Here is a 144179-nt window from a genome sequence, read left to right on the forward strand (position 1 = left end):
ACACATTTCTTCATCGTAGACCGGCAGAGCGCTTTCGGCATAGCTGGGCTGCGTAAGTCATCAGGGCAGTACGCTAAGTGGGCGGGGCGTGTTACCAGGGCTCCTCCCCCCGGACCCTACTGCGCAGACTCTGGCTCCAAATGACGTCAAAATCGCAAGATGGAAGCGCCCCTAAGCGGCGTATTTTGGCTTCAAGAACGTTGAGTGGGAACAGATACAGTGCACGCCCACTGGTTGAGGACAGTAACTGCAGAGCAATACGTGCTTTCACGTCAGTTTCTTACACCAAAAAAGTCTCCAATAACACCAGAAAAAGTCGCTAGATTTGTCGCTAGTAGCTGTTGACAAAAAAAGTTGCCAAGGGGGTTTGGAAAGTCGCCAGATTTAGCGAGAAAGTCGCCAAGTTGGCAACACTGTTTCCTCTTTCCTGTGAGCGCCGCAGCAGACATGCGCAGCAGTAAGCAACATACTAGGCTCGCTCAAGATGGAATTTTACAAAATAAAAGCCAGTGAGCAACAGACTTTTACAATAAGAAAATAAATAATAAAAACTGCGTTAATGCGAGATAAAATAATTGTTGGCGATAACTAATTAATGTGTTAACGCAAAAATAACGCGTTAACATGCCCAACCCTAATCAAAATGCTTCTTTGATGAACCAATCTCAAGTGGACAGTGTGAATGCATCCAGGACGTACTGGGATCCAATCATTAAAAGCCAAATTCAGAGGTGTTCAGGGATGCATATGGCCGCATTTTTGTTAAAGTCAAAACAAAATAAAGATTGATTGAAACGTGTCCTAGGTCGCGTTGAAAGACCGTCTAATCAACTACACAAGTGGATATTAGGGATGGGGACGAGTACTCGCAGTTGACCCCATTATTCGAGTAACATTTATTTAATCTTGACCTGTGCAAGCGCTGCTTTTTGCTACAAAACTTGAACTCATACATCATTACATGTGTGACGTAACTTTCTGTTTTCTCCCAACTGAATATACTAGGTAGGAAAATAATTAACGGTACACAAACAAATGACTTCTTCGGCCACAGCTTCAGCTTTAGTACGCACGGCAGCTGTTTTACGGCAGCTACGGCAACTCTCTAGGAACATATTACTCCAAAAATCAAAAGCACAACAAACACAGAACAGTCTGCTACACCTGGGACATGTCAGACAAGAAAAGTTATGTCTGGAAGTACTTTGACAAAAAGGACAACGTTAATGTGCAGTGCAAGATATGTGGCGTTAAACCTTTCTTTTGTGGCAACATGGGCATGTCACTGCACAAAGCACAGAGCAAGAGCTGTTAAAAGAGGTATGTACGGACAGCGGACCTCATCGCTACCTCGTTCTCTCTCTGCTGATGTGATTTTGCACTTTTGGTTTTGCTCATAGGTTTAACGGGGAGTTTTTTTTTAAACCTGATTTTTGCTTCGCGGCACTCACGGACCATCGAGTCATTTCATACCGTTTGCTGACAGAGCGGCTTGAAGAGCAGACCTCTTCATTAGTCCTGCGGAGCCGTGAGGGCCTCTCGCGCACATCCGCACTTTCTCACGTGCACTCTCTCCCCTGCTCTGTCTCTCTGCCTCTCGCTGTCTTGTGCACGCATCAATTTTATGAATAAATGAAAACGCGGACAGCCCAGGTATCGTCTATGTGTGGGAAATACTGCGTTTATTGAACAAACCGGCGCACCAAAAATAATAATAATTTGCTGGTACTTGAGTACATGTTCATTAGGTAATTGGAGCACAGGGAGTGTACAGTACAGGGATTACTGTAAATTCCCATCCCTAGTGGATATACAGTACTATAGTGCTTATTCATGATACAGTATGGTAATGTAATCAGTTCCAGAAACAATATCCTTGTCCCCTCTATCTTTCCCAATTAATTGCAAATGATGCAGCTCTGCACTTTATCCCTGATGACATCAAAGTTTGAGTATTAGCTCTCTGGTTTCCGGCTATTGGGGAGAGTTTCTAATGTACCTAAATGTTGATTGTATTATCGGAGGCCATAAGAATAAAATATATGAATTCTTTAAGCTACAGTGACTATGTTTACATGCGCACAGTATTCCGAAAATTTTCCTTGCGAAGGCCTGTGCAGTGGGTGAATGAATGGCTGCATTTCGTGTTCGTGCCATGCTCATAGCATCAAGCACCTTACCGATTGAGCTACATACAAGCATATTGCTGATTCAGACTAGACAAAAACCATGGAGATGCTCTAATAATGATTGCCCACCAAAATTTCCCAAAAAAGGTTTACTTACATCTGACTCTTTATGGCTTGATTTAACTCGTCTTCATCAGAAGACATATCAGACAGTGCTGTTGTGATTGACAACTATGACGAATAGTCATCATGTCGCGTAATTGAGCTTGGTGGATTAGTTCGAGTCCTGGTGATGTGGCAAATGTTGCCAGATCTCGCGAGATAAACAAGCAACCATTACTATGGAAACAAGCCCAAAAGAAGCGCCTTGGGTCCTCAAATAAATAAAGTAAAGCCCAACAGGTGACCTAACATACCACACTGTGTAAAAGAGAGGCCACTTGATAACAGTAAACATTTATTTTTTGATGCATTAGCAACAGTAAATTGACAGTCAACTTGTCTTTTTAAATGAAACTTTTGAAATAAATAAAATAACTTAAACTTTCAAACTCTGATTAAAAGCAAAGACATGTGCATTATGCATTATCAAAAATGAATTAACAGTAAACGCAGTCAACATAAAAACTTGGAATAACTTAAACTCTTAGACTATTTTTAAGGCTGACTAAAAGAAAAGAAACATGAGCCATCTCAAATAGGCCTAGTGTAAAATCCAGATAAAATAAAAACTGTGTTCTGTCCTTGTCCTCCTTGCTTCAACATCAGGTCTGTTCCTCTGTAACACAGAAATCACACACCCAAACATTAGCATTAAGCCTGGCACCATTAAAAAAAGATATAAGAACAGCATTTAGCCTACCTTAACTACAATCCATCATCACTGTCATCATTTGCATCTGTCTCTCTGCTCCCTGAAGTTCCCCCCACAGAGTAGATGTGACTGTTAAAGCGCTGGAGCATCTCCTTGCTTGGGATGAAGTCTTTGCAGCATATTCCCTGTCTTCTCAGTCCATATTTTATGTGAAGTATGCTGTTGAGTGTGTCCTGTCCCATTTGATTCCTCAGTTTGGACTTGACCAAGCTCATTTATGAGAACACTCGTTCCACATCAGCATTGCTTAAAGGCATGGCAAGCAACGACAGAGCAAAGAGGGCAAGTTCTTTGAAAGCCTGGTCTCCACTGCTGTCTTTGTAATTCAGCACATCAACCCAAAATGCCTCTGCCTGGGTGTCCTCCTTGATTGTCCATGGGTGGTATGTCACAGCCTGATACTGTGTGTCAAGAGCTGCAAGATTGCTGGAGTAAAGTTTCAGAATTGACAGTTGGACTGAACACAGTCATAGATTTCCATATCTCGATGTTAGCTGGAAGTCTCTGTTGCACTTGTCTGCATGCTTCCACCAAGAAGTCACGGCACCTGCTCTTCATATTTCTCTCAGCTGTACTCTCAATTTTTGCCACCTCTAGTGCAATTGTGAAGGTGAGCCCATAACAAATTGCACCCACGGGTAACAAAACAGTTTGGTCTGTTAAACTGATTGCAAGCAGTTGTTCGTCTGATGTAGGGATTTTATCAGGCCTCACCACTCTGGAGATGAGGGAGTGAAAGAAAAGAAGCAGACGAAGCAGACATACCCAGCATTTTGAATGGATTGCCCCTGTCCTGCTGAAACAGCTTGTTGATCCTGTTGAATTCTTGCAGAAATGGCATTAGAAACAGCAGGTACAGTTTGTTCATGGGATCACTGTACATCTGGTGCAAGATTTCAGCATCATAACACCTTTGGTGATCTTTGCTTAGCTGAAAGTGAAGCTTTAGTTCATCCCACTGCTGGAGTATGCGCAAACAGCAGTCATGGATGGAATGCCATCGTGTACCTGACATCTGTACAAGCATCAAAGGGACTTCACCAGGATTGATAAGGCTGTAGATCTTTGCATACTCGCGGTGGCGCAGTGCACTGTGTGAAAACCAGTTGTGAGAATGCGAAACCAAGTATTTAAGGTTGCGTGGGAGTGTCTCGGCTGCCTTGCTTACACACAGCTGTATTGAATGGCACACACACTTGAGAAGCTGAAGATTTGGGTTTTTCTGGAGCAGGTGTGTGTACACAGAATTCTTCTTCCCCACCATAACACTGCAGCCATCTGTACCCAATCCTATGCATTTTTTGATATCCAGCCCAATACCTTGCCCAGAGTGGAGGCAATAGCCTCTGCTGTTTCACCCTCCACGTTAAACAGCCCCAAAAAGGTGGACACAATTTTGTTCAGTTTAACACTGAAGTAGCAGATTACCACACACAGCTGCTTGATAGATGTGATATCTGTGCTTTCATCTGTTACAAGGGAATACTGGGAATCTCCAATATCATTCATGAGGTCTTTGAACATGCCGGGGGCAATTGCATGATTAATTAATGCAGTGCATGTCCGCAAGCCTCATGGATGAGAAGGGTGCAGTTTTTTTTGTGCTTTTTGGTGCTAGCATGCTGGATTAAATCTGAATGGTGAGCCCTTATTTCACATTTGCAATATTGGCAGAATGCCTTAGAGTCATCTCCGACCTGACGTCGGATCCAGTCCTTCAATGCGCCATCTTTCTCCCACTCTTTATTATATGTGTGGCTACTGGTGAGAGTGTGACACCGGCACCGACCCTTCTTCAATTTCTCCACTGGCTGTAGTGTGGCTACTGGTGGCAGTTTTGGTGAAATGTTCCATCCTTGACATTGCTCTTGCAGTGCAATGATATATTGGACTGTCTTAATTTTCACCTATGTCCGTGTCATCATTCTGCCAAAGAGAAAAGGAATCTCCATCAAAACGATACATGCAAGTGCATCTGAAAAATTTTGAATACCTGGAAAAGGTTCAATTTACAGTTTACCAAAAGCATTGAAATATTATCCACACTGCACCTAAAGCATATAAAAGGCTATAAAACCCTATTTTATCCAAATCTTCATGTTAAAATTTTGAAGTCAAATTTTCACTGAATCCTTTGATTTGTGCTGGGAGTATTCTCTCTTAAAGAACCATGAAGTAACCGCAGCAGGCAGTTCCAGCACAAAGTAAAGGATTCTGCATTAATTTGACTTCAAACTGATGACATCATCACTCAAATGCACTCTGATAACCACTGTAACCCTTTGTTTTATTTTTTACACATTATTTTGCAGGAGCTGGGTGATGGTGTGAATCACATTATGGATTGAGCTGATGTATTGTTCAAAAACATAATTGGAAATATGTCTAGATGTCCCCAATTATGAACCTTCTATTTAATAGAGACAAACAATCTTTAGAAATAACTTACCATGAGGGGTCTGGATGGTCTAATGTATAAGGCCTTAGATTTGAAGACCTTGTGAATAAGAAAGGCAGTGAGCTCCTGACCCTCACAAAGTGTTGGGGATATCAGTTTTTTCCCACAACCCATAAGACACTGGAGGCTATAAAAAGAATGTGGGGGATTAACAATAGTCTTAACAATGAGATATTAGTGGGTTTTACATAAATATAGCCTACAGCTGTGGAAAAAGTTAGAGATGCACCAATATGATTTGTGCCAGAAGCTAATAATCCAATCAAAAAGCTGCCAATGCCAATAGTTTGTCATTAATGCCTATTTGTCTATTTCACAACATCAATTATCATAGGCCTCGGTTACACTTGTCAATTCATTCTTATCATTGAGATCTTAAATAATGCCTGTTTTACCTCTCCAGTGGCTGGATTGTGTCTGCATTACCTTTTCCTGCTCTTCCTCTCGGTTTCTTAACATTGCTCATGGACATTGTGGCTGGATTGCATCTAAACTATGTCGAATTCTGATCGCAATGCAAGCCTGGCCACCTCAGAATGTGGTCTTGCTCATCAGATCACTATGTGAGCAAAATGCGATCTAAGAACCGTCCACAACTGTCAGTTGATGTGTCATGCCATGATCCAATATTAAAAGTCGCACTGAACGACAAGTGTAATGGAGGCCTTAGACTACACAACTTCCGAGTAATTTACCACTATTGTTGCAGTTGTACATTGATTATACCTCCACAACAATACAACTTTTGATGTCAAGAGTTCATTTGAAATGAATTTCAACATTCAAACATTTTCAGCTAATTAAAATAAGAGTACAATTAGTGAATGGGCCAGACTAGATATTGGCACCATCTAGAGCTGCCACAATAAATAGATTAATCTGCATCTAATCAATTTATAAATTAATCTGCAACTATTTTCATTCCCCTCTGCTACAACTTGATGGATCTTCCTTGTTCCGGGGATATATTTCAAGGGTTGCATAAGGAGATTGTCATAAGACTGGAAGTTATCACTGGTGACAAGTTGAAGTTTGATGCCACGTAGGCTGTTGGAGACCTTGTCATAAAAGTCCTTGTCATCAACAATGTTCTGACCTCTAAGAACTATACTGTCAGCACATCTCTTCACTGTTGCCCCAATGTCATCAGGAGCACCCTTGCCATGTGATGTTGGAAAGAAATTCCAAGTTACAGCAAAGCTTCATCACCTGCAAACTGTGCTGATCGTAAAAATAAAGGGATGTAACATTAAACTCATCAACGTACGAATCATGATTCTGGATTGAAGATAGAATTTTATCAACATGTTCTAATTTTTAGTAAGAAATAAGATTGAAGTCCATTGTATTATACTTCAATTTAAACCTTTTAAGTAAAACTGAAAACTAGGCTACTCCGTTTCTTTATAAATATTATAAGAACTGTTGAATTTAGTTGTAGGCCTATAGGTCTTGATAAAACAATTCACGTTTTCTTCATGAAATAATCATTCCCATCATTCGGGAACAGATCAGTGGACTCACTCTCCAAATTCTATATCAAATAAGGCTTGTTGAAAGCGAAGCCTCACCATGACTTGCGTTCGGGGTTCAAGACGATCTAATGTGGGTGCCAAGCTGAGGAGGTAGTGTTCATTTTCTGTATATTTTGTCAATCCTTGGTCTAATTTCTTTAGAATTTTAAGTTGATATGAGGTAATTTCCCTTGGAGTTTCTTGAGGAGATGCCTTCCTTTTCCCCCGGACACTGGACGTGGTAGTTGTTGAAAGGCTCAGGGGAGGACTTGGTGTAGATGACAGTGAGGGAGGCGGGTGATCGGTGGTGAGTGTGGATACAAGGCTTTCCTCTATCGAGTCCTCACTTTGGTTCAGTATGAAATTGAAAATAAAACCCAACACAGCACTTATTAGAACATTTAGTATTGAGCTATAAAGTGGCTGGTGAATTCTTCACACCACCCTCAGCACCACCACTACCCTTCTTCTGCTCTTCTCCTTCTTGTATTTATCTCTCAGATATTTCCATTTGTTACTGCATGATTAGGATAAAAATGACCCTGGCATAAGACTACAGCTGTTATTATAACATTCGTGGCTAACTTATCTATAGCGTTTAGCCTATGGATGAATTTTAGACGTGTACGTTACTTACCAGAAAGACCCAAAGTTCTGCCGATCTGTTCCCAGATGGACTCCTTTATATGAATGTTGCTGTATCGCTTGTGACTCATATCATAGAACTCGGTGTAGTGTGAAACGGCAATAACAAGCTGTTCAACCGGTACTTTCCCATTCTCCATCTTGTTTGGTGTCTGCTTGGGCATCGGTAACTAGGGACGTAGGTTACTAGGGAAGGAACACTCGACTTGTCCTGATTGGTCAGCTGTCAGAAAGGCGCTTTTTGAAAAGGCGTCCGCTTTTTCCATTTTCCATAGGCTTGTATGTAAAAAAGGTGCTGGCAGTTGAAAAAAGTAGTTAAGTGTGAACACCCCCTCAGGCCGTGTTCACACTCTACTTCTTTTTTCAGAAAAAAACGCTGCTTTCAGCGCCTTTTGAGCGCTTATGCGTGAGTGTTCTGTAACCTTAACAACGGGATCTAGCCTACAGTGCAACCGTGCCGGAGCACATTGCATCGATTTAACACAGAAAAGAACAAACGGAACGGGAAGTCAGACACCGATACAACATTAAAACATCTTTTATTCAACTTATTTTCAGAATAACACCCTCCGTTTTGACGGTTCAGAAACATGACCGTTTGTGTGTTTGTTTATGTGTTTATAAGGTTTTTATTGAGTTTTATACCACGAACATCATATTATCTCGTGCTGTCGTGAGTGAATCTGTTAAATTACCACGGAATTTCCTTTGTCTCCGTACCCCAGCTGTCCAGCTGTGCTCTCCATGCTGTAGACTGAGAACGCTGCCGGTGGGTGTTGACGGATGAGGGTGCACGGACCTGTAACGGACCAGAGCAGACACGCAATACACACATATCTGGTGGAAGCTCGCCATTTTTGGGTGCATGGCATCTTTTTGGGACTCGGTAACTAGGAACGTAGGTTACTACTCATCCTGATTGGTCAGCTGTCAGAAAGGCGCTTGACGTCACCCAGCGCTTTTCTGAAAAGTTGAAATAATTTAACTGAAAAAGGCGTCCGCTTTTTAAAAAGGCGTCATACTTTTTCCATTTTCCATAGGCTTGTATGTGAAAAAGGCGCTGGCAGTTGAAAAAAGAAGTCAAGTGTGAACAGGGCCTAACTCTGTTTGTGTTACACTCTGTGTTTTGTGTATAGGCCTATATGTTCTTTGGTGGAAATTGTCTGTGTTGACAGTAACGGTGCTGTGAAAAACAATTTCCCCATGGGGACAATAAAGTCTTAATAATCAAATCAAAATAATAATGCAATATTTCATCAACATGCTGTATGTAAACACTTGTAGGGCAAGAAGGAGGCCAAGGGAGGGCTGGTGCTTCAAAGCAGAAACAGGGGGAGCGGAGGGGGAGCGGAAGAATTCTCATAGAAGTCGATACTCCGGCTTAAATTATATGTTTTGGTGTCTTGAGTTTTGCAGCTGTGTTACATGTAGCATCATGTTGTTTGTGCTAATTTTGTAATTCATCTTTTGCAGTTCATTCATCTGATAGACTACCTCTACCAACTGGCTCTTCCAACACCCTAATGAGAACATTCTTTTGTGATCACTGTGGGGGAATTGTTACAAGCAGGGGCAAAAGTAAAACTAGTAAAAAATAAGAGAAGAAATAGATTTAAAAAAAATAATTAAAATATGGTGGCTGTGCTATTAAATTGATCTGGAAAACTGATAGAAAAAATCATTTCTAACAATCCACAATCACTCAAACATTAAAGTTAATTTATTTGTCTTTTTGTGATTTTGGATTTAAAAATAAACATAAAAATGCAAATGAACCTGTTGTCTGTGCTTTTCAGTGTCTAATCTGGCCTAACTTCTAATATAAAAGCAGAGAAAATAGATGTGATCAGTACCTGTTGCTACTTGCTATTTATATGTGCTGCTTTACCAGTACACACCACAAGATGGTAATAGACAGCAACAAATAGAAAAAGGCAGCGGCACGGGTTGGAGTCTGGAGTATGACGTTTCATACAATGTTAGAAATAAGAAATGTTGATGAGTTTAATAACATAGATATTCATTTGTGCAAATATTTTATTTAAGACCTACACTATAGGAACAAAACATGTTAGTCTCTCAGGCAGCTGTGAGTCCAACAAAGCTTTTTGACATGTGATTTTTCCATAAACATGTCAGCAAACAGTCAAAGCCTCCCGAGTTAATCACTTGTTAAATCAGTCCTTTGCTGTATCAGTACGGACGTCTATCATATAAATTAACTCTTAAACATAACTCTGTGTCCCTGAATATTTTGTTCATCACAGATGTTTAATCCAACTGTAAGATCAATTCTAAAATCATGACTTCTCTCTTAGAGAGAGTCACTCATAACACATCTTCCTCGTTTTTAATAATGTGCAGATGATTACTTCAACTTTAAATCTGGTATTCACACATGGCTGGCCAACAGCCATAAAAATAGCATTGTTAAGCTTTTTATGGTGTCATAGATATTGTTTCAGAAATATATTAAAGTATATTGGTTATATGTATTTTTGTGGCAGTTTTAGTGGATTATGGGTATTTATTATTTATTTAGTCAGGGGCCATAATGTCAGTCTTCACCAACATGCACTACCTTATAAGGAAACATTAAACACACATACAGTATTTAAAATGTATTAAAGGTGTAATAGATAGTTAGATTTTCACACTTAAATATCTCAATTTTTAAAAAATGCACTAAACATGTTATTTTAGTTGAGTTCTTACATTAACTAAAATATTTCCAACAGTTATCAAGCCAGAGAAATCCTTCATTTTATAGTGGTAACGGCCAGTGTTTTTCGTGGTGGCCACCATTACAGACACGACATGTTAATCGTTTCGCCCGATCGCCTACCGTCAACTCGGTTTCATTGGGGGTCGGGTTGGAGTAGCAGAGAGACCCACTCCCATGATTCTCCGCTAGCCTCGACATCATCTTTTGTTATTGTTTTGATTGAGAGCCCCCTGGTGGCAGAATTTACGTACTGTGCATTTAAAGGGATACTTCACCCATTGAAACATGAATTTGTATTGACATTGGGTCATATATGTAGTAGAAATGTGAAATACATTTTGAAGTTGGTGCCTTCTTGGTTGAGAAAAGACAGAAAGTGTCTTTTTGGCTCATGTTGATGAAAGACACCAAATCCCAGAATGCACTGCACTGCAGGCCACTCCCACTAAGGTCAGGTTTACAGACATATTTACTACAACACATAAGGCCGTTTCCTCAACTGATTCAGAGATTTCTTCCAGAATTGATCTTTGAAATTCCTGGCCACGATATTTATATTTTTTTCTCCATTATCAGTTTTCTCCATAGAGCCTGTTAGCGTAGCTTCGAAGCAATATGGCGGACGTTAAGTTTCGATTCTGGGAGTGAGTTCCCACCCACTGATCTGTGATAGGGCTGTAGCTTCAGTGGTCGTAAATATGAGGAACTAGCTTTGTAGTTTCACCCCACTAACCGCAACAGCTTCCAGTGACACAAAAATCATGATTTTGCGTCACTGGAAGCTCCTTTTCAGACAAGAAATACAAAGATTTACCATCTCAGGAGAAAATGAGGGCGGGATGCATGACCATTCAAAAATACGACCAGGTTTCTAATGATACAAAGCTTAATGCAAATGGATGAAGTATCCTTTTAATACACTAAATTACTCTATAGCTAATTCTAGCTTCATATCCAAGCTGATCGTATCTGCTGGCAAAGTCCTGTTTGCTCTGCATACCTTGGTTTGACATCAAGGATAAAATAAACTAAAAACTAAAGTCATAAAGTTTGAAGCTTTACAGGATAGAAAAGCTCTAACCAGTTCAGGGCTTAAGTCTATAGTTCATATAACATTGCATGTCTCTTATGTTAATGCTTTTGACTTCCAATGCTGAGTATAAAGTTGAAGGTTTGAGAAAGAGGTGAAATAGAGCGACAGAACAAAGCACACATGAACAAATGCAATAATGGTAGATAATGTGTTCTGAGGTTTTTATATTTTAGTATAAAATGTATACTTGCATCCTTTTCACAGTGAAATATTTAATTAAATATGAGATTGAGACTAATATGCTCTCGTGTTAGTGAAGAGAAAATAAGAAACATTTGCATAGCTTGCTCGCCTTCTTTAATTTCCTGGTCCTGTGCACCCTGAAAATTGTCTAGCACTAATTGGTTCTTCAGTGAGTATCAAAAGTGCGGTCGCTGTATGTATGCTCTAATAAAACCGCTTCATTATACACTGGTTCTTAGCAGTGCACTATTGTTGCTTTACAAAGCACTGTTTGCCAACAAGGGTGGCCTTGAGGCAGCAGGAATGCTATGAATAACTAAGAGCCATGTTTACACTCAGGTTGTACAGCTGTCGGTGCACTGCCAACTCTGTGCAGCTTTTGAATGAGACGAGAGTACAAAGATCAGCATACCACACAGAAGCTCTAACTCATTTATGTCCCTCTTTGCCAATTAGAATTAATTTGATCTAATAAACTGTTTCTATTTAAAAAGGTTGTTTTATGTGGTCCATGCAAAAAAAAAACCTCCTTTGAATAAGGCCATGGTCCAAACTTTGTACCAAACATACAAAATGGGAATGTGCTGCTTGTTAGTTTTGAGTACATCATCATGATCATGCATTGACAAAATGTCTGTTTTGGATTTATTTTATATTTGTTTGTTTTTTTGGCTTTTGGCTGTAGATTTTACACTCATGTCTACTAGGTGTTAAGTACCTACTGTGTAATTATAGTATCCCAATAAATAAATAAAAAAACCTCACATGCAGTCGGACATGTGGTGTTACTGAAAAATCCACCTGTTTCTTCTTCAGCCAAAATAATAGCCCACACAGAAAAAATATATGGATGCAACTATATTGTTAGTTATAACCATCATACCATCAACATTTCATGACTATATTTTTATATTAAAGTTAAGGTAACTTAATCAGATACAACAAAACATTCAGTTTTTATGATAGAAATAAGGCTTTGATCTGTACTCTACAGCAGAATCAGGACGGGTGGTATTTTACTAAGCAACATTGGAGGTTAAGCCCGGCCTGTTTCTCCGGGCTAACATGGCTAAATCATCATTGCGCAATATCGCCGCACCGACCGCAAGAAGCATGAATCAGGTTTAACTCTGCTTGTCAACACTATAACGTTAGTGTCTAAGGTCAAAATATATGTCAAGTGTAATAGAGTTATCAGCTACAAACTGTTGTGTTGTAGCGTCATGCTAAATACTTTAATGACGTTAGTTTGTCTATGTAAGGACAGGGATTCAGCCATGACAGATTGCAGAGCGAAAAGGAAAAACTTTACACACTAAGTAATAAATATATAATCATCAAAGAATCATTGGAATCTAAATTTAACAATTTTATCAAAAAGAAAAAGAAACAAGACATGTTATGCCCTGTCTAGGGGAAACTGAGACATAACATAAAATAGACCCAAGTTCCTTATTTCCCAAGAGAAACTTGTAAAGCTTTAAATCAAGATTATTTTTATTTTGAGTAGTTAAAGAATTAACAATGGTATAACAGGAACATAATAGTGACAACGTGAAATGACTAAAGATAAGGGGGAATCGCTATCAAACATAACAAACAAAATGAAGGCTAACTGGATAAATGAAGTGACCTGATAACTCAAGCAGAAAACAAACGACAGTCAACTTACCTCCCTAAACAAAAACATGAAAAAACAAGGGTACATTAACAGTGATTCACCCCCGTTCTAACACAAATTGACCTAATGATTGAACAAAGAAACGTGGGAAAACATGGGTTGGGAAATCGGGAGATGGGGTTCCCCCTGAACTGCTGCTTTGTAATCTTCCGCTTTATATATGGGGAGTCCTCAACACGATTGGCTGATCACTTTCCAGTTCCAGCCAATCGGCTCCTGTGTCCTGCACACCTATTCAGGAGAAACAACAACTGCACAACACAACGTAAGCTACAAATTATGACACACAGTCTTGACAAGACATGAAGAGAAGTGGCGTGATTTGAAAATGCAGGCAATACACAACTTTCTTTTTTGGCATATCATGTGGAGCAGCAGAAGCAGCCCTTTCCCCAACAGCAGTAGGCCTACCACCAAACTCCCTCACACAACGCATCCCCTCACCTGCAGAAGAAAGTGTGAAAGAACCACCATCCCAACAAACCTTTCAAGTGGGATGTTCCCACTTTAGTCCCTGGCCTTATCAGGTTAGGTTACTTGGCTGTGTATACTGCATGCAACGCTGGAGCTGACACTTTAAAGGCTGAGATCTACGGACAGGGACAAGCTCCCCAGTGGAGTGAAGCTTTTATTTTAGAGCTCCCCCTGCTGACTGGCTGCAGTATAGGTCCTAAACCCCGCCTCCTCAATGATAACAGCCCACCTGTAGTGGACTCACTGTAGACAGTGGTCAGCTTCTGTCCCCTCAGGATCAGCCGTGCTTGAGGCAGCAGAAAGCCCTCTTCCCCAAGCACCCAAGAAGATTTAAACTCACTAAGATGTCAACACTTCAGAGCTGCAATCGAGAAGCTACAACATGAAACACAAAAGATCCAAGCCGAAAAATAAAAAACTGAACTTGACAAAATGTAATTAAACCTTGAAATATTTAAATTACAAGAAGATCTGAATGCAGAGGGATAATCCATAACACCTTTTAATGCTAATGATATTTGATTTGATTGATTATTTGATTTATGATGATGAAGACATTGAATAGAACAAAAAACATTAAAGGAATTTATTAATGTATAACAATATGTATAATTTAAAATAGATGTTTAAATTGTTAATTATTTATATTTGTTTCATATTTACAATATTTAAGTTGAGGGTAAATAAATATTTTAATTCTTTAATATTTGTTGATTGTCATACCTACAGTTTTGGATTGGAGAAATACTTAAAAAATAAGATATAGTTATAGTGTAGTTGATAAAAATGATTGAGCTTTAGATTTTGAGCTCATCCAGAGTAGGATGCAGTGAGGTCCTGACAGCTGCAGCTTCAGTTGGTAGGTGATCCCTGTACTGAAGGGAATCCCTAGGTCACCCTCATCTGCATGTCCTTCCTCTAATAGTGGTACTTTCCACATCATTGCCAGGTTGTGAAGGACAACACAGTCACCAGCTACAGCTGCTGCTCTGTCAGGCTCCGTTTACAAGCCTATGTGACCAAGGGAAGGCATGTAGGTATAGGTGGAATCGCTTTAAGAAAACCATGTCACTGTACACACCACCTTAGTCTATAAATATGTAAAATATCCCTACGAGGGAACAAAGACTGACTTTTCCTCATCTTGACATCAAAGATTGTGTGAACTTGATCTGAATATTCCTGCCTTTAACTTACATTACTTCCCCAGAACAGTGAAAGTGACAACTAATTACTAGCTAACATTACCTAGCTAATGTTAGCTCATTAGCACTCACCAACGCTTGAATGATGGGTTTGTCTTGCCCTTCACTTCCCAAACAGCAGCATTATCGACCCGGACACATCAAAAATACATAAAGCTGCCTGTTTGTTTGTAGACTTTCATGTAAGGAGAGGGATTCTCCTCTAAATAAACGCTAACATCACTTAAGTGACGTTCTGGTGGTTAAAAGAGTGATCGTGTTAACGGATGACTTTCAGACAAAGGCGACTGAAAGTGTTCTCTTTGTTCAGTTTTTGTATTATAATAATGTCAAATATACTTATTAGCATGTGCGCTGAATTATACCGCTGCTCTCTCCACAGGCTAAACTGCCTGAGGATGAGGCTGTCATGTTATGCTCCTGGCCATTTAATTACAGCATTCTTGATTATTAGGTCGGCACATGATCTGAGCTTTGATGGAGTGATAGCCTTTTCTGTACACAAAATCATTCTCATTTCTTGATGGGCTCTTGTATGTGTGTGCCATCAATATCCAAGGAGGTCAGGGAGCCGGTCGTCTGGTACCAGATGATGCTGTGTCGCTCAGGTTGAGATGGCATATTCATTGAAGTGCTGACACAACTGCTGGAACAGCTCTGCACACAGTACTGAGTTGCCTACTGAAACGACCCAGTAAGTATCAGAGCCTGACGCACTTGAAGCAGAGGTCTGTTTCTGTCGGTGTCATTTTGTAAGTTTGTTGTTAACAGGTCAGTAATCCTCTGTATCTTCGCTCGTGGAACGGGAAAGAGGGAGAAGAAGTCATAGTCATCATACATTCTAAAAGGATTTAATCTATTGCAAATAGCGCGTCAAAACCTTTCGATCCTCCAAGTTGACCCACCTCCCAAAATCAGGTTTTCATTAACTAACTGTGCAGAATGCAACATAACGTTACAGATATTTCTTCATATACAATAGATGGGACCATAATCATAGGTGCAAAAATTACTTTTTAATGTGAATGTTTGAAGAATACCTGATCTAACCAACCTCTTTGCTGTGTATCACTAAGTTAAACTCAATTTATCTGACTTTTGAAAAGTAAACAGTGTTACATGCAATGTTTGCCAAAGTGTGCTAAAAATGTGTAGCACACATCGACATGTGTGGTTTACCCAGAGTAAATGTTAGAGACTGGACGAATGCCTGCATGTGTGTGTGTGTGTGTGTGTGTGTTACAGATGATGAAAATTGCATGGTTTGATGCTTGGTGCTGGTGTGTGGGAGGATGTAAGCGGACACGCTTGCCAGAGAGCCCTCAATCCATGTAACCTCTCACTGCTGGCCTCACTTTCAGCAGGACCTTTCCATAGAGTATCTGCTCCACATTTTGAGGCAAAGGACTTTGCAGAGGCTCATTATCGTGTCTGTTCTTTTTACTGAAGGAACCGAGTCAAAGACCTGGGGCAGAGGATACGAGTCTGGGCGTTAACACTCCCTCTGAACAGATTGATTGTTAAAAACCACACTGTAAAACAGAGCATAAACAGTCATTACCCCGAGCCATGATGGAGTCATAATGTTCGCAAGGATTTGAAGAGATATTAGGAGGAAGTCTGACATATTTAAAGTCAATCCCTGCTTACAGTGAAAACAAATCTGTAAAAATGTGAGCACACACACACACACACACACACACAGTTTTACTTACCAAGACTCAGCATGCCTTGATGTATACAGTTATTTAGTAAGGCTACCTTTAGGCAGCAGCTTAGTTAAAAGACAAAGTGCTGATTTTGGTGTAATGTATCAGTGAGTCACACATGTTAAATGAGTGAGGTGAGCTACATGTTAGAAGCTTGAGTATATAAATTACACGGACAAAGGATGCTTTACACAAGTCACAGCAACAACACACACACACACATACGTAAATCTATGGGGGTAGAGTCCATGTCAGTGATAATATTTAGAACTTCCCGTAGACCTTTTCTCAACAGACATATATAAAAGCAGATGTGAATTTGCAAGTAAAACATTGTCAATATTAGCAGTTATACCTGTGTCCTCTGGTTTATTTTTGGCAGAAAAGCTTTGGTTTATATACAGTTTTCCCCTTGTGAAACGCAGCACACAATCTATAACCTCATTAAATAACCCTTTTTAAGGCTGGTGTGCATGTTCTGCATGTACAGTAAACAAGCATCACGCCTGGGATGATGTCACGTCTATAGCCGTGCTAGTGTGTCATTTTTCTTCTACGCCGAGAACTCATAAAAGAAGAGAGGGGGAGCGATTCAGCTGAGCAACAGAATGGCTGCTCTTTCACTTCAATCAGGGCGGAAAATTGAGATACAAGAGACCCCTTCCCTGCTGGACTTTTACCCAACGTGCACTACACACACACACACACACACACACACACACACACACACACACACACACACACACACACACACACACACACACACACACACACACACACACACACATACACACACACACACACACACAGACACACACACACACACACACACACACACACACACAAACACAAACACACTTGGCTTCCTGTGCTCCTGGCAGCTGTTGAAAGCAGTCGGTGTGATCAGATGAAACGAGTTAGGCCTCTATTGTAACAGATGACTAGAAGCGCCGTGTCACTACTTTGAAGCTCCCCGCCACTCTGCCGCAGGGTGGGCGGGGTTTGTCAAAGGATGAGCTCGTGTGTGGCGGTCCCTCTTGTTGTCATTATTCACTGTTGCTGGTGTGCGGCTGCGCTGACATTGCAGTGTGATTGTGGAAAAAAAAAGAAAAAATGCGACAGTAAGTTGGAGAATATTACTGTAACATGTATTTTATCACCTGGCAGTCTGAGCTGTTCACAGATGGAAGATACATATTGTTGTATCGTAGCCCTGACAAAGTTTATGCTTATGAGTAAGGTAGAACCGTGTGATCCCACGCTATGTCACTAACTTCCTGTTCACCTGTGACCTTTAAACACCTGACCATACTACCTGACCAATTGACCCCAATGACTAGATTATCACCATCTAATGCCCAAATGAAGTAAATAAGTACACAGGTAAACCAAAATCTTAAAATACAACATAATACATAATTATACACACACTAAATCTCCTTACACTGGCTCCCAGTTACTGCTCGCATCAAATTTAAAACTCTGCTGCTCACTTACAAAACAGCGACAAAAACGGCTCCTCCTTACTTTAACTCTCTCATCCAGGTCTACACTCCCTCCCCCCCACTACGCTCTGCCAATGAAAGGTGTCTGATCCAACCTTCACAACAGGGTCCTAAGTCTCTGACTAGACTCTTCTCCTCTGTCGCCCCCCGGTGGTGGAATGAACTTCCAAACTCCATTCGATTTGCAGAGTCCCTCTGCACCTTTAAGAAAATCTAAAGCCCCAGCTCTTTCATGAATACCTACTAACTTAATGATGATGGTCTTGATATCATTGATGATGATGATGGTAATGACGATGGTTTTTGTTTGATAACGATGACTTATAAGATGGTTTCTATACTGATTATCAAGAACTGCCCTCAATGTTGTGCTTTGCCTCTGGTCACTTCCTGTCAGCACCTGTGTGTCCAATCGGACTCAAAGCTGATCGTTTGCTCTTACTGACATTGTTCCCTTTTTTCTAGATCCTTGGTTGTGTTGTACTTACTCTCTGATGTACGTCGCTTTGGATAAAAGCATCTGCTAAGTGAATTGTAGAATTGTAGAAATTGGCTCCCTCACGTACATGTACTGTATCCACCATTTCTCTTCTTACAGCAGCTGTATCTGTCGTCGTCCTTTACCTCTTAGCCGTAGCCATTGTATCAAACCATACAGAGGCGGGCTAACTGGTTTCTTTTTAGCTGAAGGCTGGAGTGTGAAATAGTTTTGTAAAGCTGTATGCACTTCTCTCAAGATAACCTCAGACCACTGCTATAGTTACATGTTGTTGTGTCCTTGCAGTGGATATTCTCCCTGTTATTAGTTATTGGGCTATCGAATCGACCCTTGCAACAAGTATTGGGAAGTTGTGATGATGATAATTCTCTTATCACAACCAAGTTTTATGATCTCATATAATTATCAAGGACTGATTTCTCATCAACATTGGATTGTGCAGTACTAGGGTGTAAACTGACTGACGCTAACTTGAATTGAACGTGGCCTTAAACACATGGCGCAAACAAACAGTAATAAATCAGCAGCATTCCCTTTAGAATGAACTGACTTTGAAGCATCTTGAATCTGATTTCACTGACTAACACGACCTGTTTTTTATTTTGAACCTTTAAATTCTTTCATCATTAATATTCTTCGGGAAGTTTTGCCCTCTCCTAATACACCCCCATCCTTTGAACCTGATCATTTATACAAAGACTTGATCTTTGGCACTTGGGCAAAAGCTAGTTTTGACAGTAGTTTATTGCAGCGTTTTTGAGCCCTGTTTTCTCTGGCTGCAGTCCATCCAGTCATATTGGCATGCCTCATGTTGTATAACAGCAAGCGTGGAAAAATGCCGACATCAAAGAGTGGCAGGTAATGTGGCTGAATGTGTGGGAATACTGCCTTTTGAGGATAACGTGAACAAAGATGTGCTTCAAACGCCTATCTTGAAGTAGGTCAACCCTATGTTATATTCTTAATCACTTTGAAATACTACGTGGAGCCCACATGGAGTGGCAGAAGTGAACATTTTTACAACTTCCAAATGGCAAACTCGGCACCGTAATCTTTCCATGTGGACTCAACCGAGCGGTGCTATATTGATAATACAGCACTGTGCATTGTTTGTTTAGTGTGCCACTGGTAGGCTAACAGTTGGCGCTTTGTTTCCTTGCAGCACAAGCTTCAATTCAGGTTGGCAATGTGTTCACTTCTTGCACAAGTCAGCACTGTACTGCTCATGTTTTTGAAGTCATTTTCCCTGTCAGCACCAAGCTTCGTTAGCATACTATCCTAACAAAGTGTGTGATTGCCTATCAACTGCCAACACATGACAATACGCATTAGAAATGATGCACCTTTAACAATCACATTCTACTTTGTCTTACAAAAAGCATGTGTTTTATATATGAACATGAAACTGAGTAATAAGTTCGCTTGCTGTACAACAAAATGCTATCAGTCCCATGATTGATGTTTTGATATTTTGTTCAACATTTATACAACTTGACACAAAGAGTTACATCATCTCATTGATACAAAACAAACTCCTCAGTTAAATGTCCTGCAGAACTTACTGCCAAAGAAACTAGAGGTTTGATGATCTGTCCGTGCATGGCCCACGGCCCAAAGCCGGTTGGGGTCGGGAAGAACACGTTGGGATAGCATCTGTCTGCAAACACAAATCGCAACAATGTCTTCTTCACCTGTTGACAGTTTCATTTTTTACCGCAATTTATCTCAAGAATGCACAGAAAGTTTTCTCCTTCTGATTGACTTTATCCCTGACTTAAGAGGAACTTCTTTTGCTTGTTGAGCCTTAAAGAACTTGAGCTTTAGCTTTTGTTAAGTCAGCAGGCTTGAGACCACATGGTGAAAAGAGTGCATGGAGCAGCAATATCCTGCTCCATATTGTGTAGGTTTAGTAGGGTCAGGGACAATGAAGCTGGTGTGTGTGTGTGCATTTGTGTGTGTGTAATCCCATTTGAAATGATCTCACCTCTCTTCAGGTCACTTCATCATTGAGGCCCTATGTCTTTTGTCCTCTCTTCTCTCTCCCTGTATTTCCTTATGTGTTTTTCTTTTGGAAAAGCAAATTGGCCTGTACGAACTAATACACCACCACCACCACCACACACTAATGAAAAGAGAGGAGATATACACACACATACACAACCACCACCACACACTAATGAAAAGAGAGAAGATGTGGATAAATCAACATCGCAGACAATAATCCAGAGCTCTCCCCTTGGAGGGCAGGATGTCGGGAGGGTTGTCTTTGCCCATTGTCCAGCCATGGAGGGTAGAGACAGGGGAGGATTTCCAGCTTGTGACTTAAGAGAATCAGGCTTGTGGAGCGGACAGGGGCGGACAAAGTGAGGCCCAAGTTCAAATAGAAGGGGTCAGTGGCTTCACACTTCAACATGTTCGGATTTTGATTTCTGCTCTCAAGAGTAATCCTTTTTCATGGAATTAAGTCAAAAGATGTCCTGGTGAAGCATCAAGGTTTGACTGATTTCAAAAAAATGTCATGTTAGCAAGAAGCAATGGAGGCCTAAGCTCGTCAGTGTGCCTTAAGCTATCTTCTTGATTCAACTGAAGCTTGTGAAAGATGTATTGTTTGCCTAATACAGCACTTTAGGCCTCAATTCTCAACATATAGTTGTCAGCAAGACAACCTTTAGAGAGGACATAGTAAACCCCTTTTCTACCTTTTAAAATAGTCCCCTGCGGTCTACATGAAACATCTGTGCTGTTCTTTAGCCAAAATATAGCATGAATAAAGCACCAGAGGAGGTTTGTGACCCTGTATAAACCAGCTCTCTCAGAACGCCTCATTTTGGTGTGTGTGTCTCTTTAAATGCAATGACCCCCCCTGAGTTTTCCCAGTAGACATCACTCCTCTGTAGAGAGAATAAAAATGGCGGACCTGAGCAAAAGTTTTGCCCTAGGCTGGTGGTGGAGATACAAAGGGAAGTGAGGGGATTTTTTTTTTTTTTTTTTACCAGAATCCCACTGTGACATCACAAGGAGAGCAAATTTGAAACGGAGTATTTTTTTCTGTGTTGTAAGACTTATGCAGACCACAAACAAAGGACTGAATGGATTTATTTCACATTTTGTGGGTCGGTAGACACTCAGGTTACCCAAATATAAGTTCAAAGCACTGTAAAAGTGGATTTTTTTTTATAATATGTCCCCTTTAACATAAAATAAATGACCGACCTATGGTTAAAAGTTCTATTACACTCTCTGCTTCCCCACTACTTTGTGGTGCATTTCACAAACAAGCAATACATATTTATAAATACATCAAAGGGTGTCTCTCCCACTCTTGGTTCGTCAGACAAGCCACAAATTGAGATCCATGTGCGGCCGTCATAGAGAGATGGATGAGATTATCCCTCGGAAGAAGGGTTCTAAATACAGCAGTCCATCGTGCCTTCCCCCCGTCGCGCCCGGGTGAACCTGCTGGTTTTTCTGCTCCTGGATACTTGGTGTATTTTTACAAGAGATATTTATCCTCAAAAAGCCAGTTGAGCTGTAATTTTGGTTCATCCATCTGTCTCTGAGTCTGTCTGTTGCTCTCTTGGGGAGAAGGGAAGTTGTGGCTTCTGACCACTTGGGCAGATGTGGACTGAGCTACTACTACTACAGCTTCTCCTCTGACCGATACTGGAACATTCATGCAACCTGCATCACCTCTGACACTGCTCCCGAACACTGCTCCTGATTGTTGGTTACTAGAAAAAGAAACAACAAAAAAAACGGTTTTCTTTCACTTTGTTGAAGCATTTGAAGGCTACAATTCTGACAACATGACTATCAGTTAGATAGCATACAGCTGTCACTTCACTGTGGAGCACAATTTCTCTGCCGTTTCTGGAAACACATTTTGACATCTAGCAGAAAAAAAGGCAACCACAGAGGTAAGAGCTGCTGAGGGCAAGATAATTGACAAAAACACGTTTAACAACATTTTATTTCAGGATATATCGATCCTTTCAGTATCAGTATTTTGACTTTTTATACATACAACACATTTACTGTTTTAGAAGCAGACACTATCTGTTGGCCTCACTTTTTAAGCCCTGAGCTCTGCGATTGGCATAATGGCATTTGCTATATTGATTATTTGGTCAGATGTGAGCATATTGGACAAAACAGTTTAAATGGATGGCTATCTTCCTATCCTGATTAACAGGTTGCCATGGAAGCAACTTGTCAATCATGCCATAAAGCAGGTCCCCCATTTATTCTGTATTTTACTCTATAAAAGACTATAATTTATTAAATTAAAAAGAAACCACGATAGATAGATAGATTTTACAAAATGTAACAATGAATCAAAATAAAAAATAGTCACATTTTCATTTGATGTTCACACTGTCACAATTAAACTAGGACAGTGTATTATTGGCAAACTGGGACAGCCATTTAAGTCATTGTGGGGAGGAATGGAGTTCCCCACTTTTACATATCCTCAAAATTTGTTAGCTAGCTAAATGTTTGAACAATGATTTATTTAAATTTATATGTACTGTAGTTTGGTTAACACTATTGCTAACTGCTTACATTGAAAAAGAAATACAAAGCTAGCATAGTTAATTTGCCAACTTCAGGGTAACAGACTAATACTAAATATGAAAATATTATAGAAACCAATGGCAGAAATGAGAATGGCATGACAAGAAAGGAGATAAAGAAAGGAGAGAAGAACCAGGGGAGTTAACAAAGGATGAAGGGGGCAGGGGGGGCACAGGACCGACTCCTCAACTTTGCATGATTGTGTGTGCAGGAAACGTGATAAAAAAATATATCTCCAGGTACAAGGCTACAAGCATACTTCAGTTTCACAAACTAGCCCTATCTAGAAATAGTGAGGTAGAATTTTCTCTCCACTCAGAAGGAAGGATATACAGTTGCTTGCCTACCAAAAAGCAGAGGCAAACGTCTTTCCTGGATTTTCTGCAAAAAAGGGGGGCTGATCAGACCTGATTTGAAAATTTGAAGTTCCGCAGTCTTGACCTCAGCTAGGAAACCAGAGTCCCTTTCTAATGCAACAGCATCAGGGATTAACCCAACAACAATTAAGAAACAGTTCCAGGAGTACCACAATCTTCTTATTGAACTGGGAGTCAAGGATGTGCCTTCTCACATTTGGAACTGTGATGAGACAGACACACAAGACCATTTGTTGGACTGCTTTGATGATGCAGGAAAATAAAGTTCCCTCTTGGACAATTTCTGAGACCCTGTAGTGGCTAAGGATGATGAGGCTGGGGAAGAAGAGAGTGTCTTTCGCAACTCTGAAGAGAGAGAGAAAGACCAGACAAAGCAAGAAAGAGGGCCAACCACACTCTTACCACCTAACCAGCAATGGAGATCATACATTGCCTCAAAAAACAAACAAAGCCTGCCAAAAATATAAGAAAAATGTTGAGTACAAGCGTGAATAGTCAGTACATTTGTAAGATTTGCAAAGCCAGCAAAGAGATGAAAATGATCCCAGGAAGAATGAGGATTGGATCATGTGCATTGTTAGCAAGGACTGGTTCCATTAACATGTGCTGAGGAAAATGGCCTCACTTTTCTACAACACTAAAATGAAATTTGACAAGAAAAATGACATATGGAATATCGGCTACTTTGGCTCCACCAAACTTTTTGTGGTTCTTCTAGATTTCACCAGTTGTTTACCATTATATATTCCTTTGTGTGTGTTTGGGTGGGTTCCATGTTGACACTATGTGGAGCCTGGGTAGATGCTGTGCTTAAAGCCAAGGCTCCAGGTGATAGCAGACAGGTGATTGTTTTGATTGTGGACGCCGTGGGACGTTGTTTTTACACTCTGTTTCGATATAACCGAAAACTGTATGAATAAATGGATTGAGATATCCAAATTGGAAGAACAATAGACTTGGTTTATTGCTTCTAGCTGTGCACACATCCGAAATAGCTTCCACATTCAGCCCCTCATCTGACTTTTTTTTTTTTACACAATATTGGTTTTGTAAAAATTGCTCACTACAAGTATCATATGAGGGGCTATGGCATTTGAAACTGACACAGAAGGTACTTTGACCATATTCAACCTACTTACCATGCTTTGAAAGAAAGCAGGTTTACTTACACATAAGCTTTAGTCCTATTACTTATTTCATACTGTAGACAACTGGAAGCTGCCATTTGGTTTGGTGTTTCCCCATGTCTGCATGCATTTTTGGTGCCCCTGTTTCTGCCACAAGTGTTTTTTTTATAAATCTTAGCAATTAAATATTGATATCTTTACAGGGATTCCAAATGCACTGTTGAAGCCATTAAACTATTAATTTGAAGCACTGATTAAAATGCACACTTGAATGAAGGACTTGTGAATTGGCTTTCAATACTTTATTTTAAGTCAAAGTGTGTGCAAGTTGCTAGGATCAGGGTTTATAGTTTATAGCTTATACAGAATGGATCCTAACACTTTTAATCTTATGTAATGCCAGAGTTCAATCAGTCCTTTTGAAAGCCAAGGTCAGGGCAGCAATCATATCAATCAGCATCTATGGTGTAACAGAAAGGCCATCGCGAGATGCAATTAGCCTATTTTACCGTGCCATGACAGCACAGCTACAGACCTTCACTCTGTCACGTTGGACAGAGCAAGGGGGCCTAACTTGGCCTGCAGTGAGAGGATGGTGTATTGGGGGTGATAGGGTCAAGAGGGACACCAGGGCTGACTACGGAAAATCCCAGTATGCAGGGCCAAGCCGGTGTTCCTGCACTGATGGCAGGACAACAGACAGCGCCAAAAGTGTTGCCTGAGATGAGTTTGGGATGGAGAAGAGTGTCGGGCTTGGGGGGCAGACAGGAGGGACATTGGCAGGCGGAGTACCCCAGATGAAGTGAGATGAGTGCTGCTTGTTGTCACGTTGTGCTTTGTAGCACGGTGGAAAACACAGAACCGCATGTCTCCTGGTCTAACCTGATTATCTCATCAGCTCTGAAGTGACCCACTGGGGCAGACTTTCTCGTTTCTGCTGTCACTGGCCTCCAACTCTGTCAGAAGGTGGGGATTTACAGGATGTTTAAAAGATGATGCAGAACTGGCGAATGAAACATGTCCAACACTTTGTGACAGTTTGTGATTTTATATTAAAGCTACCTTGTTTCTTTGGACATATTCAGAGTGAATGAGTAGTTAAGAATAAACTTCCTGATCACATTGACATCACCCCTGTCCCTTATGGTGATTTTTCAATCAATCAATTTCAATACATTTTTATTTGTATAGCGTCAACTCCTAAGTGTTATCTCGAGACACTTTACAAAAAGCAGGTAAAAAGACCTTATTCATTGTTATGTTACAAAAAGCAGGTAAAAGACCTTACTCATTGTTATGTTAAAAAAAGCAGGTAAAAGACCTTACTCATTGTTATGTTAAAAAAAGCAGGTAAAAGACCTTACTCATTGTTATGTTACAAAAAGCAGGTAAAAGACCTTACTTATTGCTATATTAGAAAGATTCCCCCCCCCCCCCCAACTTCACATTTTAAGAGGTGGCTGTCAAGAAAACATCCAGGTGGAGTTAGGGTTAAAAAAAAACAAATTATACTGCTCACCCCTAAATTTCAGTTCTGGAGTTTTTTGTTCATGTGAAAATACCTCAGCCTCTTCCTGTATGTGCCATCACAACTCCTGATATATTTATATATATACCTAAACAGTGGCAGATTTTACCTACTGTGTGTTTAGTGTTTACTTCATAGAGGCTGTTGTTCGGTGACCTGAAGGCTTACACTAGTCAGCTGTCCACAGCGCTTCACCCATAAACATGAGGCAGATTTTATTTTTTTTAAAGAGCTCAACAATTCCTGAAAAGAGCTAGATTTGAATGGAAAAGTGCTGACTGTGAGATTTTGCCGAACATAAGCTCTTGTATTACCTGTCATCTGATGCCTTCCTGTTTCTTTGTAAAGCCATTTGACAGGCAGAGGCCAACGTGACACAAAACAAGCACACTCTGTTATCCATTACCTGCAGCTCCTGCGGGGAAAGGAATGAGGTAATGCTGCTCTGCTTACATGATATGTGCACCCTCAGATAAATGCGTTCCACGCACACACCAAAAAGTTCTGTTTTACTTGTGCACTTTAAGGAAACAAACCTTTGTTGTCAAATGAATATACAGAGTCCAGTGTCCAATGTCAACTTTTTTCTACTTAAGACAAACTCTGCTTTCTTCTGTAATAGGTACTTCACTGCAGCTACGATAAGTTATTTCTTTAAATCTGCCTCCTCCTCCTATCTCCAGCCCAGACTTGCCTGCTTCTTAAAGAGGATAATGATATCAAAGGATTAAGCAGCATAGTCCTACTTGTAAATATTTTTGGTCCAATGAGGGATTATTTAAAGCTCCTTATTATTATTTGAGGGCAGATAACGGAAGGGGTTCACAGCAGCTCTGATTTTCTTTCGTTAGCTTGTCTGTCATCATCTTCTTCACTGACATATACTTGGCCGTACACATTCAGCTTTTGAATAACCAACATTAAATGTTAGCACATACACACAGACTTCTCCAGGACAAAGTAGACTAATCAACCAATTTGTATTTACCATGTAAATACAAGCTAATGTTTTCTTCCCGTCCTGCCCGATCTATTCTAAATGTATGCGTCATGCTCCAGCATCCGGCGAAAATAGAAGCTTGCGTATCTGCTGCAAAGGGCTCCGGGCTGCAAGACGTAAGACAGCGGAGCCAGTGGAAATGCACACATTGATTAAAAGTAAAAACCTATCATCTCTGCTGCCGCAACGGAGACAGACCGACCACGCATCTGGTGGAATTAAGCCATTACCCTTGATACGATCAAAACAGATGTGTCATCAAATAAAAATCACCCCATCTTTATTTCTGCAGTAAAAATAGGCATTTTAACATCCGCTCTAATAAGACTTCTGTGGCTTTTGCAGCCATTCTCCAGTGGACACTTGAGAAACTGCTGTATTTTCGATTCTGCTTTGGCTTAATTATTTTAATCTGACCCTTGAGAAAGAAACATTGGGCCTCAATCACCAACTGGTCTTCATTGGGAATTTGTCCTTGAAACCCACTAACGCAGTTTTCAATCTTTCAAACTTAACTTTAATTATATAAACTGCCTTAAAGGCAGTTTATGCGATTTTTTGATCCAGCAGATGTCACCCTTGAGCACCAGCATGAAACCAAAACAACTCGCGCTGCATTGTTGTGTTAGCATGCTAATGCTAGCGACCTTTATTATGCTCGTATCTTCACACTGCATGTAAATTTACCTGAAATGAGCGTGATCTAGAAACACAGTTAAGCAGTGAGTACAGTATGTTATTCTTCTTTTCTCTAGTCCCTCAATTAAACAACTTTAATACGCAAGGAGAGGAGTCAGCCGGCCGTCCTAGCGATGTAAGCAAACTGAAGATTGACCCGGAAAACATCACAGACAGTGGGACTCGGGTGTTACACCCATTGTAGACAGTCATGACTCACAGAGTTATTTTCAGAGGATATACTTGATTTCTATTACATTTAAGTGTGAAAAATTGCATATTAAGCCTTTAATCAAAATAGGCAACTTAAATGAAGAGCCTTTTAGCTAGTTATCGACCTGTTAGCTAAGCTAGCGCACTGTACAGTGTTCGAAATCCACAGCAAAGTTAAAAAATGTTTTAAGTACTTGCAAATTCCTGACCAAAATATAACGGAGGGGAGGACTTTTTTCAGGCACATCGGATATCATAGAGATTCCAAATGCATGGACCTACTTTAAATATCCCTTTGGGGGGAACCCAACAAATTGCCTTAAGAGTAACTTGAATAACAAACAACCTCAGAATAAAAGCACTGGACAAACAAGGGGCTTTCTTCACAGAAATGCCGGACTAAGCTTTTAATTTGAAGAGCACATGTGTTGCTCATCATGAATTTGAAATATTCTACCAATGACTACATAAATATTTGCTGATATTGGGGCGCCAATGACTATAGGTCACGCTCAATTGGCTCCCGTCATATCACTTTTTTGGGATGAGAACTGCGACCGGCTGGGAGTGGAAATGGGCGAACCTCCTGTTCTCTAGTTCTAGAGATGGTGAGATGTGCTGCTCACGCCTTCAGTCTGAATGCTCTGACTTGTTATTAACATGCCTGATGAAAAGCCATAATGCAGCCACCACACATCCAGTTTGAACGAACGTTAAACAGGTTCAGTTAAATGATCTAACTGAGGTAAAATGTTTTATATTCTGGGACTTCATGAGAGGAAACATTTAAAACTTAAAAAGTTCAGTGTTGACCTATTTATTATTGATAAAGTTTCTGTCGATTTCTGTGTGTTTGTGTCACATTAATGTACTGGCAGAGCTAAAAATGAGCTGTTATAGAAGCTTTAAGAGTAGTAAAATACAGTTAATTTGCTAATGGTGTTTCAGGTACTGTTCTGTGAATCTAAACCAGCCAAACTTTAAATATCAGTATGATTCCCATGGAGTTATTTTATAAAAATAATATGTCTCTCCCCAAAGGGAAACAGTGAGTCAGTCCGTGGCTTTGTGGCTGAACACAATCTCTCAAATTAAAAAAATTGGATATATACTTTTCGATCTGTGTACAGTATTAATGACCGCAGGCTGTAACTGGAGAGCGGATTAAAAACATGGTGTCTACATATTTCTAAAACAACAGATGTGTTTTAATGCCTGCCTCACATGAGGGACTCAACGTGTTTCACAGGAAACCTCAAGCTGCCATTCAAGATAAAGATTTAGAAGAATCCCACACGACTGCGGCACTGTGGCCTTCATGTATTTCTCTGCATTTCTTTCTACCACGTTGCATGGTGTTCTGTGTGTATGGTCAGATCACATCATCAAATGTATTTGACACTTCTCAGGGAAAATTTGCAAAGCCAACCTGAATATATTCTGTATTCAGCATTGATGAAATCTATTTTGACATGACTTCTTCTTTGGGTGTTTGTTTACACATTTCTACAACTGTTGCAGTTGGTGTGATCTTGCATTGATAATGAGCTGAGCATTTTACAATTCAAAAGACTTATAATACTTTTAATGTGTTTAAAGTATTTAGTACTTTTTTGTCCAGGGATCTGCTTATGTTTTAACACAAAGTTGTAAATGACCGGTTTATGTTTTGTGTCGAGGTTAGAAGCCTCCCGTTAGAGGGGTAACACAAGTAATGACCTACAATGCGCCCTAACTTTGATGCACTTCTGTTAGCTTTACTGTCGTCTGAACGACCCTTAAGGCAGGATAAACTTTTTCGCAAAGTGTGTCTTACATTTTTCATTTAATAAAAAGTCAGACTACATGTCATGAACACCACATATCAACCAGCATAGTGTAAAATGAAAGGCTGAATGTGAATCATGTCTTGTGTGTATGTAGATCATGGATAGCATGCACAGTACAAACAATATAAGGTATACTTTGATTAGTACCTTAGAAGAGGAATGTGCACTGTTTCACACATAAATATAGCAGGAATCAAGAAATTGAGAAATGAGCGAGAAGCACAGCTCTGCCGGCTGTATTGTTGTAAAAAGCTGTTTTAGTCAAGGACTATAAGAAAAAAAGAATAACATATTCACTGCTTATTTGGATGGCACGTAAGCGTTTTTACATCATGGTCATTCATTAAACAAGCTCAAGTCTGTTCTCCATTTAACAATGCCTGACAGGCAATTGCAACTCGAGCCAAGGACAATTTTTCCACTGCTTGAGCTAAACTCTTAAGTTGGAGGTGTGTCGCTTGAGGACAGCGGAGGCTTCATGGCCGAGGTTTAAGTTTCAATGCTGGTGCTCAAGGGCAACATCTACTGGATCAAAAAGTCGCACATTCTTCCTTTAAGAGCAAAACGCTGTGTCAGATTCAAACTGTATAAGATAAGATAATCCTTTATTTATCCCACAATGGGGAAATTTACAATGATGGATTCATCATCATTGCAAAAAACTCTTTGGTTCCTTATGCAAGGATAAATTCGCTATGAACAGGAAATCACAGCAGACATCTTGCGACTATAAAGTAATGATGATTTAATGTTTTATTTTTGTGGAAATGGTTTTTAATCGTCTTCAGCTGAGAATAACTTCTCAGTTTTTGCTGAGCACTGCATTATGTGACAATGATACCAATAAGCACCCATTAACACGCTCAGAGTTGGGGTACTGTGATGACTCTAAAGCTTCACTCCATTATAAATGAAACAACTCTGTCATCTTTGGTGGCGTTGTTTGCTGCAAGTTGATTTACAGAGATACTGCCTCATCACAGCGGCTCTACAAGAAGGATTCACTTTGATACAGATCAGAGAGATTTCTCACAATAACATAGCAGCAGCCCTGTAATAGGAGGCAATAGACAGTTGACATGTGTACATGTGTGAGTGCATGCGTCGTGCTTGTGTGCGTGTGTCTGTGGGAAGCCTGCCACATACGGTGAAAGCCTGGAGCAGCACCAATCCGTATCTAATGGGAATTAAACAGCGTATTAAAAGATCGTCCAGTCATCTTTCTACTCGGTCTCGTCACAACAGTTGGAAACTTCCTTGGCTTGTCTCCTGGACAAACTCAAACTATTTCATTAGTGATGGAGCAGTGAGCACTTCAAGTTGATGTATTAAGTGGAATATCAGAATGTGGTGAATAAAAAAGAGTAGACAATAAAAAAAATCATGTTTCTAAAGTTTTAGTCAAGACCACCTCAACTGAGACCAAAGCACGATTCAGACATGCACTAAACTCATGACAATAGCCTAAAATGATCGGTTTGAGCTACATGCATCAACCAAACGACTACATTTTCAACCCTGACTTCAGGGATTTTTTTTTCTCCTGCCAGCCCCCTTATTAATTTTCTGCAAAAGTTGGGGTGAGAAGCTGTGTGAAAGCAGCTGGTAATAGTCAAGAACATTCACAAGCGAGTGGCAGGGGATGATTTTGTTTAATCTTCCTTTAATTTTTTTAATTTTTTTTAAATATAGGGCCTTGAAGAGTAAAAGTATACAAAATGTTCTTTAAAGCCTGGTGTCTCATTTAACGAATCATGCAAGACAGATCCAGCCCACAAGTTTAACCTCATAGCCTCTTACCTGTCCATTGCTGAGCAGGGCAAACAAAGAACTTCCCACTGATCAAGGACCGCAATAATTAAACTCTATAAAACCTCTATATTAAAATTCAGCCCAAACATGACTATATGAGTAAAAGGTATTTACCAAAAAAAGATTATTTATAGCTTCTGAGTTGACATGTAAATATTTTTGTTAGCTCCCAATCTTCCAATTCTTCAAATCTGAAACTGTGCAGTATAGTACGGAGAAATTGTTCCTATTGGTGCAGTCCAATGCTTACACGCCCCTCTGTCATTAGCAAGGCCAATCATCCCTATTGTCTGCAGCCTCAAGGCCTTCAAGATGAAGCCAGCTATGATAAATGGTAAATGGACTTCAGCTTGTAGGTCGCTTCTTTAGTCTTCTGATTACTCAAAGCGCTTTTAACACCGCAGGTCACACCTACACATTCACACCCATTCACACAATAATAAGGTTGCTGCTGTATGTAAAGTGACCATCAGTATTAACTTGTCCATTCTCACACCACTGACACAACAGCAGGATCAATTTGGGGTTCACTGTCTTGCCGCAGGGAAAGTTCATCATTTGTCCTTAACGATATACACCCGATCTTTGGGTAAGAGATTAAATACTCAACCAGTGATAGCCGCCCTGGAGCCTTTGCCATCACAGGAAAATGGGAGCAAGTCTCACTAATGTGTACCATTAAGAAGTAGTAGTTTGCAGTAGTAGTACTGCTACATGTAGTCTCAGGTTTCATATAATGTGACAATTCCAAAAAAGGAGCATATTTTAAAACACCCTTACTTGAAAGATTCACATCTGAAGAATAATTAAGTAAGACATCAGTAATCATCCTGCCTGTGTGTGTGTGTGTGTGTGTGTGTGTGTGTGTGTGTGTGTGAGAGAGGTGGGATTCCCCTACTTTCACTTTGAAGTCAAGGGGATAATTGCATGAAAAGGGAGATGTCATCAGTTGTCAGCTATGTGCCAGGAGCCGAGGGAGAGCCAGAGAAACCGTTTCCTCTCCCATCAGCACCTGGGTTTCTGTCTTTGATGACATCACATGGGACCATGCCAGTGGAGGTGCTAACTGCCCGGTGTGTGTGTGTGTTTAAAGTGTTTTAGTGTTTTAGTGTTCGTTGCCAGGCAGAATAAAGCCTGCTGCTCCTTTGGCTTCAAACCAGATTATTTTGTTTTCACTTTTGTTTTTTGAATTAAAAGTGTGTATGCAGTATCAGTCATACACAGTCTAACTTAACACATTATCACAGCAGCTAGTTTGCTCTGACACAATGCCCGAGGTGGGAAGCTCAGAAACTCTTATAATGTTCAACTGCTGTGTTCCAGGTATACAAATGCAAAAAAACAACTGAAAAGTCAATAAAAAGTAATAAATCAAGAGAAAGATCAGCTGAAATTTCAAGGTAAATCCACATATGTGATAAAATAAGCAAATGAACAAATACAGAGTTAACAATTGTTAAAGGTGCACAATGGAGATTTAGTAGGGAAATTTGAAAGTTGGAGAATTGAAACAATTCTATGCTTTATTTTCTGAACTAAATAGACAAATTTTATTCAGAGGAAAAAATGGGTCCCTGAACTAGTACTGAACACTGTTTGGATCTAAAAAGCTACCAGGAGAGTTACTCTTTCACTGTTGAGGGCACACCACCATAACTTCTTGCATAGCATTTTATCTTCAAACAGTGTTACAGGGACCAAATGTTCCTCTGAGGACAGTTTGTGTATAGAGTTATGAAAATATACCACAGAATATGTACATTTCTCCAACTTCCACATTTCTCTACCAAAACTTCATAGTGCACCTTTAAGCTAAATGACACATTCCCAGTCCTATAGCCTTTAGCTCAATGAAAGGGTAAAGTGACCTAAGAAGTGGTTGAGTGCTAACATTACAACTCTACCGTAGTTTGACCTTGCATACTGTTATAAGATGTGTATATAGTGTTAGTTAGCTGCATGTATTTATTCACATTAAGAACTGTTATCACTGTATTGCACAATTAAAGGTCATATAACCGGCACATGACTGATATTACAGACGCTGTTTCAGAAACTTAAATTGACCATCTGTGAACTAAGCTACAGCATTACACATCTTTGATGCTGGTGGGGGGCAAAAAGAAAAACGCCAGAAGGCAAGGGCGGCAGAAGAGCTACTGAGAAAAAGATGAGCCTGTCATTGACACTGACTAATACTGGAAACTCACTTTCAAAGACTAATGCAGTACCAGACGGTTTTCAAAAGCGAAGTAATTTGACCTTTTTGATGGATCTTCAGATTGTGGTTCCAAGCTGTCACATTCTTACACATCCTGAATGTGGTTGGTCTACACTCGATGTGTTTCCATCCGAATGCAGCAACAGATCACGTAGAGGGTTGCAGAGGACAAGACGTGACTGACAGGCAAACAGATGCCTGCCACCGTGGCAACCACTGACACAGCCAAAAATAATCCTGGAAGACCGGACAGAAATTCACCAACACACAAAAAAAAATCCCACAGTTACAAGCAACAGGGAAATTATAAGGTCTGAAATGAGGACCAGATACAGGACAGAAGAGAAGATGAACTTTTGGGGCTGGAGCAGCTTATTCTGGAGACCACACTGGAAAAAAAAAAAAAAAAACCTGTGCCACATGACAGGCAAAACAAACAAACACAAGCAAATGCAGCGGTGAGAAATCAGGGGAAAGGCAGACATATTCCTGAGGTAAACAGCTTGCTCCTCTTAAAGTTTTAGTTGAGTGTTTGACTAGTAAATAGGGTCTGATTGGAAACAAGGTGCTTCCAGTTTCTCAACTACATCAAAGAGTGAGGGAAAGGTGTCTTCTATGTGAAGCTCTGTCAGAGTACTGGAGCTATAGAAATGCATGTGGTGTAGTGATGGCTGAAGAAGTGGGTATACTTTTAATTTTCCCCCCAAATGTTTTTTTAGGTGACCAGTCCAGCAGAGGAAAAAGGGCCTTTGTAATAAACAGTGACATGTGAGACTACTCATGCACACATTCAGTTAGTACTTACTAGTCAATTAGAGACAGAGTAATGAGGGTCATCTCTTCGCCATCCTGGAAACAAAATTGCAGCAGACTACTGAATATAGTCAGACAATCAATGGTTTGAATCATGGTATACCTGTGTATATCCTGCACTACACCACTGCCTGTGCCCTTAATGAGTCACATATTTGAAGTGGTTTAAAATCAACCCAGAGCACTCTGTCCCAGCAAAATACATGAAATGTTAGAGGTGCAGCATTTGGTATCTAGCAATTGAAAACGCTTTTAAAGCTCAAATATGTTGTAGTTTCCCTCTCTTATGTATCTGTAGTTTTCACCATGTTAATTCTATAGTGGTTCTTTGAACTGATGGATACCCCACACAATCACATTCACTATAACTGTTCCATCTAGGAGTGTAATAATCCAAACATATGAGCCATATGATCCCTGAAAGGTGATAGTTTTGTGGATATAACTTGTTTACATACGTTTTGAAAGTCCAGTTTTAATCAGACTGACGCAACAAATCAACTTTCTCTGCACGTGCTGAGTCAGAGTCGACCAGCAATGCATCTACATTTACATTAACACATCCTCTTTAAGAGACTATCTTTCAGTCCTTCATATGACGTGTAACCCTCTGAGTTCAAACCTCTTTATGTAAGTAAATCTTGGCATTTGTCAACTGCTTCAGTATTCTGAACTTGTCAAAGACTTTCTTTTCTCTGTTCACAGGACAGACGTTTTAGAGGACAGATCTCATCCAAGTGTGGTCTCTAAATCTTACAATCTATTTCCATCCCTGGTCAAAGAAACCAAAGTGCTTATATTTCTAGCTGCAACCGGATATGTTGTGTTGCTTTTGGGATACAAACAACAGACTGACCTGACAAACCTTGGTAACCCAACAACCCGACTGAGGGAGAAACAATATGAGAGCGAGGAGAGACTGCAGACAGATGGTTAAGCATGCCGTAAATAAGCACATCTTCTGTCAACACTGTTGCACGCTGCAACGAGCTGTGGTGTGCCGGGGTGTAACACTGCTCTGATTTAAAAACATCTGCAGCTACCACCAACAACACAAACTGTATATTTTAAGAGGGACAGAAACACATCAATAGGGAAGAAAAGGGCACTGAGTATACAGAACCCTCATGCCACTAAGGGCCCACAAAGAGAATGAAAAGCTGTGGATGTAACAAGAGGCCCTTAGAGAATGCCTTTGAGCAGGGACCAGAATGTTATGGACAGGATATCACTCCACAATACCTCCATACTGACAAGTCTAAAAGCTTCTGGACACAAATCAGCAATAGACTTGGAACAATGTAGGTTCTTATGTCGCTGATAATAAACATCTAGGATAGGATTTTTTGTATCACACTTTCAAATACCAAAGAAAGTGGATTAATGATGTAAACAAAGTGAAGCTACGGCTAGGAAAGCTCGAAAAACATCACAGACAGTGGGACTCGGGTGTTACACCCATTGTAGACAGTCATGACTCACAGAGTTATTTTCAGAGGATATACTTGATTTCTATTACGTTTAAGTGTGAAAAATTGCATATTAAGCCTTTAAATAAACTATACGTTTCTCATTGTTTTGCCCCGGTGTGCCATTGACTTCCAATTTAGCACAACAGCTAGTGCTAAACAGCATCCTTTAAATCAAGTTTAGCTCCCTGGGCTCACCCAGTGGTCAGCCCAACAAACAAAATACCAATAAAATGACTCAACATGCACTATGCACTTCTTTGCATTTTTTTTTATATTTTAGGCCATTGAACTACTGGAAGAGGTTTTATCATTGTGTGATTCTTCATCGTAAGCCCTCATGCAGACTACTAAGCAGGCTGCAGCAGTTTAAAACAAATGTTGATCGTGGTGGCCCCATGTGGACAAAGTGGTTCCTTTTATCTCTTTGCTGATCCTGTCCTGTACATGCTTAAGTCGTGTTTTCTCCCACACAGAGATTTGTTGTGTCCCTGTTTTCATGTCTTCCTGCTGACTTTTATCAATCAAACCTGTCCCTCACTGTAAATCTTGGGAAATGTAAACAGAGGCTAATCTGAGACGGTAGTGTCAAACATGAACCAATCATACAACAAAATCTCTGAGAACTTGTGGAAGCAGTTTTGTTTTGTTTCTTCACTAACTCATCATCACACTGTGCAATTACCCTCAAAAAGAACTCATATTTCCCAGCAAAACCTCAAATCACCAGCAACACTTACACTAACACTTAGGCTGAGTACAGGGTCACCAAATTACATCCTACATCTTAATGGCAAGCAGACTCTGTAATGAGCTGATGAGGGATGGTATCATCACAGGGGTCTATACCCATTAAGATATTTGATCCATAATGTGACAGTTTAACGAGAAGTTGAAACTATTTTAAAGTTGAACTCGCTGCACAATATGAAGACAGCCATTATTATGGAAGCTAGTAGGCTCTTTCCATTACTGTTGCACAAGACTCCACCTGTAGATGTACACTCTACTGAATGCTGCGTTTCCATTTTCTTAGCTTAACTCTGAACTAGAGACAGAGTGACATTAATATAGCTTTCACCTGTAGTCCCATGTAGTCCCATATGCTGTAGAAGTAGCCCTTCAAACCCATACAAGACTTAAACATCTATACTGCCTCCAAAAAACATGCATCTTTTTTTCTTCTGTTTCATTAGTTTATTTAATGCTTTTAATACATTTTATTTGTAGAGCACCAACGTTCCAGTGCACTTAATACAAACAGAATTCAATAAATCCATCCATCCATTCTCTTCCACCCCGAAAACCTCTAAAGGTTTTTCTGTCCAGGAGGCATCCTTAACAGATGCCCAAACCACCTCAACTGACTGCTCCGAAGGAGCAGCGCCTCTACTCCGAGCTCCCCCCTCACCCTATCTATAAGGCTGAGCCTAGCCACCCTCCGGAGGAAACTCATTTTGGCCACTTGTCCAGCCTTCCCAAGGCGTCATGGGACTAATAGGGCGAAACACACCAGTGAAGGGAGGTTCCCACTTGACAACCCTGGGGATGTCCTGGCTCTTGCTACCCATCTGTCTACATGGTTGAGTTGTGGCCATAGGTCAGGTTATGTAACTTATCAGTAGGATATGGGCATGAATGGAGCAAGGGATGTCTTCACTGAACACTATTACTTTCATTATAGCACAAGTATCTTGTGTTTATTGCAAACTAAAATGGAGTATACAGAAAGATATCAAAATAATAAATCATTCAAATGAATTAATCTTTAATAAAATCAATCATTAATGTGAGATAAAAAGGCACAGAACTACAGTGTTTTAAGAAGACAAGGATGAGATGTCTGACCCCCTCCTCGGGGGAAAGAGTATGGTTTTGTACTTTCATTAAGACAGTACTTTTTGAAAATACATTTTGATGTTTGATAAGGTGGCTGCTGCATTTGGTAACAAGTGGTGAATAAAGTATTTGTGTTCAGTAAGCAACTTGGTACCATTGTGTGAGGTCTTCCTTTAACATTGTCTATTAAATGCCTTTGAATACTGTTGGGGTTGTATCAAGTCAACTTTGGTTATATTCTTTAATAATTATACTTAATTATTAATAATATAAATAAAATATCATTAAACTATGTTTAATCTCGTTTTGGGGCACCAACCTGTAATCAGGTAAATATAACCAAAATATCACTCAAATCAGTCTCAAATTAGTTATTTAATTACTAATATTATTAATAATGAATAACTATATTTAATAAGTTGAAGGCGTGAAATCCGTACACAAAGCCTTCGCACCCAGCTTATATCACAATGTAAATACACCAGTAACCACAAACAACTGCTCTCTTAAATTATAACAGAATTTATTTAAACAAAGCAACATCAATCCAAAATCAATGAACTTAATTAAACAAATAACTATTATAAACTAATCTAAGCAACAAACATTATCAAGCAAAGGCTTGTGGATGAGGTGTGAATGTAGGTGTGTGTGTGTGTGTGTGTGTGTGTGAGAGAGAGAGAGAGAGAGAGAGAGAGAAAGAGGGAAGAAGAAAGGGGGGGAGATGGCTTCGTACCCTCGTGGTCGTTCACGATGGCGCAAACCTAACAAAGACCTGGGTGCGTGCACGTGTGGATGAAAGGGAGAGAGAAGGGGGGGGAAGATTACTTCGTCCCACGTGGTCGCCCTTCCGATGGCACACACCTAACAAAGGCCTAAATGTGGCCTTAAGGTCTAAAAGAGACTGAGTTCGGCCCTACACAATCTGTGTCTCTGAGGCGTCTGGATAGCCGCGAGTGTATAGATCTCTGTGCGTAATGGCGCGGTGGTGGAGTTGGTCTCCAGATGTACGTTTACACAGGAATATGTGTGTACGTGTATGTTCGTAGAGGGGAATAAAAGAGAAATGCGTGCCTGAAGAGGCCGGATCACAGTCCGACTCCCGCGCCACAACTCGGAGTAATTCCCTTCATTCACAGAAACAAACCAATAGCCGAATTCAAGTTAATACGGCTTACACTGGCCTTTCTGATCAGAAGAGTAATACCCGGTTATAACGCTGTTACGCTAAACACATATAGGACGCAGCGGTCCGAAACAACAAGAGTTTTAAACAGTTAAAACTCAGGACGCAGGTCCAACAAAGATAAAAATTACAGTTTCTACTTTGATCAACAATTGTTAAAAACACTCTCTAAAGCTAATTCTGCCCAGACCTAATTAAGCCTCACTTGTGAATCGCTTTGTCCGCGATTGGTGAAAGGAAAAGAGTCCGGCGATGGAGCAGATCTTCTGTCCGTCCTGGTGCAGAGGCGTCTGATGGCGGCGAGGGTCCCTTACGGCGAGAGCGGCTTCGTTGGTTCTCCGTCGAGTGGAAAAATGTCCTTTGATGTCCTTTCGTTGCAGGACGGAATAAGACCGTTATCTTTCTGATAATCTGTTATAGTCTGACGCTCTCCGAGAAACTGAGATGCGTTCACTGGACAATCCGAGCTCGGAATTTAGAACACTGCCGGCCGCGGATTACCTGCGCGCCAAAACTTAAAACAAAGGAAGATTGTTGCAGGAAACAGGAGATCTTCTTGGGTCTCCGAGCACCGAAGGTCAGCGCGTGAAAGAGAGCGAGCAATGGAAGTCTTGGAGTTTTGTAGCCTGGCCTGCTCCATGGGGGTCTACCTCAGGTCCCCTCCAATGAGGAGAGAGAGGTTCCGGTCCCCCCTTTACTTCACACGTAGGTGTGAAGTACCGCAGGGGATTCTGGGATTAAGAGTCCTTTTAGGCCTCTTTGTGATCTCAGTGAATAACTCAAATGAGGCTTTTCCAGAGGTGCAGGCCCAAGTCCATTGCTTGACTGTTCTAAGCCTGCGTGGCCCAACATCCCCCCTTTGTCCTGAAGAATGGGATTGCGGGTCGCGGTCTTTAGGGCAAATAGGGCCAACAGTCCATGTGTGAGGAGACAAATTTTCAAATAGTTAGTGAGCAAAAAGTCCATACATTTTGAGAGGCATTCGGTCTGGGCAGACACTGAGGCAAAGTCTGGGCAGACTGTCTAACTATGTCTAAAGCTAGGCATAAAACATAACCAGGCATTAGCAAAGCTTTGCTACTCAAGGTGCATTCCTTAACAAAACAAATGAAACAAACAGACAAGAGGAGGGGAGAAAGAGAAGAGTATAAGGTGTAGATTTGTGGGCTAACTCCTAGCCTGGGCAGGAGTAAGCCTGTGGGAAGGTGTTTGTGGCATGTAGGTGTGTAAATGTACATGTACATTATGTGTCTCCCTACCAATGTCAAAACACAAAACAGGGACTAGGAAACATTCATGTCGGTAGAGTGACATTGTTGTGTTTCTAGAATGGAGGCTACACCCCCACTCCTATGTGGAGTCAGAATCGGGTTCTCTGTAAGCGAGGGAGTCCTTAGGGAGCTCGTAGGAACTCCGATTATACCTACCCTTCTGTCTCAGACTACGGCCATCCCGAGAGTTCCGTTCGGATCTGGTAGCGATCAGTTCTCCAGGCTGGAACCTACTCTGTGGTTGAGTCCCACCCCCCTGGCTCTGTTCTCTATTCTGCCGGTGATATGGTCTCTTATTCTTAGCACAAGGCAGCTTGTTGCCCTCACGTGACACGTGGCGTAAGCGTGTCTGCCAAACCGCCTGTGCGAATCTCTTGATCTCTTTCATACTAAGCTGATGTGTACGACTATGCAGGGTGACATCTGAACGCACGCAGCCATGCAGATTGTGCATGAAGATGGACTTGAAAGTTGGGTTCTCTTCCAAACCTGGAGCCTTACGTCCCTGGAAATATGCAGATCTAAGTCGCCAGTAATAATCTTTGGGGGCCTCATGCTTCTGATGCAAGACACTGAAAGCACTAAGAAGGGCAGATGCAGGGTCAATGTAGGTGGAGTATTCCTGGCGCAAAGCATTGCAGAGCGCAGAGTACTGGTATCTGATCTCAGGCTGAAGGGTAGTCGTGAAGTTACGGACACTCTTGGAAGTTGTCTTCCAGATCAGCCTGAGTTTTTCTCTTGTGGATGCATCAGGTACCTCACTGAGACACAGGTTAATCTCTCTGAGGTAATCATCGATGCAGAGGTCTGAGTTATCTGGATCAAACCGCTCTACATCCTGTGCCATAGATTCAATGATCCTTATGCGCATTCTTTGATCTCTGGGTAGAAGGGAGCCATCCCAGTCATCTGAGGTTTGGATATTCCTCAGCTGTGAATCCTGCAATGGGAACCTACAGGTAGCAGGAGGGGGCCTGGTGTTATCTCTGCCTCTGGGGGCTGAGAAGTCACCCCCCTTCCTATGTGGTGATTCAAACCTGTGAAGGTGTGAAAGGGTGTCACAGTTGTCAGAGAACTGGGGCGTTTCCCCAAGGAACGGGGCTCCACAGTCAAAATCAGGGAAAACTAGACTTATTTCCTCAGTCCTTGGGTTATCCTGGCTGCTCGGTTCTTTACTGAGCTTTTTCAGCAGGGTTGTTTGATCTCTTAAGGGGCTTGGTCCAGGATCAGAGTCATATCCTGACGATGTGTCTTGCTCCATGCTTACCTGTGCTCCCTGAATTAATTCAAGCATGTCCAACACTTTCTGCTTGGCAGTTTGTAAGTGCTGATTAACAGATTTGTTTCCTTTCTGCAAGGATCGGACCTTTGGTGGGAGTGTCCCCATGAAATCACGGACACTCCTAGCCGTAGTCTTCCAGATCCGTTTCAGTTTTTCATGTGAGGACGCATGAGGCAGGTCAAGGAGACAATGGTCAACTTCTCTAAGGTAATCGTTAACACTTGAATCTGGGCTATCTGGGTCAAAACGCTTCAGATCTTTGGCCTGAGGTTCTATCTGCCTGGTTCGCAGGCCCTGACCCGAAGGCTGGCAAGGGTCGTCCGATTCGTCTGACGAATCGTAAGCCCTGTGGTTGTCACGGTAGTAGGGTTGTAACCGTGGCGGGGTTTGTGTTCGGCTCAGACGTGGCCGTCTATCGTGGGACAGGTAGCGTTCGGTGCCCAATTGGGCCCGTGTCTCCTCCCTGTCTCTAGGGGGAGTAAAGCCTCTCCTCCTGCGGGGTGAGGGTTCTCTTCGCTCAAAGCGTATTGCAGAACGCGGGGGCCCTTCATCTTTAATCATCCAGCTCTTTACCGGGTGGTCTGAGGACGTGGGCGCTTTTGTGCCTGGGTCGACCCGGCGGTGCCTTCCCCTCTCCTCCAGATCCTGCAACATGTCTGTCTCCCTCCTCCAGGGGCTTGTTTCAGTCTCCCATCCTTCGTCTGAGGTTTCCTCAGCTGATCTGGGGGCTGCAGTACTTATCTGCCTATCCTGAAATCTGGGTACCGTGTCACTTCGTTTCTTCTGTTCGGCCAGTTTGCTGCTTTCATGCAGTGTTTTATTCTCCTCCTGCAGGGCCTTGCAATTTTCCTGCAAGGTCTTTAGTTTATCCTGCATTCTTTCGAAGTCGTCCCGCAGGATCTGTCCTTCTTCTAGTACCCGGGCTAGCTGTTCCCGGTGTATCTCATTCTGCACATTTGATTTGCGCTGATAAAGGAGGAGAATTTCGCCTAGAACATCTGAAATTGTGCGTGTTGGCTTCCCAGTTGGTTGATTTGCATATTCAACCAAGCCCTTTAGTTTCTCTTCACATGTGCTGAGGGTGTAGGAGTTCAGGCAGTCGAGCTGCTCTATAGGGAGGTGGATAAGATTAGCAACTACGTCTTGAAGGGGTGGATCATCTGATCCATAGTGAGCCTTGGCCCATGGTTGATGTATGTCTTCTGCATACATTCTGTCTTTATTAGGGGTGATCCTGGCTCGGTGGTTGACAAGATCAACTAGCTCTTCTAACTTCTTATCACTAATGCTAATTGACTAGCTATATAGGTTGACACTCTCCTCTAAGGAGAGGTTCGTCAGACCGGCAGCAGTTTCTTGCAGTGCTGCGTCGTCTGATCCAAAAGGAGTCTCAGCCCCCGACTCACCTAGGGTCTTGGTACACAAGAGCAAATCTTATCTAAGTTTCCCAACTGATCACTGCAGGCTATCCTGGAAGATAGGAGAGGGGATTCACACCTCAAGTCCTCAAAGGAAGGGAGGAACTCACACCTCTCAGACAGCTGGCTATGCAACAATGATGAGGTTACACTCTCATCTGGCCAAATGGCTCTCAAACAACAAGGAGCACCACAATCCTTTAGTAGAATACTTCAGGATCAAAATCTAGATTAATGCAACAAATCAAGTTCCTTGATAAAGTCACACTAGCTGCATCATTATGTCCAATTGTTGTATGGACCCAAAGGGGACAACAGTTATGGCTTTAACCATTAACTAATAACGTACAACACAACTAAGCCACAGCTTGATGTCTGCTTTGCTTAAACCACAAAAATTTAAAGAAAATATAATTTTCTTCCGAAGGATCCTTTTTAGGATTTTAAGTTTGGATTACTGTGCATTTACAGTGCAATAAAGCTGGTTTATTGAAGGCCTCACACGGGGCACCATTTGTTGGGGTTGTATCAAGTCAACTTTGGTTATATTCTTTAATAATTATACTTAATTATTAATAATATAAATAAAATATCATTAAACTATGTTTAATCTCGTTTTGGGGCACCAACCTGTAATCAGGTAAATATAACCAAAATATCACTCAAATCAGTCTCAAATTAGTTATTTAATTACTAATATTATTAATAATGAATAACTATATTTAATAAGTTGAAGGCGTGAAATCCGTACACAAAGCCTTCGCACCCAGCTTATATCACAATGTAAATACACCAGTAACCACAAACAACTGCTCTCTTAAATTATAACAGAATTTATTTAAACAAAGCAACATCAATCCAAAATCAATGAACTTAATTAAACAAATAACTATTATAAACTAATCTAAGCAACAAACATTATCAAGCAAAGGCTTGTGGATGAGGTGTGAATGTAGGTGTGTGTGTGTGTGTGTGTGTGTGTGAGAGAGAGAGAGAGAGAGAGAGAGAGAAAGAGGGAAGAAGAAAGGGGGGGAGATGGCTTCGTACCCTCGTGGTCGTTCACGATGGCGCAAACCTAACAAAGACCTGGGTGCGTGCACGTGTGGATGAAAGGGAGAGAGAAGGGGGGGGAAGATTACTTCGTCCCACGTGGTCGCCCTTCCGATGGCACACACCTAACAAAGGCCTAAATGTGGCCTTAAGGTCTAAAAGAGACTGAGTTCGGCCCTACACAATCTGTGTCTCTGAGGCGTCTGGATAGCCGCGAGTGTATAGATCTCTGTGCGTAATGGCGCGGTGGTGGAGTTGGTCTCCAGATGTACGTTTACACAGGAATATGTGTGTACGTGTATGTTCGTAGAGGGGAATAAAAGAGAAATGCGTGCCTGAAGAGGCCGGATCACAGTCCGACTCCCGCGCCACAACTCGGAGTAATTCCCTTCATTCACAGAAACAAACCAATAGCCGAATTCAAGTTAATACGGCTTACACTGGCCTTTCTGATCAGAAGAGTAATACCCGGTTATAACGCTGTTACGCTAAACACATATAGGACGCAGCGGTCCGAAACAACAAGAGTTTTAAACAGTTAAAACTCAGGACGCAGGTCCAACAAAGATAAAAATTACAGTTTCTACTTTGATCAACAATTGTTAAAAACACTCTCTAAAGCTAATTCTGCCCAGACCTAATTAAGCCTCACTTGTGAATCGCTTTGTCCGCGATTGGTGAAAGGAAAAGAGTCCGGCGATGGAGCAGATCTTCTGTCCGTCCTGGTGCAGAGGCGTCTGATGGCGGCGAGGGTCCCTTACGGCGAGAGCGGCTTCGTTGGTTCTCCGTCGAGTGGAAAAATGTCCTTTGATGTCCTTTCGTTGCAGGACGGAATAAGACCGTTATCTTTCTGATAATCTGTTATAGTCTGACGCTCTCCGAGAAACTGAGATGCGTTCACTGGACAATCCGAGCTCGGAATTTAGAACACTGCCGGCCGCGGATTACCTGCGCGCCAAAACTTAAAACAAAGGAAGATTGTTGCAGGAAACAGGAGATCTTCTTGGGTCTCCGAGCACCGAAGGTCAGCGCGTGAAAGAGAGCGAGCAATGGAAGTCTTGGAGTTTTGTAGCCTGGCCTGCTCCATGGGGGTCTACCTCAGGTCCCCTCCAATGAGGAGAGAGAGGTTCCGGTCCCCCCTTTACTTCACACGTAGGTGTGAAGTACCGCAGGGGATTCTGGGATTAAGAGTCCTTTTAGGCCTCTTTGTGATCTCAGTGAATAACTCAAATGAGGCTTTTACAGAGGTGCAGGCCCAAGTCCATTGCTTGACTGTTCTAAGCCTGCGTGGCCCAACAATACTATAAGGAATTCAAAACCTGTTTGTCTCTTACTACAGCGGGATAGTGAGTCCATTTAAGGGCACAATCGATGTTACTATCATACAGATTTAAATAATGAAACCAAACCTTTTTGCATCCATCTCAAGGTACAAGGTTTCCTTATTAGTCCCTCAAAAGGTACATTTGTAGTGCAGAAAGGGGATTACATTGTGATAATAAAACCAACACATTTCAGCAATACAAATCCAATTCCTCACTCTTAAATTCAAAGAAAATCCAGAAAAAATACATTAAAACAAACATTATGTGGCGACAGTGGGCAAGAGTGCAAGCCGGCAGCCTGGGTTCAAATCCAACCAGTGGCTTCTTTGCCGCATGTCATTCCCCACTCTTTGACTCTTCCCACTGTCCTGTCTCTCTACTAAAGGCATAAAAAGCCCAAAAATAAATCTAAAAACAAAACAAACTTCATGGATTAAATCAGGTCATGGCAAAGTGTTGTCAATGTGCATCATCTTGTGCTAGCTTTGTTTTGTAGTGCTGCAGGTTACAAAAGTCTTTCTGCAGTGTTTTGTTTTCCCCTTGGGAGCACCAAAGTGACAGCTGAGCAAAAAAGCTGAGATTTCAAATTTAGGATGGGAACTGTCAAGGGGAACAGAGCTTGCCTTTACACTGAAGCTGTAAAATATAAAGATCTGACAGGTTAGGTTGAGACTCATCTATAAGCTTGCCACCCACTTGACAATGTAGATATAACTGTCAGAATTTGGGCAAGAAATCAAGTATCTCTTGACAGGTCGGGTCAGGATAAGATAGAACAAAAGGGCTTCTGTGAGGGCTGCTCATTTACTATCCTACAAACACCCACAGGATGTGAATATCTGTGTGGTAAGCATTGCTCTCCAGCTGAGGGTCTGTCGGTGCATTCCTTTGAACTATCCAGGTGTTTTTCAAGCACCCCGAGTGGACAAGGCTCCTGCAGGACCACCTGTTCATAACATTTAGGATTACAAAAAGCCAGTGAAGTGTGTGCAATCTGTCACTTGAACTGGGCAGTTTAATCACATAACCCCTAAAGTGCCTTACTTTAGCCAGTATATTTAATATACACCCCTAAAAGTGGGACAATTGAGTAATGCATGATGCTGCCTTCAAATGCAGTCAGAAATGAAGATTGAACAAGTAAACACAATGCATACCACAATTTATGTAAGGCCTATCCTGCATTCATGTGGTGTCAGAATAAAATATAGTGTCTGGATTGAACAATTTCCATGGACCAAAACTCAGAAAGTCTGAAAAGACTTGGTGGCGACTTGCCAAGTTGACATTTTACACATGAACTATGGTGGGCAAAGTTAAAATGTTTTCTGAATTAACTGATTCATACGAATTTTCACGCAGAAGTGTTTGTATATATTAGCCTGTGACCGTTTGATGATGTACATGTGGAGTGTTGAACATCTAAATAAAATACAACACATCTTCTTTGCAGCATCCTTGTTGTGTCCATATTCAAATTCAAAGCTCAAGAACACACTTACATGAAGTTGAAAGAACCACTCCAAAACTCAGGAAATGGGACCCTCTGAAGAGTACATAAATGCATCTTCAACTTTTTGAACCGAGACACGGGACTCACTTCAATGAAAAGATGGGTTTTTATTCAACCCGAAATCAAGGAAACCAAATTTACAGACCACATTATAAGAACAAGGCCAATAATAGAGGTCCACTTAAAGAGGGCATATTATACCCCTTTCCACATTTTCAAACAGTCCCCTGTGGTCTAAATGAAACATCTGTGCTGTGCTTTGGTCAAAATATAACATGAATCAAGCACCAGAGGAGGTTTGTGACCCTGTATAAACCAGCTCTCTCAGAACGCTCCGTTTTGGTGTGTGTGTCTCTTTAAATGCAATGAGACCCCCTGAGTTTTCCCGGTAGACATCACTCCTCTGTAGAGAGAATAAAAATGGCGGACATGTGCAAAAGTTTTGTTCTAGGCTGGAGGTGGAGTCCATTTTTTTTTACCAGAATCCCACTGTGACATCACAAGTTGAGCAAATTTGAAACTGAGCATTTTTCTCTGTGTTGTAAGACTTATGCAGACCACAAACAAAGAACTGGATGGGTTTATTTCACATTTTGTGGGTCAGTAGACACTCAGGTTACCCAAATATATGTTCACTAACACTGTCAAAGTGGATTTTTCATAATACGTCCCCTTTAATATAACTCTCATTAACAAGACTCTAATTAGCCCTGTGTGGGCTGACTTGGGTGGCTGGCCTTTCTTTTTTGTTTTGTTTTGTAACCAGGCTTTCAGCTTATAATTTTGTTGTTTCTTTGTCCATTATTAACTCAGAACTAAATGTGTCATTGTGGTGATAATTTGGAGAATGAAAGTATGAAACCCTGCAAACTGAAGCGACACCAGACTACTAAACACCCTGAGACAGTGGGTAAACCCAGGGAGTTTTTCCTCAGAAAAAAAGCAACTTGTTGTGAAGCATAGGCCCCAGAACATGAGAGAAAGTTTTGCCAGGGCAGGAAGCGACCAAAAGCAGGTCTCATCGTTTGAGTGCTCTCTCCTGATTGCGCAATCCAAAAAGCCATACATCGGCGAAGCGCTTATTAAATAGGCTTGCATTGAAATGGCTGAAATAAGTGTGGATCTCAGTTTGCTAACAAATTTAAGACTGTACCACTGTCCAACAACACAGTTAAAGACGGAATCGATAGAATGTCAGGAAACGTTGAGAACGTGTTCATAGAAAAGCTCAAGATAAGCCCGTTTTCTATTTAGTTGGATGAAACTACCACAGTGGCAGAGGAGCCAATACTTTATGTACAGTACATTGAGGAAACCAAGCTGAAACAAGACATTCTCATGTCTGTCAATCTAACAACCACCACAAGAGGGGAAGATATTTTCATTTTAGTTGACACCTACAATCGTCCCTATTGCATACTTCACAGATGGAGCTACCGCGATGATGAGGAAAAATAAAGGCTTCAACAGCAGTTTGAAGGTGAAGGTGCCCCACTGCATGATCCAATGACAAGCAAACACCTCTCTGAGGAACTTCACGAAACCTTAAAGACTGTGGTAACTTAACTTTATTAAAGCTCGCCCGGTCAACGTACGGATCTTTGCGCAGCTGTGCGAGGACGAGGCACACCAGACACTCCTCCTTAATACCGAGGTGCTCTGGCTTTCCTGGCGCAAAGTGTCAGGTCCTGAATAAAGAGTGTGTCTCATTGTTGAGTCACACATTTAGAGCACTTGTAAACACAAAGTGTGCTGATGTTAACAGAGAAACTTGTAAATGTCGGCTAACAATCAACCTTTTTCTGGTCAAACATCAACAAGTCCAGTGGGTGAACAGACAGATCTGGCACCAAAAAACCCCTCAACAATCAAGTTCAATAACAAATTAATAAAGCCTAAAAGACTTCATGCTTGATATCCCCGACAACAAACTATTCTGTTTTCTCATCATCTTTTTGTTGATCATTGAAAAATTTGATTACAGCACACGTGGACAATGAAATATATATGAATGTTGTGTAGTGAGTCATCTTTTTAATAGTTTTTGTGAGCTCTTTTAAAATTTAATAAAAAATGTTGTGCCTCCCTGAGAACTTACTTTGTCATGTAAATTACAAAAAGAGTTATCATAAAGAGCTAGTTATTAAACGTTAAAGTGACGGGGCTTAGGATCTTTACTTTGAAAGGGAACAGTAAGCCAATCAAAAATCAATCATTTTCATCATTCGGTTATAAATACATTTTTGTAAATAATGTGTTCCATAATCATTATTGTCATTTTGTGCTGGAAACATTTTGAAAAGTAAAGTAAGGGAAAACAAAGAATAAATATATTTCTGTTTCAAACTTTAATGATTCAGTACATTTTGTCTACTTTCTAAATGCATAACAAACTCAGATGAAATGTAAAGTTCAGTTATTTTTATTTTATTGTTTGATTCGATTTGATATGATTTTTTATTTTTTTTAATTGGTTTTAAATAATGGGAAGAAACCGGAGCTCCCGGAGTAAACCCACAACACCCTTCATATCTTGACCTTTACATGTTCAAATATGGGGAAGGTGTTTCCTCACTGAATCCTGAGAACATTATGTCAGAGTGGTGTTTGGATAGTACTGTCTGAAGTTGATATGACGGGTCTGATTATGTGACAGCCTAACTTTATCAGATATCAGTGAGCTCTTGGCTTCTTCTGGGTTGATGATCTGTTTGATCTGTTGATGATCCCTGTTTAAGCACTTTTTCTTTTGTTATCTGTGGCAGCCTGACGCCCCCAGGAGTTGTTTGTGAACCCTGCTTGGATGAATAAGGGGCTTCCTGCATTTCCATTGAGCTGTTGGAGTTAGAGTGGATTTTGGGTTGTGCAGTTTGTGGTGGACTTGGCTTCAGCAGGGTCTGACTATGTTGCACACTACCTTTGTTAAGTATCAGTGGCAGCCTGACTCTCCTAGGAGTTTCTACAGACACAAGCTTGATTGCATAAGGAGATTCCTGAGTGTTTCTTGAACTGTTGAAAGAGTCAGAGTGTCCTTTGAATCTCTGCGTCTCTGGCGGACTTGGCTTCAGCGGGGTCTGACTTTGTTGTAGACTACCATTCTTAGATATCGGTGAACGCCATATTCTCCTCGTTTTTCCAGACTCCTGCTTGAATGCACACAGAGATTCCTGGATGATTCTAGGGCTGTTGGAAGAATCCCAGTGGCCTTTGGATCTTGGTGTCTGTGGTGGGCATGCTTTGGTGGCGTCTGAGTATGTGGTAGACTACCTTTGTTAGGTATCAGTCGCAGCCCAGCTCTCCTGGAAGTTGTTTGAGAGCCCTGCTTGGATGAACAAGGGGGTTCTGGCTTTTTCACTGAGGTTTTATCAAGTGGATTTTGGATTTTGCCATTTGTGGCAGACGTGGCTTCAGCTCAGTCAGATCATCCCTATTCTTGGTATACCCCTCAGCATTTAGGGGCTTTAGTGGACATGCCCAAGAGATGTTGTGACGGGGATGAGTCTGGAGTTTATCTTCATCTTTGTGACAGGGACCTTTAGCATCAAGAAAAGCTTCAATGACAATCAGCTCATTGGTCTTCTCTTCCACCAAACCCATACAGGACATGACGTTGTTGTCAATATAAGCACCAGTACAGGTGCTCATACGATCCTCAATTTCTGTTATTGAGACCACTCAGAGTCTCAATGTCTCTGTTTTGCACATTCACAACTTTATACAGAGCAGAGTTCAGGTAATCATCCTTGATTAATCCGGTGATCATCAGGTCTAAGTTGTCCTCCCCTGTCACAGTCTGCATCACCTCAAACTTAAACTTAAGATCATCCAGAGAGTCTTCTCCTAAGTACATCCTCTTTAGCTCGTTTATCTCCTTCAGAGACAACTGACTGCGTCCCGTCTCATGGCCATCTTTTTGCGTAGACTTATTAATCATGAGCTCTATCCGGCTGTGCTCATTTAGTATAGCAGTGGACAGTTCCTCTATCTCAGGGTTGCACAGGAGAAGTTTATTTTTTGCTTTCCCTTCTTCTTTTTCAACATGGCTTTATTTTTTCTCCTCTCTTCATAAACTGCATAAGCCTTGTCCATACGTTTATATTTCAACTTTGAGTGAACCCTCTGGTCCTTTTCAAACTGTTTAATTTGTTTCTGATAAAGGTCCTTCTCATTTTCAAGAGTCTGCCTCTGTTTTATCAGGGGGCTTAAAGGGGTCATATTCTTCTTTTTCTGGTTTTATATGCTCTTTAGTGTTTTCCAAGTGTGCTGAGCATGTTTAAGCACATCTATTTGCAAAAATTCAAGTCTCCTACGTCCTCCTGTTAGCTGCAGCATTAGCTGCATGTAACGCTCGGTTCTAGCCCCCCTCCAAAAATATTTGCCAGTGTGACGTCTTGTCAGTGTGAGATCACTGATCTAAGCCCATTGGCTCGTTGTGGCAACGCCCACGATATGCCGTAGCCTGCGGTAGCACAGTAGTGCTAAGGTGCTAATGTTTTTTTAACTGATTTAACTGATGTACATATGTTTGATTTTTAACTTCTTGTTATTTTTAATAATTATATTCCTGTTTCCTGTTTTCTTGAGCTGTTGTAATGAAAAAATTTCCCCCATGTGGGGTCAATTAAGTTTATCTTTATCTTTTTGCTCTCCTCGGAGCCAGTGGCTGCATTCCCAATATGGTAAAAGGGGTGTGACATTTCCGAGAACTGTGCTGAGCGACTGACCAATTACGGCAGAGCTGACAGGCCGACCAATCAGATCAGACTTGGCACACGTGGGGACTCTGAACGTGGGCACTTCAGAGCCTTAGAGAGAGAGTCAGAAGCGAGCCGGTGCATGGAGCGGCAGTTCATGAAAACAGACACTTTTTTAAAACTTTAGCTATTGTGAACATACTTTAGTAGGTACATGGATTAAATATATGAACCCCAAAAAAGGCAGAATATGACCTCTTTAAGTCTCTTTTAGCTTTACCAAGTCGAGTCAATGCTCTTTGCCGCTTGTTTTCAAATATCCCTATTAACTTTGTTATTTTTTTACCCTTGGCCATATGCTCAAGGGCGAGGACCTCCTCCCTTCGTTGCTTCGCTGTCTTCAACGATTGTTTTCTCATTTCCTGAGAAAATCGCTCACCTCCAACTGTCGTACAAGCGCGTAGTACTGCTGACCTTCAGCACAAAGTCTCTGGATGTACTTTGTGTTCCGCTCATGGAGTAACTTGCTGTTACACGCACCCGCATTTGTCACAAGATCCCTGTGCTCTTTCAGCTGCTTCTGTAACTCAAGGTTAACCATGGACCAAAATCAAAAAGCAGACCTAACACAATGAGACAAAAGGAAACTTAAACCCTTTCACACATACGGAAATCTTCTGAAAAACTCTGGAGATTTGGCTACCCGGAGGTGCTTTAGGCTATGTGTAAACACAAACAGCCAAATTTTTCGCACGGACTTTACCCCAAGTATTTTATCCACAGAATATCCGAGTGAGCTGATGTCTGAACGCGGCAGCATATACTCCGGAGATTTCAACTCGACCAATACAAAGAGAATGACGTTTATATAGTGACTGCCTAAAGTGTCTGCACGTGACCACTACGATCTCCGTGCACTTAATTAAACGGCTGCATTATGTTTTTTATTCATCAGTATGTTGTTTTCTGCTCTTTTGTGGATGTTGTCATTCCATTGGATTACACATAGCATTGATATAAAGGCAAATATTCTCATTATAACATCGTGTAGAGGACTCTGTTGGAACATGGGATAGAATAAGGTGCCTGACTTGCCAACTTGACTTCATATTCGTCATCAACTACAGGGGAGGGGGGGATGCAGCATTAGTCTTACCTTCTCTTATTGGCCACGCCTTTTGCTCAAACAAGGATTCCCCCCCCCCCCCCGAACATGCAGGTAACTAAAAAAAAAAAGAAATAATGATTAATACAACATAAATGAGTGTTTAATCTCACATTGTTTAAATTGTGAGCACTAAATGCAAGACTACCAAATCAAACTAAGTGGGTACATTGTTTTTGTTGTTGGCTGCAAAATCACTAGCAGGGCTGTTGGTGGGAAACTAATGAGGTGAGAGTGAAGGTGAGGATGATATCCCTGTGTGGCTGGGGCCATCACAGCACGACAGAAGTTCAAATGTTTAGTCGACTTTATGTTTCAGAAAACACATGCAGCCACATTTCATATAAACCCGACATAAAACAGCCTAATCCTTGTTTTTATTACGCTAACGGCCTGTATTTGTTTTTCATTCAGTGCAGCTGTCATTTGTTCTTTGTCTTTAGCTTTCACTCACATGCATTGTTGTTTTGTTTGTGTTGGTATATTGAGACAGCGTGATGAAAGTTTGAAGTTACTTGTAACACTCAGATAAAACATGTCTGTATTTTGCAGATGAAAAGATTGCCTAATTTGTTCTGACAAACATGAATGAGTCCTGCAAGCCTTCATGTTCTCCTGGATGGGTTCAAGTATTGAGCCTGAGGCAGCATCAAGGAAATCTGCATCCTCTCATGTTTGTGCATCATAGCTGCCAATTGAGTAACTGCAGCCTAACCACAACAAGTAAAAATCCTGCAATTCAAAGAAGATGTATAAATGAAATCTCATGTGTGAAAAATCGTGTGGCGACAGAGGCAGAAATGCAGGGCAATAAAAACCAAAAGTTGCCTTTACACTTCGACAGAGCAGACATTTGGGTGTTATAAATCCTGATGAAGAATTGTTTTTTGTAGTCTTAACATATTGGTTTCAAGCCAGTAGTCAGTGAAAGCAGATGCTTTTTAATATCTACAGTACATCTAGTTATTTAGTGATACATATAATTATGTAGCCTATGTGTTTCTGCAGAATTTGCAAAAAACAGATCCACTGAGATCAGGTCATACTGAAGTCATTGTGTGCAATGTGAATGTGATGAGCAGAGAATTTGAATGCTAGTTTAGACTGAAGTGCTCATGCATCTGCACCCTTGTCACAGCACCACCATCTGGCCAATCTGCATACTTTTTCTGTTGCTTGCCATGTCAGGAATGATGTTAAAACTATTTGACTTATCAAACTTAAATTCTTTATGACATTTTAGTAGCATTTTTATCACTTTTATAATAGTACAAATTAAGCAAGTCTCTTTAATCAATAATCTCTATAGGCATATAATTATTTGGTTCTTGATTTTCCCTTTGAACGAAAAGTTGTAAAAGAGACAAGAAAAAAAATCCCGTCTTAAGTTCAAACCATTCCCAAACGACTGAAAAATAAGTTAGTTATTATTGGGGGAAAAACTACAAATTTCTTTTAAGTCACCACGAAACTTTCGACAGTGGAAAATTCCGAGCGGCACCTGAAGGCAGCGACAGTCCTGCTGCTGCTGAGATGAGAATCCCCTTTTTCTTCCCTTTTATCTCCGCGTGCTAAATGATGCTGCGCGCTGATTGGCTGCTGGCCGCTGACTTGTGCTCCATCCTTGCAGGGCTCGACTCTCAGAGAGCCGGGCAGGGTGCTCAGTCAGCGCTCCTCCCGGTGATCCCCGAAACCAGCTACCTGCCGCTCCGCCTCACACACACACACACACACAAACACACACAAACACACACACACATATACACTGATGAGTGCGCTCTGCGTCCATGCGCACCACCGGTTGCTGCAACCTGCCGACTATACCTGAACCAGCGAAGCGGGGATCACAACCTCCAAACAATGCGTGCACGGTGCATTATGCGTTATCGCAGGTTATTAGGACTTTTGCGCTCTTTGCGGAGGTAACGGGGGAGGTGTAGCTTGCATGCCGTCACTATGGATTGCCTTTTTCTTCTGATATGGACTTTACCCATCCCACTGGTCGGCTGCACCTCTCTCAAGCTCCTGTCCACACTCTTATCCTGGAATATCATCAAGGCATGTGGCACTTCATTCAAACCTAGTCATAAACCCTTCACAGTCACCCTATCTGCTTTGGACGCAGGACAAACAAACGTGTCTCTTTTCAGCATGATTTATGTCACCAACAAACTGCTGTGCTCATTGATTGTGGTGAAGAGTAACACAAGTGATTGTTATCCTAAATTCAACTCTGGCACAACACATAATAGCTGATTCAAAACAGGAACTCCATGCATCACCTCCTGGCTTTACTTCTACCACTGCTTGCAACCTGTTGCTACCTGTCCGTGTATAATATCTTTTTTTTTTTTTTTTTTGCAGACGCTGCACATTTACTGCTCACACACCTCCCACACCGTCTCAGCCGGCTTTTCTTCCAGCGACAGCCACGGATTAAATCACGGTGAGTGCTCCTCTTCTGACATCCAGGGGATGTTTCTTCTTCGCTGGCACGTTGCCATGTTTGTAGAGGATATGAGAATAAAACTGATGTGAAAATAATGAGCTCAGGCTTTTGCTCTTGGATGAACCCATTATGAATTATGACAAATTTATTGCCACATATTTATTTCGTGAACAAAAAATGTTAGGAAACCCTGAACCAAGGAAACAAGTTGGGATGTTTTAAAACTTTGATATATGGAGGGAGGGTGAGGGTGAACTTCTTTGGCTTTAGAGGGAAGCTTCCTGAAGGATTTACATGCCTAAAAAAATAAACTGAAAATCAAACCGTAACAAATCAATGAAAAAATATGAACATAATAGTTTTAGTTTATACTTTGAAGATGAACACATTGCATTGAATGCCATGATACTGTGAAATCAGAAAATTGTAAATTTACAACCTCTGGCAGCAAAGTGCTGACCCACATCTGACATGCATGGAAGTATGATGTTGGGCGTTTTGGCTTCTGCTTAAAGTCATCTGCAATACATATGAAGATATGCACAACAGCTGTGCATTGAACCTTTCACAGAACAGCGACTCGTCATTTTAGGGACAGAGGTTGTGTTTCTTTTGGTGAAAGTTCTCAGAGGAACATGTGAAGATCCTGCTCTCATGCTGAAGGTTGCTTTGCCCTGTAACTTTTTAAAGTTTGATTGATAACATGACTGTAGTTAGATGTATCGTTTAACCATGCTGAGCTATCTTTAATGTTGGAATTAAAGATGTGCTGCATATGTTTGGGCAGATGGAGAGATTTTTTGTTAATAGGCTGAAATGTCTCTGCTGACATTATGTTGGAAATGAAACACAATGCAAAGCAAGGCTGGTGCTGCAATGTCTTCGATGAGGCGTGAAGACACGACTTGATGAAATGTTTGAACTAATTCTTGCCAGTTTTTTCTGAAAAATTGTTAGAAGAAAAAACATAACAAAAGGAGATGAAGCAGCATATAATAACATAATCAGTCACTAATAGACAAAAGAGAGAGAGTTTTTAATGCTTGCTTCATCCCTCTCCTCCCCAGACTACGTGTTTGTGACCCCAGTGGAGGTGGACGCGGGCGGGCGATACCTGACCCACGATGTTAGCCGGCAAAGCCACCGCAGCAGGAGGTCTGTGTCTTCTTCTTCTTCCCTGCATTACCGGCTCTCTGTCTTCGGACAGGACATGCTCCTGGACCTGCGTCCTTCATCTGTGGTCGGCCCCGGATTCACAGTGCAGACGCTCGGCTCGGATGGCATCGCCACGGTGATGGATGACAGTGACACAGGGTTTCATAACTGCCTATATCAGGGATTTATCCGGAATCTGTCGGCCTCGTCTGCAGCCATATCAACTTGTTCTGGACTGGTAAGTGTCTGTCCATTAATTGTTGATTCTCGAACAGCATTCTTTGTTTTTGGTTATTGAAACGATTCCAAACCCAATTTAAACATACATCTCAAACCGGCTGATAAGAATGTTTTTCAATCACTTGCCAAAAGTCTGCTTACTCAGCAGATTTAATGTTCCGCCCTCCGTCTGAAGCCCCAGCCTTCTGTCCTCTCATGCCCCAAATGTTTTGATGCTTCTTGTTTCCACAATTCACACGTTGGTGATGTTAGGGGTTAAATGTGACATGACATCATTACCCACAAGTGTAAAGCGTTGGTTTCCAGGGCTTTGTCTGGCACTGCTTTAAGCACAGGGAGGAGCACTACAGGGAATAAAAGGATAAAAAGGGAAGAGGAGAGAAATGTTACACTGCTGGTGCTACAGCTCACGGAAAGAGGCCATCATTTATTCTCCCTGTTTATTGTAGGGCCAGCAAGCATGACAACATCCAACACATTCATCAGAGGGGATCTTAGGAAGACTAGATCCACAATGCCATGAAGTCATTCCTGCAGGAAAACATTTTTAGCCTTTAGCTGACTGTGCATCACGGAAATAAAATTAATTAAACATTGATCCATATCAGCATACTGGAAGTGACTTCAAGAACAGTTTAGAAGTAATTGTATAATTATTTCAAATTAGGGACTGGATCTGTGTCGCCTTATGGGGGAAAAAATCATTTCATGCATCATGTTCCTTATTTCTGTTCATGTATTCAGATTTGGTCTCAGCAGTTTTCCTCAGTCGGCACACTCAGTGCACTTTGTAAATGAATTATAGAAATAATTACTAAATTTCTTGGGATTAATGCCAAGAGGCACATCTTCAGCTGTACATCTTCATTATAGAGCTAAAGAAAGAAGAGATATGGCCTAAAGGCCCTGACACACAGAGGAGATCGTCAGGCCGTCGGTAAGCGGTCGTCGCGATAGTTTGTGCGGTGTGACCGGCTCCGTTGCTACCTGTCAAAGGAACCCTAAAATGCTGGACTGGGGCAAAAATAAATGAAACCTGCAGAACAGGTTAGAAAAGGTTTAGACTTTACCCCTGAGGTTTGCACATGATTCCATTGTGATTTAAGGCCAAGGGAAACCACTAAACTATCAGAGTGTCATAAAGAGATTCCAGAGGGTTAGGTCAAGTAACTAGCTAACAATGCTAACTAACAAAACAGAATGCAAATTAAAGTATGTCAAGATTAGCACAAACATGTATGTAATACTAAATTCAAAAATTATCATTTAAGGTTTCTGTTCTTTTTTTATTTTAGAGGTGTTTAATATTTTAACATTGGCCTGTTTTGATAATGTTAGCGGCTTTAGTTTGCCTTCATGCTAACAAGCTTTCACAGGTTCTGACTCCAGCCTCGTGTTAAACACACAAACATGGGACTTCTGGTGCGTTCCATTTGATCTCGGAACTTGGAAATTCAGAGTTGCCGGTCTGATACTTCATCGGGAACGCCCCCCTGAAGTTGGATTTTCAACATAGAAACTCTAAGTGTTCAAATCCAACATGGCTACTACATGCATCAACAGTAAATTTTAAGCTGTAACTATTGTGTTTATTCACAACGTAGTCCTCTTCATGTGTCATTAAATCAATCACACCGATACTATGCAAGTTCTATCTGTTGATGTGTTTTCATGTTATATTCACACACAAACTAGCACATAGTGTGTTGTTATCACCTGGTATTAGCTGACAAAACAAAGGTACTCCTGGAGGCGTCCATGTTGCTTGTCCGATTTGTTACCAACTCGCAACAGGAACACTGTAAACTCGGTCGGACGTCATTCTCAGCTCGAAGTTCAGAGGTGAATGGAACACATAAAGAATATGACCAAACTTCTTATGATGCACTGACTTGATGTAATTTCTGAACAGAGTCAAAGCACATAATGGATTTTAGTGGTGCTCTCATTTGGCTATTTGATGAGTGGCTTCAGATGTAACCAGAAGTCATTCCAATTATGGATAAGGGATTTCTGATCAAGGTGGTCCACCATTTTTTTAAGTCCAAATATCAACTTTAGACATAAAAAATTGAGTTTGAGTTGGAAAAAAACCCAGCCACCATATGATGATTAGCTGTTAGGTATGCATTAAAGTTTTCATAATAGAGTTCAATTGACAGGTAAATATCAGGCAAACGATAGTTGATAGTTTTGCAGGATAACAGGCCATGGGTTCTGCTTGGACTGCTCTCCACAATGACTGTTCTTCCTTCTAACAACCAAATGATGCGAAAACCAGATTGCTTCAACACCTACATTTTGTCTCTCTCTAACAAATTCTGCATACATTTTCCGATATCTGTTTATTGAGATTACTTTTGAGGTAGTTCCCCTTGAAACCACAGGGACTCTGTAAATACAAGATCCCCTGCTTTCATTTGTGGTTTATGAGGGTCCTGGACCTTTCTGGCCCACCAGCACACACACATTCCTTGACACATCCCACACCAGTCTGGGCCAGATGGACACTCTACACCTCCATAAAAAGCCATACCTCCATTCATCATGCAGCCTTCATACCTCCTCTTGCGTTCTCCTCCTGCTCGCCCTGCTCTTTTGTCCCCTGTTTGCCCTGCCTCTACATCTCCTCTTGTTTGCAGCAATTAAAGCCAGGGTGAAGTTTGAGCCGCCTCGCTGGCACTGCTAATCTTCGCATTGTCCCTTTCATTAGGCTAGCTCCCACTCACAATAAAGCACCGCTGACCCGTTCTCTTAAGAGCGCTGCGAGAACACAATGTGATTTGGTTGTGATTGCATTTGAATGGGCCCGGACAAACTCTTTGATCTATTTTTTACTCCTCTCAAGCTTCTGCCTATTTTTTTCTTGTCTTCTTCCTCTCTGATGTGCGACCTCAGGGGCCATCGTTGGTTGGAGGCTCACTAGGCCTGTTAAATGGACTCATGTTTTCAGTAAATCTCTGTCGGAAAAAAAAAGGGATGAACAAAATTGGACTGCTTCTTTTTTCTCAGTTCATTAGTCTGTGTGTGTTATTGGACTAATGTTAGAAGTTAACCTTTGCTTTCTATCAAGGCCTGCACCCAGAATATTTGGATTAAGTGCAAATGAGGAAACAGCCATTCAAGCCAATTTAATGCAGCGATGGGCTCGAGAAAGAGATTAAGGTGGAATTAAAGAAAAGAGTGGCCAAAGGAGGAGAGGAGGAAGTCAGGGGAAAAAGAAGACAGAGACAGGGAAATCCAGGAAAACACAAGACAGGGATAAGCAAAGGGGGTGAAATAATGAATGAGAAGTGAAGCGCAGCACTACACATTAGTGTTGTGTGAGAGTAATGTGGATTCATTGTCTGGGGTGGAAGCTCCCAGGGAGGCTGGATGGTCTCTTTATAGAGAGCTGGAGAGATGGACTCTGTTTGTGTCAAAGGGCTTTGGAGGAGAAATGGGGTGAGAACGAAAGAAAGTGCAAAAGAGAGTTTCCTCGTACTTCATGTCTTTGTCTCCTTTCAACAGACTGCTGGAAAGAGAATAAACTAGGGAAAAGAGAGTGTCCGAAATAGCATTTTTTTAATACCAGAGATGTCAGCAGCAGAAAGTAGGCGAGGTCTTTTTTAAACATTCACCCAGGCCAAGCAGATGGGAGTGGGATTCAGCTGTTTAAATGAAGACCAGGGCGAGATGGTATTAAGAACAAGGCAGGATAGATGGATGGATGACTGGAAACGAGGGATTTTTTACTGTAAATCCCCATTAATTGAACAGGGTGTTATTGGTTGGGTTCTTAATCACTCTCCAGCGTGTCCTTGTGAAGCGCCTCGCTCTTGATTCTGAGTGAAATGAAGCCGTCTGTCTCTTTTTTTTGCATGAGATGAAAGGATCTCACTTCAGATGTAATGCTCTCTGATTTGTAAGAGGAGTGGAGGGGGAGGGGCTTCTCTCTTTCTTCTTTTGAGAGGTTTCTCATCTGAGGTCGCTGTGCTGGTTGACCCCAATCCTCTCTGCTCGTGTTGAAGGAGACGGGTGCTGTTATGAAGCGGGGGTGGGGGGGGGGGGGGGGGGGGGGTTATAGTAACCTGGACTCTCACAGGTTCTTATGATGCAGTGCAAATTCAGAGCTGTTCACAACTCATGTGAATGCAGAGAAATAGAGTGATTTACAGCTCCCCTCTGTCCTTCCAGCCCCTTCCCAGGGTAGGATTCCTCACTCTGGGGTGTCGAGGGCAGACCTGAGACCTGCTCTGACAGGCCTGAGCTGCTGACACACTGTATATCTTCTATGAGAATAACAAACTTCAACCTTTATTGGCAGCTTGTAAAAGAATGAATGACCAGGTAAAGAAACGGAAAAACAAGTGAATAATTAAAATAGTGAAAAGAAGATTTGCACTATTCTCACTGAATGTTTTACAAAGCAATAAATAAACAATGTTCTTTGATGAATTGGATGGATGGATGGGCAGATGCAAGGAAAGTTTGGATGCATGGATGTTGAATGAATGGATTGATGGAAGGGAATGAAAAATTGGATGGCCAGCTGGCTGGCTGTCTGGATGTGGCTCCACAAGCACCAGTGAAATAGATACAGTCTCCACCTGTATCTATATAAGTGAGTTTTGTCAAATTCATTATTCATCATTATTGTTGGTATTGGCGTAATATTTTATGGTCATGTTGACATTTTCATTTCATAAAAGTGTAGAGTAGGACTTTTAAAATTGCCCTTACAGTGGTCATTTAAAAAAAAAAATCCTCAGTATGACTTCTATAATTAACACCATAGTTCATGACGACTGACCTGGCATTATTCATTTCTTCAAACATTTGAGTGATGGATGCTCGTGGCTGTGTCAGGCTGTGTCAGGTTGTCTCTGAGCTGACTATGGCCTTAACTCTGACCTTTCCCAAGCTCCTCCAGGCCAGGTCAAAGACGGGTTACACTTGATGGAAACCGAGCTCTAAGGGTTAGAGTGACCAATGTTTGCAATTCCACAGATCAGTTTTCAACTTCCTGAAGAACTTTTTAGTCCTACGGTCGATACACTAAGTGACTCTTCACTATCAAGCTTTGGAGCCTGAGCAAGATCCTAAATACTTTTGCCTTACATTTAATGTAACACATTTAGTGAACAGCGTAAAGTGGAAGAGAGTTGACGGCAAGATCTGTTAATGTACCAGCATATTTTCTACAGTACATGTCCTTATCATATAGATCAATCCTGACAATGTGACTAAATATTTCACCTTGTTGAGAGCACATATAGTATCATGACTTTCATAAAGACTGAAAGGCATTTTTTCTTATGATCAGATGCTTCCATTGCAGCAACACGTGTTTCAGCGACAGCTTATGTGACACGTCACTCCTTAACTTGAGCAGATGCTGAAGGTCAGTACTATGGAGACAAGATCATCCATTAACAGATTGAACAGAACAGGTGAAAGACTATTCTGTACTCCATCGGGCGCTAAAAATAACTCGTAATGCTTTGCTGTAATATTTCAATTTTCAGGGAAAAGGAGCAGGGGTGCTGATCACTAACCTGCGATAACACTTTATAATGATGAAGCTAATGGTTAGCTTCATCCTCTATTAGCAAGATAAGTTGTGTGCAGTCTGCCTGACACAGACAGATCATGTATATGAAACTTTACACTACATTGGACTGTCTTCCACAGGCTAAACATCCGACAGAAATCAGAGAAAAGGTCTTTATGTTCAGCAGACTTCACAGACTTGTTGGTTGAATTGTGGATATCTATACACACCAGTCATCGCCTTCGGTTGTACTTTGTGTCACTGTAGTCACTTTCAAACAAGCACTGCACTTCTGAAAATGTCTGGGAATCTTCTGGTGGGCTGCGTGTGTCAATGCTGAACGTATTCCTGCCAGCCCCCTATGTGAAATTTCCACAAATCAGTGTGAGCCAAAATGTAACCACACGGCAGGTAATGGCCAAAACTGTCATTGTGTGAAAGGGAAAATCAGTTCAGAGTTCAGGGACAAGCAAGGCATGTGTCTAACTCCACTTGTTCCATTAGGTTTACATTTCAATAGCAGCATATATTTAGATAACAAGGTGTTTTTTAGTAAAAGCTCCAAAGACTTATTGTATTGTTTTTTCTTCTCAGCCTTATGACCCAACAACCACACAGGTATTACCGTTTATAGCCTAAATGTGTGTTTGCACACCCATGTGTGAGAGAGAAAACACTGGAGAAAGTGTCAACACACACCTCTTCCTCTCTTCTCCCCTTCATCTTTTCAAGCTGCACACATCAAACCTGTCTAACGGCCGTCGTTGACATGGTGCCGCGTGTTGTGGCAACCATCAGTGACTGTGGTAAGAGGGGAGCTCGACCTACGACCTCTGTCTGTCTCCAGCAGGCATGAAGCTCCCTGTGGTGTGAAGAAAAGGAGTTTGCTCTTTTCCCGGGACTTGTTTTTGATGGCGGATGCACTGAAGCCTCTCTTTTTGAACACATTAAAGTATGAATACACGGTACTTTTTCTTGTTGGATAAATCAGAAATCCTGCAAGGATCAAACATCTTTGTTTGTATGTTAAGATTGAAGTTTTATTTGAAAGAAAAATCCAGTTGAACTCTGGCTGTTGTAAAGGGTTATGAGATACAAATTAGGGCTGCAACTAACCATTAGATCCATAACAGATTAATCCACCAAATAATCATTTTGATCATCTTAATCTCAAGTCTATTAAATGTTTAAAATTGTGAAAAAAAGCTCTATAATTTCTAGGCAGAAGCCATATACCAAATTGCCTTTTTTCCATGAACCAGTATTTTAAACCCCATGACTCTGACTGACTGTTAAAACATGACTAATAAGCAGTTAATTCTTATATTTAGAAAGTAAGAACGGGCAAATGTTTGACATTCCTGCGTGAAATTGGCTAAAATGGTGAATTGTCAATGTAATTCATTTTTTTGTAATTCATTCAATTGTATTCATTTTTCCTCGGATTGACTGAACAATAAATGAATTAATCTTTGCAGTTCTAATTAAAATATCTCACAAGAAGAGTCTGTAAAATACATCTGAAAATGCATGCATTGAATCACTTGGTTTGTCTGTTTGAATGTTTACCATTCGTGGATGTTGGGATCCCGTTAGCTGATCTACTTTATGGTTACTCATATAAAGGGCTTGGAATTGAGACAGCATATGATGTGTGTTTTTGTAAGTGTTCCGCAAATACTCCTCTGCTTTGAAGGGTTGTAATGACGCTTTGAAAGACCGATTTCCAGCCGGCACTCAGGCCATTTGTACCTGTCTGTTTTTCCTGTAAAGGGCAACAAATTGGAACGTCTCCACACTAACAATGTGCCTCTCTGGCTCTGCCATAACTCAGCTGATGGGCTGGGCCACAGAGGAGCTCTGAGCCTGGCGCTACAAGCAGAGAGTAGCCCAGAGCCGTTCCCTGGTGGTCTGCATGCTGACAGTGATGTAGTGCCCACTGTTAGATGCCAGCAGGAGGGGGGAGTGGGGAGGGGGGGGGGCTCTCAGCATGGGTGTGGGATGGGCTGTGTGTGAATTGGGGAGAAGAAACAGAAAGTTGTTGTGTACATGTGTGTGTGCTCATACATCCTCTCTGGGCTGTGCAAGGACTTTCTCACAAAAGACGAATAGCTGCTGTTGAAGTCTTCAAGTGGCTGCTGCAACTTCTACAAACAGAGCTCGTACATCAAATCTGACTTACTATTGTCAGCACATTCACTGCTCTTTTGCTCGAACAGCTACAGCTACAGTCTGGTTTCTAGGTTGTAAGTTTTTACTAATTTATTTGGTTCTGTTTTCTTGGATATAACTTTAATTCAAAGTGTTTTCAATAAACAACAGGAGCTTTGGACTTTGACCCAGTCATCATGTGGTAGCCTATGGAGAACATTTTGTCCCATTCTATAAACCATCCTGAAAGGCATCACAAGACCTTTTAGGGACTTTAAGTGGGTCTGAACCCTGATGCTATTTTTTTAGCTTCATTGAAGGACACAGTCCAAATGCCTCTGGACATGGTGGCAAATTAAACAACGTGGTCAATGTAGCATAATCGAGCACAATACAAGGAGGTTTGGCATGGCATTTGAGAGCCAACACTTCAAATGTGTCTGCAACGTGAACTATCGTCCATTTCATTTGATGCAGACACTACAGGTAATTCGTAACTTTCCCAATCATTGTATTTGTAAATGTCTCTAGAATGCGCCTCTGTCAGTGATCATATCAAACCTATCCTTTAGGCTGTGATTGGTTGGGTTTTGCCAAGATTTGGAGTGTTACACTTGTGGTTATCTCAAAGTCCAGATAACATGCGTTGACAAATTCACACCAGCATACATGGGTTACTTCTCTGTTATTAATCAAGTATCATTATTTCATTCCTTTAATAGAGTAGTATTACAACCTCCCTTTTCGGAAGTATTTTCAATCAAGTCATTGGAATCTTTTTGAAAGTTGGACTAAATTTCATCTTCCCTTTGGATTTACTGTATCACCACCAATGGATAGAGTGATCTACTTTAGAAACACTGTGCTGTGTTCTTTTTTTCCACCAAGCTTACCCTCTTCCTTCCATTACAACCCTCAGTTCATTGAGCTCCTCTGGGTGTGAGGGTGTGACAGGAAGATATGTAGAGATAACACACTTCCCATCTCTGTGACCTTCAACCTTCCAGGCCCTGCGGTGCTCCTGCTGGAAAAAAATTGAAAAGTCCATATAACACAAATTACACCATGTTTTGAATGCATTTCACTTAACACTTTTACCTCTTTTGCATCACAACTGCTGCTAAGTCAGTAAAAGTGTTATTGCAGTACTTTGTAACCTAATTAGAAAGCAATTAACGAGACCTTGAAGGAGGAAATTTCCATTTGTATGGAGCCGGTGTGGGAGTTGTCCTCATCTTCCCTGCTGTGAATAACGAGTGAGGCCGTGCCCAGAGACTCCCAATGACAAAAGACTCATCAGTTTCTCTTTTAGTGCGTTCCTCTGCTGTGATGATCCCCAGACGTGCTCAAAATCTGGCTGTTCAAAGACAGCTATGGAGTCCAATCAAGGGCTAGCAAGACCCCTGGCCTTTTGATACATTGTGATCCTAATCAGTCGTACATGAAGCGGGATATCTCGACCTAATATCACTAATGGGGGGCTTTGCAAACGACCCGGCTTCAGTTAAACCAATCCTCCAGCACTTCTATGAATGCAACTGTGTGAGGAGAAATACATTCATTTGGAGCTTTAAGAAGGAAAGGCCAACCAATGCTATGCCCTGTCATTGCTGCTCGGCTCTTTCCTACCGTGCCATCGTCTTGTGTTCCAAGATCCAAAATTACCATCTCTTCTCTTTCCCAGTTTAAGAACACATAATTCACTTGAGGAAACTGTAATTACTCAGATTGTGATTCTATTGAATAAGTTGATGCCTCAGGGAGCCTCTCTCCTCTGCTCCTGTATGATTTTCCCTCTCTCACCACACACTGCGTTCACGTGACTCTCTGCTGAACCGGAGTGCAGATGTGCTTTAGAGTTCCGTAATCACCGGCTTGGGGCTTCTCGCCGCTCGGCACTGGTCTTTAACAGCATGTAAGCACTTACTCATTTGCCTTATAATATCATGGTAGGGAAACCTTAAAAGAGGCTAGAGTTTACACAGAGACAAGCTAAAGATGCCGTCTCTCCTGGCATAAAGCGGTCTGCAGCCAAAAGGGGAAGAGAGAAAAAAAGGGGAGAAAAAGGAAAAGTCCAGAGAGAGTTTTTTTAACCTTTTGTTTGTAGAAAATGACGCCATAGCTGACCTGGTTGAGCCTGTAATCTGTGAGGATTCTGTGTGTGATATTCAAGGGGAAATGTGTGAGTCCGCATGTAAACGTGGGAGCAAAGTAAAAGCGGTGTTTAGCTGAGCATTCATCCCTTTAATCTGGCTGAGTCTTAACAAGTGTTAATGTGTGAAGATAACTAAAGGCCTGCTGTATCAGCGCCGCAGCTGGCCCGTCTCTGGTGTCTGCAGACTCTGTGAAACCCTATACCGCTCATCCTTCTTTTTGATCGTTCATAATTATAATGCTATAGGCCTTTTATTTGTGCATTGTGCTCACACCAAATGAGACGGGTAGAAAAGTGGTTACAAACTGAGTTCAGTGCATGAAATAAAGTGGTCTGTAATGTGTGACACTCTTACCAGAAACATTTCATAATATGCATGAATGATAAAAGGTTTTAATATCATAGTTCATGGGGTCAAAATTAGTCATTTGTGAAGCAGTGCAAAGTTGTTACTGTTTCTTCTGTATAATAACTTAAAAAATACAGAGAGAGAAAGCTGTTATTAATCTTAGTTTTAAATGAATAAGGTAAGTAAATACAACTTCTATAGTGTTATCATATTCTGCATGAGAAGTTCAGAAAAAGTCAATGTGCCAGAAATCTGTATTATTTTTAATATCCACCAGGGTGCGACTCCACTTGAGGCTTAATAAGTCCAGTTGTAACGGAGAAAATAGGGAAATACTCTACTTCTCAGTAGATTTATTACCGCAGTAAACATTTGCATAACGGGGGCACTTATTAGCTAAGTTGAGAAAGTAGGCGCCTCATGTATAAAGGATACACTCCTCTTTGCAGTGGTTGCAGGCTTGACCTCCAATCCTGACGCTATTTGGTGCACGTTATTCCACACTCTCTCTCTCTGTCAGAGGGAGCTGTTTAAAAAATATTGTTTAACCTTCTGGAAGAATAATATTAAATGAGTGGGATGTTTTTACATGTCAAATCTGAAGTGAATTCCAGACACAAAGACAAATGAAAAAATGGGTACATGACAGGTCTGTCTGCAGACCAAAGACACCTCCTTTGACCTCATCAGACTTTGTTTTGAATTCCAACCTATTTTCGGGGAAGCTGCAGTCATATTGGCAAAGACTTCTTCTCTCTCTTAATTTAATCCTTTGATACGATACATATATTTTATCCTCACCCCTTGGGGAGTTTTTCACTCCACGCTGCGCTTGAGTTTGAAGCTTTCCGTGCAATGGTGCGGGAGCAGATAGCTGTGAAGTGTCTGAAGGTTGTTTTGGCAGGTATTGATGTGCTTGGGTTCAAACCATTGACACCGCAGAGCAGAATCCCAACCACAGGACCATGTGGACCTTACAAGTAGTCCCAATAATGAAGTCTGACAGTTAGCTTCCTTTTGCCATCTCGCTGTGGAAGATTGATGGAAGGGGGAAGATGATTTATGGACGAAGGGAAGCTTTGCTGGCAGCTGGATGGTTAGAGAGAGAAAAAGAGAGACGGATGGATGGATGGACAAGAGGGATGGTTAGGGCTGATGATGGCATCCTGCCATGTATCTAGGCAGTGTTTTGACAACAAGAGCCCCGCCATGGCTTCCCTTTTGTCCTGCCTCTGTTTATTTTGCCACCTGCTAGTCTAGGGGGAATGGGGTCAGCCCAACACACACACATACACAGACGCACAAACAAGCATGCACACACACACATACTGGAGAAGAAGATAATATGCATATCCACTCAGAGATCAGAGGTCATTGGGTCAATGAGTGTATGTGTGTTTTTGATCAATTCAGTGAGTGTATGCACTTATGCATGTGTCTGTGTGTGTGTAGGGGGGGGGGGGATGTGTGTGTTTTTGCGTGTGTTTGGTGGGTTGTGGGGTTGAATTAGGATGAACACTGTAGTCAGACGGAATGTTTGAGGTTCAGCAGCTCAGTCTGTCGGTTCAGGGGGCATCTGAGGACACTTGACTGAATCAGAGATCCAAAACACTGAGCTGGTCTCTTGCTAGGATAGCAGCACACTGGACCCCGTTACTTTGCTGTATGCTTCTCCTGTGGACAAAAACATGCAAACAAAGGCAGAAGCCAGTCAATTCGAGCATTCTTCTGCAGCAAGTGATTTCAAAGCGCATAGTAAAATAAGTAGAAAAATGCAGCCAAACCCAAACTTGTACCTTAATAAAGACTTTATTACAAACTTGAAAGAGGAAGCTTATCTCTCTGTTACATTGTTTTATCTACTACTACTCTGTCTCACAACTAAATACAAAATCTTCTCTCCAAAACAGCTGTATGATTTGGCGCTGGGCACATCTGCCTATTGTTAGGATAGAGTCCCGAGGTGAAAGTAGGAAGGGCTGATCTGGGTGCATTTAGTGAAACGTCACTAAGCCCTCTGGTTTGAAGGATTTTTGGTTCCACTCAGCAGCTGCTTCAACTACAATTTAGCCAGGCATTGGAGGTCATATAGCCGCTTGCACGAGTGAGTTCTTATAGTATGCAAGGTGCATGACTTCATCGTGATGTATGTAGACTGTTATGTCATTATGGCAGCTGTGTATAGACATGTTTCCTTGTCTGTAACCCGAGAAAAACACTTACGCCTGACTGATTAATCCGTCAGACAATAGTTTTGAGTTCACATGGGCCTGACATAGATATATTGGTATTGTTGTATTTGTTGAAAATATGTCCTTACACTTAACAATGTTGGAAACCAATCTTGAGATAATTTGTAAGTTGTGTCATCCAGTTGGTTGTCTGACTTCATTTACTGTCAAATTGGTTGAAAATCAGTTCACAATTCTAAAGAAAGCTCTTTTTTTATAACTGTATGGGCCTCCGTACTTATAATCAGTAAATTTTTCCCCTCTTAAACTGGCTTTGGTAACAGTTTCAAATAGCATTCAATGGTCAGGCTCTAACTGCTACACAAGATAAGCTAAGATGAACCTTATTGTCCAAGTGGGACATTTGCGTTGGACTTCACAGAGCTCAGATTCACTTATATATCTTATTTCATTCATCAGTAAAACAAGTCAAGTTAAATCATAATAGAATTCAATGCAAAAGTCAAAGCGTGCATTATGTTCCATCCTTACACACGGCCTGTTTGCATGTGACACATGGTTTAAGCTATTGTCAGAAGTCTTTTGAATCTAATACTTACAAATAAGTCAATCACTGTTGGGTTTTCAGGGTAATTTGTGTGTGTTTTTTTTTTAAACTTATTTTCCATGTCTTCATGTGTTTCTGTTTCAGTCAGGCTTGATCCGCGTGTCTCAGGAGGAGTATCTGATTGCACCATTACCCCAACATCTGGCGGACCAACACAACTACAGCGCTCCTGAAGGTCACCATCCTCATGTTGTCTACAAGCGCTCGGCTGAACACATTGTGCGCAGAAGATCCAGTAGTCCATCTAGCACCAGTTCTTCAAACCCAGACAACGCCTACTTCCAACAGCATCATCATCATCACCAGCAGCATTATCACCATGACTACCAGCACGGAAAGCTGCAGAGGCAACACTTTTGCGGACGCCGCAAGCAATGTATGTAAGGGAACCTTATATTCCTTATACCTATAGTCACCTGATAGATTTGTATTTGTCTGTATAAGTAACTTTTTCTTAAAGTTGATGATGTCCACTCTTCATACAGGATGTGCATTAAGTGTATCCTTTAAAAATGTCTTCTTTTTATTAATATAAGGATCAATTCTATACTGGAATGGTTGAAAAGGCACGTGCTTCACTGTAAATAATAATTAATACAATTCAATAAAATATGCATCACTCTTCACTTTACAGGCTGTTTGTCATACCCAGAGGTGGTTTTAACTGTTTTACAGGTTTTAGGGTTTGGACTTTTTCGAAAATGGTCTCATTTACATTAAAAAGGGAGGCTTGATTAACATACAGGTGCAAAAACTAAGGTATGCAAAGGGAGGCAGAGAGGTAGGGAGAGAGGGAGAGTAGAACAAAAGGGAGAAATAATGCCCTAACTGGATGTTTTTAAATGATTAACTTAGTGTACATACAGCCTAGAAGATTTATCGCTACATTTAAAAAAAAAAAAAGAAGAAAGTTAAGAGGCTAAAGAGGTATTCTGGACAAAGATGTAGAATAAAAGCGTTGTGTTAAAAATATGGGTAGTCTCATCATAGAAAAACAGACTTCTAAAGGGACACCAGACCCATGTCATGGGTGCTGTGCATTCCAGGGCAGCATATCTGACTTGGGCTCACAGTGCCCAACGGCTCTCGGCAGCTCCCTTGACGCTCACGTTCTTGTTCAGGAGTCACATATTGACTCGGTTTAGTTCACCCTTCACCGAAAAATATGTCCACGTTCAATTAAGGAGCACGTTACTTGTAATCATGTACAATAACTACACATTGAGCTGCAAAACTATAATATATGTACATGCAAAATCCCTGCTTCTGTGTGATATTTGTCATGCAGTGCAAGGTCCTTTAAAGGTATACAGTGACATCAAGAACCTATCTTTAAAAAAAGATTGTTTGACTACCTAAAATATTCAGATTATATTGTGAGAGTTGACGAGCGACTGAAAAAACAATTACTTTACTCACAAGACCGTAAATATTAGGCCAACCTGAAAACATTAGATTTATTCTAAGTATTACCACCACTTCATAACATAACAGTGTAAGGTTAATATTCAGTGAAGCTGTAAACACTAAACCTTTTCAGTCTCTACATCTGAACATATTCATCATGAAGATTAATGTCTTATTTAAACATTTCTAAGTGCATTGTGTTCATTTTTAATGGCCTCATCAGCCTGAGGCTGTCGGACCCACAGGTTAGTTTACAGTTTAATCTTTCCCTCTGGTGCTGAGAGGTGGGAGGCAGCATGGGGAGTGAATTTCCTGTCCTTTCAACACCAGAGCATGCACCCTTATCACCCGGCACGAGCCAGGAAAGAGACATTCATTCATTTGACCCTCACTGCCAAGTTTCTCTCTCTCTTTCCCCCCCTCTCTCTTTTCCTCACATTATCTCTGCCTCTCCTCCCTTCCATGCTTCCCTTTTTCTGCCCTCCTAGACGCTCCCAAGCCTCCCGCTGAGGATCTGTTCGTCATGCCCGATGAGTTTAAGATACCTGAGGCAGAAGGTCCAGGAAGGGCAAAGAGATCGCCCATCAACTCCAACAGGGTGGGGGGTCTGAATGTGGAGACTCTGGTGGTAGCAGACAGGAAGATGCTGGAGAAACACGGCAAGGACAATGTCACCACCTACGTCCTCACAGTCATGAATATGGTGAGGAGAAGGAAAGGTGGAGGTGTCACGTGCATGGGAGTTATTGACGTTTTAAATATAGATGGATGGACAATGAGTTCTATTGCTATGTTTCTATCAGTTTTTGTTCATTTATCTAACATGGCAGCACACAAACATGTCCTGCAGGGTGAGGGTTATGTGACTAAAGGGGTAGCTTAGACAGCTAGCAAGAAAATCTGGTAGCATATTTACTGTTGTTATTCCCGGTCAGACATTCTGAAGCCTTCGTTGTTAGCTAGCTAAAAAGTAGGCTTAGACATAAATATGCAATTTGTCTTGTCTTGAATCACCAGGATTGTGTTTTGAATCAGCTAATGTTAGCAAACTTACGATAATACTGTATATCACACATATTACTGAGGTAGCTAGCAGGGATTTGTTTAAAAACTGCAAAACATGTGTTGTTTATTTACTTCTAATAGTTGAATATTGTACAATAGACAAGTGACCAAGGTTGATAGCTTAGCCAGCGAGCAAGCTAATCTGCTAGCTTAATGCTGCTATTCCAAGACAAACATTCGGATGCCATAGTCAAGCAGTAAATTAATAATGTTATAACAGTTATAAAGTAAGTTTATAACTCAGTTAGCAAGCTGCATTGTATTTTATTCTTTGCTGTTGAGAGTTTTGCTAACTTCCTAAGAAAGGTTTTGTGACATGCTAGCAAAGCTACAGTATACTGCGGGCTAGTCATCTGCAATTATCATTGCTTTGTCATAACAACTAATGAAAGGGAGTTTTGACCTCCCACTTCTTATTTTGAGTACAAAACACTTAAATGTTTAAGGACGTTTAGCATCTTCTACAGATTTACCTGTAAGCTAACCCAGATACGAGTTCCACATGTGAAAATCACTTTAATTTCTGTCGATTGGAGAAAATACTCTTTATACGTGAAGCATGTTGGATTTAGCTCTGAATCTGTATTTGTCTGTTTTTTTAAGGTTTCCAGCCTTTTCAAAGACGGCACCATTGGGACGGACATCAACATTGTGGTGGTCAGCTTGTTACTGCTGGAACAGGACCCAGTGAGTGGAATCACACTTCAGTTTTGCAAAGAAAATATGTTTTTTTGCACTGAGCACATGTGATGGATTGGTCACTGTTGCTCAGTTTTTCTATTTCTCTTCTTTCATCTCCAGCTGGGCTTGACCATCAATCACCACGCAGACCAGTCCCTTAACAGTTTCTGTCAGTGGCAGTCAGGTCTGATGGGAAAAGGTGGGAAACGGCATGACCACGCTGTTCTCCTCACTGGACTGGACATCTGTTCGTGGAAGAATGAGCCCTGTGACACCCTGGGTGAGAATTTGTGCAGCTGACTTTAACAAACCAAACTCCATATTTTTTGTGTGAAGTAAAAGCTCAGTGTATAGACTCTGACAGCGTTCTGTGGGATATGGAAGCTGTCTACAGTTTTGACATCTTGGTGACAGCAACCCTTGCATGACTTTGACATGAGTTTTTGAAACTAGAGAGCGCCGGTATGAACTAAGGGGAATAGGTGTGTATAAAAAACCAAAGGTAAGGACAAACATAAAGAACAAGAGTATTTCGGTAAAAGGGGTTAACTTGTGGAATACTTGAATGTGTCATTGCCTTTCCAGATTTAAATGTTTGTTTAAAAAAAATGATGTTTAACAAATATAAAAGGTCCGTTTGATTATTTTTTTGTGAGTGTGACTCCTGTTTTGTTTTTTGTTTGTTTCATTTGTTTTGTTTTGTAATAAATTCTTGGAATAAATTTTGTTCTGATATGTTTTGTTTTGTTGTAACCAAACTAGTCGTGTCTTAAATACTGAGATTTGTAACAAGGGTAGGTGTAATAAGCTAAAGCTTCAGCCTACACCTTTTCGGTCAAAATGTTTTGGTTTTTTCTTGTGGCCGAAATAATTGATTACTACTACTACTACTACTTAGATGTTGTGATTTTCTGCATGTAGACAGGTGTGGAGCTGATACTGTAGGTGTAGACATTACTACAGCTCAGATTGTAAGGTTATTTGACTCTACATGGGATACTTCATTTGGAAAGTAGTGTCATTTTCTCGCATGGATTCACAAATTTAGACTTTTCTTTGCTCTCTCCCTACTGTTTAAGGCACATTGCCGTCTGCTTCTAGTTACAGTTGGAGTATGATAAAGAAACCAATGTAGACCAAGAAATATGGGTAACAACGTCTAGGTGACCAGTGTTACATGTCAGGATGAGCTTATGGTAGGTTTATACAAACATCTATAGACTTGAAGGAAACAACATGATTGAAGTCAACTAATCATAGCTAAAATCTTAATCACTCCACTAATCGATGTTATCTGTTCAGAGTGCTTCACTTCATTTCATCAAATGCAGAAGGTAAAAAAAAGATGAAAACTGACTCACAATTACATTTTTTAATCTGCTATGTACAACTTTTGTATTCTTAAAAAAAAGAAAAGAAATTAATCTTAAAATTGAGCCAAAATTCAGGTCCAGAGGTATTAGTTACAACAATCACACATTAATGTCTGACTGAAATGTTGCCAATTCCCTAAAAATCTCATTCCATTAATCAACCATAAAGTGGTGTTGTTATCATACATTTTCCTGCTGTCTGTTAGGAGTAACTGCCTCCAGAAGACTTGAAAAAAACCCAAACAAAGACCATTAATAAATACTTTCTTTAGCTTGTCAATATCAGTAAATCCCCCATGCAGGATCACTTATCTGTTTCCTTGTGCTGTTAGAGCCAACATCAATAGCAAACTAAACTGATGAACTATCAAAGTCTAGGATCAAATTTAATGTAGGTGAAGCCAAGGCTTGTGAGGTCGCAATCTGCAGCTGGTGTGAATTCCCCTCCACATGCATGCATTAATGCAATATTGAAACATGACTTTGTTTGCCTGCCAAATCTGAAACAATGTGCTCTGTTACTCCACCGAGAGAGAGAGACAATAGGAATCTATGTTATAGAATTGAGGCTTGATTGTGTTAACCTTCTGCCTTTCATGCAGTGTGTATATCATAGTTGACAATTATCTGTTAGAAAGTATCTTATCATACTCCTGCTTCTTTTGTCCGTGCAGGTTTCGCTCCCATCAGTGGAATGTGCAGTAAGTACAGGAGTTGTACCATCAATGAGGACACAGGACTGGGCTTGGCTTTCACCATCGCTCACGAGTCTGGACACAAGTATGTTTAACAGAAACGTAATCATCAAACTTAATACCGAACACAATTTCTTTTTTTAATTTACCAAATGGCCTTAGTGGAAAGCTACACAAAATGTACATGTAGACCTTATTAAAGTGACTGTGTACGGTTTTTGTGCATTCTACAGTGGTAGAGTCACCATATTGGCTCTGTGCTGAGTGCATGTGCTTAATCTGTATTAAAGGTCACATATTATCCTCCTTTTCAATCATAAGTCTCAGAGCTCGCCAAAACATGCCTGTGAAGTTTCTTGCGAAAAATCCACTCTGATCCTGCATTGTATCATGGCTATAAAGCCCTCGTTTTAAGTCCTTCTTAGAACAGACTGTTTCTGTGTCTGTAGCTTTAATTGAAAGTGACCTGACCGCGTTCCCTCTAGAAGGCATGGGTGACTCGGGACTTTCTCACTCCATGCCCATTTTTTTACAGTGAGAAGGCAGACTCAGAGGGCAGACAAAACACCTAACTATTGGAGTCTCACCCAGCTGGGGGAGGGGTTACTTAACTTAACTTTATTTGTCCAGAAGGGCGATTGGTTTTGCGGCAAGACAGTAAAAGGGCAGCAGAACAAGACAGTTACTGCCCTTTGTGATGTCATGAAGGGAAAATCTCCAAACAGCCTGTTTGGGCACATATCTTCTGAAAAGTGGAGCAGGGAAAAGACAGAGAGGATGGACTTTTCTCACAACTGGGGGGTTTGTAGACGGACTAGGTACACATATTATTGTTAGAAAAACATGGTGAAGTTTTGAATTTTGCATAATGTGACCTTTAAATAAAAAACATATTTTTTACACTTTAGGAGAGTAAAATCAGGAAACCGGCCTGAGTGTGCTTATTATTTTTGAGTGCACAATATCTTATTCTTAGATAGCTCTGACTTTTTGTGTGGCTGCTTTTAAGTGCTTATAGTTGAAAATCATTGTTGTCGTCAGTGTTTCTTTTTTTTTATCATTTATCCAATCATGTGGAGCCTGAGTCATCACCAATGTTACGATGAAAAGTTAGTACAAGCTTGCTTTGGCTGTGTCTGTTTATTCTGAGCCCTATATGTTAGACAGTAAGGATCATAAAGGCACATGTGTTGGATAAGATTGGTCAGGAACAGTCTACTAATAAAAAGGTTGGTCGTCAAGATACTAATGTCAGACACAAAACAAAGGTGCAGGTGAATTTTCCTCCTAATTCCAGCTTTAGACTGTAAATATTAATGGACAAAGCCTGAGTGACATTACATGTCTGTTACTGCAGGGGGCTTTGGAGTCCCATCAGTTGTTGGTGATAGTGTCTCAGCCTAACTTTCAGTCAACCTAATAACAAGCTGAGAGCTGGAGCTGAGGCGGGTTTTAAGAAACTTGACAAACTGTTACTCTGGGCCTGCCTGTCACTCAGGTCAGCGTTATTGTGAATGATGCTTATCCTTCATACAAATAAAAAATTGAGACTTATCCAAAAATTCACCGCCTGTACCGATCCAGACATGAGCTAATCAGACCCATTTTGGTTTGTGAACCAGGCCGTAAACATGGCTTTTTTAAACTTTTTGGAATGGGTGTGTATGTGAATTCTGGTGATTCTGCATCCAGCCTCAAGTAGACACTTAACAAACTGCAGGATTTTGCTTGCTGTTTAACTGGCAAATTGAAAAAAAAAGCTTTGCTTAATAAATGAAACATTAAAATCTTATCTTTGTGCATCAGCAAGACTGTGGGATTTAAACATGATTCCATGCAAAAACACATTTCCTGTTAATGTATAGTGTTGCAATGTCTTATTTCTTTACTTTCACTAACTTTTTTTCTCCAGTTTTGGGATGATCCATGATGGCGAGGGGAACCCTTGCCGAAAGACAGAAGGCAACATCATGTCTCCCACTCTGGCTGGAAACAATGGCGTCTTCTCCTGGTCCACCTGCAGCAGACAGTACCTCAGCCGCTTTCTTGGGTAACGCTACATGCAGGTTCTCAAGTCGTTCAAGTTGCAGTTGCAGCACGTCTGTCTGACTGACCTGGTGGTTTGCCGTGTTTCAGAACAGCCCAGGCATCCTGTCTGGTGGACGAGCCAAAACAGATCGGTCAGTACAAGTACCCCGAGCAGCTCCCTGGACAGCTCTATGACGCAGACACGCAGTGCAAGTGGCAGTTTGGCTCAAAGGCTAAACTGTGCGCCCTTGATTTTGTAAAGGTAAGATATCTAATTGAACTTACCAGAGAAGAACAGCTTATGCTTTATGCTTTGTAATTCACCAGCTCAGTAGAATACATTTTTCTTTTGGCAGTGCTTCAGCTTCTTCCTCTTTTTAATGACACTCTAAACTGTGATATCACATTTGTACTTTTTTTCTTCAGCCACATTTTTAAAGGCTTTAAAAGTGAAGGTAGTATTAGAAGGTTGGAAGGTTTGTGAGGTACTGATGGTGATTAGGGCCCTACTGATATGATATTTTTTGGGGCCGATATTGATATCGATATTGGGTAGAGAAAAAACAATATCTTTCTTTGATGATCTATGTTTGATCTGTAGAGATAAATATATTTAGATCCACTTTCATTGTGTTGATCCCTCAAATGCAGTTATCAAATACAAGTGGAAAGATATATATAACGAAGACAAGATGGGCACTAAACTGGAAGTATCTGTGCATGTAGGTGCGTCACCGCTTGACACTCTGGAGAGTGATAATGATTGTTGTAATATATATATATATATATATATATATAGATATATATATATATATATATATCACACTCTGTTGGTGAAAGAGAACCGCCAGTGTTAATACATTGATACTCAAATTAAATGCTATTTGACTGGTGAATAAATATAGTAATAACCGCGCTATGCTGCGATAAAATTTGCCGATATGATAGTCACTGGATATGCTAATATCGGCCGATACTATCGGCTGGCTGATTAATCGGTCGGGCTCTAGTATTGATGGAGGCCTCCTATGCCCTAAGTGGGAAAAAACAAGTTACTGCAGGTTAGAAAGGGTGTTCTCCAGTCAGAACATGCTGTGTATTTATGAAAACAAACTAATTGAGATGCGCCACAACAAATGGAAAGTTTTAAGGAATGAAGTACAGCTCTTTGGTACAGGAGACCCTTTATCTAACTCTGTGTTGTGCAGTTACAAAGTTCTCCATATAAAGTTTTTGAATAGTGGTGGTTTTTTCATGGACCCCAACAGTCCTACATGATGTTTTTGTTCATGTTCCCCTTTGCCTAAAGCAGAGACACGCTGGATGGGCCTCTAGTAATGAGATGGAGTGCACAGATTATATAGGGGCTCCAACGGTCTGCTTTGCAGCTCTAATGGTGCAGTGCTTAATTGGCACTTTATTAATTAGCATGATCATTGCACAACAGCCTCTAACCCCCCACATTTGACCCTCCATTTAAAAGTATTCCATCTTTTGAATGGGGACCTCCACCTCTGAGGCCTTGTGGTCTCAGCATAAGCCTTTATATGTGGTGCATTCACTGATGTTGATTCACATGTAAATCGTGTTTTAAAATGCATCAAGGTTTCCTCCTTAGGGCTGTAATTGGTGGGAAATTAACTTTGCAGAATGGTACATATGATGGATTAGCACACAAGACATCGCCTTAGTGATTCAGGACTTCTTTAAATCCCTGCCTCAGTGCTTCCCTAACAGAAGATCAAATACTACATCTGCATTACTAAGAGCTGTGGGTGGTAAATTAACTTACACGCTGATGCACAGTGGATGTCGGGCTGCCTTTACAACTTTCCCCCCTTTTTTTGTCCCTGATTGGCTTATGTAGAATGATTTCAGTAGTAGGCAGTGTTGTTGTCAACCACTGTTCGGCGTCATCGTACACACACACACACACACACACACACACACACACACACACACACACACACACACACACACACACACACACACAGGTTTCTGCCTCGTTACCAGTTGCAGCCGGGCAGGTTGCCAGACTCTACCGCCTGTCTTTCGACCCCCGGCTCTCCCTCTGTGCTCACTCTGCTCACTCTGTCTCTGCATTGTTGGGTCAGCTGACACATACAATTATAGCCCTTTTCATTAAAGAGGTACGCTGATTAGATTTGACACACAGGCTTTATCCCTGGTTATCAGGCCCGCGGGGTCTGATCGACCAGCGTGATGGTGGTCCTGGCAAGGAGCAGGTGCTGCTGGGTCGAGGAAGAGGAGAGAGGAAAGGAGAGGGGATGGGTGTCAGATTAGGTTCAAAAGAAAAGCCATGATGGTAGTAAACACCCCATACCTGATAGAAAACTCATCCTGTGTGTTTGTGTGTTTGTTTGACAGGACATCTGCAAGTCGCTGTGGTGTCATCGCACAGGGCACCGCTGTGAGACCAAGTTCATGCCAGCTGCAGAGGGAACCAGCTGTGGTCCTGACATGGTGAGGAGATGTCTTCACTCGTCTGTAATACGCAACTAATACGCAATAAATGGACAAACATGTGCCTTTAAGTATCTTATTCAAATGCATAGTATTGATATATCTTAAAGAAGTGAGGCAACAATTCAAAACAACAAACATTTATCAGACAACGATAAATGAGTGAATAAAGGAATACGTCAAAAACTATTTTTCATTAAGGAATAAATAATGCACCAGCATGAACACATGTTCGTTTAATGAGTAGGCTTTAAAGGTGCACTATGTAGTTTTGGTAGAGAAATGTGAAAGTTGGAGAAGTGTATAGATTCTGTGGTATATGTTCATAACTCTATACACAAACTGTCCTCAGAGGAGAATTTGGTCCCTTTAACACTGTTTGAAGATAAAATGCTACTCGAGAAGTTATGGTGGTGTGCCCTCAACAGTGAAAGAGTAACTCTCCTGGTAGCTTTTTAGCTCCAAACAGTGTTCCAGGGACCCATTTTTTCCTTTGAATAAAGTTTCTGTATTCAGTTCAGAAAATATAGCAAAGAATTATTTCACTTCTCCAACTTTCACATTTCACTACCAAAGCTACACAGGAAGGAAGTCATCAGACTTTGCTGTGGAGATGTCAAGGTAATCCCAGATTGCAGTAACTACTTCGATATGGCGATAACAATATGACAGTAAGTAACAGAAATAATGGCTGTGAACATATATAGTTTTCATTACTTAAGTTGAAGTAGTCCTACTTTCCTGAACTAAAGTAAATCCTTGCAACTATAGCAAAGGAGAAGACAACGTGTACTTGTCTACTATATTATTTTTATTGTAACTTAATTTCAAGTCAATTTCTGGTTTTAATAAAACTCATGTGTATTCGCCCCTGCTGCTCATGAAGCATTTTTGTAGGAGCTGAACGGCCGAACCTTTCCTCAAGATATGATATTGAGTAAGACAGAGGTGTTGATGTGTGTGAGTGCAGGCTTGGACTGGGTGTGGTTCATGTGTATGTTAAAATGTGTGTGTGTGTGTGTGTGTGTGTGTGTGTGTGTGTTTTTTCTGTAGCCAGACACTCTGGGTGACCAGGTGTGTTGTGCTTGGAATCACTCCCAACCTGGAAACTCACATAGAAGCCCAGGCCGAGGCTTCAAGCACAGATAAGAAAACTATTTCACTTGTTTTCTCATATTTCATTTCTCCTCTCTTTTTTTTATTATCTAGTGGTGTCGAAGGGGTCAGTGTGTTAAATATGGGGAGCATGGTCCTCGGGCGGTCCATGGGCAGTGGTCATCGTGGTCTCAGTGGTCCGACTGCTCCAGAACCTGCGGAGGAGGCGTCATGTACAGGGAGCGCTCCTGCAGCAGCCCAAGGTATACACAGTTTGCACAAACTCGCATAAACTTCTAATCTGTTGATCTAACTCATCGCCTACTTTTTCAATGCTAGTAACCAGCCAAATAAAAGACAAAGTGATTAATGTTGTCATGAAGCAGCTTCTGCAATGAATATCAGAGTTGTGGTTTTGGCCAGAAATCCATTCTTGATGGCTGCTTGTCCAAATTTCCCTCTATTTCTGAACACCTGAACGTGTTGCCTGCCAGGTAGCTTTCAGCGCGCACACACACACACACACACGTGCACACACACACACACACACACACACACACGCGCACACACACACACACACACACACACACACACACATACACACACACACACGCACACGTGCACACACACACACACACACACACACACACACACACACACACACACACACACACACACTGTACATGCACACAGACATAAATGCCCCCTCATAAAGGCTCCCATCAGTCAGGCGGACAGTCGAGACCGCAGACAATCTCTCCCCATGCTGCAGACGCGTAGAACCTCCTAATAGCATGCTCTTTTCTCCGAGAGCTGCCAAGACAGTCGGCAAATGTCCCCCATTGCTGCTCACTCACACAAACATAATTCTACATAATTCCGCAGACCCAGATCCCACAGTGCACATCTCTTTGTTAGCAGGCGGCTCTATACATGTCATTGCACGAACGTGACAGATCCTCATCTTAAATATGGTATTTCCCAACAGACTTACAATTTCTCATTGTTATTCCCTGGATTAAAGAGAGTTAATAGATGTGTGTAGGCTTCTATTATACTTTCATACAGTAGATGATGATTTATTGACTTTCTGGCAGTGTGATGACATTAGCTCACTGATTGTCTTTTCTTTGGCAGTTAGTTAACCAATAAGTGGAACTTCTTGATCCCTTAGCTCCTAAGAAGCCTGACTATGTAGGTATTTATGGATGAGTTTAGATCTGCAATTGGAAACCCAACTTAAGAGAAACATTTCAGGCGCTAACGAAGGATTACTTCTGTTTCTGTTTTTTGTTGATCAACCTTCACTGACAAAAGTATTTGTAATCCATAGCTCAAAGTCTGTGAGAAACCTTGTTATACACTAACATCATGATGAAAATGTACGTAATGCTGGAACAAGTGTTGTTGTTTTTAAGATTTTTCTGTGAACAGTACGAGTTAACATTGGCACTTAACTCTATATTTTAACTCAGGACGTCATATGGGGACAACGCAAATCATATGTTTGTCCTACTTGAGCTTCCAGGCAGTTGTCAAGAACATTTCAACTACTATAAACTCTCTTGGTATTGAGTGAAAATGTAACAGGGATCCAGCTTTATGTCTGACTAATTAATGGCTATAACTTTTAGATACTGTCAAACATTAGAATAATGGAGATATAATCGTTTTTGGAACACAATTTCGACAACCTTACTCCATCCAGGAATCTGTCTGCTACTTGTTTAGTGACTACATCAGAACTTACTTACTTAGTTAACAGCCTGGCAGATATTGATGTGGCTGTTTTGTCCGTCACACAGCCGACTTGTCTCTTAAACTGTGTGCGGGATCAAAGAAAGAAAAAAGTTTCCTGAGGCCGAGCGGCCCTCATATGATACACATTATACACCATGACTGGCAGACCATAAAGAGCCCTTTAAACCAGGCTACCTGTCAAGTTCATTTATCATTCCTGTGGCACTTAAGAGGTCTTTTTAACAGCGGCTGCTGAAAAATGGGGTTGATGATGTTAAACGGTGAGTTATGGGGTCAGTGGGAAACAGAGGGGATGGAATGATGGTGAGGGCTAAACTATAAGTCCAGTAATGCCAAGTCATGAGCCCCCAAACCGGGGGCCTACTGGTTGTCAGATCCCTCAGAAGTCTCCTCTGAAGACAGTAAAATTAAGCAGATGAATGTCTTTCTTTAGCATCTGAACTCTGCCACCCAACACTTGTTTTATGTTTAGCATAAAGGGAGTTCATTTTGTGTTTTATTGGAAAAGCCTGGACACCTAAATAGACCTTGAAATAAATGTATCCACCCAAACTCACCCAACTTTATCCCAACAGCTGCATGTACCCCTGAGTCACGTTTTAGTCCCTGAGTCATGACATTCAGAGTGTGTCCAGTGTCTGACCCCAGTAATCTCTGTGATTGTTTTGGCAAGTCCTCTCCGCTCTTAATCTGAGCAGAACAAGAAGGATTAGCCTGAATCTGACTGCTTGTCTCTAAAGTCCTCTTTACCCCCAAAACTGATCTGTCTGGACTGTCTGGGATATCTACAAAGATTGCTCAAACTTGACACTTTCTAGCACAACGGCTTTTGTCAATCTTACAGAATATGTGCATATCTGTGCAAGATAAGCCATTTCCTACTTTGAACCCAAGACAATGTCCAGACCACTGGACATTGCACATGTAATACACAGCGAGTGACTGCCCGTGTGAGATGTGTTTTACTACTGGGAGAACTTGTTTGGTTTGGGTGAGGGTTGGTGCCTTGGTAGAGCGTGCAGCAGGAAGGGGACCTATCTGTGACGGTGAAGTTATTGTCTTTTACAACATGTTAAATTGAGTATATGAGCTAGCAGAATAAAGCAGAAAAAAGTAGGAGACATTGAAACGTTGTGCAATGTAACCAGAGTCTTCAGTATGTTTCAACATTTTCATTCTCCCATGCAGCCCCTTCAGTGAATGTCCAGACATGTTCAGGAGACCTGCAGTGCATGTGTTAAAGAGGCTAAACTCATATGTCAGAATCCATAGCATAGACTGTAAAAACATGGATATAGTCTCAGTGGTGACACTCATTGTTTTCCTAAGCAGACTTTTGATGCGCAGCTTTGGCAGTCGCCATAGTGGAAATGCTGTTTTAAACTAACTTTTGGCCAACTAAGAAACAGGCAAAGACCCGGAGTAGAAGAGGCCTTTGACCTCCTGGAAAATAGCTACAATGCTACTGTCTGTAAAGTCAAATTAGCCACGCCAGGCTTAACAAAATCACAATGGATAGGTTCTAAAATATAAAGCCAGGAGCTAGTAATAGCAAATTGGATTTCTTTTAACCAGGCTGTACTATTTTTATTTCTGCAGTCCAAATGGACACTTTAACATATGTGTTGATGGAATTCCAGGGCTTTTGCAGCCAGCTTTAAGTGGGCACTCGAGGAACCAGTTTTTTCACTTCTGCATTGGTGAAATACTCTTGTTACAAATTGCTTTCATGACATCTTTTTGTACAGTTTCACCACTTTCCGACTGCAAACATATTACCTAGTCATTTATTTATTTTTGCACAGCCTCATTCACTTCACAAGGCCAGCGTGTATCCAATGCTCAGGCTTATAAAAAAGTTCTATGGGATCAGTTGACTAAAGCCTTCCCTTCTAGGACTCGGTCCAAGACAGAAAATGAATCTACTCTTCTCTCCTTCCTTCCTACCCTTCCTCCACCTCCCGTTCACTCCTCCATCCCCCTGTAGACCACCTGCCAGATCAAACACAGTCAACCTAATCCTCACCAACAAGCCTAGGGAGATTAGGTTCACAATCTTGACCTGCTTTTGTGGGTAGCAAATTTTGTCACACACTTGATCGAAAGGGAGTGGGAGAGTTTGATGTTGGGGTGATGATTAATTTACGTTTATAGATTTATAAAGGCGCCTTAATGAGGTTAGACCAAGCAGAATGAGGATCTACATTGGAAGTTTGTAGGTAAATAGAAGGGAACAGGTGAATCAAGGCGAAGACCAGACTAGACATGATGGCCTCTGACCCACAAGAGTTTAGTCTCAGCTTCTGTCGGCAGGCAGATTTACTGGACTCCTGGGATGTTTAACCATCCTTAAGCGTCCGGAAAGGCTGCGTTGGAATTGGGGTTCTGGGGAAAGTAGAGGAAAGACTTAAAGGCAAACTGAAAACTTGTCATATCTGGTTTCTGTCTAGTTTTTGGAAGTAGATTTACAGTTACAATGATTCTGGAAAATCAAGGGAGTGGAGGAGACAAAGAAGAAAAGCGGGAGAATCCAGGACTGTTGTGAAAGTCAAGGCCAGACTGTCTATAATCCATGAATTGAATTTACTCCCCTCTTAAGTACAAAATGTCCCTCTTCAGGGGTTGCCTCTGATCAGAAGGCCTTCAATGACTTCTGAGAAGTACCCCACTAGCCTGCTGTAAGCACATTACCATATGGACTACATTTGTCTGATGCTAAGTCTTAATAGGATCAGACCTACGAAAACGTTTGCCAAATACCCTACTCACCAAGGGAAGCAGGATCAGCACAGAGCGGACTTACACACATACACTCACACCTTAAATGGAGCCCATTCTTGGCAGCTACTCCACTGTCACTGTCACTGACTGAGTCGTTGTCTGATTGGAGAGGGAGGACAGTAGGAGTTAAAGGCATGGCATCATTGATTTTGGGCTTGTGGTTGATGCTGACGTTCATTTCATGCAAACAATTTCAACACTGACGCATCGGGGAAAGAAATTCAAAGAAATATGTTCCTAGTTGCACTCACCCTCCAGTGTTTACTGTTTCTATTAGCTTCTCCTCGTGTTCCTTTCCTTAAGTGTTTCATTGCACTGTAATGCTTAGTGACTTGTTTTTATTAGACTTGTTTGATCCGCATGGTTCCCCTAGTGTTCCACTTTGGTAAATAGCTGAACTGAATTTACTCTGCTGGTGGTTGTGTTAGAGGGCCTGGCACGAGTTTAGACAATCTGGGAAGTCAGACATTGCGCCCCAATGTTTACTTAATAACATCATTCTGCTTGTCTTTGTCTCACAAGTGGTTGTTGTTTTATTCATTTTAATGGTACAGTAAACCTCCATTACGGGTTATGCATTATTGTCGAGCATGACTTGAACGCTCGCACTGTTTGGGTTGAATTGGGACGGAGCATTGACAATAGTCAGTAAAGTTTCCTTTGAAATCTTCCACAGACAGATGTTGAATTCAGCTCTCTGTATTTCAGTTGTCTTTTACGCAAGGCTCAAATACAAACACTGTCAAAAATCCTCTTGCACACATACACTGAACACGTATTTCCTGTCAGCTGGAGGTCTGCAGTAATTTCCTGCCAACGTTTCTCTCGTTCACATCCGTGGTGATTGGAGGGGGAAGACATGCCACACAGGCACCATTGAGCTTTGAAACTTCAACGACAGTTTGTACAGTTGCAATCAGGTAAAAGAAAGTGCAGATGTTCCATTTTTGGCTCTGCTCTCACCATGTGAGGGTGTGCAGTTGTACGACCAAATTATCAAACAGGCCAGAAAATCATCAGATTGGTCAGGAGCAGCAGGTCAGGCCATGATCGTCCGTCTTGCCTCTCATTACAATTTATGACTAGGGATGCGAGCCGGCTGAAATGAGTGGCAACCTCAAAGTTTGGCGTGTGATTTAAAACATTGCATCTACAGTAAATGGGGCTATAATTTGTACAGTGTATGCCCAGCTTTACTGCTCTGCTACCTGTGATTAACAAGTTGCTACCTCAATAACCTGCCAATCAGGTTAGAGACGTAATAATGCACAGCCACCTTGTCTTCCCAATACGGTTTCTGGTTCCAAAAAGAAAAACATGGAGATGGCATTAATGTTGAAAAGAAGATACCCAACATGGCTCAGTGGCACCACCAGTGGTCAGAAGTGGAACCAAAATGATACAAGTCTTTGCTCTGCAACATGTTCTGCAGACAGTGCGGAAAGTATTGTCAACCATGGCGTCATGTACTCTGCTGGCGCACACATGATGACACCATTCCTGATATTTTTGTGTGAAAAAAGTTTTTGTTTTGGCACATATCTCAAAACATGTATGCCAAAACTCATATATTCACATCCTGTATTGCGATTTACTAAAGCATGATTTTGGTCAGGCTTCAGACAAAAATTAAATCAGGGTACGATTAAGTGTACACACATGTCTTAATATGAGAACCATATGTTTTAAATGTAGAATGAGCATATACACAAACACAGCTCTGCAGAGTCCCACATGCACAGTTGGTTTTCAATTAGTCAGTGCCTGTTGTTATATTAGAGGACAGTATTTGATGTGGAAGCTGAGAGGATTGGTTTTCTTATTGCGGGAACAAAGGAATACGGACATTTCATATATGTTAACTTCTTTGTGTCTCTTCTTGTCTTGTCTTTCCGCCTCAGGCCACAGAACAATGGTAAATTCTGCTCGGGCTCCGGTCGTCTCAACCAGCTGTGCAACACTCGCCCATGCCCTCTGAATGCAGTGGACTTCCGGGCGCAGCAGTGCGCTGAGTACAACAGCAAGCCCTTCAGGGGCTGGTACTACAAGTGGAAGCCCTACACGAAAGTGGATGGTAAAGTGATCAGTCCATAGTAGACCCAGCAAGTACAACATCTGTTCAATCTGTGGTTCAGTTATGTTTAAAGGATAATTTGCTCTGAGGACGTTTTGGATGTATTTTTCCTTGCATTCAAGGTTTTTTTTTGTATCTTCTCTCTAGACAAAGACATTCACTGTCTTGGTGCGTTCCGAGGATTATGAAGACACTCAATGATTTACTGTATTCTTGGTGCATACACAAGAAAATAAATCTTATTGTTTAAAAAAAAAACACAGTGCTGCTAAATACACAAGAGAATAACAGAAAGCTCAGGACAAGATATTTCTTGTCCTAATTCTCTGGATCTTTTACAATCTACATCCTGCTGCACTTTGCTTGTCCAAGTCTCTTTATTAAGCGTTTCTGTAATACCAACCTCTATTTACTGCTGTAGTGATTTGGGCCAAAAAGCTGGAGGGTAATTTGTATGGGAGACATGTAGCCACCTGCACCCTTTGACACTGTGGGGAGAGATTTAAAAAGGAAGCCTTCGGGTGAGCTTTGTTACACTGAGCGAGTGAGTGAGGGAGGGAGGGAGAGAGAGAGAGAGAGCGCAGTGAAGGAGAGCAGTGTGTTTGGCCGTCTTCCCAGACCTGTTTAAGCTGTTGATGAATGGGAAGGGATGTAGAGAGGAACGGATTCTGAACTGCCTTCTGGGACCTTGGGCCAAGTCACCTTCACCGACATTTATTTTAATCAAAGACGGCTGTAGAGACTTGTCTGTGATAACTGATCTCAACTACAAAATAAACCTGTAGCCCCACATGAAAAACCCCTGGGTGCATTCAGAGTCAGTTTCTGTCTCTTTCATTCAGCCTCAGTGGGAGCTTTACAAACCGTATGAGCAACAGGTTGCTGTACAGAAGCCATAACAACCTCACATTTACCGAGTCATAGAAGAACTCCGTTTCAGGCAGGAGCACTCGCCATAAATGCAAATCATTTATTTCCAAAAATGAAAATATAGTTTTGCTGGCCTCTGCTCGAATGCAAAGCTTTGCCAGCAGCAGCAGCAGAGTGTGTGCAGCATTGGTGTGGCAGAGATCAGTGAGACGGAAGTTGAAATGTTTAAATGGTCTGCCTTGGCGTGTGTGTGTGAGAGTGTGATTAGAAGCAGCGATTCAATCAACTGGCTGTAAGCTGGGGTGTACAGTATGACTTCTGTGTCCTGCATAAACCAACGCCAAGCTTCATTAAACTCATTGGTGTCCTCTCCTTGAATCTGCACTTTTTTTCTAATGCAGCATTTTTACTGATTGTTATCGGAGTGACTGCATATCTTTGTGTGTCCTTTGTTTAGATGAAGACATCTGTAAGTTGTACTGCATCGCAGAAGACTTTGACTTCTTCTTTGCCATGTCAAGCAAAGTCAAAGACGGCACCTCCTGCTCCGACCACAAAGGAGACGTCTGCATCGATGGAGTGTGTGAGGTACTTGGTCACTTCACTACACATTTATACTGCTCTCTGACATTTTATTCTAGGGATAATGTGACACGAGACATTGACATGACAGTTATCTGCATGGTCACAAAGCTGTAGAAGAGGTTCAGATGGGATCACAATAAATTGGTGCATTGCAGTTTTATCTGGATTTGCTCTTCTTTTGATCTTTTAGAGCCAATTTCTGCTTATTGCTTCAGTGCAAAATATGACAACAACGTTAGTTGTTACATTTGATATTTATGTTCCTTTAACTCTAATTCATTTAGTAAACAAAACAGAAAGTTTATTACCATTGACAGCCTCTTAATCCCATCCCTTTATAACACTGATTGCACTCGTGTTTGCGTGTGCGTGTGTGTGTGTGTGCAGGCAGTAGGCTGCGACCAGATGCTGGGTTCCAAGGCCTCTCTGGACGCCTGCGGGGTCTGTAAGGGAGACAACTCTACTTGCAAGTTCTTTAAGGGCCAATATGCCCTTCAGCACAGGGCTAATGGTAAGCTTGTATTCGTCTGTGTTTGCAGTAAGCCTGTGCACATTAGCTAGTGCAAATGTTGTCCCTCTGCAAGACAAAGAGAGACTTAAGCAGGCAAAGAAGGACAAATAGAAAGGAAAACATGCACAGACAAAGGCATCCAATCACACTTCAAAATAACTGATAGAGTTCATTTCTGTGCAGCAACAAACATAAACCAGAGTTAAAACTGAGGAGATAGACTATGCTAGACTATGTAATGACTTTGCAAAACACTAATCAACAAAAGAAGCATTTCTCAGCTTGGACTTTACTTCCTTTATCCTTTTTGTCCTTCAAGAGTATTACTCCATGGCAACAATCCCAGCCGGGGCACGAAGCATTCACATTCAGGAAATGGAGGTCTCAACCAGCTACCTGGCTGTTCGCTCCCTGAAGAGGAAGTACTACCTGACCGGGGACTGGACCGTGGACTGGCCAGGAAAGTTTCACTTCGGTGGGACCGTGTTCGACTACCAGCGCTCTTTCAACAAGCCGGAGAGCCTGTACGCCGCTGGACCCACTAATGAGACGCTGGTGTTTGAAGTAAGCCGCCGCTGCTTGGTGATGTCCGCTTGAGCCAATTGACAGTGACAGGGTCTCTGTGCAGAGCTGCCGGCCTCTCCTTCTTTTAATGTCTGGATATGAATAGGCTTAAATAAAAAAAAAAAAATAGAGGTTTGGGTGGCAGGGAGAGCATGGCTGGTGCTTCTGTGGGGGATTAATTGTGTTTGATGATTGGTTATGTCAGGGATGATCTTGGGATGGGTTGGTTAAGTGGAAGGCTTTAATCAAGAAAATCTGAAGCTGTTGGGGGGGTCTGTCCTGCACGACGATGTGAGTGATAAGGAGAGGACTGAAAACACGAGATTAAAAAGAAGGTGAAAACTGAAAATGGCTCACGTAACAAAGATTAAATACATTTAAAATGGACTCGTTCTCCATGTTGATCAGACGAGAAGTTGAACAGAATTTGGCCACTGGCCTGTTTGTGCTGTCTTTGTTTAATTGTTATGTTGTTGAAATAGCCAACAGAACAGGCATCAACTAAGTCATACCATCACTTTATGCACTCCCTATGTGCTGTGGCATACATTACGTTAGTGAGTGGTCTGAGAACTTCCTAGGGATTTTGTAAACTGCATAAAAATATGGCCAACATATCTCTGTCTTCTTCTGTTGTGCAAAATCGAAGCCAAAGTAGCTCTTGAACTGGTTGGTAGAGTTGCAGAAATGACCGCCTCTGCTGCTAACCAAAGCACACATTTAACATACCCTCCAATATCCACATAGTCCGTGTTTACGCCATCTCTGGAGCTTGACAGCAGCGCCACTGCCCGTGTTAAACTGAACAGCGTAGACGGACCCGGACAAAGAAGTCAGACAAGGGAACACACAGAGCATCAGGTCCAAGCAGGTCCTCACAGTAATGTAAAGATGAATCACACAGTTTTTTCTCCCTGCTGGTAAAGGAGCCACATTTGTCAACAGAGCTGTCAACACTTTGACATGAATCAGCAAGATAAGAACTTATGATGACAGAAATCCTATTTGAGAAAAATGTCTTTGATGGCTATTTTAATTTTTGTCAACCTGTTAAGATGGAGGAGGCGGGGTTTATGACCTATACTGCAGCCAGTCAGGAGGGGAACTGTAAACCTTTTGGCTTCACTTCTTGGGAGCTCTCATGCTGTCCATTTCTTATACAGTCTGTGGTTAGGCTGTTAAGCTCCACAGTCTGTTGAAACTATAATCCAAAAATACGAGGATTTTTCAGACAATATGATGAAACCGTTGAATTTTAAAATCAAGACATTTGTTTGGACAATGTGCAGTGTGTGTTTATACACCAGCAGCAGCTCACATACAGACGGTAGCCTGCTGAATTAGCTAGCTGCTGCTGCCAGTGAGCACAGACCATTTGGCTCCAATAAGCTGCTCTCCCTTGGAAATGTGAAATTAAATGCGTAAAACAAACATGTCATGTTTAAAATTCACTGTGTATTGTTTTGTGTGATTGTGTGTTACAGATTCCTTAGGCATCATTAGAATAACACAGAGAATAATAAGGCATCAGAAAGAGGGAGATGCAGCACAATTAGTCCATTTTTTTCTATTCAGCTCTGTCTCACATGGCAGGAGCTCGCCCCCTTGTTTATATGCTGTACAGTTTCTTTGCTTCTGCTGGCTCCCTTGTTAGCACAGTCACGTGTTTGTCTACATACACATACACAAAGGCATGGATGTGGCCCCTATGGCCACTGATCTCAGAAGTGCTTTGTTGCAGCCATGTGATTCAAGGCTAATAGAGCGAGTAAAATCTCTAAGTCAACCGCCCGTTGGAGGCTTGATGAGAAGTATAAAATCAGATGGCCGCTTGGAATGAGATGTTCTGCACAGTATAGGAAGTGATTTATGAGCTGATGGCTCTTTGTGTGCTTGACAGTGTGTCATCAGTGGTGTGTCAGAAACCAGATCTTTGAGGGGGGTGCGAGTCTTTACCCGTCCTGAAGCAGCAGAATGTGACGCTGGACAGGCATATCCTCCCGAGAGCAAAACTCATTTTCAATAAGTGTCCGAGTTATTATCCTTATGACTCGCTATGTTTAAGTGAACGGTGTTGGGACGTGTGGGATGTTCTTCCCACATATCTCTTGTCAGCGAAGGCATTCATTTTCTCCTGAACTCTGAACCCTAGCCGTGGAAAACAGAAGTGGAAACCAGGTGAAGAGTAGACATTTGTTTTTTTCCCCCTCCATTATGGCTGGCTGAAGTGAAAGTCATGTAAAAGCTGCTCTCCCCTTGGTCCCTTGGGCTACTGAAATGCTGCGGTGAAAGCAGGAATGACTGGCCTGTACAGACCCGGAGGAGTACTTTTGTGATATTTCCAAAGTGCTGGGTTGGTCACTTGTTCGGCCATCCGGAAATGTCAGAATGTTTTTGTAGCTATTTTGGAAATGAGACTTCTCCTTGTGGGCCAGAAGGATCACAGCTATAGTTTGCATTGTACACCCTGTTGTTTTACCCTTATCCTTTTGTTTGATCCTTGTCTTTCTTGAAGGGGGCGGCTTCAGAAGTGTCTGCCTTTCTTAATGCAGATCTTATTTTGGTTGCAGCTGATCAAGCAAATATCCATTTTTTGTGGAAAAATGCAAATTTTCCTTAGCTTACAATGCCAGGAGTGAGACTTCAATGTGGTCCTTTTGTCACGTGGTCTCATACCAGTCTACCACTTTGGACATCACTGAAATATAAAAAAAAAAAAGATTACTAAAAATGCGATTTGATACAGACATTGACGATGCTCAGAGGTTGAATCCTTATAGCTTTGGTCATGAGTTTGCTGTTGTTGAGGAGGAGCGAGTCGCCCTAAAAAATTGGAAGATTTGAATTGTCATGCTTAAAGCCTCATTTCGTCATGCCCCAATGATCCTTAAGCAAAATACTGAGCCCACAACTGGTCTCAAAGGCTGTTGTCAGTGTGCCAGTGTGTGCGCTAGTAAGCATTAGATAGGATCCTAATTTAGATGCTAGAATTGGTGACTGTTTGCATGCAATCTGAAGCCCTGAGTTGTTTGAAGACAAGAAATCTGCAAATGTAATGCAGTCCTTAAACTCCATATCTGCAGACTTTTCCTGCCAATCTAATGACGTTCAATCAGCCTCAGCTTCACTTCGATGGTATAGCTGAAAGCTTAGCGTATTAATGCTCAATGCTAAACTAAGATGATCACCATGGTAGACGTTATACCTTTTACAAATCAGCTTTTTTTCCCCATGCTTGGCTAAGTATCTTTCTCACCTTAGCACTGTGTTGAAGGCTCACAGAGCTGCTAGCTTGGCTGTAGACTCTTAGTCCATGTTGCAGTGGTGGCCTTTGTTCCTGTTGGTAATAAAATCTTTCTCAAAGTGAATTGGTTGTTACCAAGTCAAATTGTGCAAGCATCAAGTTGCATCGAGATTTCAGAGAGGGGTTAGTCCAAATTCAATGAAAGAGTAATCCAAATAAAACGCTACAATTGTCCAGTACAAACACGTTTACAAACCAACTTACAAACCAACTTCCTCTGGTTTTACTTTGGCCTTTGGGGAAATGGCACTTTAAGATGGCTTGCAGCGACACCTCATTAGGTGCACAAGTTGTTTAGATTACTGGGAAAAAAACTACAACTTTTCTTACAGCTGATTGTTCAACCATCTGTGTTGCATTCTTTGCTGTAGCAATGTCATCACATGAACAAAAACCGGGTTGTACTTGCCCTAAATATTCTTCTAAGAAGGGACTTTGCTAGACAGACAGTGCTTTTTTCCTGCTCTTCCGTGTGTCCCAGTCATACATCTGTCCAGCCAAGCTCTCAGCGGTAGCATGCCGCTGATCTGCAGATGACACGTGCATAATCTCTATAAGTATGTCCTGTAATTACAAAAAGGAGGAAGAGGCTGATAGAGAGAGAGAGAGAGAGAGAGAGAGAGAGAGAGGGACAGAGAGAGGGGGAGAGTGAGATTAAAAGATTAAGAATTCTGCAATTGAACTCGTTGGATGTGAGACGTTTAGGTCAGGGCAAAAGGGACTTTAACTGCAAATGAAAAGGGCCAAATGAGTCCATTTTTTTCCGCCACTGATCTTCATCTGTTTCACACATTCTACTTAACTTAGCGCTGTCACAGGAAAAAACTTAGCGAGTATGTGGGGGAGGGTGTACGAGCCTATCACTCCCAGACCCTTACTCAGCTGGAAACACTCGAAGAAAAACAAACGTTGAGGAGTGTGAACGTAAACTGTGACAAGGTGTTCACATGTGCAGCTGCTCGGCTGGTGGTGGGGGGGAGGTGAAAAGGGGGAAAATGTAGCTAACAAGAGGAGGAATAGGAAACAGACATAACATATGGTTAAGATCCGTGTAGATACTAAATAGGGTTGTTCCTCCTGAAGAGACATTCTTGTGGTAAGGCGAGGTCATGCCAGTCCAGAGCAGAGCTTTGAGGGTTCACAAGTTTGACTGATATCTGTGTACACCACAGTCTAATCACAGTCACATCAATCGCAAAACATAACATTTAAAGGCACCTCATACTGATTTATCTTTTTTCAATAACTGTGATATTTAGTTTAGTTTAGTTTATTAGAATCAGGGACAGTGTATAAAAACCTCCACTAGTCTCAGAGGAGAAGAGATGCTTTGTAAGATGATTCCATTCTTTAACGGCTTCAAAAGAAAATACAGATTGTGCTTAAGCAGAGCCATGTTTAGGGATTCTGCATCAATCTCCGCTTGAGGCAGACCTTGTGCAAGAATCAAGATAAAAAACAGGTGTTTGAATACAACTAGGATGTCACATGGCACACTGCAGAGGTCACAAAACCTGATTAAAAAACAGACACCAACTAGAAGGAAAAACAAAGTAAGACATACCTTATTTACAGATGTCACAAAATACCTCAGAAAGAGATCATGTTTGACGTTTGAAGTTATGTGACCTCGGCAATGTGACTGTGACTTCTGTCACATGACATCCTAATTGTATTTAAAACACATGTTTTTGTATCTATCTGTTCTGTCCTGATGAAGACTCAGTTGAGTTGACATGAGTAGACACATCCATGTTTAAAACTCATTTTATATACTGCATTAGAGTGCCTCGGACAACAGGCTCTGTTTGAAATTAGGACACTCCTTCTATTTGAAGGTTATATTTGAGGATTTTAGGTTTTTCATACTCTACTCACATTTGAGTTGTCCACATTACAAAAGACAAAATCATTAAAAAAAAAACACCTCAAAGTCAGACTGTCGATCTGTAATCACATTGGATTCAGCGATTTTCTTTTTACAAATGTGCATGCATTTTATTGTGCTTCATGGCTAGCATAAATATAAACAGTATGTATTTCAAGCACACCCTTAAAAAGCCCCACACAGCTCTTGCGGGAAGCACTGGTTCTGAAAGTAGAAGTCACATCAGTCTTCCCATAGATACCGTTATTTGACTTACAGTTTGAGTGTCTCCACAGCTTAGACTGACATGAAATTTAATCATTAGTGATTCAGTGACTAATTTAAAAATGTCTGGTTCTCTGGGTATAAGTTTAAAGTTGTAATTTTAACTTGTATGGAGCAGCATCTATTATGGGATTTCATTAGTAGCTGGTTTGATGAGTGCAGACATCTTCCACTTTGCAACCTTTGGTCAGTAATATGTTCATATCAGTTTTTGTCAAATTATAACATTTTATGAAAACCTTCAGTGTTTATTACTCCATCCTTTCCTTTTTAGCAGTTGCTTCTGATGGTAGTTGGTGTTGTCAGTCCAGATAAGCCTAATTTATACGATGCTTTGCAGCTTTGGTTAGATTTATATGTGTTGTGACAAAAATCATGGCAGAATTTGGTTGCTGCTTTTAGTTTGCTTTGACTACTAAAGAATCTAATGGGGGCAGCATTAGATCTGGCTGTGTGATTTTGATTTTCATGAGGACAATGTTGATATTTTTCTTGTCCTCATTTGTTTGTGTGATGAGTTGTCAGTCAGGGGATGAACTTTGGCTTCGGTTGTTCCAGACTGAAGAACAGCAGAGGAGACAGATTTGGACGTGTGTCTGAAATCAGGGTTTTGAAAGTTAGTTTCCTTTGGCAGATGATGTTGAAGCTGTGGTGGGTTGGGTGTATTCAACATTGTGAATGGTTGTGTTGGTTTTTCTCTGATTGGCATTATAAAACAAAAATCTTGCTGAATGTTGTTTTTATAGCTGCTGGTTCTTGGTAAGGGTTGGTTTGCTTTGAGTAGCACACAGTCCCAGTGTGGTAAGTCGACACAGTTTTTTCATGGCAGTGTGTTTGAGTTTGGTCGGGGTGGATGGGATCTACAACGGAAATGAGGGTTTGAATGTGTTGCCAGTTCTCATGCTGTTTACTTCAAGCCTGGGTTGCATCATTTTTAGGCTTGGCATCCTCAAGGTCAGAGGGGATACAATTGAGTGTACAAGTGTGTAACTGTGGTTGATTGTGGACGTTGGCCCAGAACATGTTGATGGCATGGGTTGAGGCGACAATAGGTCGCTCTGTAGCAATCTATTATGAATTTGTAGAGATCAACTCTTGAGGTTTTTAAGATGTAAGTTGTTAACTTTGGTTACAACAGGCAATTGAAACAAATGTATGGTGGTTCTTTTTAAACAAAAATGGAGTCAGTGCTCCATGTGCTCCATGTACCTGATAAGAAATGAACTCACCCTTGAATCCCATAATGTCTCAATCAGTTTCTACAATTGGATAGCTTGATTTCAGGGTAACATCAAATTCTCTAATGAATGAAATGCAGAGTAGGTTTAGGCATGATCATGAGCAAACAAGATATTGAATAGGGCTTTTTTGCAAAAGGGCCCTCCAAACAACCCAAAACTGCAGTTCCTATGATGCTGTGGGGGACGTTAACTAGAGGTTCAATATTTCCATGGAGTGAATGAGTGTCATACAACCCGATCCCACCGTTTCCGTCAACAGTATGGCAGATTGGCACTATCCAAAGATAGCCTTATTAGCTATTAGGTTCTGTTTGCTGTGTTGCTATTGATGTGAAGCCAACCATTGCTAGGTCACTGGAATTAACTAATACTGTACTTTTAAAATGTATGGTAACAAACAACTTTTTTGGATTCAAAGACAGGGTAATATAGTCCTTTGAAAGCATGTGACTCTGAACCAACAATGATGTATAGTGGATCATGTGTACTTTCTTCAACTCTCCCATGCCTTACAGTTAGGGTAGTGGAATAAAGACATAAATGTGTCTGCCCCTGTCATAGTATCTGCATGTGTTGAAACCACTGCAGCGGTCTGTCCTCCCAACTGTTCACAAGTATGTACCATTTCACCAAGAAATAGATGAGTTTGTCAGAAATGAGACACTTCTTTAGTCCTCTCCTGTCTGGGACCGGGCTGACCGTGCACATGAAACGATCAATACGCTGCAGAAGGTGATTGGTGGAGTCAGTGGATGCACTTCAGGAGGGTTCAGGAGGTTTCTTGGCGTCCTTAGTTGGACAGTTGGTGGTGAATTCCTTGTACTTTGGGATACACCCCAAAGAAAATAGACTTGTCAAAACAGCTTATTGCAGATATCGGTAGACTTGATGTGTTTGTCAGGAATTGGAATAGCTGTTGACAGTCTTCATGCAAAAATGGATAGAGGATTCATTTCCACCCAACCAGAACTAAACCAAAGTGGGCTAAAAAACAACAACAATATCATTACAGAACACAATCCAGTGCAGTGTTTGAAATGGTCCAAAATGACACACCATGAGCTGAACCGCTTTTGTCACAATGGCAGTGAATCCTCTTGTTGTTTTAATGATAGCCTGATGCGTCTCTCTCTGCTTGACTTGCATGTTCAAATAAATCTCTTTAGGCGACATAAAACCACCAGCCAGAATAAAGGATGTGGTCAAAAAAAAAAATGTCCTTGCCCTCAAAAGTAAATGGAAATTGTCCCTCACTTAGACACTGAAATGTCATAATAAAGTGACTTTATTGTAGTGTGGTCAGCCAGTTTGGACCAGAGAAGAAACAGAGTGCTCCTTATTGTCTATAACGGCTCCTCATGAGTGAGTTGTTGTTCAGAGGATCTTAAACATTGAATGAGGCCACATACCTTTGATTTCCTGCAGTGTAAACTATAGGTCCTTTTTTTTCCTTTTTTTAAATTTTCAAGTGCTCTTAAGACCGTTCAGGACACACTCTATGGTCCGTGGAGTTACATCATTACAAAATAAATATTATGTTATATATGTATTACAGATTGGACCAGGTTTGTTTTTAAATTAGAGAAAGCAAATCATTCCCAAAATGAGCTAATACATGGATCTTGTGCCAAAGGATGCTGAAAATGCAGACAAAATTTGAGGGTGTCAACTTATATATTTAAGAAAAAGTTAAAGTGAAACATTTTGCAACTGATTGAAGATTGTGAAAGTGAATAAGAGCACTGCTAACCTCCCACAGAAGTGCTGTGTATTAAAAAAAAACCTGTACGGAAGGCAGAGGTCAATAACTAGGGCCAACAAGGTGTAGCTCAAATTCAATACAGAAAGACTTGATATGATAGAGCCCTGGGATGAGTGTAGTTATCTTTTATCTCTCGTTTATTATTTATACTATCAAATATGATCTTATCTTCTCAAATAGAAAACATCATCATGCTGTAGTTTAATATTAAGAGTTCAAATTGGTAGCCAGAGAATCTTCAGGGAGGTATGTTGCTTATGCTCATGCTGCTTTAAATTACTGGGATGGTCGGAAAATAGAGGTTGATGGGAGGAAAGCTTGTATTGATGCGAAACAGGACGGCTCAGCCCTGCGTAAAGGTTAAATAGACAAACTGTTTTCACATGTCACACATTTCTGACTGTTTTTTCCCCCCCGACAGATCCTTCTGCAAGGGAAGAACCCGGGAGTAGTGTGGGAGTACACGCTGCCTCGCACTGAGAGGAAGCCTGACTATAGCTGGGGTGTGGTGCGCTCCGACTGCTCTGCTCCCTGTGCTGGAGGTGAGATTTTTAAGCGCCTTTAACATGCACTTCATTTCTAAAAATGTCCCTGATATTGTCGGGGTGGGGTGCATGTGTGAATGCAAACTGCCAAATCTGCTCAGCCCACTTTATGCAGACTTTTCCTGCCTGTCCCCTGATTAGAAAGGCAGTTTTATTTTAGGGTTAGCCTGTGTGAGCAGCAGGTAATGGTCTGGCAAATTCATTGATTGTACTTTTTCTGAATGTTGATGTTAATTCTATAATTTTTAGGAATTACAACTTTAGGGCTCCATCCAACTTAGAAAAGGTTATGTTTGCAATAACAGTTTGTAAATCAAACTTTTCAGCATTTCTAGTGGAGAACTTTCTCAGTTTTCAAATAATTTCAACTTAAGCCTCATCCTCTTTATAACATCATTAAACTGGATAAAGGATTTTTAGTCAGATTAGTCAGCCTATTCTAACGACAGCTATACTCTCTGCCAACCAAGCTGCTCCAAATAGTGACAGTAAGGGCGCTCTCACACTAGCCAATCCGTACCCTAGCCAAGCACGCTTCACCCCTAAAGTCCAGTTTGTTTAACTAGTGTGAGTGCTCCGATCCGTGCACAGTACACTTCCTTGGCCCTGGAACACTTGGAAGAGGTGTGCTTCCACACAGTACAGTTCATGCACGAGCACAAGGCACATCCCTTTTTTTTTTTTTTTTTTGAGTCCGCCTGTCTTGTAAACTAAGCATGCTTCATAATTACACAAAGCCATGCATGTGTTATATTATAATAATAATAATAATAATAACAATAACAATAATAATAACAATAATAATAATAATAATAATAATAATAATAATAATAACAATAATAATAATGATAATAATGATTAATAATGTACAAGAGGTAACTCACTGTGCTCAGGCCTGGTTAGTCCTGGAGCAGTGCGAGTGCAAGCCTGCGAGTGCGAGTGCAAGCCTGCGGGGGAATGAGGAAGGGGGTCCAATTGTGCTTAAGCATGGTATAGGACAACTTTGACCTTGGAGGAAGTTTGGATTGGGATAACAACCTTGTTAGGGAATAACACTAAAGGGTCAGTTTAAGAGCTTTCACAAATGTTGTGTTTTATGTTATGTGTTTGTGACAGAGCCATTGGTTTCCAACCTCCTAGGGGGCGCCAAAGATCTCAGGGGGATTGTGAGGCTGTCTGCTCTGTTGTGAAAATGAGTTTTGCACGTATTACCTAAAATCACGATGACAAACTTATTGGATAGTTTTTTTAAAGGTGTGTGGATAAAACTGTAAAAAAAAAAAAAAAAAAACCTGTTTTAAGATTTATCCACACACCTTTTCCCATATAAAACTGTGCTCCTTGGTACCAGGAGACCAAGGAAAAAGGTTGTAAACCACTGACCTTAGTAAATGTGATAGTACACAGAAGTGTGTGTGTGTGGTTTTGTAAATGAAAAGTTCCTTTGTTTACTGACTATTTTAGCCGCTGTTGGTCCATAAACACTCACATTAACCCCCTGCTCACCTTACAGTTGATAAGTATGTGTGTGTCTGTGTGTGTGTTGGTGACCAAGGCCTTTGTAGCTTCATCTTCCTGTCTCAAGCCTTCTGCCTTCTTCTTTCCCTGTTCTCCCCTCAGGTCGTATCTCCACCAAGGCGATCTGTCTACAGGACCAGAAGGTTCAGGTCAACTCCACCATGTGTAATCCTCACACCAGACCCACACTGGGCTCCCATCTGTGCAACACACAGCCCTGCCCTGCATAGTAAGTGCTGCTGTGGGTCAAGGCTTTTCTTCATGTGCTCTTGGCTGTGGTAAATGTGGCATCGGCCTTTATGTTGCCAAATTTTCAGTAGCCCGAGGCGCTGTTTTAATTACAGGCGAACACACAGACATGCACACACATACACTGTGGTTGAGCAGTCTAGAGGTTGCATGTGGTTGATCTGCTGTGGCGAGCCACCACTCTGCTCAGCCTGTGTTCTCTGCCCCTCTTCATCCTTCTCTCTTCTCTGCCCACTCTTTAATTTTTCAGATTTTTTTCCATTTTCCTTTTTGAGAAAACACTTGGAAGCTCCCTCTTCTTGCTGTCTGTTGAATCAGGATTTACTTATTCCTTTGCATGGTTGCTGCAAGTCCATCTGAATGTCAAGTGGGCTTTAATCACACTGACAGAATCATGTAATATTCTGATTTTATAGTTTTAAGTTTTTTGAGAACGGGCTCCATGGGGGAAAGCCAGCAGACCATTTGTCTAAACCATTCAGACCCAAAGGAAGAAGAAGAGTAGAAGAGACCCTTCAACCTCAATCCATATTTTACACCCTATTTTTACTTAAACCTGTGTTCCTGGCATCAGCGGAGTTAAAAAAAAATGAGGGTCTTGGACCAAAATGTTTCCAAAAATGTTTGTGTGCAAGTTAGAGACAGTTTGCGGGAGTTTACCTTTAAGATGTTTGAAAGTAAGTTGCAAGCTTGTCAGGTCTGTTCTCAAGACGATAATATGCTTATTTGTTGAATTAACATCGAATCGATCATTTCTGATATATTCCAGAAAGTCTGCACTTGCATGCAGATATCTGTTAATAGAGATCAATACTTCATTGTCTGATTACTGCTGATAGGAGCCGGTGTCATCTCTTTACTGACTGTTTTCCTGCATACACCAAAACCTGCTGATATGTGATTGGTTAAATCTACTTGTACTTAGGGTTCTGGTGGCGCAGTGGTTTAATGTGCGCGCCCCATGTATGGAGAATATGGTCCTCCAAGCGGGCGGCCCGGGTTCAAATCCACCCTGTGGCTCCTTTCCCCGCATGTCATTCCCCACTCTCTCTCTCCCTGATTTTTCAACTCTATCCACTGTCCTATCTCTCCATTAAAGGCCCAAAAAGCCCCCCCCCCCCCCAAAAAAAAAATCTACTTGTACTTCAAGTGTACCACAAACAGAAACCAGAACATGTCTCATAGCTAAGTAGAGTCCCACAGGTTTAAATTTGACCCTTTTGTTGTGGTAAAAAAAACTACACAGATATCACGTCTTTGGCAATGTTTCTGCGTATCTGTGATACCGACTGTAAACATGTTGGTTGTGTCGACAATCAAAGAATGTTACATTTCAGGGCTGATTCACTTTTACTGTGTCTAAACGTTAGTATGATTTTATACTACAATTCAGCACTACACATTGCCAGTAGGGAGGACGTTGAAACTTAACTATTATTAATAATTTTAACATTTAAAAAATTAACAAGAATAAAATCATTACATCATTACATTTTTGTGTCAAGACATTCCCAGAAGTCTCAGCTGTAGTTTCTTTAGCACTGATTAGAAGATGTTGAAATACTTAAACAAAAGGCTCAGATGAGTTATTGAGTTATTGGTATTTTGAAGTTTTTGCAGGTTTTTTTTCTTGGTGGGCAGGGCAAGATTTGAGGATTTGGACTTGTTACCCTCTTGATTTATGGCCTGTCGTTCAAGTCTAAGCCCTAAAGGATTACCAAAAGTTGAATTGTTATTGTCATGAGGTAGGAACAAGATGTTATTTCAAAGTCTGGCATACAAGTTTAACTCTAGGAAACGCTTGAGGATAAGAAAGAAAGAAAGAGAGAAATAAAGATGGACAAGGTCAAAGAGAAAGGGCGCAACAGTTAAGCCAATTTGGAAAACTCTATTTTATTCAGTGCATATCGTTCCTTCCAAAAGTTTTCAGCACAAGGCTTCCTCTCTTTTTTAGGACAGTCTTGCCTTGTTATATCTGTGGTGTCTAGACAGTGTGTTTAGCTGCATGCATTTTTAAAAAGGTTCTGTGCATTCAGGGACCAGTGCAGCAAGCAGAGGAGGAACCCAGGCTTAAGTGCAGTGGAGTGACAAGTTGAAACAACACTGAATAAAGTCCTCTCTTCTCTGTGTCGGCCTTTGGCTGAGGGGACTGAAGCTAGCTTGATTTACACTACTGCTCCACAGAACAGGCAGGGAACCGTGTCGTGGGTTCAGAGCAAGCATACATGCACATCAAAACACACAAACCGGAAAGTATGAACAGTGACAGTTCATATGCACACACTCTCAAAGTGTGCAATACTTAAAAAAAATGTTTTTGGAATGCAAACCACAAGTTCAAAAAAAGGCATGCACGCTGCTTCTGTCTGATGCTAATGCTGTTGTCATTGTGTGCAGCATTAGCCATGTCACAACAGGTCCAGGCTGAACTTTCTCCTGTGTCAGGGGTTGAACAAGCCAGACTGCTATCGGTTACACCTCCAACATACAGCCTCTGTTTCTCACCGAGTTTCCCACCACCCGAGAGGGCATTTCCTGCCCCTAATCTCGGGCATACCATTTCTCTTATCTTGGCGAAAGGTATTGAACAGCCTTGTTGCATGTCCAAACCTCCCGACTTTGTTTGAGCGGAGAAAGTGGTATATCCTGGATGAAAAACAGCAGTTGGGGTTCTCCATTCAGAGAAATAAAGCAGTGTTTAACACACCATGGATCTTATTATACAGTAGCTGACACCGCTTCTCAGCTTGTTCTGTGTATGGGCCAATTTATGGGCGCTGCACAGGAAGACAGTGGAGTTTGAGTGAGCAGCATGAAAGCTTTAATGACTGCATTAAGACCTCCAGGATGTATGGGCACGCATTCAAGATCCCAGCCGAGGAAATAAAAATTGACAATGAGGTGGGATGTATGTGCCGTGTGTGTGTGTGTGTGTGTGTGTGTGTGTGTGTGTGTGTGTGTGTGTGTCTGACAGAGGGGCAATGTTTAAGTGCCTGCTTATCTCTGCAGTGTGTATCTCGGGTGCTGACAGGCCTATCCATGTTTTATTGTGCAGAGACGGTGGGATTCCCACGGGGCCCGGCCAGTCTAGCCATGCAGAGCCAGTCACATCCCCCCCCAACACCCCTTACCCCTTCACTTTTCCCCTTCTTTCCTCTTTAGCTTTAAACATGCTTCAAACCGCCTCTTCCCATATCGTCAGGGCAAAACAGAGATTACCATAAAATAGGGTTGCAGGACGAATTTTAAGCATTTCAATCTTTAAGCCCAGCTTGAAGTATGAAAAATATACGCGCTCACGACTCAAAGATCTTTTTTTTTAAAGTGTCTTCTCTACCTGTCTCTGTGTACCTGTACCCATCTTCTCTACTTGTGCAGTTCCACCTCTGCTGTTTGAAGTTATTTGGCTCTTCCTCTTGACAGAGGCCATCTGTAGAGTCACTTACCACGAGTTGGGGATTTCTCTGTGAATCACACGGCGGGATATGTAGACAGATCAAAGTGAGACATGTTGTACCTGAGCCAGAGAAGATGTGCAGAAAAGAAGAGATAAAAGATGTATACACAAGGCGCCAGCCGGGGGCCATGTGTATATCAAAATTACATTAAACTCTGTTTAAAGATTCAACAGAAAAAAAGAAGGACATGTTAAATGCTTACATTTAAGTTTAGAGAAAGAAAGCTGCCAATTGGTGTTCAATAATTTGTGGGGGTCTCAGATGGCCCAGAGGTTAGTTCACACCCAGTGTACGGAGGCTATCGTCCTCCAAACAGGAGTTCAAGCCCGTCCTGTGGCTACTTTCCCACATGTCTTTCCCCACTCTGTCTGCCTGATATCGAACCCTACCCACTGTCCTATTAAAGGCTAACAGTATGCCTGTTAGTATGGTCCTAGGTTATGATCCTGTGTGTAGTCCTTGGTTTAAAAATACACTGCAGTGGCCCGGCCCCCCCCCGCCCCCCCTGAAGGTGGATTTATTATAAGATAAGATTTATTTTTGGGCTTTTTGTGCCTTTATTGTAGGGATAGGATAGTGGATAGAGTCGGAAATCAGGGAAAGAAGTCATTTAAGGATACCTTTCCAATAGAAAAGGATAGCTGTCATTAAAAGTAACACATGAACACCAAGATTCCTTCAAGTGTTTGTGTCGTTGTGTCGGCTTGTCCCCACCCCCCCAACGCTGTAAACCCAGGGGAAACACTGCACTGTTTAGAATGGTTAATATGAAGGTATCGACCTGTATGGCAGAGAAGCTCCTTTATGTATGTGATTCAGCTTTACAAACTTGGCCTCCTATCAAACTCAATACAAGGCTTAGAATAAATGTGCAGTCATTAGGGGTAACTGGTGTGCAGCCATGCAAGCACTAAAAATGCATACGAGAGGTTTTTCGGGAGCCACCCCTGCACTATTGCACTTGGGTCTACCTTCGAATATGTCAGCTATTGAACCGTTTTAGAGATACAAATTATAGTTAGGTCAGTGGTGGTTTGCAGCGAAGCAGAGTGGCACTTTAGCCACTTTTCCCTGATGATATATTGTTATTTATAAGCCAGGCAAAGCAGAGGGGAAAATAAAGCAAACAGTCTCTTAAAAAATCCAAACCGATGCATTTTGGGTCCCAATGGTTCACATCTGTCCCGTTTCCAAATTGCAGTTTAGTCTTGCTGCTTCAATCTTCTGTGGCGTTTGAAAGAGAATGAAAGCATTTTTTCCTTCCCCTGGAGCAGGTTGGGCGGTGTGGAGGAACGGTCTTTGTGGTGACATGTCGTCTCAGAAACTGGACCGAGCCATCTGCCCATCTCTCCATCTCCCTCTTCTAAGCCTGTGGTTGTCAGACCACTCATTTGCCGTAATCTCCCCCTTTCAGCCCCGATGCCAAGACAGAAGCTATTTTAGAAGCAGCAGTAGGCTTTCATCAGTGGCAGAGCAGGATTTCAGAAAAACTGAAGGGGAGTAAAAAAAAAAAAAAAAGAGAGAGAGGACAAAAAGAGAGGAGATGAAAGAAAGAAATTATGGAAAGTTGAATGTTAAAAACAGGAGAAGAAATAAGGGAAACATAAGGGATTACGTTCCCTGTCTGCAGCCTGATTGCATGCTATATATATTATGGTTGGCCTTGAAGACCTTGGAAAGCCATTATGAAGAGTTGTATATACAATATGGTTCTCATGTTTAGTTTAAGAAACAAATAGCATAGAGAGAGAGAGATTGATGGGTATGGATATATCTGAACTTGTTTATTTTTCTTGCCTTTTCTACCATTTTGGTGCGATGTCAAAGATCAATGTGTGAAAACTGTAAGTTTAGAAGCAGCAAGTCTTGGTTTCAAACAAGCAGCAACCTCCGGTGTTGAAAAATGAAGCCAATGCAGAAGAGCAAAATAAACACTGCAGTTCCTTGAGTGTCCACTTGGGGCTGGCACCAATAGACCAGGAAGTTCCATACACAGCCCATATTCAAATGTCCATTTTGACAGCAGAAATAAACACACTTAAGGCCTGGTACAAAAATCCAGTTTGTTCTGAATAGTTCATGAATCTATTGGCACACAAAATGTTTTATCTGCGCTAACAAAAGGGGAGGTTATTGTCAAGAAACTAAATATACAAAGAAGGCATGGCTACACATCCAGATATGTTAACAACTGCAAGGTTAATATTTAAAGTCTCACAGATTATACCCTTGGAGCAGGGACATTACGGGGGTGAAATAAAGTCCCTGTTGTGGAATCTTTAATGTTGCAGGTTACCATAGCAGCAGACTAGTTCCTGTGGTGGAAAAGTAACTCTTATGTGAAAATGTTTCATGTACAATTTAGGATATAAGAAATAACCACTGATGCCAACAGGCTTTTCATCCATATAACAAAGACAAATGACTTCAGTATTAAATGTATTTTTGGGTTTCTTCTCCTCACTTTCTGCCTGCTTGTTGTCTCTCTACAGTTGGGCAACAGGAGACTGGGGTTCCTGCAGCCGCTCATGTGGGGGAGGTCAGCAGACCAGAACACTGCGCTGCCTGAGGAAGGTGACTTACCAAAGGGAAGAGGTGGTGGCCCACTCCCTCTGTCCTGTCATCTCTCCCGCTCAGGTCCAGCCCTGCCACACCCAGGCCTGTCCACCAGAGTGGAGTACTGGATCCTGGTCACAGGTGGGTGGTTTGTCACTGTATTTGAAAATCCATCCATCCATCCATCCATCATCTATACTGCTTATCCTGTTCGGGGTCTCAGGCAGGGTACACCCTGGACTGGTTTTTGTTTCAGCCAAACTAAGAATATGGCTAAAACTTAATATGTAAAATAAATCAATTGATTTGATTCGTTGCAGATCTGCATTGCGACTTTTCCTTCTGTGCTGCCTTGAAGTGAATATTTAAGTACTTTTCGTCAAGTAAAATAGCTTGAAAACTGTTGGAGAAATCAGTCTATATCATTTGGTATAGTTGTTCATTTTACCAGCATTTTGTATGTTTCCTTAAGGAAAGTGTGACCCAAGCATGTCCTTTTCCAATGACCAATCAATCAAGTCAGAACAGAGAGCCCTGATTTCTTGGCGACCAATGTGGAGTTTGGTGGAAATCTATGAGGATTTAATCTCCTAATCTGATGTGACCATTCATAAGAGACCAAATATTTCTGAACCTATGAAAGAAGTCTTGAGTAAGTTTCCTAAAGATGAATTTTAGCGGTTGTCTATCAGTTTTTTTGATTGAGGTGGTTGATACAGTGTGTTGATCCTCAGCAATGAAATGATCAGGGTGATATCTGTGCTCTTAAACTCACATCTCTATTATCCCTATTGAGCTCTAAATTCATTTTCCAAGGTTGGCAGTCGGATTTTATCAAATGATATTTTTCATTCATTTATTTATTTTTTTCACAGCAGGCATTTTGATGACCAAAAGTGTCACTAAAACTAGCTACGGCTTTGCTTTAGTCAGGTGTCCCAGTAAGTCACGGCAGTGCCAAAGCTAAATAAAGGAAAACAGGTTTTTGTCTTGGAGATGATTCAGGTTTATGTGCACTCGCTGTCAAAATTAATTTCCTGGCTTAAGGTCATCAGGAGCATCTCCAAACGCTAAAACACAGTGACATGTTTAGACATCTGCATGACAGAAACACATCTGTGCCTGAAAAGACACACACACACACACACACACACACACACACACACACACACACACACACACACACACACACACACACACACACACACACACACACACACACACACACACACACACACACACACAGAGGTTGTACTCCAGCTATAACAAACACTCTGCTGCCCTCTGTTGGACATGTGGAACATTGTAAATAAAGGGGGTATAGTGAAATGAATAGCATGCCTCTTGTCTTACAACAAATGAGACCCATTCAGCTTTAATCCGTCGACATCTGGATTGTTTTGGTTTTTGAAATACTTTATTAGTATTCTGTTTTGATTGCAATCACAACTAAATCTTGTCTTTTTTTGAGTTTAAAAATAATTAATAGAACATCTAAATGGTAATGAGCTCTACCGGTATTATAGTAACTAAATACACTTATGAATCACAAAACATTCAACCATGCAACCAACCCCTTTTAATAAGTATTACTTGTAAGATGCTGATTGCAGCATTGTTTTAATTTGTGTAAAGGGAATATATTCACCAAAGCCAACATTTGATTAGAACATTTAATCCTCTGGATTACAACCAGGTACGACTTGAAGGTTTTGACTGTTTCCTCTGTAACCAAAGTGCATCGGACTAGACAGGAGTTTAATTCACTCATCCTCCTGCATAGAATATCAATAGGCTGGCCGAGGATCTGACAGCTTGTCAAACTTTGTGTCGTGATTAGCTGGTGTGACCTGCACAGCCGGGACATTCAGCTGCCATTCAGCCATCACTCTTTTGGACACTCAGTTCTGTGCTTTGGCTAGTTTGTAATAAGAAGTGCGAGTTCAGTCGGCGGTCATGCAGAGACAAGGCCAGTCTCCCTGAAGAGATCAATCGAACCTTTCAGTGACTAAAAGACAACTGGGATGTGTGTACGTGCTTTTTTTTCTTCCTGTATTTAAATTGATGTGCACAGATGTGTGTAGCTTTTGTCTAATAAATTAATGGGATGTTTAAAACTGCAATGACTGCTGCGGTCGTCGGTCCCCACGGAGCAGTCTGACTCGGTTGTCCAGTTTACAGCAGCACTGTGTGTGCTGATGGTGGTTGCTCTGATGGGTTGGGGTCACATTCAGCCCTGAGTTATTGGTTTATTGTATTTAATGTTGGGCCATAATGTGCTGCCATCAAACGGGTGACCTTCTGTTTGCTTTTACACCGTGTGGTGAATCGAAATGCATTTACTGTTTCTGTGCCAAGGATTTAACCTCTGTTAATACAGCCCGGTGCTTAAATGTGATAGAAGATGAAGGTTAAAGCAATTATCAGAAAGTACAAGTTGCAGTGAGTAGGTATGATTTAATATGAGTATGTTATTAAACCTTTGCTTATTCACATACCCCCCTGAGGTTGTAGTCATCTTAAGTTGTAGATTTTTGTTCCTCCAGTGACTTCTTTTTCTCCCTCTCAGTGCTCAAAGAGCTGTGGCCGCGGACTGAGGAAGAGGAGCGTGTTCTGCCGCAGCACTGATCCCGGGGCCAAAGCGGTGGTGGTGCCTGACAGCATGTGCAGACAGCATCACAAACCTAAAGCCCAAGAGACCTGTGTCCTGCGGCGCTGCCCCAAGAACGAAAGGTTACAGTGGACCCCCACTCCCTGGGGAGAGGTAAGAAGACATGGAGGGGTCATGGGGCTCAAGGAGTTTTAGATCAATAAGTTTGAGGAGAAAAGTCCATCCGTGAAATCTGTTAAAAGAAAGATTCAGAGGATTGCTTTTGGTGCTCCATTTTGTTGCTTGGTGGTTGATGTGACTCACCAAGAAATATCAAAAACTTAACCCAAGGACTGTAAAAAAAAAAAAGACACGCTGCCAATGTGACATCACAAAACTTGCCTAATGCATTATGGCCATGTATTCGTTTTTGTTTGGGATGATGGTTAATTGACATTTTTGGACGACAAGGTTGAAAAGCCTTGGTTGTGTCTCTATAGTGGTTGACAGATTACCATGGTAGCATAATCATTTAAAGGTAGCCACGCCCTAATGTATGGTCTGCTTTAATGTCCAAAAGGGACTATTTGTCACAAAATGAACATAACGCTATGCTTAGGCAGTCTCGAAACAAGCCAATGAGACCAAAAACGCATGAGACAATATTCACGGGGGTAATGTATCAACTGAGAAGTGTGCCAATTTTATGGTAGATGTCAAAGTCTGAATTTAATTTGAGCAAGCAGCAAAGTCTCCCCCTGCTGGCCATGAGAAAAAAAAAACAGGTTGAAAGCACTTTGATAACCGCTTCACTTTGAAACAACAGGCTACATCTACTTCTTATGTTCAGCCTCGTCAGCGTAATCTCAGCCTGAGATATTTCCAACACAGCTCTAACTTGAAGCTTAAATAAATTGAACTTTGCTTTGATGCCTGTCCTTCAGTATTAAGAAAAAAAAAGATCCTGTCCCTGTGCTCCCAGTTTTCAAAGCCATTTGACAACCAAACTGGGAGGAATCCATCACAGAACAGAGGAAGCAGTTTCACAGCTGGTAGACCAGAACGCAATGCAACATCAAGTCTTCAGCTTCATCTGGACTAAAAAACTATCAGCACTCTTCAACTTTCACTTCCCTTCGCTGAGCTTGTTGAAAGGGCAAACTGACAGATGTTGGAAAATGACAAGACTGGACTAGAAGCAAAGGAAACAAAGAGAAAGAATAAAAGAAATCGTATCACAACTCCTCGAGGACGGTCTGAGGAAGAGATCCTTCAGACATGACGTGTCTGTAGACCAAACATAATAAGAGCCATCCAGATCCACATCTTATCTTTAACCTCATTAGCCCTTTTTACATTAAGAGTCTGCAACACAACTGTGACGTAAGTCCAATGTCATTATCCCTTTGTATTCTATCTGCAGAGATGCAGATAGAATACAATGGTGTGCTAATGTGTGATGAGGCACAGCGTGTGAACAAATACTGCAGACTTTACAAATACACTCATATAAACACCAACAGCGCTGTTCCACCCTCCAGAATTAGAAGAAGAACCAATACCCCCTCTTTGTGTTTTACAATGCAGAAGAGGTGTAAAGTCCGGCCTTGAACTGGCAATGTACAAGGAGCTTTAAAGAGGCTACAGGTCACTTTGCTCATGCATAGCTTATTAGCTATAAGCACAGTTTTATCTCTATCGGCTGTTCTTACACACTTCCTGTGTTTGCAAAGAATTAGTTGTTCACATTGGATATTTTTCATTCATTGCAATGATTTCAGACTTTTGCGATGTGTTTATTGCAAAGGCTCACATTGCAATAAATTGCGCAGCCCTATCTCTGCTAAAGTGTATACGTGAAATGATTGGCTTTGCACTGCAATCTTACCAATTACTACTGGGTATATGAAGGGTTCTGTGCCAGGCAATGATACTGTCTGTGTGATGATATAACACATAAAGAGTTCACAGAGAGTTGGACTGAATGTACTGTCTTGTGCAGCAGCTAATCAACATACTCAAAGTACAGTTTGAGGATGTTTGGATTATGTTTTTATGAATCTGCTCAGGGCCTAATCATGTTGCCTATTTTTCACAAGTTAAAAGAGCACATTTCATGTTTTTGCAATAGAAAAAAGTAATGTCTTGTCATAAAGCTCACATATTATCCTTCTTTTCAACAAGTTTAAATAAGTCTCAGAGCACCCCAAAGCATCTCTGGGAAGTTTCCTCCAACAGCCGCTCTGATCCTGTAATTGATCATGCCTATAAACCCCTCTATTTCAGCCCTGCTCAGAACAGGCTGTTTCTGTGTCTGTACCTTTAAATGCAAATGAGCTGTGTCTGACCACGCCCCCTCTGGAAGGCTTGGGTGCCTTGGGTTTTCTTGCACCATGCCCTGTTGTTTACAGGCAGACTTAGAAGACAAAACAAACACCTAGCTGTGGGAGTGTCACCGCCCTGGGGGAAGGGTTTACTGCCCATTATGATGTCAGAAAGGGAAAATCTCCAAACGGCCTGTTTGAGCACACATTTTCTGAAAAGTAGAGCAGGCAAAAGACAAAGAGGATGGACTTTTCTCATAATTGGGGGGTTTGTAGACAGGTTAGAGACACATATTAGTGTTTGGAAAACCTTGGTGTAGTGTATTTTGCATAATATGTGACCTTCTAAACATTTAATAAAAAGATTAGTGTTAGAGTTTGTAGCATAAAACTATTAAAATAAGGCACAATGAAGAAATTAAGCCTCCAGTGGAGGTTCAACAATTGATGGTTTTAATTGATTAATACAAATAAAAAAAACACACAATTTTTACTGTACAGTTTGACTAAAAAGCTTTTTGAAGATGTCACTTTAATAAATTGTTTGGTGCATTCTTTTTTTACAACTGTCTCCTATTTTATAGACTTAATGATTAATAAATGAGTGGTAAAAATATACAGTAGATACATTGATATTTGCAGCCCTCGTTCCATGAAAACAATTGCTTTTAAATTTTGAAAAAGAGCCAGGCACACACACACACACACACAAACACACTCTCTCTCTCACACACACACACACACACACACACACACACACACACACACACACAAACACACTCACACACACACACACACACACACACACACACACACACACACACACACACACACACACACACACACACACACACTCTCAAAACAAATACACTGTTGGCTCATCACATATAATGATTGCAAAACGCTCAGTAGAGCACTTTGTATTTTGGCTCTATTTCTCCAACAATCAACGACCTTGAGCCATCTGCTGCTATGGGAACCTGCAGCATCACACACACCTCACAGAGTTCATTTTCTGAAATTGTCCCTCCTGTCTGCTCTCTCTTTCAGTGCTCCAGGTCCTGTGGCTCAGGCGTCCAGAAAAGAGAGCTGCGCTGCGGGGAGAGAGACTCACAGGGAGGAGGGTACGTATCATGGCCTGCACACCAAGACGTCCCTCACACTTTCATAGATCTGCACAGATTCTTAAGACACCCCCCCCCCCCCCCCCCCCTCCAGTGTCACCTGCATCCTCTGAGTGACAATGTTTGCAAATGTGGCAACTCTGTAAGATCTCCTCTCCAACACAGGTTTGTGGAGTTCCCCACACGCAGGTGCAGGAATATGGCCAAACCTTTGGTGGATCTCCAGCAGGGCTGTAATAGAGGTCCCTGCCCACAGCTCCCGCGGGTCGTCCCTGGCAGAACCCCCTCCACTGCTGTGCTCCTGGGCTGGTACTCCTCTCCCTGGCAACAGGTACCTTTGCTCATGCTTTGATTGAAAATTGTCTACATGAGAGACTTTTAGCGCTACAAGTGTGTTCCAGCTGACAGCTTCCAATTTTGGAGTTTTTTCACCCACGTGAGAGATCTTTGGACTAACACGACATGGAGATTTGTTAGAAAACTGAATTTGGAGACACGTAATGCATGGCTGGATGGGCAAACTAGATTTTGTCATGAAGCCGAGACTACACTGAGATCTCAGATCAGTTACCTCGGCATGAAGAGGAACAGAAAGTAGAAAGCTGATTGTATCTGTCTTCAGGAGGAGGGCAGTAGTCAGTCAAAACATGAGAGATTAAAAGTAAGGGGGGTAAGGGATGACTGTTCTACCTGCTTCAAGATAACTTCTCTCTCCAAGGTCAAGAAGGAACTGTCTCTTTTAATTTTAGGAGTAATGGAGTACTCATGTATAAATACAACATTAAACATTAGTAGCCACAGACCACTGGCTAAGCCCCTCCTTTCCTCCTGCATTTGAGCCAATCCTAACTAAAATAAGGCATAGCAGGGCTATCAAGGTTTGTATTTATATATCAGACAGAGTGACTCTATTAAGAAAAATGCTCCATGTTTACAGGGGGGAGTAGTGTCCCTGTGTTTAGTCCCTACAACAAAAAAAAGACAAAATCATGTGTGAATTGGGTTTTGGATTATGTTTGAAAAATGATAGTAATTTCACTCTGTCGGAGCCGGTCATGTGTCATAACCATATCCTGCCCTATTCTCCCTCTGATTGGCTTAGCCTTATTCCCAAACCTATCAACTCCAACCATCAAAGGTAATGACTTCTAGCCAATCACACAAAGAGTACGACAGGGCATGACCTTGACATAGGTAGGATTCCTTACTTTGTTTTAAGGATCCTGTTCACAGATTACAGAAATGATAACCTGGCCTGTATTCTGCAGTTGATTTTGGAGTCTTGTGATGTAGCATCCTCGACGCCATCCACTGTTTGCCCTCTGCTGTTTTCAGGCCTTGAGTTAGCAGCATTTTGGCCGTCCCCATCTTGTTTCATGAAGCTGTAAGTGACCGTATTTGGATGAGAGTTCAAGGGGAGCAGGGAGGTGTCAAATTACATTAATAGATACTTTCCATCAGGGGTGTCAAACTCATGTGGGGTTCGGGGGTCAGATTTGTTCAAATGAGTCTTCAGTACACCTCAACATATTGTATAAGCCTGCTAGCTGATTTATTATTTGAAATCATCCAATAGAAGGTACTTTAACGATATCAGGGAGAACTGCATGTGACACAATACAAATGTAATTCTGTTTTTTATTCACATTTCTCTATGGTAACTCACATATACATTTTAAATATTGTAAAATATGTTCAAGGGTATAAAATAGCAACTCGTTTGGCAGAGTGTCTGGTCTGACAATGGGTGGATTCTACCCGCCTTGGGATCAGTGCATGAACAATACAGAGTACAGTAAGGAGAGAGAGAGAGAGAGAGAGAGAGAGAGAGAGAGAGAGAGAGAGACTTTGGGTTTGTGGCTGGTAGAAAAAGTTGAACTTATAGTAGAGAACAATAACATTTACACTTTTGGACATGTCGACATCAGGGATTGGTTTCTGAGTGGTTTCATGATGTCATAAAGATGTCTGTTTGTCAGCCAACGGCACATTTTAGACTCGAGGTTCATCACTGTAAAAGTCTACTCGCAGAAATATGTTGTCTCAAACATACAGAGTTTTTTCTTGCTGAATACTGTCATCTTCTGGTATTTCAGTGTCAAAACAAACAGATGACAATTTATCCTTCAAAAGTGCGCTGCACTGGAGTATGATCAGATCCATTTTCAGCCTTCCAAGTCCTTCTCCAGCTGAGTGAACACATTAAATCGCCCTGACAGAACATTTTTCTTCGTGTCTACTCCACCGTAATCCAACTCTAACTTTCCTTTGTGTGTCATGTCCTCAGCTCTCCAGTTGAAGGCAAGCTAAAGAAGCTGAGAGAGTTTGCAGGATGCTGATGTCTTGCACATATCTCATTTTTTTGTGGGTACTGACTCTTTTCTGGAGCAAGCTTTAAATGGCACTTGCAAGTTGGCTTCACTTTCAGCCTGGAGGTTGCCAGTCTTGCCACTTGATAGCAATCAAGAACATATTAAGCGCCCCTTCAAAGTCTTTATATGTGATTTTTCACACTTAAATGTAATATAAATCAAGTATATCCTCTGAAAATAACTCTGTGAGTCATGACTGTCTACAATGGGTGTAACACCCGAGTCCCACTGTCTGTGATGTTTTCAGAGTTTTCAGAGTCCTATCTTCAGTTTGTTTACATCTTTGGGACGGCCGGCTGGCTGACTCCTCCCCTCGTGTATAAAAGTTGTTTAATTAAGGGACTAGAGAAAAAAAGAATAACATACTGTACTCACTGCTTAACTGTGTTTCTAGATCACCCTCATTTCAGGTAAATTTACATGCAGTGTGAAGATATGAGCATAATAAAGATCGCTAGCATTAGCATGCTAACACAACAATGCAGCGCGAGTTGTTTTGGTTTCATGCTGGTGCTCAAGGGCGACATCTGCTGGATCAAAACATTGCATATAAAGCCTTTAAGCGAGATTCTTGTTTGAGTGTGACCTTGAAACACTAAAAGTCAGCCAAGGATGGTGTTTAAGCAGTTAGCTTATTATCAAGCTAGCTATAGCTAATTAAGTTATTCCCATGACAGTTGTAAACTCAGCTGGCGGTACATACTGCACAGTAACTGGGTAGAAATGAAAAAAACGACCTTTGTTTTAGTTTCTAATTGAAGACAAAATATTTCTATAACTTAATTTTGACTGATTAATAATTTATGTGCAAGAATTTTAGAAAAAAAAAAAAAGCTTCATCATCCTTTTGTGTGGTCAGTTGCTTCTATAACAAGAAGTCCACTGAAAAGAGTTTGCCAAATTCACAACATTTGTTTTCCACCTCGCCGTGTCTCACTCCATGGATTTTTGTCTACCAGTTTCTCCTTTCTGTGGGAGGCATCATGAGAGAGGCAGCACAGCCTCTCAGCCCAAACCAATCGATATAAGATATATGACCAAGAGTGGATCCTGTGTTTCAAATATCTATGTTTCCAGCCCCCCTTAAAAAAAAAACTCAGGAACAGATCCTACAGAGCAGCCGGTGTTTCACAGACAGAGCTTAGTTCTTAACCACCAGTGGCTTGCTTTGTGGAATAACGCCTCAGATGCGATGCAAAAGCTCCACTCTGTTACACGGTCTATTGGGGCAGGTTGTGTAGGCTATGTGTTATAACATCTATTATGCAAAAAGTCTTAAGGGCAGCCTCTTATAGCACAGTGTCTCATTCTGCTTGATCTGAAGCTTGTGATCCGTGTATGTTTCCACCAGAGAAGATATCTCCTGACACTTTGCTGGAGGGCGAGTACATGCTGGATGGGATGTTTGTTTTTCTTCATCTGTTCTTTCCTCTCTTGCATAGACTTTTTCCTGCATCCTTCCCCCCTCGCTCCCCTGCTCCTTTTATGACGATTCCTTTTTCTCTGTGTGCTTGAGCGTTTGTTCTCGCTCGATTATTTATATCACTGCGCCTGTCTCTCTCTCTCACATTCTGCTCCTTCCTTTTTGTTTCTGTCTCTCTCTGCTGTCTCTCTCTCTCTCTCTCTCTCTCTCTCTCTCTCTCTCGTGTCAGTGCTCCGTGTCCTGTGGTGGAGGAGTGCAGACTCGGACCATTCAGTGTCTGCGCCAAGGTCGCCCTGCAGCTGGCTGCCTGCCACATCAGAGGCCTGTCACATCCAGGGCGTGCAACACACACTTCTGCCCCCCCGCCGCCCCCCCAGCACCGCCACAACGCACTGGCCGGGTCACGGCTGCTGGACCCACGTCGAAAGGTAAATTCTCCTGACGGCAAAAATGACAAATTGTCATCTTTTTTTACCATGAGGTTACAGTTGTGTGGAATGTGGAAGGACAATGTGGAAAACGCGTTCCCTGGTCTTGGGTCTGTTCTCTTGATAAACTTGATATTCATGTCACTACATTGAACTTCACTAAACGTTAAATTAGCCAATCAGATGCCTCTATGGATGGCTATCTTAGTCAGTCTGACACTTTGGTCCAGACTGAAATATTGGATAAATAGGTCCCTTTAGGATTTTTAACTTCAAGAATCTGTTAACTTTTAATCGAACGTTACCATCAGGTTAGCATCAGGTTAGCATCAGGTTAGCATCAGGGGTGCTGGTGACACAGTGGTTAGTGCACGTGCACCATGTATGGAGGCTATGGTCCTCCAAGCAGGCGGCCCAGGTTCAAATCCAGCCTGTGGCTCCCTTTCTCGCATGTCTTTCCCCACTCTCTCTCCCTGATTTCCAACTCTATCAACTGTACTATCACTCAATAAATGTCACAAAAAGCCCAAAAATTAAAAATAAAAATAAAAATGTTTGCATCAAAAATGCTTCAAACCAGCCTGCTGAAATTAGCCATCATCTCAAAGTACTTCTGAGCATCAGTACAGAGCTGCTAGCATGGCTAAGTCTGATGACTATTTTTTAAAGATTTACTGCTCAATTTTAGTCACAAACAGATGATCACACGATAGGGAGCGTGGTAACAAGTCGTGTATGTAGTTTGAACTGCTGCTGCAAAAAAAGGTCTTATTGTTTTTTTTTGTTGTGTGCAGATGAACTCTGCGTGGATCATTTCAGCTGGTGCCACTTGGTTCCCCAGCATGGAGTTTGTAACCACAAGTTCTACGGACAGCAGTGCTGCAAGTCCTGCTCCAGCAAGAGGCCGTAGACCTCGGAGACCTCGGAGAACCCCTGAGTCTATTTATTCTGACCTCTAAAAAGAAAAAAAACAACAACACAGAGGCTATTGGGGGATGATGACTGAAAAACACAAACTGTGTTCACCACACAGCGTGTTGACTACCTGGAGTACTTGACCTTGATGAACTTTGTGAAGGCAGTTAAAGAGCAGAACCTCGGGACTCTTTGTGTTTCGAATAAAGGCAATGTGGCTGAAGGAGCTCCTCCTGCCAAAGCTGCTGAGTCATCATGTCATTGATCGAACTGGAAATGGAAAGACAATGCAAAGGAGAGAGCATCTAAAGACTGGCTGATGTAATATATATCTGATACATGTTGTCCTTCTGTTTTCCTTTTTCAAACCTCGAAAGCTACAAGCCATCAAGAGACCAGGAAAAGGACCCTAGTGTTTTTTTTAGCTTGCATATATGTCGTGTTCTTAAAGGTGTCTTGCTTCATACTCCTTTATTTAAGTTATTATGGTTCCTAATATTTGATTTTACATTTTGTCAGGTGTACAGCTGATCTGTGACATGTTATGTTTCTGTTTGGATATACCACAGGGACATGCCAGACACCCTTTGGATCCACGTTATGAGATTGAAAATGAGGTATTAATTACAGTGGTCAAATATCCTCTGCACTTTTCCTATAAATGACTCTCCGCCTGTTTTGTTTCATGCTGCTGAATCCTACACCGGATATGTTTTTTCATGTGCATTCCTTTCATGTCAACAATATCAAAACATACCTGTGTACGTAAAAAAACAAACATTTAATGCAGTCACATTGTAAGTGCTCCTTTGTATCTCCCCTGTATGATTATGGAATACAACAGGATCATCTGTTTGACTTCCTTTCTTTCGTGTGCATTCTTCTCTGATGACGAGGGGAACAAAGCGCTGCGATGTGCGCTGACCTGGGGGGGGATGATTGTAGGGTGAGCATGGGTGCTGTGTAGCAGAAAAGAAGGTTTTTTTTTGTTCAGAGAGATCTGTGTAGGTGTGTTTCTTCACTAAAGTCGGGTCAAAAAGCAACAGTCGCATGGCCGAGATTCAGCTGGTGGATTTAAGATGGGGGGGCTCAGTCACACTTAGTTTGGTATAAATCAGTCATCACTTGATCAGTACAATACCTGAGTCACAGCTTTAAGGCTTCACTTACCTCACATACAAATGTGTTGACTTACACACTGTTCTGTGGAAACACCAGATGTTACATTAAAGACCTCTGTGTAAGAAAGCGGGGGCTGCTTCTGAAAGCTGCCGTACTGTTGCTGAATGTGCTTCAGCAATAAAAACCTCATGTAAATTATACTTGGACACATCGTTTTTAAACATATTCTCTTCCTCGGGTCAGTTTCACCCGTTTGTCTTGACTACGGTCTACTTGGAGTTTGTTTTAATCGTGGGTGGGGTAGAGTAGCAAAGATGATCACTCCCATGATTACTCCTCCCAACCTCAACGACACCTTTTGTTATTGTTTTGATTGCGAGCCCCCTGGTGGCAGAATTTACATACTGTGCATTTAAAGACTGAACTAATGATAAGGGGGTCAAAAGTTGTCTTTACTTTGATAAAGAAAGTGAGATATTACTTTGTGACAACAGAATATAACTATGATGAAATGTAGTCGTTGATGTTTAACCTTCATGTCTGAAGGATTATCAGTCCAAATGTTTGCACTTGTGACTGACTCTTAAAATTGTGTTTTTTGCTTCCTGGGCTCTTAGCTTATCTATCTGCCAACTCATTTAGCTTTTTTCTTAAATGGGGTAATTTCACAACGGTTTTTAATAATGAAAGAAACAAGTGTAGCTATGATGAGTTGAGCTAAGATCGCACACATTTGCATGAAAGTCACCAAGTGCAATTTTGTGGAATAAATTTGGGGTTAGAACTTGAAATTAGCAACACAAAGCTTAAATACCAAAATAAATGTTATGATGTGTTTTGAAATCAGTCGTTCAAATATGGTTCTGTGAGCACAAACAAATTCCTAAGGCTGCAAAGAAATACAAAATTAGAAAATGGAGGAAAAAAAAAAAGTGTGACATGCACGAAATAGTATATCGGGAGAAAGAGCCAGGTAATATGTTTCACTGTTTACCTACCAACCATCACAATTTAACCAACCAGAAACTCACTGTGTTTGCTTTGTGCCCCAAAAAATGTAACTGCAAAAATATATCAAATTCCAATCTAAAATAAAAAGTGCCTTGAAAAGGAAAAAAACATATTTGGCAGCCGATTTGTTTATAGAGAGAAACATTTTTTTTTGCTCAGTCATATGAACCAGATAACAGATAAAACCAACAATCATATCTGCAAATCTTTTTCTTGTTTTGTGAATATTCAACACAGAGCCTGGGCTCTTTAATATTTTCAAGAGGGCAGATACAAAATGTGTGTTTTCTGTGATGTGTGTTTTTGAGTTATTGGCTAACTTCGTCTGCACAGCAGACTGCACAGAGATGGATAGATAGATAGATAGATAGATAGATAAAAGTCCTGTATTTGTACTTGTGAGCAGCAGGTTTGTTAAGAGGCTGGTCAGGATTATCAATAATGGATAACACATTTGTTCACTGTCTTTCTTTTTGCCATCACTTCAAAGAAGTCTAGTTTGTAGTCAATGATAGCGTCCGCCTTCTTGATTAGTGAATGATGTTTTAAGTGTTGGTGCATACTGATAAAACAAGAGACAGAAAATGTGGTCTGATGTTGATGGTTAAAGATATGCTCCACCAGGTTCAACTTCTCATTCAGAATACACGGGGAGCTAAAGCTCTACTCTTCCTCTACTAATGTAAAGTTGATTTAACAACAAGTTTTCAGGAAAAGAAAAGAAAAATGCAGCTGAAAATTTTAGTAAAAAAAGAAAAAAGAAAAGAAAAACGCGACTCACAAAAAAGCAAATCAAAGCATTACAATTACAGACAATAATAAATAACACCATAATGTTAAATGTGCTATAATGATCAGTGAAGCTAAGGGGAAACATTAGCGTGACACTAGCGAGCGTTAGCGTCAAAATCAGCCTGATTCTATTGTTTCTTATTTGAGTGTCCTTTCTGCCCACGAGCGACGCCGTTTTTACCCCGACGCCCCGTTTCTATTTTCTTCTGTCACTCGCGTTGATGGACGAGGAACAAGGAAGGTGGGGGCTCTACGTGGCACTGACACTCGCTTTTCTCACTCAGCACAACTTGTTAGCTTGTTGTACAAAGTTTAGATAGCCATGTATAAACAATATTCACATCTGTGATTGAATTGTTAACCTTTGACCTTGTGTCAACAACTTCGGAGTAAAACTTTTCCCTGGCTCACCGTGAGCTGTTTATTGACGAGTGTTGTGTTGCTCCTCAACACAAAGCACCACACACCCGTGTGTCCACCTACAATACAAAAGAAACTGAAATTCACAGAGCAAAGAATGAAATATTTAACAGATGCAGTGTGGACCGCCAGCGTGCGTTCATGCGACATATAACGCTCGTGAGCTGTTAGGACACAGTGTTAGAATCTTTTCAAATGGTTTAATCCAGCGATGTTATAAGATAATTGAAGAAGCATTTTTAGAGTTTTGAATGAAATAAGGATTCTTTGTATCCTAAACATTTGGACCCTCTCCATGAACATGTTGATTGTTATGCTCGGCTTGATACCTCAGTTGCTCACATTTGTTCGGCCACTCAGTGGGATCTATGGCCTCCTTTGCAACTGCAGATGTTTGCTAACTTTTGCCCCCCGCCCTTACAAAAAAAACCAAACTTTCATAACTTGAAGCCTGCTGAGATTTATGCTACCAAGCAGAGTTGTTCTTACGGTGATTATGCCACCCTTTCTCACACTGCGGGGGCCGGGATTGCTCTTTAATCAACCCGTCTGTGTGAATCATGGAGCCTGGAGTCCCCACATCGACTCGGCTGCATGTTGTTTACTGGCATACTGAGAGCCAGACACCACAAGCTGGGGCCCACGCACATACATACAAATCTGACTGCTCGGCTGACATACACAAATATAAGCGTGTTCATTGAACATCGACCGGCTGTAAAGGTGTGTATTTACTCTGCCTAGATGTGTGTGGGCTGAGTGCACGCTTGTGCAATTTAGGCTTGCAAGCACATTTTACATGCTTTCCTGGATGCGTGCCCGTGTTTGCTGGTTGAATTCATGCATTTAGTGTGTGTGAGTGTGTGTCTTATAGGGAGAGAGAGTGTTTGTACAACACACACACACACACACACACACACACACACACACACACACACACACACACATGTCTCTACGACCCAGCTTATGATGTCTGCCTCTCAGCGGGGCAGCAATTTTACTGCTGAGCTTTCATTTCCAGATGGGACTCAATTTCCCCCGTCCATATTGGTTCATAATGACATATTTTGATTATCTTAGCATGGGGAGCCACATCAAGCCAGTCATTACTGCTGCAGAGAAATAAAGAGAGCAGGGCTCAAATAAAGAGACAGACACTGAGGGGCGTTTTATTTTTGTATTATCCCCCAAATTGAATCTGAGGATCTGAACCCGCACGTGAAGAGCTGGTTTGTGAACTTCAGTACAGTTTTAAAGGTCACATATTATTCAAAATACACGTTACCATGTTTTTCTAATGTGTGTCAGTAGCCTGTCTACAAATATATGTCCATCATCTCTGTCTTTAGCCTGATCCAATTTTCAGAAAACGTGTGCTCAAACAAGTTGATTAGAGACTTATTTGCATATATTTATTTTGATCTTTAGTGTACGCATTAATAACCCTTAGAAATTTGATGAAGAAAAAGGCTTTGTAAATAACACTGACAATATGCCTCAGTGTGAGTTTTTACAAAAAGACTTCTCTCTCTTTTTGTACATATACTTAAATAAAGTCTCCCAGGCAACTTGTTAAAAACATCAAATTACAAATATGTTTGAATCTTATCTTTGTTTATTCTAATTTCTTAGTGTGATTTAAAGTGTAGGTTCTATACAAATTTCTTCTTGACATATACTGAATGCAATACTGCCATGAAGTTTGTGCCTCTTTTGACAGAAGTTGTACTTTGGTGATCCCTAAACTTTGCACATAAAAAAACAACCATTATCAAGTAGATATTTTCATTTGTCCAGCATTTTGGTTTATGATTACATTCATGTGGCATTTAGATGCAACTTTCAGTTCAGGGCAAGTTGGAAAAGGCTAGCATGCTAACAGGCTAAACTACATTGGTCAACCTGGAATGCAACTGCTAATACCGTTGTTAGCATGTTAGCATGCCAAAGATACGTGTAACGGTGTTTCTTGGGGGTCATGTTGATTATTAGTTTAACATTTGGTTGTCTTGCCGTTAACTAAACACTACACATACTTAATTAAATATACCTTCGGGTGTGGGTAAGCAAGCTACTTTGTGTCTCCCTAGAGCTATCTAGTTCTGAATCATTTTAGGACTGTGTATGTGCCTCAAGGAGAAAATAGAGGCTGTTGTAGGGAACATTTAGTTTTCAAGAAAAACTCACCCAAATCAAAATAAGTGCACAATTTTACCTTTTCTTTTATATAAAGGGTATAGTGTGTGCACTTTGAGCCAAAGTAGAGTCCCTGGTCTGTAGAATCCAAACAGGTTTTCTACCCAGGCTGATCGATGCAAGTATTTCTTTCCTACTTTCAACAGCTCTCCAGATCCATCTTTTTCCAGTTGGTAAAGCACCGCTAGCTGTTGGTCTGACTTTAAGTCAGTCTGTTATTTCCAGCTCAAACATTCCTCCACAAGCCGACTGTCCGGCAGGCCGGCCTGGTCTAATACAGCCATTTGTGCACGCCTGGCGAGCAGTGAACCCTGATAGAACCCCTCAGAACTGACAGTCGGCCTAATCACCTCTTAACAGAGTTCCATCTTTGTGTGTCTGTGTGTGTGTGTGTGTGGTGAGAAGGAAGAGAAAGTGAAAATGATCTCTCTATTTCTTGCAGGGCTTAGGCTACTTGGAGGGCAGACTTCAGAACAAGTGAGAGCTGTCATATTTCAACGCCACCTCTCCCATCAGTACATCTGTATCAAGCAGAGTTCACTCTGTACGTGCCCACACATACAAAGAGACAGCAGCCTCACACTCTTACCCTTTTCTTCAGATTTCTTTTTTTGCTCCCCCCGGCTTTCTTTTTCATCCTCTCACACACAGACAATGTGGCCGCCTGCACAGGGGGGAAGCGCCTGGTGTTTGCTGCAGGGTGATTGCAGGTGGATCACGGCCTTGGCGGGGCTTTAGAGGTGTGTGTGTTTGTGTGGGAGTCTCAGTGTGGGGCTCATTTGTTGCTGCCAGGCGTCTCCTCTGACGCTAAGAGATCTGCCCCTCGCAGATCTCCGTGATTAACAGCTCAGAAGACGACTGACAGCTCTGCATCAAGCCCAGCCTTTGTGTCTCTGTTACTCTGGATGATTTAAAGACCCCAGGATATCTTCCCGGCTCCTGACTAAACCTCCTCGGCTCTCCTGAACCCCCTCACGCCAATCCTTGCCCATCACATGCTCCCAGGCTGCGTCTTATTAGCCTCCTCCTCTATCCATCTCCATCTGAGTGTTTTTACATCTTCTTCACCTTTCCACTCACTTTCTGCATCACCTATGGCCTTTTTCACTTTTCAACCTCACTAACATAGCGTGTGCTTTTGTGAACTCTATACAGTTCTTAGGCTTTAGGAGCCCCCCCAGCTCTCTTTATAACTCCACCTGCTGTGTGTTTTCTGTCGGTGTTAGGTGTCATCTGGGAATCTGTCACAGCTGGTGTTGATGCCAGTATTCTGATTCAGTTTTAAGCTCATGGGTAATCATCTGAAGCTCTTGCTTTCTGGAGCAAATCTCAGAGTATCATTCAAAAGTGACCATTTGAAACCCGCTAAATTTGACCCCGATTACAGACTCTTTTCACTGAGGGCTTGAACGTCTCGCACCAAGAACGAATCTCCATACCCAATCTCAAGACAGTTGGCTAACACCTGACACCCATAGCTATGGGGTTCGATACTCAACCTCCTGAAAGTCACCGAACCCCAAATTGCTACTGCTGCTCTGCTAGCGGCATGTGAATGGGTATTAACAGAAAAGAGCGTCTGCTATTTGTGTGTGAATGTGGTGTGAATGGGTGAACATCTCATGTCCAAGTCCATTCTGAACAAGGTAAACGTGTTTATTTCTGCTATCAAAATAGGCCTTTTGACATGGTTTTAATAGGACTTGGGGCATTTGCAGCCAGCCTCAAGTGGACACTTAAGGAACTGCAGTTATTTACACTTAGACATTGGCTTCATATTTCAACCCCAAAGGTTGCAGCTTGGTCTTTTTTGCATGTTACCAAATAACACCAAACACCAGTGGACTCTACTCTCTGAACCACAAAGAAAAAATCAGACGGCATTGTCCCGAGCCTACAGATTCTGCATTCATATGCAGATGATGCTATAAATGTGGAAGTGGAAATAGAAGAAGAAAAATAACTCCATCTCTTTCTGTCACACTGCAGCAGAAGCAAAACCATTCTCTGTCATTTCTTGATCTTCACTCTTATTTGAATACATTCCACCTGTTTATGTTAACCTTCATCTAACAAAGAAATGCACACATGTGCTTAACAGCATTACAGTGCATTTTTACTCCCCCTCCCCCAGCAGGCAGCCTTGACGGTTGTTGATTTCTTCTGTTATGCTCATACAAACTGATTCTCTTTCACTCTCTCGCTTTCTCTGGAGGGATAAAAGTGGTCATACCAGCTGCTTTTCCGAGCATCTCTGCTCAGATCCATTGAGTAAAAAGCTTTTACTTAACGTATTTTCTCCTTGAGGGTATGAATATTATTGATCCGTGTGTTTGCTGCAACTCTTTCTCATCTATCTTCCTTTGAGCGGCCGCTTTCTCATCATTTTCCCCTGAAATGTAAGAATTGATTAGGATCCTCAGGGCCCTGTAGACACCAGCTGCAGCCGTGCCCGTCTGCCTGTTAACCCTGCGACCTTGAGGAAACAGCATTCATGTATAGCTGCAAAAGGACAATGTGCCTCGCTTGTGTCTCCCTCTCTGCTTGTCCTTGTCTTTGTCTTGTCAGATTTGCTCTTGTTGTGTTTGTTCAGTGCGTATCTGTATGTGAATTAATCAATGTAAAGCAGTGAGCTCATCTATTTTGTTCTCAGAGGACGTGATGTTTGTGCCACCTCCTCCTCCTCCCTGGAGACGCATTGCATTGCTTTGGATCAATTTATACATAAAGAGCCAAATACAGCACACGTGCAAACATATACACAGACATACATATTAAATGTAGGCACATGCCAGCTTTTCAACACATACTGCAGGAGCTTCAGATGCAGCTCTGAGTGGTGCCTCACCCAACCACTAGAGGGCAGTGCTTACCCAATAATTCCACATTCATGTAACTTCTCGTCTTCCACATTTTTTTTAAAACAAATTTAATGCAAATTCCAAACAACATAAACACAGAACAACAACAGGAAAATAAATCATTCTCTCTAACACCCAAGATGAGATGTATGCAAATAGATTTCCCTTTTGATTTCCTTGCTCCCCTAAACAAAAGCATTGACTTCTCTGACCTCTGTAGCCTGGCTAAACATCATCGCACCACTTCCCAAATTCATTTTCAGAGGCGTCACTTCAATATTTGTTGCTCGGTCATATTTTATTGATGAACTGCACGCTCACAACCAGCCACGGGGAATACACTCACAACAGATATGTAAATTCCAAACCTATCAATTTTTCAGAGTTTTTGGTCCAGGATGCCAGCCTAATCTCAGAGGCCATCCTTCATTTCTGCCCCTTGCGGATAAAAAGATGAATAGGCCAAAAACAAACCGGGCTTGATTTTTTAAGACCATCACTGATTTCTTAAGTAAATGGAGTGCTCTCGTGGACGTCGAGGGCAAAGCTGAATTACAAATAATCACGGGGAAACATCATCAGAAAGAAAGAATCAAGGTTAGAACTATCACCAATTAACTAGTACTTTCTTTGTGCAAGGCAAGCAACTTAGGTGTGTGTGTGTGTGTGTGTGTGTGTGTGTGTGTGTGTGTGTGTGTGTGTGTGTGTGTAGGGGGGGGGTTCTCCTTCAGTGTACTGTAGAAAAAAAAACAGTGGGGGAGTGTGTTTGCAGGTAATTGGCCAAGGTTACAAACCTCAATAAATCAAAAGCATGCTCATGCTTGAAACAAGGACACAGCAGTGGTCACATTACAGCAGATGCATTATTTTCAGACACATAAAAACCTCGTACACCATGATTGTACTTCCCAATGGCCAGTAGCACTTCCAGTTACTTGACCTCCCACTGCATGTTCCGCTGTATCGAGTGGCACACATTGCACATGGAGAGCCTCCACATCGGGCTGCACTTTTATCTAATGGAGGCCTTTATGAGACAGAACAGATTGCATTTTTGAAACTTCTGTCTGAAGTCGTTTCAGAGAGGGGGGAATCGCTTTAGCTGCTGTTTCAACTCAAATGATGAATTTCTTAAATGTTAAATTGCTCTGAGGGGACAAAATCTCCTGCCCTGCTGTGTTAAAAGTTAATCTTCAAACAGATCAGTTGAACATCAGAACAACTTGATTACAAATCTTAAAAAGTTCTCCTGCAAGTTAAGAGAAATGTAGACAAAGTCAAAACTGTTCCAGCGCCAATGCTCTCTGCCTCACATTGCCTTAATGAGTCAGCTCTATATGGAGGCTGGTGCAAGAAACCTTCAACATGTAGAGGAAGCTTCAGAAATTGCTTTAAAAGGCACCAGAAGAGTCCATCTGTATACGCTGTCTGCCGTACAGTAGAGCTTACATCTTTTAATAAGAGAGAAAAGCATTGATGAGGGAGGTTTGTGATGTCTCAAACAGTGCTAGTAGAAGCTATTAGCTGCAGTTAACACTGTGTGTGTGTGTGTTTGTGTGCATGAGTGTGTGTGCTGCCATGCTTGAGTACAAGTGTGCGTAAGTTGTATAGGAATAAATCTCAACTTCTCCAAAGACAGTGGTGACAATTTCAGGTGGAGCTCATCTCGCTGAGGAGTCTGTGGCTGTCAGAAACAGCTCTGACACGGAGAGATTTTTATACATACAAACAGAGAGCGAGAGAGAGAGAGAGAGAGAGAGAGAGAGAGAGAGAGAGAGAGAGAGAGAGAGAGAGACAGGCAGACACAGAGTCAGAGAGAGGAGTCTGACACAATTCATTGACAATGTGCCTTACAGCCACTTCCTCTGTGCCTTTTTTCCCTCAGTGCCTCTGGTGAAGTGCGCACACAAAGTGAAGAAGGCATTGCATGCAGCCAGAGCGGCGAACAGCAACCATTACAGATACAAAACAAACTGTCACCTGAAGCCAAAGTCAGCGGATTTGACGGCTAACCTCGACTTACATTTCTGCAGACTGTTTACACTCAACTTAAACGCTGAAAATACGACGTGCATAAAACCCCCCAAAAAAAGCTCTCTGACACACAGCCATACAGATTTTTAAATATGCAAAACAAATAACATTTTTGTTGCAAATGATTGCCTTCATTAGATGAAGCACTTTCACCATCCGGAAGTTTCTCTAAATATAATCCCCACCACCTCTCTTTTGTTCTCCCTGCAGTTGTATAAACCGCTGTCGACAGCAATCACAGCCGCAATAGATACGAATCCAAATGAAGCAAATCAATCAAACCCCTCCCGCTCCTCTTCCTCCTCCCGTCTCTCCCACCAGCAGAGAAAACAGCTGCCAATAAAGTGGAGCTGAGATGGAGGAAAGTTTGCCTCCATCAAGGTCGGGTTTCCTATCGCGGAGAGCGGAGCGGCGTGTGAGCGAGGAGGCGGACGGAAGGTGGGCAGGTGTGTCTGGCTGTGCTGGAGAGGTTTCGGTTTCCTAGTTACCTTTGCTACACCTCAACTAATCATCTAACTCAGTGGTCGGTCCACCCGGCAGGAGCCTCAAATACCCCCCCGCCTTCCCTGCGTTAGCCTCAATTAGCAGGGAATTAAAGTCCTGCTTCACGGATGGGATTCATGGGGGACGCCGCTCCTTAATTACAGCAACGCTCCATGTGCTGCTGTGGACTGATTGCAAGGCATGACACCCCCCCACACACACCCCACACCCCAACCCAGCAGCCCCCAATCTCTATTTGGGGGTGTCTGGAAGACAGTGTTGTTGTTGAAATCAGCAGGCAGATGCAGATTAGTCATTCAGCTGATACAATGGTGTAAAGCTACAAGTGTCACTGTAATACTTTTTTTTTCATTTCTTATCCTGCTGCCTACAACCATGCGAGGCAGAGAAGAGTCTTTTCTTTTCTCTAACGCAGAAACAGTCTGCAGCACAGCTGTGACCAAAGTTTTGTTTTCACGGCCTCGTGTTTGTTTCAGTGTCTGAAAGGCTTTCAGAAAAAAAAAAGTTAAACAGACTTTTTGGCAAGTGTAGAATTTCTTTCCATCTTCCCTTGGGCTAATTGTCCTCAGTTCCTCTGCATTGTAATGTTGAAAATGTGTTTCACAGCATATAGAGCTATAACAAAATGTTCCCACTCACAACCAGTCAAATACACTGGCTTGGTCATTGGCCTCCTGCTGACTGTAGGTATACCACTCTAGCATGTCTTTGACTGTGCAGGGCTCAAAGGTCAAGTAAGTAACGTTAAATCTGCTTTGACTTAAAAAATCAAGAAAAATGTCACATTTTATGACTTTTGGAAATGCATCAATTATGTTTTATCGTGTAAAACATGCAGGTTGGGAATGTTTGAGCGTGGACATGACCTGGTTTGTTATAGAACACAGATTGTGGTTAGGATTAAAGGATTAAAGGTAAACTTGCACATAGGTATTTAACTAACATATCACTTTTTTATTTTGGTTGAAATTGTCTTTAGGTCCTGACAGATATTAATAATTCATGTGCTCTGAAAAAGGGTCGAAGAAAATCCATCATCTGTATCAGTTGTAAGTCTGTAAAAACTTTGACCAATGTCTGTCACGAGGTACCAATCTGATGAACCAATCAGATGCCTCCCTGTCTCCCTGCTCGTTCTCTACCCCATGCATGCACGATCCCACACTCAAAGCATGAGCTGAGGTCTGCTTCTGGACCAATGGCGCTTGTGCATGTATGTGAGGGGCGTGGCTCTGAGCACTGAGGGAATGCTACTTTCAAAATCATGCTAGTTTTCGAAAATGACCAACCCTGCCTTTATTGTTACCAGGTACATAATTATCTACAGAACATAACTCACATATGTATGTTACATAAGTGATGTATGGGCAGTATCTATGCTACAAACAAGTCAGCCGGGGCACATGGTTTAGCTCAGTTGGTAGAGCAGGCTCCACACAGGGGGAGCAGGGTTGTTGCTGCATCAGTCCAATGTTCGACTCTGACGCTCAGCCCTGTGCTGCATGTCATCACCACTCTCTCTCTTCAGCATGTTTTCTGTCTCTCTTTGGTTTTTATGTCAATAAAAGGCCTAACAAAAACAAATCTCAAATAAATAAATGAATAGAAGTCAACTTCCCTAAGGCAGTAAGAATTTACTGTCTGTGTTAATCAGGAATCAAAACTCGATCCCCTGCATCTAAGTGGGTTTGTTTGACCTGTTCTTCACTTCTAACACAAAGCAGGCCTTCTGCCTTTCAATCTCCTGATACTCAACAACGACATAATAAAACAATTAGCTCAGACAGCGTCTAGACCGACACTCAAGGAGAACCTAAAGGGTCAAACTTGCACATGGAGACACTGAACATGCCTTTTGTGGGTGGTTGAAAGTGAGAACATGCCAGCAACTTCCTGTTTGCAGTCTTGATTCAAACTGTTATTTATGTGTAATCTTGAATACATTCTCACAATAATGAAGGAGAATGGGAGATGCCCAGCCTTTTGTACCAACAACACATTGAACATTAATGCACATGTTGACACTTGTGTTCATCTTAAGTCCCATCTCTGATGAAATGACTGTCATGACACAGCATGATGTGCAAGAGGACAGCCACATTCTTAATTCTTACTTAAGGTGGAGAAAGTTGATAGTTATGATCAAATGAAATTCAAATGTAGAGAATATTATGTACAAATAGAAACAGTTGATTAGGATTATGCCAATAGATAAAGTGATGTGGTTAAAGTCTGGGATATTTATCCAGACATCCCCTCTTCAGAGATCATGGGCGTTCTTTATCCTTTTGTTGGAGGTAGTTTTACATCTGTGCTTATGTCTATGATATACAGGTTGATTTGTCTGGAATGATAGCTTATAGGCCAGTAGCTGAAGGTGTACTGTTTCATTCATCAATTTCTTTAAATGTTGTCTTCACTCTCGATGATATCATAAACAAACTTTTAGAAAAGTGTAGCAGATACCCAAAACCATGTCTTTAAATGTGACTCTGTGTCATGCTTTTCATCTCATCTCATTTGAAATGTAAAAATAAAATGCACTAATCCTAATTTTCATGTATTCCAGCAATAGCTTTAAACTGTATGTATCATTGACTATGGAGCCACAAATGGACACTCAAGAGCATTTTGTCTGGAAATAAGGCATCGACTGAGCCCTCACTCGTGTCCTCTCAGGGCTTCTGATGGTTTGATATGCATGTTTTATTTTGAGGGCTCAAAATTACACAGCCTGTTTCCACAACCCACATCTCAACTTGGCTTTTTTTTCTTTTTTTTTATGGAAAGAGGTTGGAATAATTGCTCTTCGTTTCTACACCTGTGTGATACTGAAAAGCCAGAAACCCCTTCTTGAATTCCTATGAAAAAAGCCCACGAGAGCCACTTGTAGCATGGGAGCAGCAGCATGCTGAAGAGTCTGCAATATTCTGGAATTAGCAATGATAGCTGAATACTCGGGGAGACAAGTGGGTACACATCTCCTTATGGTATTTTTACATTGCATTTCAAAACGTCAGAAGGGGAACAGTAAGAGAGAGAGAGGCAATGTTTTATTTGAATTTTTGTGGCACCTTTAGGGTCCACACGTCAAGCCTGAATGTAAAAATGATAACACTTTAAATGATAAATATCTGCGACTTTATATGTGTTGTCAACCTTCAGTATTACAACTTGTGATTCTGAGATTGCATTTTCAATCAAAGCACTTATACCCTGTTGAATAGAATAGCCACTGGTGGATAAAGTTAACTTTTTTTCAAAGGAAGGGCTCAGCTTTAGCCTTAAAAACACAGCAAATAGGGCCTATTTCTGGTTCTCTTGACAACCAGACGCAGACTGTATATGCTGCACAGCTCTGATAAATGTCAACCGGCTGCCTTTCACATTGGATTTTTTCATTGTATCAATAGTTAGGGAGGTTTCATAAATCAACTGAGACAACCTTTTGCCAATTTTCTCACAGTTTAGATTTACAGTGTTGTCAATGAGGGCATGAAAAATGAGGACTGTTGTCACTTTTGAAGAAGAAGGGAAATCAAAAGATAGATGGATGCACACTGAAAGAAAAAAAAGACGAGAGACTGGAAAGCATTCAGCAGGAAGAAAGGATGTGATGATAGAAGGGTTGAGAGAAAAACCATTCCTTTACCTTCTGACCTCAGCTTTATCGTCTATCTGCATGTTTAGATTCATATGTCAGAGATATAATAAAACATAATGTGGGGATGATGTGCGTATACATGCTGAGTCTGTGACTGGGTGTGTATGTGTGGGTCTGCCTTACATGTGTGAATCATCACTAACCATTACAGAAGAGTGATAGACAGGAGAAGACAGGAAAAACAACAGCTGCTGTGGGTCTGTAAACACAGCAATACATCAGAGGTAGAAATAATGTAATGACTAATTGTGGGTATGTGTGCAGCATACTGTCACCGATAACAACCAGTGTTAAAGCATTGTCAGGAGACAATTCAAGAAAAATATGAAGGGGGGGAAGAGAGAATAATGGAAGTAGAGTCTGAGAATTTTCCATGAAGACATCAAATCTCAAAATTCATCAATAAAGTGGTTGGCTAATAGCTAGCAGACAGAGAGGAACATGAGTATTCACCATAAAGCACATGGCAGCTATTTACCCTGACGTCACACTGGGGGTTGGAAGCTCAATGCGATAATTATGTGGAAATGAAAACAATGGAAAAGTACAAAAAAACAAAGGAAGAAAAATCAAGGTAAAGCAACTTGTTTGATAACCAGGTCAGCTACGAAAGGTTCAGTGGCGTCTGCAAGTCACATAGTCACACGTCTTCTATTAATCGGAGGTGTAGGTTGACCTTTGTGCTGATCAAATATGAGGTCATTAGCAATCCTGAGGTGTTGACAGTAGCACACTGTATTCACGTTTAAAACCTGTAAAAACCTTTAGACCATGACGGAATGACAATAGTCTCTATACCCTATCCATCCATCTACCTGCCTACCTACCTACCTACCTACCTATGTCAAAAGGGGACCCCAAAATGAACACAAACCCCAAAAGCCCCTTAAAGGAGCCTGTTGTTAGCACATCGTTGCTTATTATATGCTGTGCTTAATATAAGCTCATTGTATGTATCAAGCGATGCAGAGCGACATAAGCATTCTTATTTGTTTGTTGGGCCGTCTACTAAATTTAAGTCCAATTCTCACTTTGAGTTTTGGTTTCAGTTTTTATGAATTCTGAAGCAAGATGTTCTAGATGTTCTCACTGTCTTTCTGTTGAACGGAGCAGCTAAAGGTTAAAGGGAGTTTTTCATTGATCACAGCTGATTGTTTTTTTTTGACATGATGCTATAGAGCAGTGTGAGTATTCATTGAAGGATTGGGCCTTCAAACCAAAAGAATATGCTAAAAGAAACCAAAAGCTATGGGTAAGTGCCGGTAGATTCAGTGTGCGTTGGTTTGGTCTGAACTGTGCCATACCCTATACTGGAACTTCTTCTAAACTGTTGCACAAGAAACAACCCTAGGCAGCTGTAGTCACGAAAACTACTAGATTACGAGCAGTTAAAGAGAACATAAAAACAACAGGTTAGTTTGTCTTCCATGGTTGATTTGCTGTGTATGTGTTGCCTGGTGCCACTGATTGTGCTCTAATGTTAATGTACTGTACTGATGGAATATACTATCAGGAGTGCAAACATGCTGTTTAATTTGGATATTTACCGGGTGCTTTGTTATGTTTAGGTCTGGGTTGACGTGGCACTTCTGGGAGATCTTTGATACCCTACCTGTAGAAACACGGGGATTGACTTCAGTGGGCACGTTCAGCTCTGGAGGGCGCAGCTCAGACAGAACAATGGCAGACGTGTGCTGTGAAGTCAAGGCTTTAGGTTCGATTCTTTATGGGATTTTCACTTTGAGCTATTCCTTCAATATCAGCTGTTACTTTGAAAATATTGGGCACTTGCAAATACCAGGTGACCAGAATTACCGAACAGGACATCAAGTCATGACAGTTAAAAACATGTGGTATAGAGTCATTTAATGTGAGTTTTGTTTCTCTTAAGCTCAGTTCTGAAACTTCTACTGTGTAACTTCTTCACTCTTGAGGTGAATGAGTATTTTTCTGTCCAGAATCCATTCGATACGTTTTCATCCCGACTGTATTGGAGTGTTGTCGGAAAACTTTCAGACTGAAATATCAGAACTTCTGCTGATAGAACCCAACACTATCTGCAAGGCCACATGGGGTTTGTTAAGGTGACCCTTTAGAGGCGGATTCAGCGGATTACTTCAAAAATGTCAGCAAAGTGTCAGAATAACTGATGCTGCTTCCTGCGTCGTTTATGGAAATCACAAAACAGGCAAATGAAGCAGTACCATTGCACCCTAATTATGCTGACAGGAATCTTCCTGAATATCAGACTTAAAAACAATCAAACTGTGGCTCTTGTCACAGTGGTGTCAGAGAGTAATTCCTCTGTCAGTTCTTTCCTGTTTGACACCCTCTGTTTTGCTCTGAAAGCAGCCATGTTGGGGCTTCGCTAGTTCACATTAAAAACTGAGGGGAGGGGAAGCAGCGGGTTTGTTAGCAGCACCAAATTAAAATGTCATTATGTATCTCTATTCTTAGCCTGGAGAGCTGCGGGGATCTCCCTCATCTCAAGGCTTTGTTCTGAGGAGAAATGGTGTGTGGTTTTACAAAAGTTCACAAATTCATGTAAATCCCTAAAGGGACTAATGTGCCATTGTTACATGACAACAGGATTTCAACAACGTGTTCACAGAATATAACTCCCATGAATGCACAGGCAACTCCCTCTAATGAAAGAGCTGTGAAAAGAAGTATCTAGATGAGATAACAGCGAGGTACCAGGCTGTATAAAACTGTCAGAGGGAGGTTTAATAACGTGAAAGTGATAGTTTTGTTGAACTTTTGTAAGACTTGGGTGGCAGGAGATGGAAAGATTTTACAATTACCTTAAACTGCTTTATAGCTGATTTAGACATTTCCATGAAAACCTTGTTTTTTTACGTCAGTATACCTCAGGTATGAAGACAAATGTGCCCCCTGCAGTGCTGCTGATTGATCAACGGCCGCTTGAACAAAATGTTTCATTTAAGTTTTAAAATATGTGCTTGATTTTTAACGCACTGTTGTTATCAAATCTGTTTGAATCCATTCAAATCTCACTTAAAAACTGTCTTAAGGAATAACTGAAGAGAAATCAGTGCAGGTTAAACAAAATATGCTGTGTGTGATTTTCAAAATGGGCTCTTAACGGGATTAATAATGCTTTCGCAGGTCAGTCACTAATGGCAGCATTTTCTTAATGCCAAGCAATCACAATTTCTTTTAAAGGTTTGTTTTTTACAGCTCTCAGATGATGTGCCAGGAGAGAGTTTTAGTCTTTCTTTGCTGGCTGACAGGAACATTTCATTTGTTGTTTCCCTTTATGGTGAGCTATGGGAACTTGATGATCACAGAAAAGGACAAAAACAGAGTGTAAAATAAAGATATACTTAAACAAAAGAACAGGTGACAAAGTATGTTCGGCTTCTTACAAAAACTATTTGTGTATTTTTCAGTCGACTCAAAGCCATGCTCCCTGTGTGGAACAACAACTACCTCCTTGCTCGCGGCACTTTTTCTCCTGTCATCCATGGTTAGCGCCAGTCTAGACCGGCCAATCTCACGTCAATCTCTGCTCTCATTGAAGAGAGCTCTCCAAACAAGCAAGATTTTTGTGCTATTTTCTCTCTATTACCATGGCATCAGCCTGTCAGTTTGGGTATTGTACTTTCAGCTAGGGCTGAGTCCTCCCTCCCTCCCTTCCTCCCTCCCTGCCTCTGTCCCCTCGGCAGTGTTGCGGGCATAAAAAGCAACCTGTTGAGCAGCCATCAGTCTGCTGGCATTTGATCAATCCCCAGGTCCCTTTGTGCTGCTAAGCGGCAGATAAAAGAGACTGTTATCAGCTCCACAGCATCGGCTGCAGATAGCTACATTGCAGTTGCAGAGCCAGCCAGCGAAGGGGGGGGTTACACTTCAGCAAAGTGTCGAAGGGTTGAACCAGGGAGGGAGGTATACGGAGGAGGCAAAGGGGGAGAATGGGGTGGCACATCGTAGGTCAACACCTTGATACAAGGTTTTACAGCTGTCACATACCCTCTGGAGAGAGGAAACAGGGTGGGTGGGTGGAGGGGTGAGGTGAGGTGATGAGGGGAGTGATGGAGAATAAAAGGAGGCAAAGATTACAGGGAGAACTGAAACAACCACCCTCCGCCTGCAGGAGAAGGAATTGGACATGAAAAAACACAAGGTAGCAAGCAGGCACAAACCAGAACCAGCAAACACACTCGTCTGCTGGCTTAAGGAAATATATATGCATGTCTACGTTTTATGCAAAAACGCTCCCATTACAACACATTTTATGGGTCCAAATTATGTGTCTGCCTTATGATCAACGAGAATACGACCGAGTTATCAGTTATCCCATCAAATCTGCTTTCCTGCAGACAATCACCGTCTCGTCTCGGGCCCCTTCAGAGAAGCATTCGTTCCTCTTTAAATAAGCAATAAAGAGCATTGATTGTTATGTTTATAAGATCTCTTTTCACAATGATTTGTTGACAATTTTGTGCCAAACCCCTGTTCTGTTTGAAAGACTCAAATATATTCAATTTATGACACCACTTTGACTTAAGCAAACGGAGAAACTATACACTTGTAAACAGCCTAATGGATTGAAGTGTCCAATCCTGCGAAGCGACGGTTTAGTACAAATGAGCGACGCAGAAGAATAAACGGATTCTGAAGCAACGCGTGACAAGCAGAGTAATGACATGATGCTTGTAGGGCTTTCTTCTTTGATGTGGATTACTGGGAGCGTCAAAGAAAACAATGCTATGACAAAAGGGCTGACAAGACGGCACATATCAGCTGCTATTAAATACCCCGAAGCGCAGAACCGAAATAGCTCCTCGCTCCCCTCATTTACTCAGGATGGGAGGTGAGGAGAAAGTTTATAAAACTGTTTCTCAACGTCGGTTTATTGGAACAGACGAGGATGGAGACAGGGAATGAATATTCAGAAAAACACAATGGAATGCTAAAACATTGTAGCGGAGGCTGACTTTACCATTATGCGTGGTATAAGTAGCTGAGACCATTTTTGGATGAACACTTGCACTCAGTGCTAACTCTGGTGGTAGATGTTTGGGGACTCTAGTAGGAAATGAGACACCTGTACAAAGTAAATTTAATTGAAAATGTAGAGTTAGGTTTTCAGTTTTTCACCTTTGTAGGACTGGGCCTGTTGCACTCAAGTTACTCTACTTCAAGAAGTACACTACTCCATTGTATTTATTCATGTGGTGCATCATATCAGCGGTCATCTCACAACCTCTGGCCGGTCAACTACACAAACAGAAGGCACTTGTTTGTTATGATCTAAATGTTGATCCGAGCTAGGGCTGGGTGATATGGACCAAAACTCATATCTTGATATTGATTAGCGGAATGGTGATACTTGATATATATATCAATATGTATTTTATTAACAGTGAAAACACATGGAAAATAAACTAACTGTTTGTGAATTTAAAAAGTAATATTATAAAATCAAAATGTTCCTTAAATACAATAAAAGAGAGAGAGAGGAGGAGCGCAGGGTTAAGAGGGACAGAAAAAGATGACCTGGCACCTGTATAACGTTATTTTAATGCAACATAAACTATATTGATATTAACGATATTGTCTTACCCTGTATCTTGTTTGAAAATATATCGATGTATCTTAAAGACTTGATATATTTCCCAGCCCTAGTTCGAGCACAGATGCGTGGCTTGTTTGCTTACCAGTCTTGTTTAAACTATTCTTGAACTATATGTTTTGATCTCCAATTGTATGCATTGCCGTTAACTGTGAGGCTTGCTAGCTTACAATTGAATTCCTCAATGAGCCATGCAGTGGAAAAGACAAATCTACTGTTCTGTTTGCTTTTTGCTAAAACCAGTTCTATTTTCTTGAGAAGTGAATGTGTCAATGCAAAGATACAGAGTTATGGCTTGCAAAAACATTTCGGAATGTAGCTCTTTTTTTGCGTTGCGAGTCTGCAATAGCACAATAATGACACAAACTTTGAACAGTACTTGTTGTATCAGCAATGGTGTGACAGTTGTCTCAGTGATTTGTACTTTGTGTAAAGGTGATGTGGAAGCATGAAAGATATATTTAAACCAACAGAGGGAGCTTCACACACTCAGACATGCAAACCCAAGATGATGTTCAACCCTACATTTTACAGTGAGGTAGTTTCGCCCCTGTTATCCCTCTGTTACCCCTCTGTTACTACGAAGAATTCACCCAAACAATGGTCCTTCAGTGATTTTTACATTTTTACATTGCAGAAAAGTCCCACCTTGAAGTGGCCATGTAAAAAGGACTTCTGATAGCAACATCCATGAAAACGATGACCTACCAAGTGTCCATTACCTGGTTGAATAGAAGTTGTTGATTCTTGACAGTGTTGCCTCTATGGTGACAGAAACTTCGACTGCTAAAATAATTTTTATAATCCTTATAATAATACAAATTAAACCCCACTTTTGAGACTGTTTATGATTGACATTTTTCAAACAAAAGCTTTACAAAATATTCACTTGCTGTTTACCTTTCTATAGAGGTGTTTCCATTGTTTGTGGCTGATTCCGCCATTGCCAGGCTGGTTTTAGGTTTGATTCACATCAAATCTTGGATGTACTGAATCCAGCTTCTATATCAGCCTTGATGGTTTATATTCAGTCTTCCATTGCCATGTCAAACAGGTCGGACCTATAAAAAACACATGAAGATTTTAAGTCACTGTGGTTAGCTCTGACCAGTTTGTTACCCAAATCCACTGAAAAGTAAAGGACTAAAACTTTAAGCTAACATTCACTAGCATCATCAACTAACTAAACTTGGATATCAAATGCCAAGCCAAGATAATGTTGTACTTACTCTCTGATGTACATCACTTTGGATAAAAGCGTCTGCTAAGTGAATTGTAAAATTGTTACTGATGCAACAACTACTCATGATAATGCATCAGCAGCTTTGCCTAAATGACAATAGATGCAATATGACAGTTTGAGACAAGTTTCCTTTGTTTTCTAACATCTGGATGAAAGCTGGAAAGGTCTGGTGTGAAGAATAGGATGAGAAGTATGGTGGGTTTGTGTTGAAGAAGGCAGGTTTCTAAGTGGTGAAGGTCCCTCTGCTAGATGGGAGACATCCACGGAGCAGAGTGACACTCCTATAAGCGTCTGTCCTTTAGAGCTTTTCTTTCCACTTCCACCTCTTTCTTGTCTTTGTCTCCCACTCCCCTTCCGTCTCCCTCCAACCCCACATTGTCTCTGGCTGTCCTCCTTGTTGTCATTTTCTTCTGTGAATAATAAATGGCCCTGTAGTGTCTGTCAGCAGGGAGCCCACACTCGTGGCTGTTTGCATGGTCATGAGTGTGGGATTTAAGATTCAAGAGTGCTTTATTTGTCACAATTACACAGACAATTATAGTGACCGACATTCACAGACCTAATGAATTAAAACTAAGTGCAGACATAAAATGCGCTCTCGCTTCCCACCCCCCCCTCCTTATTTCCTCCTTTGTGAAGATTCACTGAATGGAAGTAGTTTGTACCCGATGGAAGCAGTTTGAAAGCAGCACTGGAAGGGTTCAGGATAATTTTTACAAGCCTATTTAATAAGACTCTTGTCAAAACTGTGTGTGAGTGTGTGAGTGTGGTTTCTTTTTTTTGTGTGTCTGTTGCGTTGCAGATCGTGGGGCTGCATGATACGCCCATGAAACAAGCAGCAGATTAAACTTACAGGCGGAAGGCGTCATTAACTGTGTATAGTTAAATGTTAATAGGCGTGCTGATACCTTTGAGCACAGGATAAGAAAGATATAAAAGAGCAAGAGCAGAGAAAGGGGGAAGAGAGAGAATGCTCACAGTTTTTAACCTTTATTTATACAGAGAAGTGTAACTGAGGGAAGTTTTTCTCAACAACCTTAAGCTTCACACCTATACACATATTTAGACCTTGGAGCTGCCCCAAGTCTGCCACGTCTCGCAGCCCCACTGCCTGAAGGCATTTCAGAGGTAGTTAGAGAGGAAGGAAGTGCAATAATTTGCTCACCTCCCTTAAATTTAAAATATCCAACCTTGTCGGGAAATAAAAAAAAAAAAACGTACTTTGGGGTCAGAGGACAACCTCCAAAGTTTAAGCTACCAACAGAGTATCAAGTGGCCATGCACTTGATACAACCACATCAAAAGGGGCCTACTTAGTCTAAATTATGTATTTCAGCTAACATTACAGAGATGATAGATTGTAAATCATACAAAGCAATACTGTAAATGCAGAAAAGTATACAGTGAATTTACATGATAAAAATGATGAACATAGTCTTACATTATAGCCATATATCCAAAAAAACCTGCCTGAGCAACATTATTAGCTTTGTTTTTTGTTTTAATGTCAGTCTTATGATTAGGGTGGCAGTCTGGCTGCTCATCATCATCAGTCTGGTTTTTTACCAAAGTTTCTGCCTCTTAAAAAAAAGTTTTTCCTTGCCACTGTAACTTTGCTAAATGTTGCTTAGTGCTCATGATGGATTAGTGTTGGGTCTTAGATAATATAACAATGAGTAAGATCTTTTACCTGCTCCTTTGTAAAGTGTCTTGAGATAACATTTGTTATCAATTGACACTATTCAAATAAAAGATTGATTGGCTGATTAAGAATTAATCTCTTCCAGGAAAAAGTAACATAGTCATGCTTTGAAGGTATACTCGTGTTCTGGGTTGTAACACGAGTACATTTACAACAACACCAGGAGTCGTGCGATCATCTGCAGCATTGCCTCAAGCTAAAAGCTCAAATCAGCACACTAACATGTTTACTTCAAACCAGCTCACTAAGTTGCGTCATTGCTGGGTTTTTTGCCCTTTAAAACTTTACATAATTCAAATGAGAATAGATGTTTGTCTTGAAACAAAAAATGTAGAAGTTACTTATGACATCATAGCTAGGGCTGGGATTTCCAAAAATCTCGACATAAAAAACAGCTGAACAACAAATGTAAAGCATGCCTGCATATCTCCCTTTAGGACAAATTGCTGTAATTAGTACCTAAAGTTTAAAAACTCACTTGAAGCAGGCCGGGCTGGACCACTGACTGAGATAGAGGGGCAAATGCAGCGTGCAACTTTTCAAAACTTGGTTGTAGACTAAAGGCATCTGTGGAAAACTCCAGAAAGTTGGGTGTACCATTTGTACATTTTTTTATAAACCTCCATATAGATAAGCAACTATACCAATTTCCTGTCTTGTGTTTGTTTGACCTGTCCATCACCAAAAACCACAGTGAGTTGACTTTTTCTGCTCTACCTACTACATCAAAAGACTTCAATGCTACTTTCAAACTATTGTCAAGAAAACAGTTTTTAAATGAATGTCTGTCTGCAGGTGCTTATATACAGAGTGAAATTAAGATTCACAGGGCCTCTGACCATGCTGCCATACATGAAGAGTTGAAAAAAGAGAATGAGCTGCCAGAGAACATGAACACTAACTTCTTTGCTTTCTCCCAATTGCTGGGTTTTAAACTCTGGGGCCTCCCAGACTGTGCAGTCTGCTGTCCACAGGGCCTTGTTGTAGCTTGTTGCCGGGTCAGAATGATCATGTAGATGGATAAAAAAGAGGCTGAAGAAGGACAAGATGGAGGGAAAGTGTCAGCTGTGCGTGTTCGGGGAGACAACTTTGTCAAACCTCCAAGTCTTGCATAAGAAGGCCTGCAGGCTAAGAAAAACATGTCGGGGTGATGTAGACTTAAAAGAGGTTTTTGGGGGGTGTGTTTCTGTCTGCTGCCTTGTTCATGTGTGTGTCTCTCTATGTGTGTGTGTGAGTGTGTGTGTTAGTAGGCCACACATCACGCGGCAGATGGCTTGTATCGTTGCCTAGGAGATTGACAGGCTTTATCGTGTGATGGCGAGCTCCCATCCACCACTTGTCCACCATGTGACATGGCCTGTCACACCACTTTGTCACAGTGGGAGTGAGGATGCAACACACAAACACACACATACACACACTCCATTTCAACTTTAAGATCAGGGTGTGTGGAGAGGGGGGGATGAGGACGCAGAGAGAGGCGGGTAAGAGAGAGAGACGGTAGAGAAATAGATTTCTTATTCACTGGGGAGAAAAGTGAAGTGTTGTTCACGGATTTGAGTGCCATTTAGAAGAAAGAGCCACATCAAAAATGAGCCGTTTTCTATTCATGAACTGAACTAGAAACTCCCAGTGTGAAGGGCAGAATAGAAAGCGCACAGCTGCTGACTGACTTTTAGGTATTCTTCATTTGGAGGTCTGATATAAAGTCTCACACACACGCGCACGCACACACACACAAACACAATCGCATCAAAAAACATCAGTGAGCTCTTCCATTCCCTCCACGCTCGCTCCTCTGTATACTTGCCAAAAGTAATCCATGATTGCGGCTGGAGAAGCTTGTTGTACGTGCTACATCTTAGCGTTCCCGAAGAGCAGCCAGTCAAAAGTCAAGTGCTAACAGCCCTGTTCTGCGTGTGAAATCGCTCGGTTGCAATGCTAGATAAATGCAGCTCTAAAGACGACATATTTCAGGAGAATTGGTTCAGAAAATGTTCTGTTCTGAAGGACAACAAGCGTAAGTCGCTGTCTTAAAAGGATAGAGTCATTTTCTAGCAACCCTGGGAGCCCAGGCAGAAGGATCTAGGTGAAAAAAAAGAATGTCAGGTGTAATGATTTGTGATTGAGAGAAATATTTTTCTAGGACAACAAAGTGACTGCTTCAGGTCGAGAGCTCGCCTTGATATTCAAATGAAGCTCAGATGAAATCTGGAGGCTGATGTTTGCAGGAGGCAAATTACATTAACAAACTAGGTCAACCTTTAAGAAAGAACTACTTCAAAGATAAAGGTAATTATCCCTTTGATGAATGCAGAGGTATAAAAAAATCTCTTTTTATTCTATTTGATTTAAAGGGTCCAATATCATAGAAAACTGGACGTGAAGATAGATGAAATACAAGCCTGGCCGTGTTAGGTAGAGCAAAGTTAGCACGCTTTTCAGTGTTGACCACTACCTTGGCAACTTCAGCACAAAAAAGCACTAACATTCATCCATTAACAAATATAAAGACAACTGGTGAGTAATACAACCTGTGCAAGCCTCAAATCTTTAGCTTGTTGTTGACTCAGATGTAATCTGTTTTTGCCCTTAAGGTTGTCATCAAAAATTGTTCTTTATTGCACTACACTCAACTAAAACTTACATTGCAATAACAAAAAAATTATGACCAGTATCATGAATTACAATCTGGGTTTTCATATATTCTTAATAAGACAGCTGAAACATTCTTCACCTGCAGGAAAACACATTAATTCTATCAGTCATAATGATTCATAAATCTGAATTATTACCATGATCTACAGAGCATGTGCTGTTTTTAACAGCTTAAATCTGAGCTGAGGTGTAGCAGGCTTGTTCAAAAATGACACTGAGGATCCATTCATTTTAAAGGAAGAATGCACAACTTTTTGATCTAGTAGCCTTGAGCACCAGCATGAAACCAAAACAAACTAGGAGTGCCAAAAGTGGGGATTGTGTTATACAGCACAGATCCTCTGAGTTCGGCAAATCAGCCGTCTCTATTAGAGCTACACATTTTTGGAGCTCCATACCAGCTAAAATCAGAGAGTGCTGTAGCTTTGCTGAATTTAAATGTAAAATCAAATCATGGCTCAAATCAACTCAATCATGTCCTCATCACACATAAACACATTTTCATGAACTATGTTTGATAATGTTGTAACG

The 144179-nt window shown here is 41.4% G+C and overlaps 1 protein-coding gene and 1 long non-coding RNA gene across 2 annotated transcripts; one reads left to right on the top strand and one right to left on the bottom strand.

Moving 5' to 3' along the window:
* Window positions 1-21480: 21480 nt before the first annotated feature.
* LOC136178606 (uncharacterized) lies at window positions 21481-54715 on the bottom strand. Its single transcript, XR_010665987.1, has 3 exons — window positions 54581-54715; window positions 53071-53137; window positions 21481-22425 (listed from the first exon to the last, which is right to left on the bottom strand). It is a non-coding gene; the product is annotated as an uncharacterized lncRNA (long non-coding RNA).
* Window positions 54716-54738: 23 nt separating this feature from the next.
* Window positions 54739-118703, top strand: adamts18 (ADAM metallopeptidase with thrombospondin type 1 motif, 18). The gene is made up of 24 exons (XM_020654289.2): window positions 54739-55137; window positions 55444-55525; window positions 56596-56921; window positions 69995-70286; window positions 71806-72020; window positions 72986-73069; window positions 73184-73343; window positions 75111-75216; window positions 77044-77181; window positions 77268-77421; window positions 79548-79643; window positions 80853-81001; window positions 87182-87354; window positions 88682-88812; window positions 89197-89320; window positions 89640-89884; window positions 98765-98885; window positions 100509-100635; window positions 106606-106810; window positions 109239-109433; window positions 112634-112707; window positions 112873-113038; window positions 116732-116930; window positions 117725-118703. The coding sequence occupies exons 1-24, from the start codon at window positions 55036-55038 to the stop codon at window positions 117838-117840; spliced, it is 3780 nt and encodes a 1259-aa protein (XP_020509945.2). The 5' UTR covers window positions 54739-55035; the 3' UTR covers window positions 117841-118703.
* Window positions 118704-144179: the final 25476 nt, after the last annotated feature.

Source organism: Labrus bergylta, chromosome 3 (genome assembly GCF_963930695.1).
Source record: "Labrus bergylta chromosome 3, fLabBer1.1, whole genome shotgun sequence".
In the NCBI taxonomy this organism is placed as follows: domain Eukaryota; kingdom Metazoa; phylum Chordata; class Actinopteri; order Labriformes; family Labridae; genus Labrus; species Labrus bergylta.

What these genes read in the sequence shown, in the direction of transcription:
- adamts18 (XM_020654289.2), top strand. Translation starts at nt 55,036, where the DNA reads ATGGATTGCCTTTTTCTTCTGATATGGACTTTACCCATCCCACTGGTC. An exon ending in TATCCTGGAATATCATCAAG is followed by an intron (nt 55,138 to 55,443) that starts GCATGTGGCACT and finishes TTTTTTTTGCAG; the next exon opens with ACGCTGCACATTTACTGCTC. An exon ending in GCATCGATGGAGTGTGTGAG is followed by an intron (nt 88,813 to 89,196) that starts GTACTTGGTCAC and finishes GTGTGTGTGCAG; the next exon opens with GCAGTAGGCTGCGACCAGAT.